Here is a 144,179-nt window from a genome sequence, read left to right on the forward strand (position 1 = left end):
CCTGATCTACGTTGGGTTGCAAAAGCAGCACTACCACCCCAGAAATAGATGGTAACAAATTAAGAAATTGTTGCCCAAAATGTATGCCTGGGTGCTGGGTTGGAAAAGCTGGAGACAATTGCTTCAATGCACTGGCCCTGTGTACCACCATCTAGTATTAATATTGACATACACAAATATCCAGGAATAGCTAATACCATGCAAATACTTCCTATTTACAACTTGGATTCATGTCTAACACAGACCAGGTATGGAACTATTTATCTTAATGGAGATGGTATACTGGTAGTACTGCTATAGGATTGGGTGGTTTGTTTGGCTAATACCTGTGGATCCCAACCAAGTCTGGGTTTTTTTTTGTTTTTTTTTTTGTAGTCTGTGGTAGAAGGAACTGCTGAACTGGCCAAACCAGTTTATTTTTTAAGTTAATAGCCCTAGCTGGGCTTTTTTGTTACAAGAATAAAGAGCTGGCCAAATCTTGCTTCCAAGAGGAGAGATGACATATTGTAGGTAGGAGAATAGCCAAGAGCTAGTCACAATTTTTAGTCTGCGTTGAAGCTGCAAAAAGACAGGAGGCCTGGCTTTCTCTGTGTGCTTAATCCAGAGCTATGGGTTTGGAGCTCTCCCTATAAACTTAATGGGGAAGCAAGATCTATTCAAGTGTTAATACAATTTAGTGAAGTTTTTAATGTTTAATGTTTTATTGTGCTTTTCATTCTGTTAGGAGCCGCCCAGAGTGGCTGGGGAAACCCAGCTAGGTGGGCAGGGTATAAACAAGTTGTTGTTGTTATAGTAGCATAAATAATAAGTTGTTGTTATTTTGTTATACTAAATCATATACTGTATCCTAAAATCATCAGTCTCCAAGGAACCAAGTACCAAGTTCTTCAATTGTATGGAATTATTGCTACTTCATGCTGCCTTCAGTGGCTTTAAATGCGGAGACATGCTACACTATCAATTCTGCTTTAATTCATGTGTATATATACTTTTTTAACATAGTCAGTGCCTAAGCACCTTACAAATATGCTAACATGCTCCAGTACACCATGTGACTAATGGATGTAGATATAAATAAAACAAACCACCAAATCCGGAGAGAGACTGGACAACTGTTGACCTAGTAGTAGTGCATTGATATAGCCTACAGTAAAAAGCTACTTGGTGGTCGTGGTGAAACTGGGTGGGTGAAAGGGGGGCAGGATTGGCAGAGAAGCATGCGCTCTTTGTCAGTATGATGAAGGGTGAATTAATCTTCCTTTTTTACAGGTGTCCAAACACAGTGTTCCGGAGTTCTTCAGATGTTCTTTCAGGGTGGAATTGCACAGTACAGTACAGTACAGTACAGTACCACAGTTTACATTTGCCACAATTGTAAATAGAAACATGACATTTCTTTAATTCTCTTATTAGTTTCTGTGTTGATTTTTCTAGAAGGGTGACATGCCATGCTTGTTGCTACCAACTGTTCAGCATAACCCGCCTTCAGGTCTTTCTACACATTATTGTCCTTGTTCAGCTGGCAATGCCTATTGTGGTGTGTAAACAGATTCAACAGAGCTAACTGCAGTGTTTAATTGTTTACTTTCTAAATCATGCTTGTCCATAAGTTACATGAACATATGTTCTATTGTTGGAAATGAAAAAAAAAACATTGGAAATATATTAGTAAAACACTTGACAACCCAAGTAGTCTTTAAAAATGAATTACAAAGGCATGCCAACAAATAAATGGTAACAGACAAAACTGCATAGTAGTCTAGAAATAATTACACTGGAGGACATACATGACGACATGAGGTTTATTGGATTTTGCAAAATGAGTTTTTTTTGCAAAAGGAACCACATACAAAACACCTTTTTACTATTCACCTGCTATCCCACCCTATACATCACTATTCATAGCGGAAGTGGGCAATATGGGAAAATTCTATGTTCTACCCATTAAATCTTAGACTTGATACTGATTTATCACTGTTGAAAAGTCCAGCTTGGCAAATTTGAATGAAAGAAATTCAGAAACACCAGCTGAAAGGTGTTTTAATGGTTAATTCTATCAGCTTTCTGAAACTATTAGTTGGGAATGATGAAAACTTCAAAGCATTTTGAAGGTTTCTGTGACCAGATACAGTATTTCTGCAAGAGCCATTCCTTACAGATAGAATTATTAAATGCCAGCTCAATTTCAGCCCTCACTTGCAAAGCAATTGTTCTGAATCTTTTCCATATAGATTCAAATAGAACCTTTCAACATGTCAACAGAGACACAGTCAGACCTTAATGGGGCTCTTTTACTTGGGATACCATAACATATACAATTAGATGCTGAGATTTTATCGTAGTGCAAAGTCTACTGAACACAATAGAATATATCACGGCCCGATTCTAGAGAGGAAAGAAATACATGCCCAGGAAAGAACACTGATACAAACAGGGCTTTGCTTGCTGTTTTTGCCACAACAGTTCCTACTGCTAAAGAGTAATGTTGGTTTTTTTAAACTAAGCAGAATCATGTCTTCAGCGGGGGGGAACTGCCATGGCAAACACCCCAATCCAAGTGCACAGATGTCTCCAGTGCATCCATATTTACTCTAAAAACACTTTTCTTCATGTAACAGATATAATTAGAAGAATGAAACGTGGGTCAATGAATGCAGTATTAAAACTGTGAAGCAGGAAAGAAGCAAAATAAGGAAAACAGCTTATTTTGATTATCCAAAACAAAAACAAAAAAGTGACCGCCTCTAAAAAGAGAAGCTACATTAGCCTCTATAATCACAGAATGATTTCAGTAACTTAGGGGATCACAGCTACATGGGCAACACCTATCGTTTATGATGGCCACTGTACCTCCAGAACATTTATTCCCTTTAATTCTTAAGGTCCCAGGCAAATATCCACTCATCCTTCAGCAAAAAGGTAACTATTACATAATAGCCTGATTTCTCCCAGCCTAATTTATCACTGAATATCTAAGGCTGGTGCCAATTACTTGTCAGGGTGGCAGGTTCAGAAGTGAGCCAGGGACCGCAAACATTGCACACAGCACTGAAGCAGAGCAGAGAAAGATGGGAAGGGAGAAAGGAAGGTTGGGTATGCATGCTCTCTAAACCTGGGCTCCATCTGAACCAGACGTTAATATTATAGGGTTCTTAATTTATTTGTATTTATTTTTTAGTAATAAAATCTGTTTTTAATGGTAAACAGCAACTGTGATTTACTGAAGGAACTTAACTCTAAATAAATAAATAAATAAATACGAAGGGCCACCAGCTAAAACCAAGTAAAGACTTGTTTTTATGGTACTGACCAATAGAAAGGAATCTTTCAGAAATGAACCAATCAAGAGCATTTACCTAGAATTGCCCTAATGTTTTTGATGGAAGACGCTTCACTGTATCTGTTTCAGATGGGCTATAAAAACCTAATTGTGAGTCAGCATTCCCATGTGAAATGAACATGTAAGCAACTGTACAAACTAATAATTTGATTAAAATTATGGTTAAAATCTGGTCTGTACTCTTACAAGTCACATTGTTCCCCTGCTACTGATAAATGTAATGATCCCTTGAATGTCCAGACAAAAGAGAATGACCAGACTCCACATGCAATATTCTTGCAAAGGAAGATATAGGAAATAGGAAGCAGAAACCTGTGTTAATTTATACTACAATGAACAAAAAAAGCACTTGTCAAGTCAGAGGAATGAGCAAAACTTGTGACATTTTTAGGTACGAAAGTATAGTTTACCCAAGAGAGCAGCTTTTTAATCTGCACTAATGCTGTATATTGCATTAGATCATGTAAACACAAGTAATTAAGATTCCTAGTCAGGTTAAAAAAAAAAAAGATAGCAGGCAGTATCCAATGCAAGTCAAACTCAAGAGTAGACTAACTGAAATGAAGGACTAAAATCCACTGATTTTAATGGGTCTACTTTGAGTATGATTAACGTTGGATATCACCCAATGAATGCTTAATGGGAACACATACAGAAGTTGAATTTCACTGCTTCATCTTAGCCAGGCATCCCCAGACTTCGGCCCTCCAGATGTTTTGGACTACAATTCCCATCATCCCTGACCACAGGTCCTGTTAGCTAGGGATCGTGGGAGCTGTAGGCCAAAACATCTGGAGGGCCGCAGTTTGGGGATGCCTGGTCTTAGCTCTTGCATTCACATCCTAAAATAAAACCTTCCTAACTACAAGAAAACAAAGAGAATGCTACCCCGTTTAAGGAAGACATAAAATGATGACGTACATCCAGCCTAATTCTATTGTAGAATCAATCTTGGCACTGACCGTATTTTTGTAAGACTATCCTGACTGCTAAAACGCATAAATTGAGGGATATAAGCTAATAGAATAAACTCCTAGGATATTCCTATGATAAGCTTGTATTCAGAGCATTCCTTCCATGAACAGAAAGATCCAGTTGGAGAAAAAACTAGAGACCCATCAGAGACTCCTGCTGGATAAAGGGAGAGGGGAACAATTTTTTTCTGATCCCCTCTTCCTCCTGTGCTATCCCCGCAAGTTTGGAGAATCCCCAGCCCTCTGGTATAGGAGGAACACAAAAATCACCTCCCCCACTTTCTTCCAGCAGGAGCGTCTGATGAGTTGAGTTTTGCTCATGGAATCCTTGGATTCACCCATAAAGACTAACATAATTCTATTCAAGTAGGAGACCTCAGCTGCACTGTGCTCTCAAATCGTAGAGCCAAAGGGAAAGATTAGTGTTTCAGGGCGATTCCTGTAACTGGGGTGGTGGACAGAAAGGGCACATTTCAGTTTTACAGAAAGGTGTGTCCTTGGACCATTGACCAATATTTGCATTTGACCTTCCATATCTGAGATCACTCTGCACTGCACTCAAAATCTACCAATTTAGCTTCAAAGCTGGGACTTCGAGGCTCTTCCCTATCAAAGTATGTTTAAGCTGCACTGAACCAAGTATTGGATATAGGGTTAACACTGTTTATATATCCAGAGGCATGTATGAAATCAAGAGTGACGCAGTCCAGCTGAAGTATTACACCAAGTTCCACAGCTATCATGGCACTTCAGGAACCAAAAAACACAAGCAGTTCATGGCAGAAGATGAAAGTAAAGAAATAGACACAAAGGTCTGTAAAAACATCCCCCATTTTGCTGTAAGTGTCCATGGAACGACTAATCACTTCTGCAGGGATCCCAGACAGTAAAAGAGCAGCAGTCAATACGGTGGTCTTCGTTTTCTTTTCACTCTGTAGAAGAAATAAAAATTATTTCATTTTTCACAGCTTTCATCTTTAAGCACCTTATCAGAGCTTTAATACATTTATTTTTATTTGGTATTTTGTGGTTTTAAATCTTGATTTTATTCTGTGAACTGCCCTGAGACCTCCGGGTATAGGGAGGTATATAAATTCTAATAATAATAATAATAATAATAATAATAATAATAATAATAATACATTTATAAGATTACCTAATATTCTACCATACATCTCTCAAAGTGCATTTAAAAAAGCAACTCAAAGGTATTTTCCTGTAATCTTGGTTGCTTGTTTCTATTATGATTAGCTCTTTTTGCTCACAAACAGCAGCTGGTGCTATTCTCTTACATTCATCAGGCAAGGGCAGAGGCTACAGTGATGAAGTAATGAAGATGACTTTGGGACAAGGAAACAGTGTTATCACACTGGAAATTGTTCCTTTCTTCAAAGTTCCATTACATTCGCTTGCCAGTTGTCTATACTAAAAGGGATTTTTGTCCACTAATTGTTACTTAATAAGTCCTTTATCATCCACATTTGGTAATTCTCGTGTTTCACTCAATACAATTGTCACAACAACAATGATGACAGCGAAGGAAAGTTAGCTGAAAATGTCACCAGTTTGAAAGAAAAGCAAGATATTTGATCAATACACTAAAAGGTTAGAAGAAGACATGAGGCTGTGCATCAATCCCTGGGCAAAAATGTAAAGCAAAAGGGACAGAAACCTCATGCCCAGGGCCCCCAATGCAGCCTCTTGCAAGGCCTTTTAATTCAGCCTTCAGGGGCCTTGGTCTGTGCCCTCCCTCAAGCGCTTTTGCCTAGCTAGAATGTGTCATTGGACTGCAATGATGCACCTTGCTTGCCTGGATGGAAGATGGAGAGAGGTGTGTGTAATTAGAAACATCTGGCTGTTGAGTGTGGCTGGAATGTCACCTTCCGTACAAAGGTACATGCCACGTCTGTTTCTCTGCCCACTTTTGGTATCTGGAAGACTGCCAACACAGGAATGCGGCGCTCAGGCTGAAAAGCGTTCCCCGCCTCTGATATAAATCAAGAAAGCCAACATCTCCCAGAAAAGTTATTCAAAAGTAATCTGCAGAAAAGTGATTAGTTCACTGGATTCACAGTCGCATAACATGGTGGGGGACAGACAACGGTCAAGTAAACATTGTGCTTTTCTTTTTCAAACCAGCTGCATTCCTACATACCAACAGGAATGAGACCTATTCAATCAATGGGGATTTTCTTCCCAGTTAGAATTCAGATGATTAGTCTGTCACATAAATATTATTGCCAATGCCATAAGAAAATCTCAAGATGAAAATACACGGCCTATGCTACAAAAAGCCTCTGAGATAACTGCCATAATATGTGACCTGGTCAGTGTTAGAAACTGAGATATGAAAGCTAGGAGCTAAATGGCACCTTAAATCTATGTTATGGGCACAACAACGGAATGTCTAGGCATGCTTTTTTATAACAAAAGAATACAAAGCTGAAAATGAATGAACCACAGCTAAAATATTATGTTCATTTTTCACATGGTCTAGTCCAGGCATCCCCAGACTTCGGCCCTCCAGATGTTTTGGACTACAATTCCCATCTTCCCTGACCACTGGTCCAGTTAGCTAGGGATCATGGGAGTTGTAGGCCAAAACATCTGGAGGGCCGCAGATTCGGGGTGCCTGGTCTAGTCCTTCCCCTGCCCACCCCCCTAATATTCTTAAGAGGGTCTCTTCTCCAGTCTTCAGAGAGTAGCTGGAAGTGGGGAGGCAGAAAAAGGTCTTCCTTTCCTTCCACTGCAGTTTTAATCTGAAATCTTAGGCGCAGTATTGTGCTCAGAGCTCAGAAACTGCTTGCGCTAATGAAATTCCCTGTTGCAATATGCGCAAAGAACAATGAGAGTTTGGAACACTGGGCCTGAAGTTTGACAAAGTCTATTTTACAACAATGATGCCACCAAGCTTATGGATAGTGACTTCCAGGTAAGGGCAAGATCAACAGGTTAGCTCATCTTACAGAGCAATTCTGCATTTTACTATTCAGAAGTAAGCTGGTACCTCGGTTTAAGTACACAATTGGTTCTGGATGTCTGTACTTAACCTGAAGCGTACTTAACCTGAAGCAAACTTGCCCATTGAAAGTAATGGAAAGTGGATTAATCCGTTCCAGGCGGGTCCGCAGAGTACTTAAACTGAAAGTACTCAAACCGAAGCGTACTTAAACCGAGGTATGACTGTAGTTCAGAGAGAGTGGCTCCCAGGTAAGCGTGCCTAGAATCACAACCTCAGAGTGCAGTCCAAAACATGTTTACTCAGAAGTAAAGTATTCTAAATTTGAATGTAACTTACACCCATGAAGATCCTCAGTACTGAAGAGTTTATGCATTGTCTCTGTAGCTGACTACTCTCAAGTATTTAAAATGTATATACACAAAATGCAAACAATTGCTGATAAACCCAAATTAACATTATATTGTCATTATCTGCTACACTGCATAAAATCTAAGAAAATTCTAACTCGGAGCTTTCTCCATCAAATCTTTTTTTAAGGTAAGACATTTTGATAAACGATTTGTCCTTAAAAAAGGTCTTACCTTTGGGAAATACTTCGCCAACCCCATGTATGCAAGTTGTAAGGTAAGAAATGGAGCAAATATTGACTGGGGGGGGGGAAACAAAAAAATTAAATTAAACAGAAAGTAGTAACAAGAAATTCATATTGCTACATTATTTCAAGGAAATAGTCTATGAAGTGTTTCAGCCAATTGATTGGAAAATATAGAGAAGAGAACCAAATTTCAAAGCATCACTGTTGAAACAGACTGAATTTATATTTAAGGAAGATCCAGAGAAGTCAGAAACATATATCTAATGTACTGGTACAGACCTATAGGGCTAGAGTGCTATAGTAATGTCTAGGAACGTGTCCATTCAAAAAGTCCGCAAGGAAAACTTTCATATGAATCATTCAGTCAACAATCAACCTTGCACATAATTAAGCAATAACATTATTACTTTTGAATAATTTAAAGCAACTTGATAGTAGCAATGATTAGGCATTGTACTTTATATAGTTAGGAAATGCTTTTCTGCTGATTATCCAGTTCCCATAAAAACGAGCCTGGGAATCTCAAAATGGTTTGGATAGTTTTGTATGATTTTTGACAGATGATTATGTAACTTAAGATAGCAGTCTTCTTCATTTTTGATGTCTAGAAATTTGTGTCCATATCTGGCCAACTTGACCTCAGTCCTAAAATTAGATGGTTACATCTTCCTTAAGGGTTCTGATGGCAAGAAAACTTTAGCCCAATTGCTTTGGAGAGGCCACTTCATGTGATTAGCTCACAACAGGATTAAGACAAGGCAAAACCTAGGCGTATTTTGTAGTTAAGTTTCATGCATAAGGCCACGTTTGTTACACTATCAAATGTTATCACTGGCTAGTAAATTGTCAGCTGTGCTTTAGCACCATTTATATAGACTGGAACAGTACTTGGCACAGCCTGATAAGCAAACAACGCTGCTGGCAGTCCTGGGCTTCCAGGGCTACTCATAGCTTAATTATTGTCAATACAGAAGAGCACAAAGTACAGTAATTTCTTGATGTTTTTGCTAGGCCAGAGCTTACAAGTTCTTGTGGTTCTGATCCTCTTGCCAACACCATGTCTTAAAATAATCATTGCTCAATCATCACAATGCTTTACACTACAGATCTACAGAGAATTTCCGTTCAGAAATACTACATAGGGCAAGCCACCTTTGAAGAGCGGACAGAATTATGCATTTGGGCCTAAATCCAAATCTCTACTTAGCTATGAACTTAATGAGTGACCTAGAGAAAGTTATTACTTTTCTCAGCATAAACTCCTTATCTGTCTAATGCAAATTCCACTGTCAAACTTTCTGGGCTTATCAGTAAGGCAACCTGGTTAAATAAACAAGAAGCACTAAGTTACTAAGACTTTTCTTTACTCACCAAGTATTTGCACACAAAAGCTCTAACTCCAATGGCAAGTAGTGCACACCCCACTAATCTAAAAATGCGGAAGGAATCAAATTCCTCCACCACATTTCCATTTTCCTGGCTTGGCTTCTCACTGATAAGTTGGTTTCTTAGCTTCATTGCTTCATCGAACCTTGAGAGATACTGGTCTAACCCGTGGCGAGGTGCTCTCTGCGGAACCTCCATCAGATCCCCTCTGCTGCGCTGCCGGAGTTCGCCAGTGCCATCATTTCCAACCTCGGGAGTTATGCTAAACAAGTCCTTTTTCTCTCCCTTGTGCTCTATTGCACTGCTTGCATGGTCGGCTGTTCCTGCTAAACTGCAAACAGTGTCACCTAGCACAACCCGTTTGGAAACAGGAGTGGGAAGGGTGCTCGGCTTATCTTGTTCCAGCTGAAGTTTTGACTCTGAATGGCTGTCATCATCTAAAGAGGAGGCAAAAAAGAAAGGAGTCACTATGCTAAATATTGTATGTTATTGTAGGGGTCAGACAAGAATGGCATATACTTTTCACAGTGAGCCTAACAACACTTCCCCTTCCTGCCCCAGAAATACCTGCTGTTTCTTTCAGGTCTTTGTGCATTAAGGAAATGGCCTGTGCAGTGATATACTGAAAGATAGCCAAGGCTTTAGTTATTTATATTGATTGTTTTATGAATTTGAACTACACTGGTACCTCGACTTACGAATGACTCGACGTATGAATGTTTCAAGTTACGGACGGAGCTCCGTCCGCCATTTTGGATGTGGCACGAATAGGATTTTTTCGACTTACGAATTTTTAATAGGGGTTGCTTCAACTTACAATTTATTATTATTTTTCCCCATAGGCTTCTACTAACGAATTTTTCGACTTACGAAGGTCCGTTCAGAACAGATTAAATTTGTAAGTCGAGGTACCACTGTACTGGTTATTATTGCAGGGCATAATTTTATTAAATAAAAATAAAGCATAATGCCATTTCAAAAAGATACTAAGAGTTGGTGCCTTTTCCCTTACAGACCTCAGCCTACAAAACAGCTCCCTTCAAAAGGACACAGGACAAGTTACTTGCTGGCTTTTGAAAGAAACACAAGGACTAGTTGTTCAGTGGTAATTTCAGAAAAGATTGCACTGCTTGTGTTTTATTGCTGGTTTAATTTTCATACTATGTGGACAGCAGGAGAATTTTTTAAAAGTCAGATAGAAACAACTTTCACAATCAGAGCTTGTGCCTCCACCTAATTTGGGGGGATTCCCTCTCTCACCTTCATCCCCCTGCGCTACAGCCCACTCTAATCAAAAGTATTCCCTAATCCTCAAGAGCAGATTTTCATGGAGCTAGAGTGGTTACTTCTACCAACTCCATTCCATGTGCTTTCCTCTGGTTCCATTCCAATTACAGTAGTTTATCGAGGCCAAATAACCAAATAATACATTTCCCACACATATTTTTTCTCTGAGTCAAATAGATTGATTGCAGAGAGACTTATTGCCAAAGCTCTTTAAATAACTCGTTTTGCATATACTGTAATAGCAGTTTGGAGAGAAGCAAGTCATACCAAGAATGATCTGTGGCTACAAACTGTAGAAGGAAGAACAAAAGTACAAACCATCTTTAATCTTTTCAAAGTGTAAAGATTTCATGCCCATTTCTCCAAGAATTGTGACAGAATAATGAAATACACCATTCTATACGCTGTCCAAAACTGCTTTATAAAACACATATGAGAAGCCACAAAGCCTGCCAAGGAGAAATCTGACCACAATGGGTTAGTTTGGACAGAACACTAACCCACAGTTTAGCATTGCGAAAGAAAGCCTATCTTTCTCCCAGGCTCACATGCTTTCACCCAACATCTCCCTGAGCTTTCCATTTTTGATTAGTCACAGCTTCTCATGTCATCCAAGCTTAGTCAAACTGTTAAGATAGTTAACCATAGTTAAGATTAGCCATAGTTCAGGGTTTGGACAGCAAACTAAACTGTGGTTAATCTTGAATAAAGCAGCTGTTCCCCTTAGTGTTGGCCAAGAAGAAGAGAAGGAAAGAGGGCATGTTTGTGGGGAGGAAGCAATGCTAAACCTTAATTTAGCACAGGAGTGGCTGCCCCCCAGGCCAGCTTTGGCTTCCCCTAAAAAAATGCTCAACTCAAAAAAGTGGGTGTTCCTGCAACTCTTTTTCTAGAAAAAAAAAGCACTGGTAATGGTGTTACAATGATAGAAAGGTCTAAACCTGACAGGGATGAAAATCACCCTCTCCTTGGCCTCCAGACAAATACTTTGATGACCAATACTTTGATGACCCTCAGCTAATCTGCACAAATCAGCTGAGGGCAAAGTATACACATGCAAGTGTGCATGAGTGAGGGTATGGGGTGACCACATCCAGTGCTGACCTGTGGCCTCTAGAGGTTTGGCCAATACTGAATGTGACCCATGGAACAAAAAAGCTTTAGCAACACCTGGTTCAGGGACTCTTAAGTGCTTCAAGTTGTCATCTTTCTTCAGAGGATTACTAGCATTCTTAAACTAGAAAGAAACTACCGTATTTCAATATCCAGTATTTCAAACACACTAGAAGGAACAGCATGGCACCAATACATACTGTGGAATCTCAGCTTTGAAAATATTAAAGAGTATTGAAGGACACAGAAAGAATCAAAGCACATATATACAGTACTGTATATTCCTGCGTATAAGACTACATTAACCCAGGAAAATCTTCTCAAAAGTTGGTGGTCGTCTTATACGCCAGGTCGTATTTCTTATACGGCGAGTATATCCCAAACTCTATATTCTAACTGGAAAAGTTGGGGGTCGCCTTATACGCCCAGTCGTCTTATACGCCGGAATATACGGTACCTGCAAGTTCTAATGATTTCCACAACTCTCTTCCTCCTCCTTCTTGACCAAAAAGTACTAAAAGCAGGAGCTTCCCCACCTAAGTGTTAAGTTACATTCTCTGCTTTTAAATGCAACCAGAAGCACAGCACATTAATAAAACTATCTACATATTCAAAGAAAATCAAGGAACATGACAAAGATTCATTATGCAAGCAGTAGGCAAATCATCTTGGTCTCAGTTCCACATTTAAAAATGGCAACACAAGGCAAACAAGTGTTACAAGTTATATTGTGAACTGGAAACACTATCTAAATTGTAAAGAACAGGAGAGAGACCAGTCAGTGTGTTATACTGGTTAGGGTTAAAGGAGTAGAAAGATTCAAATCCCTGTTCTCTCGTAAAATTCTCTCATAAAGCTCTTGCGCAGTCGCACCTTGCAAACTTATTGCAAGGATACACCCACCCAGGGCTTCTTGGTGGTAATAGTTGTTTTAAACCCATATGCCATCCCAAAAAAAACCTAATAAATTAAGTGAATAAATAAGCAACAGGTGGGATAAAAATGATTCAGAGAATAGAATTATGGAAAAAAATATTGATTTCATTCAGTAATAAGTATTGAAAGGATTCAGCATGGTTTGTTGGCACTTTCGCGTCAAATATAAGAGCGTTCAGCTTTCTCCATTGCAAATGGGAACACAAATCCTGAACGAAACGCTTTTTAATTTATAAATTGTGCATGATCTGTTCTTCCCAAAGGACGTAGAGACAGATGTGACCATTTTCAAAGCTGAAACAGACATCCTTGGATCGCATGAAAGAACTTGATTCATCTTCAAACAAAGCACCTTTACTGAAAAGGAGAGTGGGGGGAAGCACCCCAAATAAGACGAATGCGATATATCGCTCGGGGAGGGGCAGCGTCGTTTTGAGCCATCAGATTAGCTTGTTAATATTCGGTCTGAGGGACGCGTGTAGAGCTCCCACCCCCGGCAAGGAAGGAAGGAGGTCGTTCATAAGCGCCCAGGCAAGGCAGGGAATGCCCAGCGCAGTCAAAAACCGCCCCCCCAAAGCCACGCCCCGTCCTCACCCGCCTTTGGCCGGTGGAAGCCCATGATCCGGTTGATCCGATCCTCGGAGTTCATCAGCAGTTTCCTCCGGCGAATCTCGGCCCGGCGCTGAGAAGCAGTGAGTCCGGGGCCCGTGGTCGAAGTCGTCCTAGGCCCCTCATGGCCGCCGCCGTCTCCTTCCAGAGGCTCCGTCTCCATCCCTAGCAGCAGCGAAAAGCCCTCGAGCTTCCTCTCCGCAGCAGGCACACAATGGGGAACGGCCAGGCCCCGCTCTGACAACCCTTCGCTAACGCGCAGTCGCCGCCGCCATTTTAGGTACCGCCTCCAGCCGGTGGCACGAGCGGCGCCATCTTGGATGCGGGTTGTGGAGACAGGCTTTTACTGTAACCGCGAGAGCTTACGGCAAACCACCTCGACGAACTCGTAACCTGAGCCTGTTTTCGTTGGAGGATGGCGCCCTTCGCAAAGATGGCGAAAGCAGCCTCGCGAAGAAGTGCTTGCGCATGCGCTATGGAGGCAGAGGCATTACCGTAATAGCGCGCGGAGGGGGGGGATGAGGTTATGCAATGACCTCATACAGCAAGGGGTGGGTGGGTGTCACAATCGCTCCACGCTGTAGCATTTGCCCTAATGCAGGAGATGGTGGCATCTTCAAACCTGACTCTACAAATGTATTTGGGCGAGTGAAACAGAAAAATAGGACAATTACTCGAGGAAATGTAATCTGCAAAATTTAATGTAATTTGCTCCATTAAAACTAATATTCCCTTTTAAGAAATTTTGAGAAACGTGCACCTTTATATGAGGAAATACAGATAACTTGCCCATATTTTAAGGGTTTGTCTCATTCAGATCCCGTTTTCATAGCTCTTAGCGTTTTTATTTGGTCTTCGAGAAAATGCCTGCTAATCATAGCACATCTCTCATGGAAGCTTGAGGTCTTTTATGGAAACATATATTAAACAGAGCAGTAAGTACACACATACAAAGTTTTGTCTCCCTCTCCTATCATGGGTGCCTAAAAACACCTGAATGTCTGGGGGACTTCTCCAAGATAAAAGCAGGAAGAGCTGTATTTGGTTAAGGAATCAAAGATTGTTCCAAGGCTCAAAGTGTAAACTGTCTCAGCTATGCAATGCACACAAATATGTTTCTCATGCACAAAATTACAAAATATACATTAATCTCTTTACTCTTTCAAAACCCTAACAAAATCTAAAGCAGACCCGCCAGAATGTGACATGTGAAATCATAAACATTAGCACTTAAAGTATAATAAAGTGTTCCTCACTATGGAGTGTTAAAAATGACAGAATTAAACCATGCTTTCATCTTGCTTGGAGTTCCAAACCTAAGAGCTGTTTTGCAAATAGACAAAGTCCTCTGATGGTAAGAGCTGTTTGACAGTGGAACAGACTACCTGGGAAGGTGGTAGACCAAAACCTCAAATTTAGTAAAGAGGTTGGATGGCCATCTGTCAGGAATTCTTTAGCAGTGATTCCTGCATTGCAGGGAGCTGGACTCAATGACCCTTTGTGTCCCTTCCGACTCTACAATTCTATACAGTGGTACCTCAGTTTAATTACAGCTCTGTTTACGAACTATTCAGTTTACGAACTCCGCAAAACCGGAAGCAGTGTCCCGGTTTGCGAACTTTACCTCGGTCTAAGAACGGAATCCAAATGGTGGAAGGGCACCAGCGGCAGGAGGCCTCATTAGGGAAAGCACGCCTCGGTTTAATAATGGACTTCTGGAACAGATTAAGTTCGTAAACCGAGGTACCACTGTGCTAATAAACTTACTACAGCATCAGTCTTCCTAGTACTGTTAGGAGAAATATTTTTCTATGGTTCATATTCTCCCTCCTCAGGCAGAACCATGAATTCCCTCTGCTTACAAAAAGACTAGCACATACACATTTACAGGAACACTTAACTACAACAGTGAAGTCATTTACAGACAATGTTGTCATATGGATAAAAAAAAGTCTAGCAGGTGAGATCATTTGGTCCAGCTAATAACTTAGAAGTTAAAATATTAGTGCCCGTTTCAAAACCCTACTGTTGCAATAAAACATGTCACAATTAGCCACCTCTTCTGTGGCTTAAATTGGTTTTGTCACACCTTTGTAATTGCAATATTTTGATTTAGAGATCACCATATTTCCGTCTGCATATAAAAAGAGACTGCACCATTCTTACTGGAATTCTTGAAGGGTGATTTTAGAATTTCTAAAGCCTTGTCAAGTAATTTGAGAAAGCGGCTGTGTCATTGTGTTAATGTCTTCCAAAGATAACACAAAAACACATACTCAAGCACCTTCCACTTAATTCCATGTGTTCCCATTTTACTTTCTTTCCACTGCTCTCTAGATCCTCAAAACCAATTAGGGGTTGTTGTTTTTGTTTGCTGCACTCACCAGCCCAATCAGCAATCTCTCCATAAACACGCAAGTCTTATACTCACACTTCTATGGTTACAGAAGGAAGGAATGCTGTCCCATTCTGCTATGCTATTATAGACTGATTGTTTCCTAAATGTAGAAATCCTTACAGCTAGAGGATAACATTCATAAATTGCATTAAACCTATGCTTCTCAATTAAACAAAAGACAGCAATAGAGTTGTTATACATTAATTATAGGCATCAAATGAGTGCCAAGGATGTCATGACATGTCTTTTTGTGGGGGTTGTGTATACCTGATAGTTTCTGGTAGTTTTAAAAGTTTTGGTGAAATATACCTTGCCATTGTAAATGTTCTTTCCTGAGATTTTGTAAAATCCATGCACCCCCAGATCTTATGCATGTTTACATTACTGTATATTCAGTGGCTGTAATCCAAATAAGCAAGCATAGGATTGTGCATTAACATTTGTACAACATATGAAGCAATTATGCTTTTACTTGCTAATTCTTTTGTCCTTCTTTCCTCCCCTCCTTCTAAATATGTGTTGTGCCAATGGCCATACCACCCCTTAAACAAACTTTTAAAAGTTTTTCCTGGTGTGTGTGTGTGTGTTATATAATGAGGACATTTGCTCTTTAAGCTCCTTTGTGTGCACTAATGACTCTCTACTTGTAACTTTTTGTGAACAGGGTGGTAGGCAGTATCCCCGTGGATATACTAAGTCCAACTAAGGCATCTGGAGCACTAGATCAGTTTAGATTATTGCAACCTAAGGGTGTTGGGCAGGGACGCGGGTGGCGCTGTGGGTTAAACCACAGAGCCTAGGGCTTGCTGATCAGGTCGGCGGTTCGAATCCCCGCGATGGGGGTGAGCTCCCATTGTTGTTGTTGTTGTTGTTTAGTCGTGTCCGACTCTTCGTGACCCCATGGACCATAGCACGCCAGGCACTCCAGTCTTGCACTGCCTCCCGCAGTGTGGTCAAATTCATGTTTGTAGCTTCGAGAACACTGTCCAACCATCTCGTCCTCTGTCGTCCCCTTCTCCTAGTGCTGAGCTCCCATTACTCGGTCCCAGCTCCTGTCAACCTAGCAGTTCGAAAGCACATCAAAGTGCAAGTAGATAAATAGGTACCGCTCCAAGTGGGAAGGTAAACAGCATTTCCGTGCGCTGCTCTGGTTTGCCAGAAGCAGCTTTGTCATACTAGCCACATGACCTGGAAGCTGTACGCCGGCTCCCTCGGCCAATAATGCAAGATGAGCGCCGCAACCCCAGAGTCGGTCATGACTGGACCTAATGGTCAGGGGTCCTGTTACCTTTACCTTTAAGGGTGTTGGGCAAGCTGCTTAGAGAAGTGTAGCTGACCACAGGCCTCATTCTCCCTTGCTGATTCTGGCTTCTTAGAGCAGGGAGTTGATTAGGCGGGCTCAGGAAGTGATTAATGCTTCAATAGAGTGAGGAGTACCATCTGTCTTAAAGGAAACAAAATTAAAAAAATCCTTCCAGTAGCACCTTAGAGACCAACTATGTTTGTCATTGGTGTGAGCATCTCCTCAAGAAAGCCTACTTGGACCCAGAAGTGTTAATATATTGCCCAATGGTGAATCTTTCCTTTGGGGGCAAGGTGGTCAGGAAGGTGGTTGGCAGTCCAGCTTCAGGCATACTTGGTAGAAAACTGATTACTTGGATCCATTCCAGTCTGGCTTCAAGCCTGGCTATGGCACTGATACTGCCAGGTTCTCTGTGGCGTCCAACCTCTGTTTGTAAAAAGGACTGATGAAGTTCTGTGTGAGCTCTTTCAATTAATTTTATTGAGTAGCCAAATTTGATAAATTAGCACAGCTAAAATAAGCATTTGCATGTGTTACAAATGACTTTATACAGGAATAAAACAGTGAAAATTACAAACTGTAAAAAGGGGAACAAGTAAAACCTTGCCTCCAATTTCAGAAGAGCATGGTTTACAATTTCACACCGAATATCAATGTCTGAGTTCAGAAAACAAGGATTAATATTACAATATTTTACACTACTTTACAAAATCAAATTTACTACGTAAGGATTTAATCTGTAACTGGTGGACAGAAGCTTTATGTCACATTTGATGGTCCCTTCACATTCTGTATGATTATATATTCTGTTAAATTAATTTTGAATAAAAATAAACCTCATCATTATTGCAAATTATGAAATTACAGAAATGTAAAGGCTAATTAAAACGGATGGTTTTGATGCTGACAATTTAACATATCCGTCAATCATACTAAATTGTTTAAAAATCTTAAAAATAGAAAAATAGAGAACATCTGTTGTGAACTGCCACGCTAAGATGGAAGCATCAGGGACATTCTTACCTAGTTAAGTTGTTACAGATCTTAAAAGAGACAGTTGTAAGTAAAAGTATAGCATAGGCAATTTTACACATACCGGTAGGTCTGCCCTGCAATCCCTATTATTAAAAAGGAGTACAACTTGAAGCAGATGTAGTTTTGTCCATCATGAGGAAAATTAGAAAATTCAATATTGCAAAAAAGAGCATGAACATTCTAAAAAGCATTCCTATCCAGACAGTATAATGTGCTCACCATCTTTTTTATTTTTGTTAAAGAGGTGGGGATTAGGGATTTATTCTTGACATCATTTTCTCCCTCAGTTAGGCTAGTTCAGTCAAGGCCTATCATCCTGTCTTACATGAAGTGAAACCACGTTTGAAATACACACACACCGCGACACACACTTCAAACTAAGTATCTTTGTGCACAGGAGATAGCTGGGCATGGTGCTACAATTAAGGGCTCCCCCCCCCCAAAGGAGTGCAATCAAACCTGGCGACACCAGTTATCTTTTCAAAATATTATGCACGCAGCATAGGGAGCAGTTATTCACCCCAAGGGGTGCTGGATGCATTTGTTATCCATGCACAGTATCTGTGCCTATACCAGAAAAATAATCTAAGCACACAAGCCTGTTTCTATGTACGAATTCTTCTTGATATATTTTGTACACTTTTGTTTAGAAGAGTCAATGGAACTATGGTCAAAATAATAATGTTCAGGTTTTGATTTCCAGTACTCACAAGCACACACTGCATTATGATCACATGCTGAAAATGTGCATTTCATTCTTATAGCAACTTCCATAACTGAATTACTACTTTAAAAAATGAATGACACCAGCAATAAGGAGCTTCTCTTTTGCAGATTTCAACAGGTATTTTAATCCGTTTTGAAGAGGAAGATTCCCCCCCACCTGTAACATGACAGTAAACAATTCTATAAGCAACTTTTTATAGACCACTCTGACACACTGGATAGATTAGCAGACAATGTTGTTAGAAGTAGATAAGAGTTGGTATTCCGATTCGAAATGCTGGTTTATAAACACCACAGTTCTTTAGAGAACTTTAGTGGCTTTTTGTGCATGTAATGCTTACCCATGCCCGTCACTGAGGACATTTCAATTAATCTTCTATAATTGAACAAAAGCAATGGTCCGAAAAAATGGCTGCAAAGTATCATTCCACAAAGGGAACACCAAGGAAGAAGTGCAATGGAAATCTATTTCCGATCCACTTTTCTTGGGAGAGGAGAAGAGGTGTGAGAGAAAATAGAAATCCAAGACAGCTACAAGTTGAAGTTCTACCATGGATGAAGGATGATACTAATGCTGGCTGCTTGTGTGGTGATTTACACAGACATATCATAAAAAAACACTAATGCTGTTTGCCATGATTTATTTCACAGTAGTTTCCTGTGTATGAGTAAAACTAACATTAATTATTCTTGCTTATACTATGCAGAACTTGGGATTTTGCCTATTAAGCAGGATTTCTGAAATCTTTTCCCATTAAAGCCACAAAAATTCTTCCCTGCATTTTTTCAATTTTAAATGGCAGCATGTTAGATGCTCATCTGGATTTTAGACAAGTTACTCAACACTGTTTTTATCGTGATGATTATGGCTTAGTGTCACCATTAAGCACTCGTATTAAAAATATTAACTGAATATAAAAATGTGACTTTATATTTAATCAAATGCAATCCATGACTTTTGGTTGGGCAGTCTGTTCCCCTATTTACTTTCAATTAATGAATTAAGACTTACACACATCATGTTACTATCGAAGACGAGTATCCATGGTCACCATTTCTGTAGCCGATTCAGGCCATGTGATTATAATTCTCAATGGACATAGTGCAAGTTCATGGTTCTTTCAGGTACTAGAATACTGGTGCATCTTAAAGCTTTTTAAATGAATTGTTTCATATTCATTTAAATCCAGCCAGATCATTTCACGTTTACTCTGCCTTGCTTATCATAATCCATTTTGAAAAGCACTAGAAACTAAGTTCATTAAATATTTTGTTCACAACGAATTGTTTCATTGCTTCTTTAAAAATGTATTTTTTTAAAAAAATTAGTGATACATATTGTATAAATCAAGACAATATAGTTTCCCTGCAACTCAGTCTTGGGAGGTTTGAAATATAGCAGCAAAACAAAGCAGAAAAACAAAAAAGTTAGAAACATAATATTTTGAACAAAAAAATCTTTTATAAAGGTTCATCTCTTCAATATTGCCTTTATAATGCTACTTACAGTGAAACATTCTGCAGCAAATTAAAAAGGCATCCAACATGTTCAAATGGATTTTAATTGTTTGAAGTACAAGATTTGGTGGTCCTTTATTTGCTTTGTTTTTCCTTTCTTTCTGAAAATCACAGTGAGATTCTCATCAACTGCATCAGGCCAAAAACGTTATAGGAACATTACAAGCACAAGTGTTCTGTATGCAGGAATGGTCCTTTGAAAGGGGCTCATTTATTCACTTGCTGCTGAATATGCAAAAGGAACTCATAGTACGATAATGCAGATTCTGTTCTGTCTTCTATCATATTTTGCAGGAAACTTGGTTTCCATGGACTTTCATCCCTTAAAAATAAAAGCAAACAGAATTTCATGAGCATCAACATTTTTTAATGCTTCATTTCTAGAAAATATTTACAATGTGAATTGTCTGATAAAAGCAAAATCTATTTGGTTAACATGTCGGGAATCTACAGCCTTAAAGATGCTCATGCTGTTTGCATGGGCATAAACTCTGATACATACATGGATCGGAGGAAGCAAATACTTCTTCATTCATGGCAGCACCTAGGGCAGCCCTGTAGCTGTTCTTGCTATTGAAATGGAAGAGAACTACTGGCTTGTGTGGGAATTCCATGTATGCCACAAGACTGGCCATTTCAGGTAAGTACTTAAGGGTCTGGGCATCGCTCCATTTGTACATCCCTTAACACTCCCCATATGCCACCAAATATCAGTGTTGCTATCCCTTTTTACTTTCATTGAATGGGGTCTCACTCTATCTCTGCCAGAAGCAAGCAGGCAGAGAATGAATGTTCCTCATTTTAATAGGTGGGGGCATGCAATAGAGGAAGTCTGTAACTAAGCTGTTCGCTACCTGTCCCAGGTGAACAGCAAGCTGCACGGCTACCAGGTCTGTCTGCTGATGTAGTCTTCTCATATAAAAATGCCACTTACCTTAAAATATACAATATAGGAAAGAAGGGCCTTTGATCCCTCAGCCAAGAGATAAAAGCAAGCATTCTAGAAGACTCAGCCGTATCAAGTTCTGGAAGTTGTGTCTGTCACAAAAAGAGCTACTGTGAATGCCAATCAAAAATAATATCTAAAGTATTCAGGTTATATATATTCAGGTTGACATCGGCCCCCATATACCTGCAAGAATATGCATAACCCCCATTTGTTTGAAGGAGGCAAAAACTGTACCCACTGCATTTTTTTACCGGTAGGCACTGCTGCTCAAGTAAACCTGCGTTGTGCAAAATGCCATTAGCAGTCTGTCAGCAACCCACTATCAATCAACCATGATGCAAGAGCAGCCCTTCTGAAACTTAAAAGATTTAAGTCAGCAGTAGGATTCACTCTCTGCACCGTTCTTTATCTTCAACTCCTGGCTAACTGGTCGTCAACAATGTGTATACTTAAACAAAGAGACCTTCCATGGTGTTCACTTGCATGTGCAACAGAAATTCGCTTGTGCAAGAGGATTCCCACCCCCACGCTCTGGAAGCTCCTCCAACTCTCCAGCGCACATTTTGGGGTGCATGGAACAGGAGGAGAGGGGAAAGCTGCAGTTCGCAAGTGGACACCTCCTTGCACTCCATTGGATCCTATCCCAAATGTCTCCTTCAGGACTGGAAGTGGATCCCTCAATCACCTGACGCCATTGTGACATCATGTGACAACGTCAAAGGGACTTGCCTCTAAAGTCCCTATGCAAGCAATTTCTGTACCATCCACTTGCAAACAGCCTCACAAATGATGGTAGCTCACACCAGATGTCACAAATGACGTTGGAATGGAACTGGTGAGCAGGCCCACAGTCTGGAGATTCCCTACCCTCAGGCCTACATAGTGGGAAATCTTTGAGGAAACATTTTTATTCCCCTAAATAAGGAGATGCAGGGTGTATTCAACATTGTGTTAAGCGGATCATTCTATCAGTTTAAGGGTTTCTCCTCATGCAATGGAACCATCTCCTCTTCTCCTCTGCCTGCACAAACCCTTAAATCTGCTCTGGGGGCTTTCTAAACTCTCTGGAGCCGATCTAGAGGAAAGACACCCCTCTGCACTAGTGCAACTATTTCACTGAATGCTGCCCACAAATTCAGACACTTGTGAGGGATATCTATAGATTAGAACAGGTGAAGTGAGCTGCCTCTAAGCCAGTCCTTAAAAACACTGCAGTTTCCACAACAGGAATTTTAATTGTGTAGCTTAACTTTGTCATGTAGTTCTAAGGAGCCAGAAGTTCTTTTGAATTACAAGGCAATCCCCGTTTAGGTGGGGGTTCCATTCCGGGATGTGCAGAGGTCCATTTTGGCCCTGTTCTGCCCCTGCCCCGCCCCCTTTTGGCACTGTGCACCCGTGTGGGAGTTGCCTGTACATTCTTACCATATTGTGTGGTATTGATGCATAGTGTGGAACTCCAAGGACACGGCTGATAAAGTTCTGCCCACAATTCTTTCCAACCCACAAAAACATCACCTGTAAAGACAGACATGGATAACCAGAAAAAATTACTCTGTGCATTTTATTTCTTTCATACACTTTCTGACAAATGACAACAATGAAGCTTCAAAGAGAATGAGCCACATGTTGCACACAATACGAATATTACCAGAATGTAACTTACAGAGCCAGCATCCATAAGGTAGGCACCATCTCTATTTATCTTCTCCACAGACAGCTGGAGAATGGGAGGTTGAGGTATTGTTTTGTCATTGACGTTGAGGGCTCCCTAAAGAAATAGGCATATAATGGATAAGATATGGAGAGGCTACAGGTCAGATCTTGATTAACAATAGGAATAAAGACCTTTATCATGTGTAAAAAGCCACAATGTACTGACCTGTATGTTCCAACTGCATTGTACCCTTCATGATAATTAACCTTAATCATGGCAAAACCTTACTGAGGCCTAAGAGGTGGTGTTTACAGGCACAATTTAGAGAAATATGATCATACCTCGTCTGTGAGATTGTCGATTCGGTATAAATTAGGATGCATCATAAGCATGAGGTACACTAAAGGTTGGTTCTTCACTTGACACATGGTAAAGATGCGATCATCTAAACGTATGTTTGTCCCAGTTTGGAATGCTTTCTGTGAATAAAAGTAGCATTGTTACCACATCCATTACTCAGGAAGTAAACATACACAGCATAGCATACAATTTATATCCCATTTGGTAATATATGTAAGAGAGGAAGATGAAAGGACATCTCAGAGGGCAGCACATCAAGAGCTACGGGTTGCAGGCAAGCCTACACTCAGAATCTAGAATTTCGGCATATCCAACAAAATTGTTCTGTTAGCACCTGTGCAATGAGACTTTATCTCCTCACACACATAAACCCATCTGCCCCAGAGGATTGGGGAAAACCCCTGGAATAGATTTAGGGAGGCAGGGGGACACAGGGAGAAGCAGTCTGTTGTGCAGGCAGAAATCTTTGCAGGGGATAGGACAACTTTGCTGGCAAATCTGTGTTCTGCTTATTTGTATAAAATTCATGTTGTGTTTGATACAGTCTGATTTAAATACAATTAATAAATTTGAAAGTGCAACAGCAACAAACACTAATCAATCTAGAAGGCAGGATTCATTAGTCTAAATCCAGAGGGCCAGTTTCTCCTCACACACCAGGACTTGAGGAACAACTTCCTATCATAACCTGCTGTCAAAAAGCTTTAACCACAACTTGTAAAGTTTCAGGGAAGCCAAAATGGAACACTGAAAAACTGCTGGAGCTGCAGTGGACAGAAGAAATGGCAAAAGCCAGTGTTTCCATGTATTTTGGTGCACCTTCATATCCTGGATATTATGTTTTAAATTTCACTTTTGTCCTTACCTGCTTTAAGAGAGCCAGCACGTAAAGTGGGAAGAGACGTAATGAAATCGGAACCATGAGTCCAGGCTGCTGAATGGTTAGGACAGAGGACCGGTATGCAGACAGGGAATCTATTACAGCATTCACCAGTGCATCTCGAGCATCACTCAGGCTAGCAGTAACTGACCGGTCAACAGCTAAAGAAAAAAAGTACATACTGATTTTGGCTACTAAGTTAGGCGTTCTTGATGATCTATGGTGCTACAGTTGCTTAAGACTCTCTCTCTCTCTCTCTCTCTCTCTCTCTCTCACACACACACACACACACACACAGAGACAAACAGAGCTAGAAAGAATGCAAACCAGAGATGGCAGAATGCCAGCCCTTCACACAGTGAGTCATTGTTCCAGCCACTTGAACCCACACAGCTATAGCAGAATGTTATGCATTCTATGTCAATACAAACCGAAAACATTCACCACCACCTTCAGTATCTCAAGAGCAATATGGCGGTAATAAAATAACAATTGTTCAGACATTATTATTTAAAACTAGAAATACCTTACATTCAGAAAACCACCAAAGCACGTACCCATATTGGCTAGCAGTCCGGTAATTGCTTGCACATCAGCTCCCAAATAAACATCACTCAGCTGGCTAACAACTGGTAAGCACAACGTGTGAACACGAATCCTCCTTTCACCTGTACAGGAAATCCATAACATCAGAGCTGCATTTAACAAATGTGTCCAGGTGATGCTTCAGAAACTTTCACAGATGTAGCCCAACATTATAATTAATAGGGTTTTTTTTCACCTTAACGTAGTTATTCACATAAGTCAAATACAGATTGCAGTTTTTCAACCAAACTTCCACAGGGGACACTTTAGAAGAAAAATAATAGAACTTTAGGTTTGGAAGGGACTCGGAGCGTCATCTAGTCCAACCCCCTGCAATGCAGGAATCTCAACATAGAATCATAGAATTGTAAATACTACAATTGTCCATATTCAGTTTAAACAGTCGTTCTATTTAAAAATGTGTATTCTGGCCTGGAGTTCATTAATGCAGTAATGAAAAAACTACAAACAAGCCAGTGCGTGCTAATTAGTCAGACTCAAGACCAATTAATTTTATCTTCACAAAAAATGCAGATCCACAAGCATGTATGTATATTGTAGCAGATACTACTAGTGGCAATTGATGCCATGACACCCTTACCTTTACTAGATGTATAGAGGAGAGCTGACTGGAAGCAGACAACCTGCATGTCTGTGAGATTCTCCTCTACTGACATCTGTACCGCATATCCTGCATCAGGGTTCACATTGGGTAAAGACAACAGATCGGTTGACCGTACAAAGAAGTTGCCATGGAAGGTATGAATCGAAAGGCCTATGGAAGAGAAAAGTGTTTCAGGAATACTATTTCAACTCAAATCTTGCACAATCACTTTGACTGCATTGTCTCCTTAATGCTGAATACTAATATTACTTTTTAAACTAATGTTGCTTTGACTTCTTGCAAAGAAAGTCATAAGCATGTCTGAAAGCTGCTGAACTTCAGTAATTTATCCAGTTCTCCAGCATCAGACCAGCCTTAGGCAGTGCCACTAAACACCTGTTTACTGGGTGTCCTCTATTCAGAGAACTTGTATAATGTAATGGCTGAGATCCAAAGGGCCATATGTGATATTCCATGGACATACTGATACTGTCTAACACCCATTTCCACTACAAGCTCTCACATTGCTGAAAAACTTTATTAGAGAAATTTTTAACTTAAGTGCAAAGGGCAACAATCCTTCTGTGCTGATGTGGAAGCTATTTTGGCACATGCAGAGGGCTCTTTGGACCAAGCCAATGTCTCAAAGTCTCAGTCTCAGTGACTAAACAGATAAGTAGCACAATATCTTAAAGAATAATTACACACATGTATTAACACTTGCATTATCACAGGGAGTCAGTCAAGTCCTGTAAGGGGGACTAAGGTAAATACAATAATGCTCTCAAAATAAAATGATGCTCTCAAAATAAAAGACAGAGAAGCAACTCCATTACTATTTCACCTGATCTTGATTTAAAGATTAACACTCAGGGGATGATCTCACTTTATTAACAATTTTTTCACTGGCAGAACTGTCTGAAGGTTATTTTTAACTAGACTTGGTAGACTCTATATGTAAATCCAGGGCAAGCTCACACAAACAAACATTTACCTTTTCCAAGGCTAGTTGGTTCAAGAATATTCTCTCTCTCTTTAATTTTGTTTTATTTGTTTTAATTTTGTTTTATTTGTTTTCAAGTAACAAATAGACAAAGGTGCTATTTTTTGTATAAGGAAGGATTTAAAGACCTGTATCCATTAAAACTGAAGAGGCAGAAATCCAGCTCTAGGGAAGTGGGAACTGCTTCCTGACTCAAAATTCAACTCATCCAAGTCTTTTCTTTTTGGGAAACAGCCTACTCGTAGGGTTCCCAGACTCAATAGAGGACAGGACTTCTGTGCCTTTAATTGCCCTGATCTCTTTTGAGTCTGGAAACCTTAAAGAGAAACCAGCAGACCCTTTGTTTAATTTCCAAGCAAAGGGTCTGCTGGTTTCTCTTTAAGGTTTCCAGACTCAAAAGAGAGCAGGGCAATTAAAGGCACAGAAGTCCTGTCCTCTACTGAGTCTGGCAACCCTACCTACTCGTCGACAGAGAGAACCACCACCCAGTATTCTGGACCACTGGATCACAACACACTGGGAGAATCTAATACATTCATAGATGCATGTTCACTGTTCTAAATATTCTAAATATTCTAAATTCACGATGCTAAGCTTTTAAATATTTGCATGTGCGCTTCTGCCAATTACTTATTTGGGCACTTATGGAAGCACTGCTTTGCTTAACATTAGCCAATTAAATTGTCTGACCTTTTGTACACCTTATTCGCATGACAGCCTCAAAACCAATCTTCCGAGTCAAGTATCGTTTCAGCTCTTTCTGTAGTTTCTCCACCAGAAGAGGATTGTGTTGTTGATGGTAAGATGGGTAGTAATAGACACTACCAGCTGAATACCTTGATATACAACCTAAAAATAAAAATCCAAGGAAAAATTGAAGGAACAAACTACTGTACACTTGCAGGGGTGCCCAAACTTTTTTTCAAAGAGGGCCGGATTTGATGAAGTGAAGATGTGTGAGGGCCGACCAAAGTTGTTTTTTTGGACATGCCTGATACAGTCAACACAATAAATACAATCTAACGTTGATAAGTATCAAGATTTGTACTAACAGTATTGGGAGAAGGTATTTTAGAATATTGTAGAAATGTTACAGTAAGCCCACAACTTATGCACATTTAACTTGTGCGCATTCAGCTTTATGCACAGGGCAAATACATATATATATTTTAAAGAAAAAAGATGGAATGGGCCAGAGGTTCTGGGAAAAATGACTGGCAATCACACTCACAAATGAATCCAGTGTGTTTTAACTATACGTAATTTTGGCTTTAGGCATGATCCCCAGAATGGAAACCCGCCCCCCCCCCCGTGTAAGTTGCGGGCTTATTGCATTAAAATTTAACTTCCTATACTCTAACGGGAACCCACCATTAAGATTCAGTTTTTACTATTTAAAACACATTGTTAAAACGATCATGCTGATTTCCTTTTTACAATGAGACATCATGAAACGCAAATGTGAAAATACTTTACTTACCTAATGAAGCCAAGTCAGAGTACTGCCCGCTAAGGAGGAACAGGTCAACTGCAACCTGCTGTCCAGAACAGTCCAAGGCCAACTTTTTATAGAAGTCAGTAGATGGTGTAAGATGGATGTCCTAGTTTAAAAAAACCAAAGTGATAAAACTTCAACATACATATTTCTGCTGTTCTCCATAAACTCGCATGGATTGAAGCAGTAGCTCTACTTATCCAAAAAAGAGACTGGGCATGGGTTCAAAACGGTGCTTTGAGGGATGCAATTGCAGCCAGTAAGGCACGTTAAATGAAGGGTTGCTTAAAGAATACATAGAAAGCAGCTTTTGCTAACCTTTGCAGCTGCTTTTTGGTTAGGCTCTTCCCGAGGTTTGAGCACACCCACTCCTACAGTTGGAAGTTGTGTCTGGAAGACAGAAATCCGACCACCAGTGGGGGACATCAATTTAAAGGCAGCCTGTAGTGCAGGTCCCAGAGCACTCTGAGTTTCCAGGGAGTTAGTAAACATTTGAGGCAAAGTTTTCAATAAATCTTGAATTAGCTGGGGAAGGGGGAAATAAGAGCATTAGAATATTCAAAAGACATGTCTCCCATAGAATTCAAAATTTCATCAGAAGCATTCATAAAAAAGACATTTTGTTAGCAAATTGTAAGCCTTGCCATTTTATAGCAACTGGTCTCTGAAGATTCCCAACCCACCCAACCCCTTCCATGATACACATTCTTTCAAAATCAAACATAACCCCACAAATTCAAATAACTTTCCTTTCTGTCTTTCACATACTTGTCCAAAAATGTGGTCCCAATCTCCAGCCCATTACTATCCTCGCCTCCCTGAATATAATTTCAAGATACGCTTCATTAGTTGCAACATAGGTGGGGCGTTGGATAAACAGAATTTGGGATTTTTTTGGGGGGGGGGGTAGTTATTGTGCCTATAGTGTATTCACCAAGGGTATGAGCTTAAAAGCAATGCTAAATTCCTGAAGTGGAATCTTATATAGAAACACTTTAATATGGATTTAAAGTCCTCTTGATTAGTATTACAAACTATCTGTGCTTTAAAGCAGTCTTGCAACTCCAGTAATATGCATTATATCCTACCTATTCTCAAGCAAGCACACATGGAACTTTGGTTTGTATCAGACTATATGGCAGCATAATCTAATAAAACTGAAGACTTGAATATTTTGGGAAACACTAATACCACATGATTTGATAATTTGGGAATCACCTGTTTATACCATATTTGGTTTCTTCTAGAAAGAGGGAATCTATACCAAACACACATGAAGCATAAAGGAAATATTTTTTTATTAAAAAAGCATTACTTTGAAGATAAAAAATGGACACCACTGATTTAAAAGGATTTCAAACTGAACATGTTCAACTATAACTGTTAAAGTTTCAGAAGTCAGCTCCCCCCACTCCCTCAAATTCAGATTAGTGGTTTTATCATTTATTCTTTTTTTAAGAAAAGATGTTGCCTAGTCAGTTGCCAAAGAACTTTGCACTGTACATATTTGCGCAGTGGGCAAAAAACTTTAGCTCATAGCCTTATAAGGGCTAGGGGAAAATGATAAAAAGGACAGAGTTAAATGACATCTGTTTTAAATATATACTTGCATAATGACTGCATAGTATTAATCATACCTCTTTACTTTCATTTAAGTTTACTAGTAGGTTTTCCGGCATTGGGATGAACACTTCTGCAAGAAAAATAAAAATGTGATGAAAGTTCTCTGAATCAGTTTGACTAATTAAGAAGTATTCTTAAATATTCCCCACATCTATGAAATGCATTAAGTGCTTGTAAAGCATTCTCTCCAAAATAGTCCAGGCAGGCAGGCAGGAAATATCAGACTCTTTCACAGCAACAGACACTTCAGTCAAGGATATGGCATGCAACTGGACATCTTTAGACTGTCCACTAAGAAAAATCCTTTAGCAGAACGGGTTGGTTTAGCTGCTTTAGCAATTTTCCTACACACAAAAAATGGCACCTCTGCAGGAAAATGAAAAGTTGGTTTTACTGCAAAGTTCCATTCTTGTATGTCAGCAGGAAGCAGTTAACCCTTTCTCCAGTCAAAGGCAAGACCAACAACTTTGATGTCCCTTCCAAGAGGAATGAATGACCCCAGCAATTAGAAAGCCCAGGTAAAAAGTTGCTTAATGAACACAGAAATGGATAAAAATGAAGATGCAAAAGCCTTGAGAGTGGCAAGTGAGGTGCTCCATCCCATTCTTGTAAAAAAGGTGGTTTGACCCATACTGAAAAAGGCAGCTTCTGGGGTGGCAATGGCACAAGGATGTCCCATGTGCTGATTCAGGCAGCCTTTTTCAGGAAGCAGCAGTGCCTCAATTTCCCCTTTTTTGGAGTAGACAAGTGACAGGAGAGAGTCATTGCCCTTTCCCTTGAAATGGGCTGTAACATCTGAGGAAGCAAGTGAAAGAGCAGCCTCCCTGCACCTCTGCAGCAGCAAGTCTATTATACCAGTTCTGATCTAGGACCCTGCTCTAGGAATCACAAAGCAAACTTCATAAAAGCATACTTCATAAATCTAATGCTACAGATTATTTCTACATACCTTCAATATCGGAAACTATCAACATCTGGGGCTGAGAGAGACCTTCCTGAAGGCTATAGAAATGGATTGTGCTGTCAAATGTTATAAAGCCTATTTTTGTTCTCGTGTTTCCTGGAAGTCTGAAAATTAAACATAGAAACTTAGTATCGTGTTTAATAAGGCCCTATGTGCACATTCATGTCAGATAGATGTATTTTCTTTGGGAATAAATGTTTGTAATGCATTACCCTCTGGTTAATGCTTTGTTTTTGTTGCAAACAGCTATCAAAATGTCATTCAGGGTGGCAGCGTTCAATGTAGTAGATTAAAACCTTATGCTGATTTTATTAAGGTAACAAAAACATATCACCATGCAATGCTCCAAAAATAATCTTGCAAGGAGAAAAAAATTGGAATGGGTTGGATCTAGGTTAGGGTTATCCCAAGCATATCTGAAATGCATTGTAGGTTCTATAAAGATTTCATTTGTTACAACATATTTACATTTGTTTATTGAAAAAACAATACAAAAGCACAATGTTCCTAATCAGAATGCCTCTATGAAGTACCTGCATTTGTTATTTGCATGAATATGCTTCTTCAATATATTCTTTTGAAATCCAGTACAGTAGCACAATAAACTAAAGTCCTTTAGTTGTTTTAATGTAAAGAAATACAGTGCAGCAAATTGGGTTTTTTAATACAATGAGCTTGAGAGTGTCAATTGTTTCGGTGATGAACAGAAATTTGGTACCTGTAATTCACAGCAAGTGTGTAGTATTACATGTATTACGAGAATGGCAGCTTGACATAACATCAATTGAATTATTTTAGGTTTGGCACATGAAACGACTGGACCAAACATGACAAAGACATGAACATTTAAAAACTATATGGACAGAGTGAAAAGATGTGCAGGACTTACAAATCTAGATTGTCCAACACGGTCTTGCATACAGTGTTCAAGTATCCTGTTTCTATTGCATTATGTGACACATCAAAAACAAAGAGGTACACAGGAGGCTGAGGTGGACGTAGCTGGAAAAGAAAGAGTTACCTTAATTTAAATTTCTAAACCTTGTCACAACACTACTCCTAGCTGATTTTAAATTAAAATTAGAAGCACAATTGGAAAAGGTGGGTTTTTGCTGGAGGAGGGGGGGGAAACCAAACTGAGAACAACCAGGCATTGTGTGTTTTCATCCACCACTTGAAATATACATGCCAGAAATGGAATGTGGGAGAGGAAACCAAATTTCTCACACATTTGGAATACTCAGCTATAGGTATTTGTGCTGACATCCAATATTATCCCATGTCCTGTCCCAATCATGTCCAAGGTTTCAAATAGGTTTTGAAATTCTGAGGCTAGTATCAAGGAACAACAAGCAGTTGTTCTTTGAAAAAAAATATTATGGATCATCTTTTCCTTGGAATTCACGATACACATGGCTTGTCTTCCTGACTCATCACTGGGTTAAGTTCAAAAGTACTGTTTGTGGGGGACAGGAGGCGGGCAGGTGTGGAGATCTCCCTGGTCCTGAATGGGGTAACTGTGCCCCTGAAGGACCAGGTGCGCAGCCTGGGAGTCATTTTGGACTCACAGCTGTCCATGGAGGCGCAGGTCAATTCCGTGTCCAGGGCAGCTGTTTATCAGCTCCATCTGGTACTCAGGCTGAGACCCTACCTGCCCGCGGACTGTCCCGCCAGAGTGGTGCATATTCTAGTTATCTCTTGCTTGGACTACTGCAATGCAGTCTATGTGGGACTACCTTTGAAGGTGACCCGGAAACTACAACTAATCCAGAATGCGGCAGCTAGACTGGTGACTGGGAGCAGCCGCCGAGACCACATAACTCCGGTCTTGAAAGACCTACATTGGCTCCCAGTACGTTTCCGAGCACAATTCAAAGTGTTGGTGCTGACCTTTAAAGCCTTAAACCCTTTTAAAGCCCTAAAGCCCTAAAGCCCTTTAAAGCCCTAAACGGCCTCGGTCCAGTATACCTGAAGGAGCGTCGGCACCTCCATCCAGTGCCGGGGGCCTTCTGGCGGTTCCCTCACTGCGAGAAGCCAAGTTACAGGGAACCAGGCACAGGGCCTTCTTGGTAGTGGCACCCGCCCTTTAGAACGTCCTCCCACCAAATGTCAAAGCGAAAAACAACTACCAGACTTTTAGAGGACATCTGAAGGCAGCCCTGTTTAGGGAAGCTTTAATGCAGTGGTTCCCAACAGGTGGTCCGCGGACCCCCAGGGGTCCACGAGCTATGCCAGAGGGGTCCGCAAGATGCTATTAGAATAAAAAATATATTAAATATATTTCGTATGATAACAGATTTTTTGTTTTGGCCGCTTCCTGCATGAGCAGAGTCTAGCGCAAAACTAGAATTAGATGAGGCAGTAGTTCTGCTGTATGCCGTTAGGTGGCGCTTTACAAACACTACTGTTTTGCAAAGAGGCAGCGTGCGCATTCTACTAACGCTCACCTCCCCAAGATGCTTTGCGCGTGTCGGCTTCATTTGTGCGCTACTGCGCAGGTACTCTGTCTTACCCATTCCCCTCCCTCCTCCCTGGACTCTTATAAAAAGACTCTTAATTTGGCTCTCACTTTTTAATTTTAGGATTAGGAATTAATGGGGGTCCTTGTCACAATAGCGGCTCGATGAGGGGTCCTCGAGAAAATTTTGTTGGGAACCCCTGCTTTAATGTTTAATAAATTATTGTATTTTAATATTTCTGCTGGAAGTCGCCCAGAGTGGCTGGGGAAACCCAGCCAGATGGGCGGGGTATAAATTATAAATTATTAATTATTACGTGACAATGAGGGACAGAGCCTTCCCTGTTGTGGCACCAGATCTCTGGAATGTCAGAGTCAGTACACATTTACCGAGGCTTTGTGAAGTTGATTAGCATCCAACCTGTTTTGCTTGCTATTGTTTTTATGTATGAATTTGTTGTTTTATCCTTCATTGCATTATTATGAATTTGCTTTATTTGTCTTTGTATGACCCCCTGGTATCTCAACTGCTGAAGGGTAGTCTGGAAGCTTTTTAAAATATGTACCGTGTTTCTCATATTATAAGACATGTCTTATATTTATTTTTTCCTCAAAAAAACACACTATGGCTTATTTTCAAGGGATGTCTTATTTTTTTCCTCCTCTTCTTGCCGCGTCCGGCATTGCTGCTGCGCCTATCACTATGTTTTATTTTCGGGGTATGGCTTATATTCCTTGAATGCTTAAAAATCCTGCTATGGCTTATTTTATGGGTATGTCTTAAAATATGAGAAACAGGGTAATGTTGGGGTGTCTTAGGTATTTTCTCTTCTAAAAATGATCATCTTTATTTGAGAGGATTTTCATTCCTTTTCTTGGTGTCATATTAATACAGAGGAAGACTGTACCTGATAATCAAGCCTGATACACTTATGGGTCACAATTCTATCATGGAAGTGTAACAGAGTAAATAGAAACAGTCTATTGCGTTTATAAGGAATAGGCTTGCAATTTTACAAAAAGCTGTATTCAGTGGGCAGTATCCATGGGATAGATTTGGTGTGCTGCATGTCCTCCGGGGCTTATCTGTGCTCCCTTCTGCACACACACACACAAGGATGGGGGGAGCCATTCCTGATGGCAAGGACACCACCAGGGAACAGCATTCAAAATGGTGTGAATGCTATAGTCAAATAAAAATGGATAATCCCTCATTATTTATGCTTATGCTTGGCACTACGTGGATCACAGCCATTTATCCTAACTAATACAGTGCAATATAATCAAAATGAGAACTATACTAAGATAGCAACTTTTTCCTAAATCAGTACATTTACCTTGATTTACTTTTATATTTTTATTTATAAATTGCATTTTATATGCTTTGCCAGATGATTTACAAGCATACCATAAAAACAACTAATTTTATACAACCCCCCCACCCACCCCCTGAAGACAGGTGTTCGCTTGATTTGTTTTTAAACCCAAGGCAGTGGCCTTTTCATCCATCTGGAAAAGGCTGTCATATCAAAAATGTCTTCAGTTGACTCCCAAAGTACAGATAGTAGACACCTGTTGCATCTCAACAGGGATGCTATTCCACAGAACAGGGGTAGTCACTTTGAAAGCCCTGCTCTGCAGGGAAAAGACAGTAAAGGTAATATGGTCTTCTACAGAACAGAAGCTGCTTTTTATTGGGTTATAGCAGGCAGGTAGCTTGGGTAAAGGACCTCACCATATATTCAGAAGGAGCCATAAACTCAATTGTGGCATTTTGAACTTCAGGTCTTTTATGAGGTTCTCCATAAACTCTTGTCACAGGATTGTACATAAATTCTTCAGGAACTGCAAGAGGGGAAAATTATAGTGCTTTACTACAAGATACAAGCATTCTAGGGATTGAATACTCTAGATATAGTCGTACACCTAGCATTCCCTAGGGTTATCACATAAATTTTATCCCCCTGACATGTTACATCTGCAAGCACTAAACCCTTGAAAGAGCTAGCAATTGATACAATTATGTCCCACTGGAATCAGGTAGCATATTAACATACAGCAGGTATCTGATATCAATACAGTTGATGCTTTTAGTGGATTTATGCTCATTTGACAAAGAAAACTCACCATCATTCACTCTGTAACATAAATTGCACTTCCATCTCCTTTGGTCAAGAAAGCTGACAAAAGGATTGATGTACGTCCTACAGCTACGACATCTCACAATTGTACTGGAGGTTACAACAGGCAATTGCTGGAAAAGAGGAATGTTTTTATAAGTCATGTGTTGGGAAAGCACTAGCCACCTTGTGTAATTTGGGTGCCTACCTCTGGCCCAGATGCAAATGATCTAAACACTAGGGTCTCTGTCAGCTGAAGGTGGGTTTCCACATGTGTGATAACAACAATTAGTTTAACTGCAGCCCAGTGTTTTATTTGACACTGAGACATACATGAATCATGCTCTGGGAGGGGGAATGGTTTTGCAAGACTGGGTACCACCACATTATTATGTTAAATCACCAGTTTTACAAGCAAAAAATTAAGTGACAATGCACCAAGTTAAGTTTATTGCTGCAGTGAAATGGAAGCAGAAGGACTACTAGGGTTGTATCTAATGGTACAACTTTGCTTGTCCCACATAACTTCCCTTCCCTCTCCTTCCTTACCCCCCATAAACTGCTGCAGAGGGTTTGAAAAACCCCAGAGCAAACTGGGGCAGTTGCAGGAGGAAGAGAGGGAAGGGAAATTCCATTGCAAGAGGACGTTGTTCCACTGGTGCAATGACTTTGCAGGATACAATCACAATCGCTCCTAAATAAGTTTTATCAGGAAGTGCTGTTTAGTTTTGGCCACTAGTACCTTTACCAGCATATTTTTAAACTGGAGTATTAAACTTAATCCTGTAAGGTCACATTCAAATGTACCTTTACATAAAAAGGAAACCCATTATAAGAAAACAGGGTAGAGTGGCTGTCTACAATTATAACAACCGATGCCACAATCATTTCCCACTAGGATCAAGTAGTTATTCCCCAGCCTAGAAACCCTCTACCTATTTGCAAACAGCAACCTATTCACAGCAGGTTAAAAATCAGGGAAAGGCGGATTTTGAATGCACTCTTTGATTTAAAGATTAGCAACAGAAATATATGTTAAGAATAAACCATACAGCTTTTGAAGGCTTCAAGTGCTGAATGATGCACAAAGTTACTACCACAAGGGTATAGATAAGATGTTGAAGAACGGGAAGGTCTCCATTAAGAAAGCTCCTTTCAAGTGGGTCTCTGAAATGTCATCTTGCAGGAAATGTTATTTTTCTAGGGCAAGGCTAACAAAACTATTTATACTGGCTGCAGTCATATGACCTTCTAAAACAATGGTTTGGGGGAATTTTGACCACACTTCTTCCTTCCCTTGCACATAGGGCCTAATTCCTTACTTTCTGTATTGAACCAAACCACAAGCTGCAGTGCCACCCAAACCACTGAACTGTCGCTTTGGGTGATATTGCGTAAAAGGATCCTTTCCTGGTTTGCAATTCCGATTTGTAGGCACTGGCCACACCCATTTGATTCAAGCCCTACAGGAGAAATGGGATGGGGGGGGGGGGAATGCATGTGCACAGCACTCACACTCCATCCTCCAAATATTGTTTGGAGGGTTATTTGAATGCCTTATTCTGAAAGCCAACTCCCCATCACTCAGACTTTTACATAATGTATCATACCGATAGGTCTTTGAAAGGATGAAGCAGGAGCCCCAAAGGAAGTTTGGCTTTGTTCAGTAAGGCCTGAGTTTGAGGAATGTTAGTCAAGGTACATCGGAATAACCTACATGAGGGACAAATGGTGAAAGTCACTATTAATAGCATGCATCACCCCTTCCTGATCAGGACAGATACAGTTTTCCTTATGACCCTCTCTTACGTAATGTTTCAGTCAAGCAACAAGCTCAGATTCAGTTTTATGCAGTGTGACAACCACCAACAACTGGAAAATCTAAATATAGTTTATAATACCCCAGGTGAAAACCACAGGGACATACTCTGAAGAGGGTATCTACAGAAGTGTTCTTCTGTTTACTATTAATCCTACTTGAAAAGCAATCACAGGCTACATGCCAGCTATCGACTAAGCTCTCAAAAGCAGACAGACACACCTTCAGGACATGTGAAAGTGAAGAGTCTTCCTTCCCCCAACCCTCAAAATAAATAATTTTTAAATTGGCCTTACTCTGGATTACAGTTGACCTTCTGGATATCTTCATGCAAATTCGGAATAGGTGCCTGCAATGGGGTTGCAGGGAGAATATTTCTGTCTTGAAGAAGATTAATAGGTCTTAATCCTTCTGGTTGAAGGCTCAGTCCACCCATAGATGCAGCTAAGGAATTTGCTCCCAAGCCAGGCTAATGAAAACAGAATTGCAAGGTTAGCCATTTGAATCACCTTTAAAATTCAATCATATCATCTGGATGGAGAAATGCTATGTTTGCAGACCACTTGCACTGGAGTGTTTAAGTAGAAGTTGATATTGCCTAAAATGCTAAGAGCCAAACTGGACATGAAAGGCCTCATCTGATCTCTGTGTACTTTAAATAATTTTTTGGAACACATATTCCAGACAATATTTTTTTACAGTATCAAGCAACAATGCTTGATTGTTGATTATTAGGAAGGAATGCAGAAAAGACTGGCAGAAAAATAATGTACCCAGAATTCTCAATTGGTATAGATACAGGATTAGACTCACTCAAGCTCTCTGGAATAAAGAAGGCTGACTTTCAAAGTCAGCAATGTCTTTATGTAAATGTATTTATTAGTTAAATTTTTATTCTGTGTCCCCCCCCTCCCCCCCAAAAATAGTGCTCAAGGCAGCTCAATGAACTCCCAAGACAGCTTTCATAGTTAACATTTAAGTAAGATTTTAAAGATTTACTTGAGGAAACTGTGGTGATCCAGCTGGATACTGCATTCTTGGTCCTGCAGATGGAGCTGCATTCTGGTAGCCTGGTGGCAAGGTGGGATAAGCACTTCCAACATGTCTGTTTGTTTTAAGATTCTGAGGAGCAGAAGGGGGATGTGCAGTTGCTAAAAGAAGAATGGACTCATTAAAATGCAAGCAATAACACTAAGATTCCAGTCATAACAATGTGGAACTCTCTTCATATTTTTTTCTATATAGCAACACCAATATGCATACCACTTTACACATTCTTGAAAACTCTAGCTCAGTAATGAGGAACCTGCGACTGTGAATCCAGAGGTTGCTGGACTACAGCTCCCATCAGCTCCAGTCAGTATGGCCAATGGTCAAGGATGAGATACCCCCCCCCAGTCAAGCAACATCTGGAGTGCCACAAGCTCCCAAGAATCAATACAACCCACACACTGCTGTAATTGAAGTAAAAACACTTTCTGAGTGAACAACTGTGCAGGATAGGTGGTTTAAATAAGACCTAAGGCTTGCATTGCAGCATGCACTTGGATAGGTCATACAGCAGCAACAATATCATTACAATCTAACATTAAACGGAACTGAAGTATTTCCATTTCTAACTTGCTAGTCTTAATTTAGGAATACTGTATATGGCCAGAGGGTTTTCATTAATTAGCCAATCAGGAAAAGGAAACATGTTTCAGCTCCTGATTTGCCAACAGCAGCTTAGTGACTGAACTTGCTGCCAAGGAGTGTGGTGGAGTCTCCTTCTTTGGAGGTTTTTAAGCGGAGGCTTGACAGCCATCTGTCAGGAATGCTTTGATGGTGTTTCCTGCTTGGCAGGGGGTTGGACTAGATGGCCCTTGTGGTCTCTTCCAACTCTATGATTCTATGACTGTAGTTCTGCAAGTGTCAACTGATTCCATTTGCCTGTTTGTCCTCATGCTTTGTGTTTGACCAATTATGTCCTCAAGCAGCACTAGGACGTTTTAACTACAATTTGCAATTTCCCCCTGTAGTCAAGACTTTATCATCTTGCCCAATTAGTTCAGTGAGTGACTTAATACTTTCAGGAATATTAATCCTACCTGTTAAATTATTAAAGTTTATTAAAATTAAAAAGAACTCATTCAACTTAAAGTGGGTTTAGCTTTAAACAATGTATAATCTACATGTTATGTTCACTTTCTAGCTCTGGAAAATAAAAATGTATTTGTGAAGGACAGGGGATATCGCGAAGTCCCTCCCCTCCTGAGTTCAAGCCCATCCCCGAGCACAGGGGAAAGCAGAGAGAGTTCCGATTCCAATGGGGAAGCAGGAAGTCGTGTCCGAGGCTCAGGCAAGGTAGAGGAGCCAGGGTCCCAGGTGGGACAGGAAGGGGCGAATAAGGGGGGGAGACCCATCCCCCCAACTCCGGAATTACGCAGAAAGAGGAGGGGAAAGAGGATGGGTCTGCCAAAGCTTTTGTGTTGGAGATAGACGCGCCAAAAGCCATTCGGAGGTTCTGGAACCGACTGACCACATCACTCCGTGTAAATAGCAATGACTTCAGCACTGTAAACATGCAGCACCAATAAAAGAATAAAATGCAGAGCTGCGTAGCGTCGTTACTCTGAAGTAGCCCACTCCGGCCACTGTGACAGCAACCTCCGAATCCTTTTTTGGGCTACTTTGGAGTTGCCGGGATGAGCGTATCAGAGGCGGAGAGATGGCGGCAGATCGCGGAGCAAGCCCAGCAAGAACTGCAGCAGCTGTCGCTGCAGGCGCAGGGGGAATTGAAGGCAGCTAAAGAAGAGACTAAGAAGGTCCAAGACGACCGGCTACAACTTGCGGAACAGGTGAGAGCGCTACAGGAAAGAGAGCAGGAATTAAGGGCGGTGGCGGTAGACCTCCAAAACAAGCTGGATGCAGAGAAAAACAAGGCGGGAGGGGCACCCCAAGTCCAAGTGCTGCCAGGAAGGAGAGCCGGGACCCTAGTAAGCAAGTTCAATGGAGACCCGAGGGAATATCAGGGCTTTGAGACTGAGATTGTGTATGCTCTTGAGCTGCACCACGATGAGTTCCCTGATGATGAGCACAGGGTAGCGTTTATTGTGGAGCACCTTACCGGGGCAGCCAGGGAGTGGCTAAGACCGTTAATCGCAACAAAGAATCCTTGCATGAAGAATGTCAAACTATTTCTAGAAGGTTTGAAAACGATGTATTCGTCCGATAGTCATATGGACCAGACTAAGGAGGAACTTCATAATTTAAGCCAAGGAAGCGTACAAGAAGGGGGCAGATCGCCACAGGCGACCGGGGGAGGTCATTAGGGTGGGGGACAAAGTTTGGTTGTCCTCGGAGGGCCTTCCCATCAGAGGGAGGTGCAAAAAGCTGGCGCCCAGAAGGTTGGGCCCCTTCACGGTCACGCAACAGGTCAACCCGGTGGCATACAGGCTGGCACTGCCAGAGGACATGAGGGTGCACCCAGTGTTTCATAGATCGCTGCTGTCGCCATACAGGGAAAGCAGCAGGCTCCGAGGCAGCGAACAAACCCCCGAGGGAGGGGGGGAGAGGGAAGGCAGGGAGCAACTCAATGAGGCCACGGCCATCCTTGATTCACGGAGAGGGGTGGGGGGCCTGGAGTACCTCATGGCATGGGAGGATGCTCCACCGTCACAGAATGAATGGGTCCCAGCCACTCAGATACAGGAGGAATTCCTGGTAGAAGAATTTCACGCCCTCTTTCCCCATAGACCCAAGCCCTGGCACATGGAAAGGGAGGGGGAGGGGGAGGAAGCACGGGAGAGCAGTTCACCATGGCGCTGGGAAGCGGAGTTTGAGGAACCGGAGGATGAGGTATGGGTGTCACCGAGATCCACCCAGTCAGAGGAAGGAACAGATTGGCAGAACATTTTCACCCCTACCAGCTCTGACGCCACGGACTTTTTGGGATTCCCGTCCTCCCAGGCGGAAGGGGGGGGCTCGCAGGACTGGGGGGAGGTGTTCACACCAACGGGCTCGGAAAGCACTGAGTTCTTAGGCTTCCAGTCGTCACCGACACCTGGGGGGGACCTGGGGAGGGGTGAAGGAGAGCTTGGGAGGGGGGTGGATGTGAGGGACAGGGGATATCGCGAAGTCCCTCCCCTCCTGAGTTCAAGCCCATCCCCGAGCACAGGGGAAAGCAGAGAGAGTTCCGATTCCAATGGGGAAGCAGGAAGTCGTGTCCGAGGCTCAGGCAAGGTAGAGGAGCCAGGGTCCCAGGTGGGACAGGAAGGGGCGAATAAGGGGGGGAGACCCATCCCCCCAACTCCGGAATTACGCAGAAAGAGGAGGGGAAAGAGGATGGGTCTGCCAAAGCTTTTGTGTTGGAGAAAGACGCGCCAAAAGCCATTCGGAGGTTCTGGAACCGACTGACCACATCACTCCGTGTAAATAGCAATGACTTCAGCACTGTAAATACGCAGCACCAATAAAAGAATAAAATGCAGAGCTGCGTAGCGTCGTTACTCTGAAGTAGCCCACTCCGGCCACTGTGACAGTATTCATAATATTTCACCATAAGATCCCAAGGCAGATTACAATATAATCAAACAAGCCCAGTAGTTTCTACCATTATAAAAACAAGTAAAACAGTTCCAAACAAAATCAGCACAGTGTTCGTTAAAAATAGGTAAGGCTAAAGAGCAGAGGCCAAACTATTACAGACTTCAGTCTCTTGCCCCAGAAGGCTTATAAATCTTTTCACCCAAAGGCTTACCTGTCACACCATTGCATGGATATTAAACAGGCCCATGTGTTTAGGTTCAGAATGTTTGAAACAGCTAACTCTCCATATATTTACATTTAAGCAATGGAAGAGGCAGGAAGCTGCTGTCATGAAGTAGCAATGAGATGGCTGATAAATTGAAGAAAGTATGTCTTACCCAAGAAGCCTCCTCCTTCTATTGCATCATAATTGTTCTGGACCAACAATCCATCACTTGCAGTGGATGCAGGATCACCTGCCAAGAAAGGCATCTGTTAAAAGCAAATGCATAAATCTAGTACTTGTGTAGTTCTTGCTTATTGGTCATTTACCACTAAAAACAATTCTGGATGACATGCAAAGGTTAAATGTTGTTAAGGTTAAATAATCCCCATTATGTACAGCTTTTCTTAGTCTGGAACCTACACGACAATTCCACCCATTCAAACAGTACAATATCCACAATTAATCAGGCTACCTTTCTGCAGCATGCTTACATGAATGATGAGAGAAGGGATGTGTAGAAGTCACCTTTAACAGACTCTTTCCAAATGCACTTTCTGGTACAGAAACATGCAAATATAGAAATACACAGCCTGATAAAATTGGTGTCTACCCCTTGGCCTCTGTCCCACAGCACCACAGGTTAACAGTAGTCCTATAAATCCAGTAAGGCATAAGCTTTTTGGCACATAAAACAACACACTGAGTTTAAATCAGATCCTAAGAAGGGATAACTACTTGAAAAGCAAAAGCTGCTTAAGACACTTGCAGCCAATATTTCATTATTCTGGCCTATTTTGAAGACAAAAGATGGCCTGTTCTTCCCTCCAGATTCCTTTGATCATACTTGAACCAGATGAATATTTCTTATTTTAGAAAAATAAGAGTGAATTGGAAGTTATGAATGGATAAAGACTGTCACCTCAAGTTTATGATAAATCAATGCTGATTCCTTCCTCCCTTGCCATGTGGGAGGGTCCCCTGACTGCTGTTGTGAATGGTTAACTCCAGAGGTTGTTGAACTATAACTCCCATCAATCCCAGCCAGTATGACCAATAGTAAGGGATTAGAGGAGCTGTAGTTCAACAACATCCGGAGGGCATGAAGTTGAGGACAGCTAATTAAGTTCTAATTGAATTGCTAAGACTATACTTTTAGATTTTTAATGCCATCTTTAACCCCCACCCATCCCCTACTCACCTCTGTATCTATACACTTGCCTTTAAGAGCTTATACCTGTATAAACATATTATGGTGCAACAAGACTCTTGTTTTTGCTGTTTAATAGAGTAACACTGATACTCTACTAATCCTTAGTAGTAACAATAAATAACATTTCCTTACTACAGGATCGATTCCTTACCTCCTTGTGTATTTGATGAATTCTGTAAAGCTTGGGGTGTCATGCTTGCTGGGGGAGCCATGGGCCGAGTAGAGGCTGGACTGCTAACTGGAGGAGGTCCTAAAGGAGGTCTAACTGGCGAATATGTTAGCTGATTACCTGGAAGAGGAACAGAACCTGCAAGAATCATCAGAACATAAGTCAACATTGCTTCTGATTACTTTTATTTTGGTACAGAACCAACCAAGAGGGTTTTATAAGTGCATTAAATTTCTTCTACATGAGGGATATTTCAGGTGACCTTAATAAAATTCAAAGCCAAACTCATTCTACTCCCCGCTTTTCAATACAATCTGCATAATAATCCAAAGAGCAGGTGTAGGAATATGCACAGAAATCTTAGTTAGGCAGAATGGCTAGGGATGATGATGATAACGATAATATAGTCACTCACAATGCAATCATGTCATACAAAACTGCTGGGACTGGTTGAGGGAGTTCACTTAGAATGTCAGTGCTAATTAGTGTAGCGTGAATATTGTGAAATGTATTTTGGCTACCCACACCACCAGGTTTAGCCCTGTTCATTTTGTTTCATACAATTGTAACAAATCATTCTGTAGGTAAGAGCTATGCATGGTGTAACCCCCACCCATTTGACACATTCTGTCTATAATGCCACAAGATACAACATATACCATGATGTAGCAGGGATAAAGTGTTCTCCCCACCCACCTTTTTCTCATACCAGCAACAATGAAGCTTCTACTTGTCTGTTGCAAAATGCTTGCACTGTTGGAACCATAATAATAGCACAATGTTGAATTTCACCCAGTGCTTTTTATCTTAAAAAATGTTTAGGGGTACACTCATTTTCCTACCCCTATTGAAATACTGCCCCTCAATGAGGCTAAACTTAGATTCACAAAATGTTTAGGGGTATGCGTACCTCTGCATCCCCCCAGAAAAAAGCACTGATTTCCACCCACAATACACATGAGAACATTTATTCGTTTTTCCAAAATTGATTGCTTTTAAGTACATCATTATTTCAAAAGTCTAGACTCAAGAATGCTCACAATGAATGACAGTCAATATTCTTTACTACTCCAGTTGCAGAAATATATTGGGAGAATTTCTTTTCTTACCTGGCTTTGTATAGCTGTTTTGAACTGGAGGACCTCCAGCAGAAGAAACATGATAGCTTGCTGATGGATTTGTATTCCCTGATGAAGGTAACAATGGCTGAGTTGCCCCTGCATGAGCAAAATGGTTTGGCTGAGAGCCCATTGCTGGCTGAATTGAAGGAGCCTGTCCGTACTGCCAGTTTGAGTGTGCTGGGAGATTAACTCCAGAATGAAAGGTACCTGCAGAGCTTGATGCAGCAGTTGAGTTCTGCGATAGAGGAGGCATCTGGGCAACAGGTCCCTGTTGTGCTGTTGCTACAGAAATAGATCCAATAGGTGCCCGATTAAGAGTCTGCCCAGGTCCCTGATAATTACTAAAAGGTGAAGCGTTCTGAGGTGCACCATAGTTATAGGGTCCAGAAGATGTATGCACCAGATTCTTTGCAGGCGCTTGCTGAGAATACATGCCTGGGACAAAAGAATTGTATCCCTGTCCACCTGGTAAGTGTGATGAATTCACCATTGGGTTTTGTACAGGACCTGGGGAAGGAGGGAAATAATTGGATAAATGCTATATATTCTTGCCATTGAGGAATACAAACATTTCAGGAACAGAAACTAAATTTTCCTGAAGATACAAGTTAAAGGCAGAGAGAAAGCCACCGGGAAAGCAGTCATATCTTTAACTACAGTCAAACCTCGGTTTACGCCTACCTCAGTGAGCGACCGCTTCGGCGAGCGACTGCTGCAGACCTGGAAGTGTTTACATCCGGGTTCCACAGCATCGGATGCGCAGACGCGATCTACATGGCATGCGCAGAAGCATGCCTTCAGCGAGCGACCGCCTCTGCGAAACGGATTGCAGTTGCAAAGCAAGGTACCACTGTATATGCAATTTTTGCCAATTTGCTTCACATTATAAAGCCCCCATATCATTGTTCACCATGGGTATAATAAGAGCTAACATGTTTAAGATTTTGCACAGTCAAACAAAAAGGTATGCAATCACTACATACAAGGGCCATCATATGGTTGCACAAAAAGAAGGGAAGCTTGCACCAAGGCAATTCAAAACCCACTGCTCCTCACTATATTTCCCTGTGACCTTAAAAATCTTCTCCAAAGGTTCTAAGAACCCTTAGTAAAGGCCTTTGGTGTGAGGTGGGGAGCTACCAGAGGAGACAGGAAATAGCCCCAAATCAAGCAGAGACCCTTTCCATTAGCACTGTAGCATTATAGCAAGCTGGTTGGCACATGGTTACACAAGGGAATGGAATTAAGTCATGTTAACTCCCTGAATCACCAACCCGGGTGTTATGCAGGAGGCACGTGAAGCAGGTCTGTAGTTGGGACAGGGGAGATTGCCCCCCAAATTCTCTGCACCCCCAAACTTTTAATAAACTGATAATTAAATTTATTTTAGAAAATGAACATGATAACCTTTGTTTTTCTTCTTAAATATGCTCTTATTTGGGCTGGTACTGGAGCAGAATCTGTCTATCATGAAACATCATGTGACAAGGGCAAAATGCTTTCCATTAAAATGGAAAGAAGGAAGATTGACAGAGCTGGTCAATTTGTTCTTAAGTATCTAAATTCACCAATTAGGTGAGTTATTGACCATTGCACTCATAAATCAAAAAACACATTCAAGGAGACATACAATACTGTTTTATCTGTAGCTTGCAAACATTTGCTCTAGCGCTGAATGAGGACAATTTGAATCCACTCAGTGAAATACTGAAACACAATCCAGACCGCTGTAAAAAGCTAGACTACTTGAAATCAGAGCTTGAGTTGGTAAAGTCCCTTACTGAAGAATGTCCATCATTGGTGCAATCTGCATATGAGCTCACAAAATATGGAACAGCTTTTCCAGGACATGGTCTTTTAATTAAGACTGCACTGACTATTCTAAGCAGTACTGCAACAGCTGATATCTGCTTTCCTAATTTAACATTAGTCTTAGGTTCAAAGCTATTGCCAGTACTGTAATAACGTAAAGCAGATCTTGCTCTTTTAAGCTGTAACACCATGATGATAGAGCATTGGTCTTAGATTCACTACATTTTGTAGCATCAAAAACAATAAAACGTTTGTTATGAACTAAGAATACTGTTGAAGCTCATTCTTGACTTTCTACTACCGGTAGTAGTTTGTCTTGTTTGGTTACCATTTTGTTAATTGATTGCAAGAAAAGTAGCAATTGTTGAAGTTGCTTAGTGAAATATTTTGAATGTACACAAGCTGCAGCACAGTTAAAGGTTAAATAAAAACAAGTTTACAATTTTGTCCTTAGAAGTCCTACATACCAGATAAATACCCTATTGCTTTTTTGGTGCCCCTTCCCAAAACTTTTAGGCTCCCTATGGGCCTGATATGGAATGTATCACAACAGTTTTGATTGTTACTTTAATGCAGCCACAGAGAGCTCCATGCTTGATCAGAGCAACAGCTGTGGGAAGGGGATGCTTAGCCCTAAAAAAAAATCCAACACTTCCATCCATCTCCCCAAAGAGGAAATATTAAGTTGACCTGATGTCTCCCCTACAAATGTGAAAGAAGAGGGGGGCATGACCATCCCAAACTACTGCTTTGATCAAATTTAGAATCTGCTGCAACTGCATTAAACTGAAAACAGAACAGGAGCTGTCAGCAGATGTTCCCCATGTATCCTGTGTCACATCTGGTTTGGCTCCAAGCCGCCATGAGGCAGTAAGAGATGGGACCATGGTATAGTTAATTTGCTTCAGCCACAGGCCATACACAAACAAATGCAGGCATAAAACAAAAACACAAAACAGGCAGCTACAAATAAGATGAAACAACAAATAACTGCAGGAGTCTTTCCTGTTATTGAAGAGTCACATCAAATACCACCACACTGATCCAAGTAACAGATCAAGAGCATCAGGCTCAAAAAGAATTTTGCCAAGGAAGATGTGGTGACTGTGCAGCCTGCTTATTTTCATTATAAAAGGCCTTGTTTTGTAGATTTTACCAAATTTATCAGCTGGAGTACAAATATATTTCCAGTGCTTGCAGTTGTAGAATAACTAAGCAAGTAACAAATAATGACAGACACCAAGGTGCAAACTGAAGGGGATTTCCAATATTTCTAATGCAGAACTGCATGTGGTATTTTGTAGAATGTGAGAATGGTAAGCACTTGGGTTCCTCAATACAACTGTTAATGTCAGTTAAATAATTTTCAGCAACATTTTAGTACATAAACACAACATTTCTGTAAAATAGATTTTGGGGAGTCTGCTTTGGATCTATTAGCAATATTGTTCAATACCTGAAAAGGTTCAAATGCACATACAATTTTATCCAAAGTATTACCGGGTACTTCACTTCAGAGAAAATACTCATGGAGAGCTGGGGTGCCTAGAATAGTTCTTAAAAACTTTTCTGAGAAAATTCAGTATCAGGAAGCCCATCATTCTCTCAAATTGTACCTTAAGAACAGAGGCATAATTTGGAAAATAATCTTTAATAAAGGGCAACCTGCCAAAACAGTTTCCTCAAAAAATTTGGGTATGGAATGCTGACTATCTTTTAATTTTGCATTTTTAGATAGCTTATCTTGAAACAGATGTTTATTTGTTCAGTTTTGTGGCTGGTGAACAAATATAAGTTTAGTTTCATCATTGGTGATGTTCCGCAAAATACAATCTGTTTCTGAATAATCAATTCTGCTGTTTTAAAACAAAATGCTAAGATCCATGAGAAATAATACCTACCATACAGCATAATTTTTACTGGGATAATCATTCCCCATGCATGCAAAATGTCCCAGCCATTAAAATAATAATTTGGTAGCCAATATGATAATTATTTTAAAGCTGTGTGTTCTATGCATACTGTAACTGCCAAACATGAGTAGTCTAAGATACTCTTTCATATTTGATTTTCAGTTTCAAGATGACAGCTCATCAATTCAGTCAATTCTCCAACTGATCTGTACTTTGTTTTTCAGAAAGCAGCAAGATCCCACACTTTCTAACAGTCAAGTGTGCTCTCATTGATTTCTAATTCCTCAAGCCAGATTTCATGAAGATGAGTAAATTTAGGAATGCGCTTTCCCTTCCCATCCCCAGATAATATCCTGCTGTTGTTCCAGGACAGGAATGTCACATAATTTTGAAAAGTAATCAAATGACACAGAGTATGTGAAGTTGCCATAAGACAAAATTACCCGTGGAAGGACCAAACTTATGGGTGATATGAACAGGGGTATACCAGACTATAATTGCACCTGTATACATTTCATTGCTGGCGTTCAAAGCTGAATTCTGCTCTTCCATTCTTTAGAGCTTGCCACTCTTCTATTATATGAAAGTGTTGTAAGCATTCTTTGTTAAGAAGATCTGCATCGAGGCAGATGTGTTCTGGAGAATATCCAGATATCCTTGTAATACTTAGGGTAAGTGATCTGGCAGATTTTTAAAATGATTTTATTTAATATTTGTATGTCATTTCCCCAGCAACTAACTTGGGCTCAAAGTGGCTCACAGGAGAAATAAAAATAATTCCCAATACAAAACAAATATACAGTCAACCCTTGATTCCTGAATGCCTCCTCTTTGGAACGTATCGGCTCCCATATGCCGAAAACTCGGGAGTATTGAAATGTTTTTTGGAAATTGAACATCCGACGCAGCTTCTGCTTGATTGCAAAAAGCTCTTGCAACCAATTGGAAGCTGTGCCTCGGTTGTCAAACATTTCGGAAGTCGAGTGGTCTTCCAGAACGGATTATGTTCATCAACCAAGGTTTGACTGTACAGCAAAAGTATAATAAATACAATAAATGAATCAAAACAATACTAGACAGCAAAATTACAAAATTCAAATCAAGATAAACAGGATTGGTATCAGTATAAGGCAGGTGTGGGGAACTGGGCAGCCATCATGATGGATCCCCAATTCCCCACCCCCCAGGCAAGGTAACTTTGACAGGTGAGAGACCACCTACCTGTCACAACATCAGGTTACAGATGGGAAGCATACCTTCAAAGGGGTTTGCTATAACCATTCCTCCAAACTGTATTTCCCTCTCTGCATGCATCTGCAGAAGGATCAATGCACCATTTGGAAGAAGTGCTCTGAATTCAAAGCTTGCTCCAAACAGATAAAGTTAGTCCCCCTCAACTGCACTATTTTGGTCAAATAACTCCCTAGTACAGCCAGTCGGAATGGGACTCCCTGCCAGTAACTATCAATTGGCCCTGGCAGGGAGCACCACTTCAAAAAGAATGATCAGGACCTCAGCCCTCATTTGTTCCTTTGTAGCCAAATCCATACCTGTCTCACACCTGATACCACTAATTACATGAGATGTGGGGCAAGTGGGTGTGTTTTGTGGATAAAGGCATCAAAAACCAAATTGAGACTCATGCCAGGCTTAATTAGGCCCACAGGCTGGAAGTTTCCCACTGCTAGTATATGTTGTCCCAGGAGTCATGAAAATAAATGACAACAGCCGAAGTGAGAACATCAAGAGATGCAAAGCATCAAGGGTAAGTCCAATGAGAATTCTCTGGGAATGAAATGAATCACTAGAGTATAAAGGATGTGGAGGAAGAAATACGTGTGTCATGTAAGGCTGCAACAGGCAAGTTTTGCTGGAATCTCAGGTCTCCTCAGAAGCTCACAAACTGAAAGACCTGGAAAGTTCTACATTTACATTCATCCTTACACACAGTCTTTAGATTTTTGGGTCCTATTCATACAATTAAACATTACCTTCCAGATAGCAAACCACAATATCAGCTCACACAATGACTAGGGCTTTGCTGCTGGCCTTGCACAGTGGTGGTATGGGTGTTAAAGGAATGTGGGCCAGCGGTATGCCTGACATGTGTAAAGGGTGGGTATTTATTTACTCTGTCAAAAAGTTCCTTTAAGACGTTGTTGTTGTTGTTGTTGTTGTCCGACTCTTCGTGACCCCATGGACCATAGCATGCCAGGCACTCCTGTCTTCCACTGCCTTCTGCAGTTTGGTCAGACTCATGTTAGTAGCTTTGAGAACACTGTCCAACCATCTCGTCCTCTGTCATCCCTTTCTCCTTGTGCCCTCAATCTTTCCCAACATCAGGGTCTTTTCCGGAGAGTCTTCTCATCTCATGAGGTGGCCAAACCAATTCCTAATTCCACAAGCAAAGAACTCTCCCATTATTGTGAAGCATCAGACTAGCCTGATATTTTGCTCCTTTCCCTCACATATTCCAGTGGCCTCAGGGCCTCTCTAGGCATAACTAGAAACCTTGGTTTTCTGCTAAACAAATCTCCTCCAATCATGCATATAAATAAATAAAGGCCAGGAGGAGCTCATTCATGTTTCCCATTATGTCTGATCCAGGCCACTGGTTTCCCTGTTTCAGCTTGTTCTAAACTTACTTCTTCTTTACTCCATCTATATTGTTGTTGTTGTTGTTTAGTCGTTTAGTCGTGTCCGACTCTTCGTGACCCCATGGACCATAGCACGCCAGGCACTCCTGTCTTGCACTGCCTCCCGCAATTTGGTCAAACTCATGTTCGTAGCTTCGAGAACACTGTCCAACCATCTTGTCCTCTGTCGTTCCCTTCTCCTAGTGCCCTCAATCTTTCCCAACATCAGGGTCTTTTCCAAGGATTCTTCTCTTCTCATGAGGTGGCCAAAGTATTGGAGCCTGAGCTTCACGATCTGTCCTTCCAGGGAGCACTCAGGGCTGATTTCCTTAAGAATGGATAGGTTTGATCTTCTTGCAGTCCATGGGACTCTCAAGATCAGCCTTCTTTATGGTCCAGCTCTCACTTCCATACATCACTACTGGGAAAACCATAGCTTTAACTATACGGACCTTTGTCGGCAAGGTGATGTCTCTGCTTTTTAAGATGCTGTCTAGGTTTGTCATTGCTTTTCTCCCAAGAAGCAGGCGTCTTTTAATTTCGTGACTGCTGTCACCATCTGCAGTGATCAAGGAGCCCAAGAAAGTAAAATCTCTCACTGCCTCCATTTCTTCCCCTTCTATTTGCCAGGAGGTGATGGGACCAGTGGCCATGATCTTGGTTTTTTTGATGTTGAGCTTCAGACCATATTTTGCGCTCTCCTCTTTCACCCTCATTAAAAGGTTCATATGATTAAATTCATTTGTTCAGAACTGTGCATTTTTAACGGCAGCACTTTTTTGGCAACCTACTCTCTGCTTGTAGATTGTTCTATTTAGAGCACAAGTTGTTCAGAAGAAGGGCTGTCTTTATGCTATATGAGCCATTCATGATGTTGACAAAACACAAGCCACATTCATGTATCTAAACTTTACTAAGAATCTCTTATGAGACAAATAATTAAATTATGATTTTTATAAAACAATCTTTTAAAGCTAGCCATTTCAACTGCAGATATTCAAGTATAAATGTGCAGCTATTTAAGTGTAAGAGCCATACTTTTTTTGGGGGGGGAGAATCAAGATCCTCCCACCACCACATAAATATAGTGCCACATAGGCAAACCAAGTTCAAAATGGTGACTGAGGCCTCAAGGATATTTCAGCTAAGTGAAGATACAGTATTCTAAAATGCCACAGTGAATCTGTAACCTAGTTTCCTCCTTGGATTCCAAAACAAGAAATGTTCCTTTTTAAGGTGCTACACAGATTTCAGATACTGCTTAGAAATGTGATCAAGAGCAAGCAACTTGATTTTATGTGAACCTAATGTGCAGCACTCTGCTGCTACATAGAGGCATCATTGGGAAATATAGGCAGCATTGTCCAGAGCTTTATATGCTATGGTTTACAAAACTCTACACACGATACGTCTCAGCAATAATTCATTGGTTTGATGCTTGCTAGCAAATCAGGATGACTGACATTAAGTTAGTTTCCCAGTTGGTATGTAATGGGAACTCTGGCTTAACAGAAGACAGAATGTTTTTGCTATAGCTAGCATGCAACACGAAGAGGAGGGATAGGGAAGAACATACTTCCATGGTGCTTGTCTATTGTTTCATAAGCCGTGGCTTATGAATGTTGCCACCAGCCATAGCATTTTATTATTCCAGATAATGAAGTTCTGTGGTCATTCCCATAAATCCTGTACTTACTAAGGACTGGTGAAATCAGTAAGAAAAGTGTCTTTCAGACAATAGAAATCCGGAAACTGGGCTGCAAAAGAAGAGCCTGCTGGATCAGGCCAATGACCCATCTACTCTAGCATCCTGTTCTCACAGTGATTGCCTGTGAGAAACCAGCAAACAGGATTCAAGCAGAAGAGCACTCTCCCCTCCTATGTTTTCCAACAAGGACAATTTAAGGATATACTGTATAGCAAATGCTTTCTATCAGCCCCATCCAACCACATAAATGCACAGTGGACCAGATCTAAAGGTTACAAATTGTGTTGCTTAACCCAGAAACATTTGTAGGTGTACTTGTGGGTGAAGGGGCATAGTTCAGACATGTATCCACAGAGTCTCAGATTATAGTTTTGTTCCACAGTAAAAGACTTGAGCAATCAGTGAGATAAAAGAGATTCGATGTTATACTTTGTATCCAAATACTCACACCAGCAGTTCTTGGTCATGATGCACTAGATTCTTTGTAGCAGCTGAAGAACACAAAATAAAGCTACTACCACACTGCGCAGCCCTCCTCACCTCAAGCCGTTCATTCTTACAAAAAGCTCTGGGGCTGTTATTCCGAAGAAGCAACTTATCATTGATCAAGTGATTGTGAAATCGAGAAACTACCTTTAAAGGGTTACAAGAGCAGTTGGTTGTACGGAGCAGTCACTCGACACTTTCTCCTTTTGTTCTGCATTAAGGTACGTGAATATTCCGGCAAGGAACGTTTCGCTTTTAAGGGTGCCACCAGGGCACCCACATTCGCGAGTCTCATAGCAGGGAAACACGAAGGTCTGCCATGAAGCCAAACCCGGATATCAAACCAAGCCTGAACAACAACAACAGCAATCAGAGTGCTACTGCTCAAAGCATTTCCCCATTAGTCACTCGCTACTAGAGAAGCCGTGACCGCGACTTAAGGAGCCGGTCAGGAAACGAAGCCTTAAGGTCTGGGTCAGGGTTAAGAAGTAGAAACCCTCCCATTCTCCCAAAGCCGTGTGAGTCGTCTAGCCCTTGTTTCTAACAGCAAGGCGGGCTAACAAACGAGAAGGAAAACCCAGCGCTCCTCATTAGACACATATAGACAAACACACACCCCGCTCCCTGCCTTTGCTGGTGGCGCTCACTCGCCTCGCGCCCCCTCCCAAGGGTCCTTCCAGGCGTAAGACCTGCGGCAGCGCCGAAGCCACCAGCGCAGGCATGTTCGGGTCCTCCGCGCAGCCCGTGTGCTGCCCCCACCCGACCCCACCCGGACGCGGCCTGGCCTCACTCACCGTTGCTGTACGGCTGCTGCTGCGGCTGCCCAGCCCCGTTCTGGCTGCTGTAGGCGGCGGCTCTCCCCGGCTGGGCCATGGTGGTGGAGGTGGCAGCGGTGGCGACAGGAAGGTTGTCGGTGCGCGGGCTCCCGTGACTGCGCGCCCGGCCCCAGCGCCAAGCCCAGAGTGGGAGGGCGGGGAGGCGCTCACCCTCCTCACACCGGAAGAGCCCGGACGCAGCCGCGCAAGCGCACTCCGTACACGTGGCACTTCCGGGACAGAGTGAGCGAGAGGGGCCGTGGGCGGGGCTTATGGCTGAAGAGCAGCGGCCCGGGAGAGATGGAGGCGGGGGTGCTTAAAGGGACAGGGCGGCGAGCGCGCTGCCCCGGACTTTTGCTTGTGGTTCTATTCCAGGCTTCCTCAACTTCGGCCCTCCGGATGTTTTTGGCCTACAACTCCCATCATCCCTAGCTTGCAGGACCAGTGGTCAGGGATGCTGGGAATTGTAGTCTCAAAACATCTGTAGGGCCGAGGTTGAGGAAGTCTGTTCTATTCTGTATCAGTTCGTTGCAACCGAGCTCGCGGAAAATCTATTTTCAATGCAAGACATGACCCACAGTAATTCTGCGCGACGAACAAATAATAGGGTATCTCTGAGGATGTGCAGAGTGAGCTTTCTTCGCTGTCGAATAACTACCACCAGCCAGACCCAGCGTGTTTGGGCTTGGGCCGTGGGGGGGGGCGGTTCCTGTTGCTGCTTGTTTTATAGACTGTTGTTTAATGTATTTAGTTTAGATAGTTATCTAAATAAATGTTGAGGGTATGGTTGCTGTTCTTACGAGTTACTTTGCATTCTGCAGGCAAAATGGTCACTTCCAAATCATTCTACATACAGGAACCTACTAACCTACTTACTCCGTTACATACACTATATGATTTTGGGAGTACAGGCTTTGGGACTTGCCTGTTGGTATACAGTATGTGAAATGTTCATTATATAGAATCGCCAATGAGTTAAAAGTTATTTTCTCCCCTCCAATGAGCTGAAACAAAGTTGAAAACTTTTTTCTGCCCACTCCTCATATAGTGGCACCAACATGACAGTGATAGGTTCCCCCATTAGCCAGAGGGTTCAGGTTTTCAGATATAAGGGCACTCTGCCACATTCTAATCTTTTTTTGCTGAAAAATAAATAAATATAAACAAGCATGTCAAAAGTGCTATCGAGTGGCTTTTATTTTCATTATATTTAAAACAGAAACCAAGATACTACATATCTGTGGTCTTTTTTTAACCAATTGATTAATCATATCATTTGTTGAAAGAATTCAACCACTATGATGTAGTTAAACATGTTCCTCAATCTAGTATTTATATTATAAATTAATATAAATCATTATAATAGTTTCAGGTAGGTAGCCATGTTGGTCTGACACAGTCGAAATATTTAAAAAAATAAAAAAATTGTCCAGTAGCACCTTAGAGACCAACTGTTCTTGGTACGTATAAGCTTTTGTGTGCATGCACACTTTTTCAGATACCTAATAGTGTTAATGCATTAGTTCCTTCCTCAGACTCATGGCATTACACAGAATGCCATGTATAAAGTATAAAAGCTTTTTATGTCTTCATCAAGTAATGACTGCCACCCATTATCTTCTTGTAATGTCAGCCTTCACTTCTACAATGATGTGAATTCTCCACTCTCTTCTAATATACGTATCAATAGAAGTATAATAAGCATGGTGCTAAGTTTGAATATTTTCCTGTCTGGGAAATACTTTTTCAGGGAGGATGGTTTCTAGTAATATTTTGCCCATGTTTTCTGGGGAAAGTACAGTGGTGGGGAAGCTCTGCATCAGCAGGATTTGACTTGGAAGACCATTTTCACACCAACCTGCTCTACACCTCAGTTGTGGGATCAAAACAATTTTGCAGGCTCTGATAATCGAATGTACCTCAGTGCTTGCCAAATCCCTGTGCCTATGCTAACTGTGGTTTGATTTATAATTTAAATGCAATAGATACATTTTTGCTGCATTTCCCTCCCAGAAACAACTGTTAGCACTTGTGAGGATGACAGTCCATGGACTCTACAGTGTTCTAGCTCAGCCTCCTTTTTGTAGATATATGGAACGGAATATAAATGCACCCTATGTTCTGCATCTGCCATTCAAAATGTGATCTAAAGCCAGTTGGTAAAGCCAGAAGGTAAGCATATACATATGTATTTTTGCACGCTACACCAATCTCTGAGTGGTGCAAGATTCCAGGGGTTTCTAGGTGCTTACACAGGGTTCATGTTTCATTCAGGAAATGAGGAGTAGCAGAGACTGTACGGTAGTGTCTTTATGATATATGGTTTATTCACACATATATACAACCTGGGACTACAATGGAAAGGTTTTCATCATCACACTCCAAGAGGGTCTAGCTTCCTCCATACCGGTAGCTGCAGCCTTGGATTAAAACAGAAATCCAACATGCTGTCAAACATGTCTCTGACCCTCTCTCCAACTTGCTGCATTTTACAGACTGCAACATTGCTGCAAAAACCCAATCCTAAAGTCACCTCTAAAACTCTACCTCAAAACTCTCCTTTGTCTTCCAAACTACCGGTAAATCTGGGTTGAGGAACAGACCCCTCCCATTTTCTGCCTGGCAAAAAGTGCCCTCTGTCTGGCTTTCCTAATGGCCCATTACCTTCCCTTTGTCTTTGGTTAATGGCTAATCTCCCAGGAGATTTCCTGAAAATAGGAAGCTAGTTTGGCCAGTATTTTAACACTTTGCTAAATTTTGTGTCTGGCAATCAATTTTAATACCCCAAACACTGATTAAATTCTAACACCTATCAGACCCAAGAATTTAGGGGAATCTGGTACCCACAACTCATAACACTATTATTACAAAGACAGTAGCAAATAATGATTGTTAGCACACACTAGAGGCAAAAACATTCCTCTTCTCCCAGGCCTTTTGCTAATAAAACAATCTATGGCCTTTTAAACACTGGGGGTTGGGTTTTTTCTTGCTACTGTTATGTATTTTTGTGGTATTAATATTTTAAAACTGCCCAGTGATCCTCAGATGAAGGGTGGTATAGACATTTAATAAATAAAAGTAAAAGTAGCTCGCTGGTAGGCTTGAATTTATGCAGTTCCTGTGTCAATTTTTAATTTTTTTTAGATTAAACTGTCACAAGAAGTAAATTCTCAGCTTCAGAGAGTCCCAATACATCCCTTACCTGAAAGGGTGGGGTTGGGAAAAAGGTTGTACAATGTAATACCAAAAGGCAAAGAACACATCCTGCAAGCAGAGAACTGTGATACTATCAAAATGAAATCAACAAGATTCATTCTGGCTTTTACTGCACATCAAAAAACATCCTTAGTAAGTGACTTGTGAAAGAAGACGTTTCCATGATGCAATCTTTCTATCGTGGAGGAAGGCCACAATCATTTTTTGTGTTTAATGGAGGGAGTATTTAATGACGAGAGAAGAACATGGTTGCTAGATTCCTATGACCAATATCCTGACAATGTTTCTGATGAACCTGGCACATTGGCATGTTGAATTTTCTACAGATGGGCCATTCCCCTGACACAAGGTCACACTGACTAAGCTTTATCCCTATCCCATTAATTAGTCAAGTCTTATTTCCATTGTATTTTCAGTTTTTTTCTGAAAGGGGAAAAACCAAGTACAAAACTCCAAACCACATTAATTTTACTTATAATTGCCCTGAACAATACGAATGTTACCTAACCCTTTTAAATATTTGCCTAGTAAAGCATTTCCTAATCACAGAACTATTTTACTTTCTAAAATTATTTGAAATGATATTAGTAGAATATAGTTTAGTGCATTCCATTCTTGGCCCCAGTTACAAAGTTACATGTAAGGACGCCAGCCGCTTGAGTTATTTAATACTTGAGTACAGAATACATTTGTTGATCAAATACTGAAAACTTAAACTATGCAGCAGCCAAAAGTTAAGGAAGCATTATACAATGGGAAGAATCAAGGTAATCAGGCATTCTTTTTCTCATGCTGCAAACAATACTTTGCAAAATAAGACAAGCAGATTATTTACCAAGACTTCCTGAATGCAGGATTTCAGTGCCCAGATCATTATTATCTTTACATCCAGCTAATATGTCATGCTTACAAAGAAGAACCTAGCAATTGGACCTTACTTATATTCACATCCTAACCACAATTCAGCATACAGTTAAGATGATCTAATGAAATTAGTGGGCTTAAGGCTATGATCCTTTGCAGAGTTGCTAACAATCCCTTTGCACCCTGGAAACCTACCTACGGTAATTTGATGTTTGAATGAAGTGTCTCAGGGTGCGATTAGCGTTCTAAAAAGCAAAACATGACCAAAAACAGATATATAATTATATAATGTTAGCAAAATGCCTAACATTTCAACAAGTGAGTCACATGGAGGAAAGGCTTGTACAGTATATTAAAGAGTAGCAGGGGCACCCCACTTCACCAACTACCTCGCCCCAATGTTGCCTGATAAGCTATCTTTACCAGGCAGCATCCCAACAGAGCTAAATGCCCAATGGCCTCTGCCCTCTGCTTCCCCCCCTTCTTCCCATCTCCCCCCCCCCCAAATCTCCAAATGATTGCTTCATGTACCCTGGCAACAACATGCACCCTTCTTGTGCACCCTGAGCCTGTTCCTTCACAGTCCAGAGGATCTGAGTGAGGAAGGGCTATTGTGTCTGAGCTTTTCATGTTCCCTGCTCCCTACTGAAAGTCCCATTCTGAGGGCAGCTGAAGCTAACAGTGTGAGGCAATGGTATTCCTACTTCCCACACCCTGGCAACAAATATACAAACACATGTGGCAATATCAAAGTCCTTATTGCATAGCATCTGGGGTGGAGGAGAACCTGAAAGGGAAAGGCACAGACTGTGTGGGACTGCAAACCAGCCATCATCATTGGTTATTTTCTGTACTGCTTTTTGGTCACAGCCCCCAAAGTGATGAACTGATTACTAAAAAGAAAGTATAGCAAAACTACAGTAAATACAAATACAAAAGTACAATGCAATAAATAAAAAATAAAATAAAATAACCTAAACATACTAGCAGGGCTCTTGTGCCTTACAGTGGTTTGACAGACCCCAGGGTAGCAGGAACACTTTCACCTGCTGCATAACTATTACTTGAGAGTAAACGTCATTTAATTCAACAGGACTTACTTCTGAGTAGTCACGGTTAGGCTTGCGCTGCAAAGAACTCAACGCAACATAGCTGCCAAGTTTTCCCTTTTCTCGCGAGGAAGCCTATTCAGCATAAGGGAAAATCCCTTAAAATAAGGGATAACTTGGCAGCTATGCAACGCAAGGCCTAATGATATCTAGGACCACCAGATCTAGTAATATCTCTCATTTTTCAAATGTTCCTCTTGACCCCGTGGTAAATATGGAGGGGGCCTTGGAACCCTAAAACACCCAATTATAATAAAGGGGTGAGGAAATAAGAGGTGGATGCATCCTGCCTAACACAATATCTGATGGAATAACTGCGGGTTTGGGTTGAAGCCGCAGCCGTCTTTTCTCCAGCGAGACCCCCCTCCCATAAGTACTTCTGAAGGGAAAGGACCATCTTTCCGAACAGACCCTTTGATGGCAGCTATAGGGCGATGGTGGCGGTTGTTTTCTGAATGAGAAGCGTCTGGAACAGGAAGCAGCCTTCGTTGGGCGGCGGGATGCTCGAGGGGGACCCGGGCAGAGGCAAAACGCCCCACCAGCCGACCACGACCATCCACATCAGAGAGAGGAGGCGGATCAGCGCCCAGCGGCGGCGGCTGCCGTAATCCGGTGGGACCCGGAAGGAAGGAGCCGGCGAGGGGCGGAGCGGAGGAGAGGAGAAGAGCCGAGCCGAGCGGCCTCGGGCTCCTGTGTTGGTGCCGGGCGGAGCTGAAGACGGACTGGCCCGGATCCCAAGCTCTCGGTAGCGGGTGAGTGGCGCTTGGCGGCGGAGCCACCTCAGGGAGGGAAGGTGGTTGGCCAGGGACTGTCACCTATTTCTCTCGCCGCCTCTGGCCTGTCCTCCCCACAGAGCCCCCCGGAGACTCTCCGGCCCCATAGCCCCTCTCTGCCCGGTCCGTCCTGCTACCCATATGCTCCCACCTTACCTCTGCTGCCCCCCACCCCGTGCCCAGTCGTCTCTTGCCCGACCCCTTGGCTCTGCTTGTGCCCTTAGTGCTGTCTCTGACATTTGTTTGCCTCTTCCCGCAAAAGATCCCTTCTTTCGCCCCACTGATTCTTTCCCCTTCCCACTAAAATAATAATCATCATCATCTCGTGCTGTGTCTTCCCTTCTCCTTTTGTCACTTGCCCCCATTACCCCCGCACCCTGCCCTCCTCTTTATTTCTTTATATTCTTCCCTGTTTTGTTTACGATGGTGGTTATTTATTTATTTATTTTAAAATAGATGTTGGTGGCTCTGTACTTCATCAGTGCTGTCATGCATTTTGCCTAAGTAAATGACACTCGCAATTTAGAAAGGAAACGAATATTATTATTAGGTGCCTTGCCCAGTTGTCACATGATGAGTCAGTGCAGGGAGCACAAAGGGTGAAACTGGATCGGTGATTCGACTGGTAGTAACCTTTGCCGCTGTCACATATCAACCTGCCACTAATGAATCACTGCTATAGCACACACAACGAGCTAAAAGATGTGTGGCGGTTTCTGTTTCTTTCCCCCTTGACAACAGTTCTATGAGGTAGGCCCTTGTCATTTCCATATACAGATGCGGAACTCATAGTGATTTGCCCAGGTAACCTCCCACATAAACATAAGTCGGGTCAAGCCAAGCGCACTACCTCTGGACCAAGTTGGCAAGCTGTGCCCATGCCCACACACATTCTCACTGAGGACATGATGTTCTCAGATAAGATATCAGTTGGTGAATTCTTCCGATTGATAATTATGAAACAAAAGGCTTAATACTGATACTTTCTCAGAGCTGGGAAGCTCAGAAGACACACCACTGGCTATATGGGAAGAACTGGGCTTAATTGAAAATTAGAAACTGCTGCCTTGGTGCTGGTGGGCTATTATAGTGTAGTATATACAGCAGGTTGGGAGAAGGAGAAAGCACACGCCATAATTTTTATAATAACCTTTTTTGTCCCATCAGCTATTTTGTACAGAATTAAATGCATACATGAAGTGATAACCCATAAACTTTTAGTTTGTTTAATATTTTATCTGCTCTTCACTGCTGTTTCTGGGGCATCTGAAGTCACTTAGAGTAGGGGTGATGAACCTTTGGCTTTCCAGATACTACTGTATTAGACTTCAGCTCCCATCAGCCCCAGCCAGTATTCTCAATGGTTAGGAATGATGTGAGTAGTAATCCAGCACCTTCTGGAGTATCACTGGTTCCTGCAGCTCTACCCTAGAAGCAAGTCAAAAGTATTGGTGGATAGCAGTCCTAACCCTACTTGCACCAGGAAGGAAATCCCGTTGAACTTTGTTTGCTTCTAGCAAATATAATTATAATTTAGCTATTAAGAAGTGCTTCCATTTGCTTGTTTTACTACAACGGGTATTAAAGCAAATTTCATTACTCAACCAGCTCATTAAAATATTTCCATGCTTATGTGGAAGACAGGCTAGGAGGCTTTTCCTGGGGACTGTGTTCCTTTGTTAAAAATAATAGGTATGGACATTAAGGTTGTTTAATACTAATTAGTTCCTCTTGAACATGCTTTAACTACCGGTATGTAGTGTTCGTAATCAGGATTTACTAGACTCACCCTCCTACTTTTAAATTTATCAATGATGTAGGAATGCAGATATCACATTAGTGGACTTGATGTTTGGTGGTAGGAATTTTAGGTGAATTAATTTAGAACAAGTGAGTAAAAATTTATGCATGTGTCAGAAGTTCAAAAAATGAATTGTACCAAAAGGCAGACTGAAAAATATTATTCACTGATATAAAACTTCACATATTTCTAATATTTAATGTGGAAAAGAAGGCAGGCATTGCATTACATTGGTAGAAAGTTACGAAGTCTTCAAAGATTAACAACAACAAAATAGTATATAAGAAAGAGGTCTGTATTTAAAGAAAACATCAATTACTTGTAGAATGTAATGCATACCAAATCAATATGTTAGTATTTAAATGGACTCTGGAGTGCACTAAACATTAACCACGCGTCTATTTAAACTTGTAAATTCTGCTGTGGGAATCTGTAAGAAGTTGTTTCTTACTAGGAAGTAGATTTGCAATCTTAGTCCAATGTAGGTCACTGTAGGTCAGGCATGGAAGTTTCACTTTGATTTCCTAATATTTAAGAATCTGATGATGTATGTCATTGTAGATTATTTTGCATTACTAACTCTACCTTTTTGGGGTGGGGGGAGCGTTAGGTGAAATGGATGAATCAATAAAAAATGAAATTCATTCAAGGTAAATTGAAACAGTATTACAGTAAATTACTTTTAGTTGATCACCATTACCACCATCTCTCTGATAGTGAATCTAATTGCATTAAAATTATTGTATTTAATCTGTTATACATATATACCACTACAAAGTGCTATGAAGTGGACTAGCTTTTTAAAAATGTGTAAAAGATTTTCTGAGGAAAATACTATCTTTGAATAACCTTCCTAACAATACAATACTAGCCACTATGGATGTGGAATCTCGGTATACCAACATCCCACACAACGATGGTTTACAAGCTATAAGGAACACCATATCAGATAAAATCAGAGCAGACTTTGCTACCAAACTCTGCCATTTTGTCCTTACCCACAACAACTTCAAATTTGGTGATGACCTGTTCCTCCAGATCAGCAGCACAGCAATGGGCACCCGCATGGCCCCACAGTATGCCAACATCTTCATGGCTGATTTAGAACAACGTTTCCTAAACTCCTACCCACTCAAACCTCTCTTGTACCTGCGATACATTGATGATATTTTTATTATCTGGACACATGGTCAACAGACCCTGGACACCTTCCACTAGACATTCAATGACTTTCACCCCACCATCAACCTAACAATGAACCAATCTATGCCGGTCCAGTATACCTGAAGGAGCGTCTCCCCCGGTCCAGTATACCTGAAGGAGCATCTCCACCTCCATCATTCTGCCCGGACACTGAGGTCCAGCACCAAGGGCCTTCTGACGGTTCCCTCGTTGCGAGAAGCCAAGTTGCAGGGAACTAGGCAGAGGGCCTTCTCGGTGGTGGCGCCCTGTGGAACGCCCTCCCAACAGATGTCAAAAAGGAAAACAACTACCAGACTTTTAGTAGACATCTGAAGGCAGCCCTGTTCAGGGAGGCTTTTAATGTTTAATAGATTATTGTGTTTTATTCTTCTGTTGTAAGCCGCCCAGAGTGGCTGGGGAGACCCGGCCAGATGGGCGGGGTATAAATAATAAATTATTATTATTATATGCAAGAAATAAGGGACGCGGGTGGCACTGTGGTCTAAACTACTGAGCCTAGGGCTTGCCGATCAGAAGGTCAGCGGTTCAAATCCTCGCGACGGGGTGAGCTCCCGTTGCTCGGTCCCAGCTCCTGCCAACCTAGCAGTTCGAAAGCACGTCAAAGTGCAAGTAGATAAACAGGTACCGCTACAGCGGGAAGGTAAACAGCGTTTCAGTGTGCTGCTCTGGTTCGCCAGAAATGGCTTTGTCATGCTGGCCACATGACCTGGAAGCTGTACGCCAGCTCCTTTGCCAATAGCACGAGATGAGCGCCGCAAACCCCAGAGTCGGTCACGACTGGACCTAATGGTCAGGGGTCCCTTTACCTTTATGCAAGAAATACATTTTTTTGGACACTACTATAAAAATACAGGATGGGTGTATAGACACCACCTTATACTGTAAACCAACTGACCGACAAACATATCTACATGCTTCTAGCTACCATCCTAAACATACCAAACAATGCATTGTATACAGCCAGGCCCTACGTTACAGCCGCATCTGTTCCAACTCTACAGACAGAGACTCTCACCTAAGAGATCTACAGCAAACCTTTTTAGAACTAAAATATCCACCCGATGAAGTTAAACAACAGATCAACAGAGCCAGACTGATACCCAGAGAGAACTTGCTGCAAGACAGACCCAAAAAAGAAAATACAGAACACCACTAGCAATCACATACAGCTCCCAAGTTAAAACAGTTCAACGCATCATCAGAGATCTACAACCTCTCCTTGACAATGACAGTTCTCTTTCTCAAGCTCTGGGAGGAAGACCTTACATTGCCTACAGACAGCCACCCAAACTTATAGAACTCCTCTCCCACAATAATACAACCACCAGACTTCACATGGACACTGGTACCAGAGCCTGCAATAAACCCAGATGCCACCTTTGCTGCCACATACACCCAGACAACACCATTACTGGCCCCAACAACATCAAACATCAGGGCTATTTAATTGCTCATCTTCTAGCATTGTGTGTATGCCATCAAATGCCAACAGTGCCCTTCAGCTCTCTATATTGGACAAACAGGCCAAACCCTATGCCAAAGGATAATGGACATAAATCTGACATCAGGAATCACAAGACAGAGAAACCAGTATACAAGATCTCAAAGTAGCTGTCATATTACAATAGAATTTCAGAAATAGATGAAAGAGAAGTTGCTGAATTGCAACTTATTACCAAACTTAAAACCATGGAGAGACCTGGTCTGAATTATACATGATAAAGATTTTTAGCCATCTCACCCCTTGTTTTTCCCTGTAAGACCAATTGCAGTTGTTAACAGTTGTCAACAGGTTTACCACACCTATCAGCCAATCACCCATTCCCACCACCCTTCTGAGTAATACCCCTCCCCACCCTCTCAGTATATATAAGAGTCTGGTGACTTCTGTTTCAGTGTATTTGAAGAAGTGTGCATGCACACGAAAGCTCATACCAATAACAAACTTAGTTGGTCTCTAAGGTGCTCCTGGAATGAATTTTTAAATTTTGTTTAAAAAAATAAGTGCATGGCATGACCTATATACTTGCTTAGCTTTAGCATTGTACTAGTGCAACTTCAATAAAGGTTGCTGCTTGCATGTTGAAAGGTAGGAAATTGGAATGCAGTTGTGTTAAAAGGTTGAGGCAGAGATAGAGACGCAAGGTAGCCAAGAAATTGCAACACCACTCCCAAGGTGTCCTTATATTTTTGATTGCTCAAAACTAATCAGTGAATGGCAGGGGTTGGATTACTAAATAATTGCCTTGAGCCTTCTGGTATGTTTCTTCCAAATCATCCAGCACTGGCCATGGTCTGAAAGTGACAAAACACGTTGAGTGTCATACATAGAAAACTAACGCACGCACGCACGCACACATGTTGGTCATGTTGGTCACATCTTTTTAAAAAAGCAAAACAAGAAAAAGGAAGTATTTAAATTACCTGTAGCATACTTCTTTATTTTGTTTTGGAGGGAAGATCAATAAAGTTACCACACAAATATTTTAATGTTAATTGGAGTTCAAATAATAGTAGCTAAAACACAAATGTTATGTACATAAGCTTCCAGATGTTATATTGGTCACTACGGAATTACCCTTCAATAGAGTGGCAGTTTTCAAACTGTGTTCACAAAACGTTGGAATTCCACAAAAGCTTGGTAGCTCCACAATGACAGGATTTTTAGTGGTGGATGAGCTGCCTGATAGACAGTTTGTCATCGTTAGTATTGCCTTGCAATGTGCAGCTGTGAAGGGGTTAGGGTGTGTGTTCTAGGAAGGCCTGTCAGCACATATGGGGCAATGACTAGATCGAAACAGTAACACAATGATTCAATGGAAGATGAGCAGAGATTCTGTGAACATGAAATGGGATCACTGAAGGTCTGAGAAATTTGAACCTCATTGGTATAGAACACTATGACTATGTTCATTCATAGGACACACACACACACACACACACACACACACACACACACACACACACACACAAATGGTGCAGATGAAATAGTTAGATCTCACTGTTTGTTTATAGCTCCATCAATGCACAAAAGTTATTTGCAAGGTATGAGTGGCATGGGCCCTGTCCCATGGAGCTTACAATCTAAAAGTTGATACAGAGGACAGGGAGGGAAACTGAAGTGTTGTAAATGAGATGCACATGATATACAGTAATTCCATTACTTGGGCATAGTCAATTTCTTAACTATAGTTACGGTAAGAGACTGGGTGTGAGCCATTGCAGGCTGGGTGTCATATACCTGCACGCCCACGCCCCCTATTCTTCTGTTCTGGTGCGTGAATTGTCACTGCTCATACCCTGTCAGACTGAAGCATACCCAAAATCTCCATTAGCACCAACTGCAGTTAAGGTTTACCAGGATTCCATTTTACTTGGGATTTGAAACTTAACTGGTTATTGAGACATCAAAGATTGGTAAGCAGTATTCAGTTACAGAAGTCACATAAAGTTGCTTGGCATAGCTTGTTGAATTAGAAGCCTGCAGGTTCAGGTCAGCTTCTGTTTTTCAAATAAAAGGTGCTACCTCACCCTTTGGTAGCTCTCAAATAATGCATGTCTATCTAATAGTCTTTCACTACACTGTACTGTAACCAGTTAGCCATAGAAAAAGGCTCACATAAATCAGTTTTGATTTACCGTTATATGGAAATATTTCATCTGGTAACTTGTTCTCCAAGGCAATTGGATACTACTTAGTTTCCAGAGACCATAATATATTTCTGCTTTACTTATGAATGAAGTTTACAATGGAATAGAACTCAATCATCAATAGAAAATTAGTTGAAAATACAGGCAGTTCTTAGAATGCAAAGTTCAGTAAAACTGCTGTGAGTCTTGCAGAGTCACAGTGTAGACTTTAAACTTTCATTTGCCAAGCTGTTTCTAGAAGATTGAATTTCTACAATTCTAGGTGCACAAAGTACAATGGCTAAAGTGCAATCAGATTGCATGTTAACTCTTTCCGTAATTTTTCTTAGAGGAGTTTTTAATTGATATTTCAAAACAAAGCTGTTGCTGTTATCTAGTGAATTCTCTTCTACTTATTTATCATAATTTTGAGGGGGGAAATTCCGAAACAGTAGTAAGTTATCATTTACTACTTTTATAAAATAATTACCTTAGAATTGTCATCCTGTATGCTGGCTTGGAGAAAGCCACTGTTTCAAATATCCCTTTATTCTAGAAGGGGAAAGGGGGGGATCTGATGCCCTCCAGATGTTTCTTGCATCATGTTTGACCATTTGCTGTGTGGACTGGGGCTGCCTGAATCTGTGTGCCCTCTCCACGAAGACTAATATAAAGGCATTTAGAATACACTAGCTGACCCGGCCACGCGTTGCTGTGGTTCTTTTCTGTGGTCCCCCCACCCCACCCTGTCCTGATCCATGACGTAACCTGCCCATCCTCCATCTACTCCGGCTCACCCCTGTGTTTCGGTAGGAAACCCTTTCCTCTGTTGTCCCTGGGGAGTGTTGGCCCCTACCCCCGGTATCTTCCTACATTGGCCCCCACCCTTGGAGAAGGAAATGTCAGTTTCTGGGTTCAATTTCCCAGTATTTACTTTTGTCTGAGCCCTATGTTGTCCCCTCCCCCCGTATCTCCATACATTGGCCCCTGCGCACACATCGTGAGCATTTCTGTATATTTAGATTAAGGATGGGGGGTGATGATGTGCCCTGGGAGGCAGAGAACTACTTTAAAAATTCCGAGGGGGGGTCAAATAGCGAAGCCCCATAGCCCCGTAGCAACAGACAGGCCCAGACAGAAGGAGGGGGGTCATATGGGCCACTTGGCGCGGGCCTCCGAATCTAGAGGGGGCCTCGGTCTGCATATTCACAATCAGTAAAATGAAAAAAGTAACAAAAGGGTTAAAAACAGGGATACATTATCTTATCTACCTGGGCCGGGCCTTTGTCTGGCCCTGCAAGGGCCTGTCAACAGAAGGCACGTTATGAAGCACCCGAGTTGTTCAGTTCCATAAAAAACCCAGGAAGTGGCAAGGGGAAGGTAGGGGATTGTAAATGCGTTGGGGGGTGGCCACTGCAAATATCTGAGGACTTAAACTGGGGAGAGAAAGTTAATGGTTGTGGTCTTTTTAAAAAAAAAAAAAGACACAGAGGCTTACAATCCTAAAATAAGACATACCCATAAAATATAAAATAAGCCATAGCAGGATTTCTAAGCATTTGCGCAATATAAGCCATACCCCGAAAATAAGACATAGTGATAGGCGCAGTTCCGGAGGGCCCCAAGGAAGAGGCAAGGCTGGACGCATAATAAAAAATAAGACATCCCCTGAAAATAAGCCAATGTGGGGGTTTTTAAGGGAAAATATAGAGTCCCCCTGAGTCGAGGAGAGACACTGTGGAGAGGGCAGGTTTCATCCCTGTGCCCCCCCCCATTCTGACCCATTACGTATCCCTGCCCTCTATTGCCCCCCCCCCCAACCTCCACTTGGCCTAGTCTGGAAAGTGGCCTGGTCTGCAAAGCCGAGGGGAGATATTGTGGAGAGGGCAGGTTTCATCCCTGTGTCTCCCCCCCCGTTCTGACCCATTACCTATCCCTGCCCTCTATTGCCCCCACCTCCACTTGGCCTAGTCTGGAAAGCGGCCTAGTCTGCAATGCCGAGGTGAGATATGTTGGTTTTTTGGTGGGTTTTTTTTGGGGGGGGGTAGTGGTGCTAAATGGTAAAGTAAAAACCCCTTGCAGTGTAGGGGCCTACATAAATCAAAGGCCGTGCTGCGGTCTGTGGCAACCCCCCCCCAGGCAGGCCCCGACCTCCACTTGGCAATGTTGGTTCCCCTCCCCGGGCCTAGTCGAGGCCTGGCAGCCTGTCAGGGGCCTAAAACAAAGGCCTAGATAAAATGGCTGCCTTGGTGTATTTCAGTTGCTTGGTTGATGATGATGTCATTCGGTTTGTGGGTGTGGCTTAGATTTCTCAGGAAGGGAGGGGGTACTACGCCACTTGAGGGCGCTGTTTGACTTGGTGGAAAAGCAGGTCTGTACCTGGGCAGGTGTGCGATTTGAGGGATTTTTGGCCCCAACAACGCTCTAGGAGTGGCCTGGATCGTTGTGTCAAAATTTCAGGACGATCGGTCAAGCGGTTACAGAGAAAAGTGTCAAACGGAATTTCACGATTTTTACATTTTTATATATATAGATTTTAAAATGTATGCAATTTCCTGTAGGGTTAAAGCTGTTTAGATCTAAAAAAATGACTCTGCATTCTGAATGTGGTAGCTAGGGAGCGAGGCAAAACCTTGGGTGCATATATGGTAGAGTGGAAGGAAAGTGTGCGCATGTTTCCATGTGCTTGTGTAGAACAACTGTGAACTTCTAGGACCGCAGTGTAGGAAGAAGGCATTGGAGAGAGTTATATGGGCTATGCTTATGCAATGTTACTTTCTTGCATCTGCCCTCTCCCTGCCACCCCATGCTGCGTGTGGGCAGCAGCAACAACAAACATTATGCTCTTTGTGAAAGGACACCTACTCCTAATCATTTCCTATAACTTTTACTTTGCTCTTGCTGTGTTCTTAGTAGTCATCCAACAGTAGTCATAGCCATAGGTATTCAGGCAGGGGTGTGCAAATCACATCAGCATCCTTGACCTGCAGTGAGAGGTTTGAAATCAATCTTTCAAAAAAGCACTGCTGTATCTTGATTTATATCTGACAAAGCCATAGCATTCTGAAATAAAGAACACCAGCTGTGTTTTGTGGGGTTTTGATACTCTGACCTGTGCAGGCTTCATTGAAAAGAAGAGTTTTAACCACAAGAATCTGGGTCAGGCTGAGCCATTTCTTTGAATATCTCAAACATCACAGCGGAGGCCACATTGCACCAAACACATAGTAATAGACATTAGAATAGGACATTAGCAAATACAGTATTTAGTAGTGAAATGTGCAATGGGTAATCATCAGCAAAATGGGGGAAGGAATGATGCCCTCCCTTACCAACTTTGTTTACTTCATGTGATGAGGTGTGGGAGATTCCTGACCCATTTCACAACTTGTGCTAGAGGCCAGTGTTACAGTGCATGGAAGATCCAGGGTGGGCCCAGTATCCAGACCTAGTTCAAATTTTTGCTTAACCTAGAGTGACTACTATGAACAAATGGTAAAGCTGTGGTGAGACTTTACAATCTCTGTCACTCCTCATGCAGGAGATGCCACATGGGAAGTTAGCTTTTCTCCTCAAACAACTGCGTATGTCTTTGATTTTGGTTAGGCTTGAATATGCCTCAGCATGAAAGACCCAAACAGGATTTTTATATAAAGATAGCTGGTGACAAAATCCTTAATCGTGCATGCCAATAGAACTTCACTATTGCACTTTTTTGGTTCTTTCTCTTCCTCTTTCCCATGGTAGATATATTCAATTTCACTCTTGTAGATTGTTGTTGTTGTTGTTACTACTGCATCATTTCTATCCTGTCTGTCCTTCTGCAAGGAGCATAGGGCAGCAATTATAAAAGAACAAACTACCTTTAAGTATCAAGCTTCTCAGTAAGATATGTAATTTCCCATTTAGCAATAGAAATGTTGACTTTGGATGTTGGGTATCTTCTCTACTGTCCTCCCCCTCCATAGTTTGTTTCAATCCAATATATTAATTTCCTCTCTTATATAGTGTGTTGCATTTAAGTGTAACTTTAAATAAAATCTCCAGAGGCCTCTGTTTTGGTTTACAAGATTGCTTAACCCAAAAGGATCCTTCCAGCTCAACTTCCTAAAGCCTAGTCATGTTATTTTCTCCTCTGAAATATGAGCAGTTATTTTGCATCACACCCTGTGGACTGATTTGTATGCTACTTGAGTAGATAGTTTTTTCTAAACCTCTTGGAAGCTTTTCCTGTTCGGTATTTTGTTCAAGCAATAAATAAATCAGATGACGTGTATGTACTGCTGTGTTTGCTTGTTCTTGACCTTTGCTTTTCAGTCATGTAAGTGTCAGTTTTAGACGTGCTGTTGTGTAATGTGGAGTTCATTTGATGAGCACATTCTGTCCTTAATGTTTTCTTTGTAATGCATCTTGTATCTAATAAGTTGTTGTATAGTTTAGCCTAGCCTTTTACAGCGCAATCCCATGCATTCTTACTTGGGAGTAAGTCATATCAAAGTCAGTGGTACTTAATTCTGAATAAACATAGGATCAGGTTGTCAGTTTTTTCTAATAAGGGGAAGCACAGCATAGGTCCTAATATTTGTTTTTTCTTGTTAAATGTCATGTGGTAGATCTTTGCTTTTTATGTTAACAACAGAAGGTTCTGTTTTTTTAAAAATAATAATTAATAATAGTCTTCAGGAACCTAGGAAAACATACCGTAACTCCTCACTCCTAATAAAAGTGGCTATAGAGCTGTTTTAGGTCTTGATGAACTGTTGAATTTTGCCCTGGCTACTTTGTATCATAATCGGTAAGATGCTATCCCAGACTTGTAAAGAGAAACTACCAGATCACCTATGGCGATTATTATTTTATTCCTGGTGAGCAGGGAGGGGAAGTGTTGTAAAACAGACTTTTTTCTTCTTATTCGCCCTTTCTATGTTTCCAGATAGCTAATGTTAATGAGGTAAGTGGGATAATAATAATAAATTTGTGGCAAATGGCTATTGTAGATGTATTGCAAATCTGTGAGTGTATATATTTGCATGGGAGAGGCCAATACATATATAGACATTGCTGGGAGTGAAAGGACGTGATTGCCACCTTTGCAGTTCTTTGGTGGTGATTTAAAGTATTTCAGAAGTTCAGAGTGTATTTGAGAGACGTAATGAGTTCTAGGGACTTTAATAAAATAAAGCAGCAAGTTGGGAGCAGTTGTTTTTTCTCCTCTTTCAAATGTTTCCTATGCACAATACTGAGCACGGCAGTTCTCAAAAGAGAAAATAAGGATCTAGTCTGAATACAGTTTCTGACTGCTTCAGAAAAACGATTGACCATCTGTCTCCATGTTGCAACACCATCTAGGTAACAGGTAATAGAAAGGTTTTAAGTTTCTCTTATGTGGCTTTCTAACAGTTTCTATTGTCTTGTCACAAAAATGGACATTGGAGCCTTCTCTGAATCACTGAAGTTTTGATTACACTTGACTACAGCCAAGGGACTCTGAACTCATATCACCTGACCCAATCCACACAGATGTTAGGGGTGAACATTTATAAAGTTGTAACCACAGATTCCTGTGCCATCAGGGAAACTGAACCCGATCAGTAATCATCCTGGTGGTGTTGCAATCTGTTTCTGATCAGGCTATAAATGCAAATGAAACACTCAAGGAGCTGAAGGCATGTTTAATTTTGATTGGAAGTAGGACAGTGCAGTGATAAGGAAATAAGAGTGTCAGGGCCACTTGAATCCATGTGTTTCCTTAGACACGGCAGTGGTGATAGTGAACTGCTCCCCCAGTATCTGTTGTAATTGTGGTGCTTCTAGTCAGCATTCAGGATGAAAGGATCTTTCAGGCCCGGCTGCATTCATACCAATTCATCTCTTAGTGGCTGATGCAAATGCTTTGTGCAGTGTGTCTGGACCACAGTTTGCTGTTGGTTCTGGAGTTCCAGGAAGAAAGGGTCACTTGCTGTACTTTAATGTTTCCTCACAGTTTTATATTGAAACCCTATAGATATAAGCCCAGCCTAGTACTCTCCAGATGTGTTGGACAACTATTTCCAGAATGGCCAGTGGTCTGGCATGATGGGAGTAGGAGCCCAAAACATGAATGGCAGCAGGGAAGGGATGGATGGCATAACCCTAATACAAGTACACCAATCTCATGCACTCTAAGCAATTAAGAGTTAAGACTGGAGGGAAGTGTTCACTGGCCAGTAGATAAGAATCGGTAGGTCCTGTAGGCTTCCCAGTTTGTAACTAATAAAACCTGCTCCTCCAAATGAGAGATATTATCTTGGTTTGCTCGAAGGATGTGCCCTTTGCTGAAGGCTGTTTAAGACTTGATTCCATACCATGATATGCTCAGAATGTTAATTAGTTACAGTACTGTAACACACTTTTTGGGTGAATGTTTTGGTGTGGAAAATGGGCTTTCAGGGGTCTGTTAGGTGGTGTACCTATTTGCTGCCCTACTGATTCAAAACCATTTTTGTGTGTGCTCTTTTTGAGTTCCCAGCCAGTCATGATTCATGTAGCCACTATGATGTCACTGCAGCGTGTACATTTAATTAGTTGGTGATGTCACAGAAGGCAAAGTCCTCACATGGAATGGAGAGGAAGAAGGAATACACCAGTTGTTTAACCCTCCTGTAAATACTTTAGTGTCCTTTGGAACCCCAGCAAAAAATGGCCAAAAAGAGTGCTCTTTTTCATAGTGTGTGAAAATCTTAATGATTTCCACAATGCCCCCTAGTTATACTCAGCACTATTGCTTACTTTTCTGAGAACGTTCGGACAACACACCAAGCTGCAATAGTAGAGTTTAATTTGAATAATATTGTGATGCCGTCTCTTGTGTTACCTGTCTGGCTGGAGAAGGTCACATTGCTTGTATTTTGAAATGGAGATGCCCCAACCAAAATTATATGAAATCGATTATGCTATGCTGGGAGAACTACTTAATTGTTTTTGCTAGCATTGCCAATTACTCTAAACAAATGACCTGGTTTTCCTCTGGGTCTTTTACCTAGTTAAATAAACATGAATGGCCATGAATTTAAATTATGGTTCACAACAAGTACTTCTAAATTTTCATATGGAAGGGAGGAGTGTTAAACTCTAAGGCATTGTATTTCACCACTTTTATCAAAGTAAATTCTTACTTTGTAAAACATCAAAGAAGGGGTCAACAATCCCTTGGCAGAGATGATACCTTTTTATCTCCTCTGGATGTGATATTCCCTACCATTCATTGAAGTCTGAACCAAACTAGATTTATGCTGTGTCACAACAACAGTTTGGAATGTGGAACCAATCTAGTTTTAGAGTGAGATTAAAAAGTGTAATTGGTTGTGTACATTTTAAGCAACGTTACCAACTGTGTAAGAAGATACATGCTTTTATTTGGAAAAAGATGAAACTGGCATTTCTGGGCTTTGGGTTCTACTCAATTCCCTGTTTGTGCCTTCTGGATTCTGTGATTTCTGAATCTAATCCTGTTCTCTCTCTCCATTGTTAATAATACAAGGGGGAAAGTGACTTTTGTGCATTAATGGAGCACTTCCATATTAGCAGACATTGGAAACCCCACTAAATATGTGTGTGTGTGGACTGTAGCCACACAGTTACTTCACTTTTATTTTACATGATCCCATTATATTACAATAGCTGCTGTAGACTTGGATCCAAGTTATTTCAGATGAAGTCAAGGGGTTTCCACATACCCATTGAGTCTTTTGTGTAGCACAGATGCTTGGCATACCACAAAGCTCACTTCAAAATGCCGTTTGGAGATACCTTCTGATGATGTGTTGAACAGATTTATGCTAGAAGAACTGTTCCCACAAGCAGTCCAAGTTGCATTAGTCACAGAAAGTCACACAAGATTGCAGCTTTTATTTCCACATTGTGCTGTTCCTGCAGAGAAAGGCTGTGGGTGAGCAGATTGTAAGGGTCTCACGTTCATGCATGCACACATTCAAGGGATGGAGGACCTGAAAAATGACACTTCAAACCCTGTTGGACATGAAAAACTAGTTGTGCATTTCAGTGGAATGTGGCCTTAATCTTTCTTTCTTTCTTTCTTTTTTAAAGCATCAAAACAGCAAGTTTGCCTCTCCAGAATAGTTTTAAAGATTCCAATCCATCAGTATTGGTGGTTTCACAACTGAATAATAAAAGTGATTTATCTCTGGATATGTTATTTCTGTCAAGTCCTCCACATTTCTCTCTTCATTTTCAACGTTATTTCAGTAGAGTGTTAATGCCATTTGATATATGGGGCTTCTCTTTTGATTTCTTTCAGAACCTGCAAGATTTGGACATGTCCTTTATATTTGACTGGATTTACAGTGGTTTCAGTAGTGTACTACAGTTTTTAGGTAAGACATCTACATATGGAATGGACACTTCTGATTACTTCCATTGACATCACACTGATTATATCCATCTATCCATGGATGGCTCTTTGAACCAGCAAAGGCTTTCATGAATGGAAGTAGGAGAGGCATTTTTTGTGGGGGGGGGGGTAGATTCTCCCTTTCTATTAAATTACCCATTTGTTTCAGAGACTTGTGGGACCCTCCAATTTGGGGAGCAGAGAGAACTATGGAGGGAAGAGAAACCAGCAAAAAATACCTCCCTCCATCTTGCATTCAAAGAAACCCCTGCTGTCTGTCAATGGAAGGATGGCCTTGGAGACAATCAACTGTCATGATATATATCTGCTACCAGTCCACCTCACTAATGTTCCATTTCTGGTTTAATTTTTCTTCAGCCTATGCTGTACTGTGCAACCTATCTTTACTAATGCTCTTCCTTTTCCCTTTGTTTCTATCTGTTGCATTTTCTTCTCCCTTGCTCTGCAAAACATGGGAAGCTGGAATGGAAAGCAAAGTACTTTCAGTCGGCAATGTGAGAAAGGAAGCTGCTTGACAGCTGCCAAATTGGGCAGCATCCTTCTGAGAACTGATTTTCTTTTCTGAAAGATGCCATCTGTAAAGCGTATTGTGCTGTTAATAAAAACATAGGGACCTGCTTTATACAGAGTCGGACCATTGGTCCATGCAGTACGATTAAGTAACTAAGTACTATCATAGAATTGTAGAGTTGGAAGGGACCCCAAGGGTCATCTTGTCCAATCCTCTACAATGGACTAGTGCAGGCTTCCTCAACCTTGGCCCTCCAGATGTTTTTGGCTTACAACTCCCATGATCCCTAGCTAGCAGGACCAGTGGTCAGGGATGATGGGAATTGTAGTCTCAAACACCTGGAGGGCCAAGGTTGAGGAAGCCTGCACTAGTTAATAATAAACTAGTGATTATAATCACTATGGTCTACTCATTACAGACTGACTGCTGCCTCTATAAATTAGCTTCTGTACCGCAAATATATACCTTGAATTGAGGATAGTAATAAAGCCTCAATTAAAAACTAAAATGTAGTAGCATTTTCAATTTGGTCTATAAAATGTTAAAGCGGCCTGTCGAAGCCTTAACAATGTACTTGTTCACAAGTCTCCCTGAAGAGAGAACACACCTTTTCTAATTGATTGAAACTGCCACTGGTTCTTGTAAAATGCTCTTATCCCTGCTGAATTGCCTGCACCCCTGATAGGCCTTCTGACTTTGTCCAGTTTGGAAGCAATAAAGGCACCTTTGTATCATAGTAAGCTTAGCAGCAGCGAACTTTGTCCTTCAAATCATTATGAGCCGCAGTTTTGCTTGGGGCAGATCTTTTGTAACAGATGAACTTATTAAGACTGCCTCTTAAAGCTATCTAGCTTACTCACTAGCACGACAAACATAATAAATTGTACAAACCAGCACTGAACTGCAGATTACACATGTTTACTCAGAAGTAAATTTAAACTATGTAATGGGGCTTGCCTTGCTCAGAAATAAAGATGCATGAGATTGCAGCTCTGGTCATTGAAATGGTTTAAGATGGTGCATTTGTAAACTCCTAAAGCAGGAAAATACATCTTATTGATAAGAATAAATCACTTTAACATTACATACATACATATACCGGTATATATAATTTCAAAAACTATCTGCAAACACAGCACAACCCCACTGTTTACATTACTGTAGTGCATTGTACTTGGGGTTGCCTTTGAAGACTGTTTAGAAACAACAGTTGGTTCAAAATACAGTAGTTACATTACTGCCTGGAACAGAATGAATTATAATCCAGTTCTTTAAAAAAAATCCCAATGTATTTTCAAATACAGTTTAAGGGAGGGGTAGAGAACCTGTTGCCTTCCAGTTGGTTTTACACACACCCCCTCAAATTCCCATCAGTCTCGACTAGCATGGCCAACCGTTAGGGATGCCCCAGAGCACCCCTGACATAGTGTTGGTCCAAGGAATTGTGGGAAACTAAAATGGCAGCTTTCATTGGGAAACCTAAATGGTGTGTTTCTATGCACACTGGAGGGCACTATGCTAGGGACCGTCTCAAATCTGGTGAAGGCCCTGGATAGGTCTTTTCTGAGGTAGCAGCCTCACTTTTAAATTATTTCCCTAGTTGCAAGTCTGGGGAGGAAAGGATTTTTATCCCTCCCCCCCCAAGCTTTTTAAAGCTATTAGGTCTTTTTAAAAGCTCTGCTTTTGGTGGTTGCTGTCTTTTTTGAAAAGTGTTGCTTTCCTGTTTTTCATTATGGATTTTAAATTTCATCATAAGCCGATTTGAGAATCTGTTGAACTGAAGAGCAGGGCAGCAAAAGCTAAAAATATAAACCGTTTAGGACCAGCAGTGTGAAGAGCTTCACTGCAATTTTGAAGCAAATGTGTCACATCATTATGTTTATGACAGAGAGGAGTTCATCTTCATCTAAAGGTCTACTGGTGCTTTTCATCACATCCTGAATATGTCTAAAATAGTATTGCTTTCATAATTCTTACACAGAGATAGGCTATGTATGAGAAGCATCCTTTGTGAAGTTAGCTAGACTTTCGGAGCTGAGGCCCCAGCACCCTGGGAAGTCCCACCACTGCCCCCCTGGTGCTCAGGAGGTGCATTAGTGGCAGTCATCACCTGCCACCTTGTACATGCTTCTGAGGATTGGGTCCCTCTGGTGGGATCCCTCCTTCTCCTCCTCCTTAGCGGCAGCAGTAACCACGAGAAGGGCTGTGGCTCATTGCTTCGAGCACATGTTTTGCATGCAAAAGTTCAAAAAGCAATCCTGCTGCCAGTTGGTGTAGACAGCACTGGCTATAGATGGACCAAGGGTCTGATACAGTATAAGGTAGATTCTTTTATTCCTAGGGTCTGATACAGTATAAAGTAGATTCCTAGACTGGATGTTCAGAAATTTTGCCAGGTAAGCAGAGCTCTTTGAAATCCCCTGCAACTGCTCAGAGAGAACACAGGAAGCTGCCTTATACCATTCATCTAGTTCAGGATTGTCTATGCTGACTGGCAATGGCCCTCGAGGGTTTCAGGTACGGAGACACCTGGGATTTATGGCCCTTCCCAGTCAAGTGTCAAAATTCACCATTTATGGGTAAGTTGTTAAAAGTGAATAACCCCTGTTAGCTCAGTCGGTAGAGCATGAGACTCCTAATCTCAGGGTTGTGGGCTGGAGCCCCACATTGGGCAAAAGATTCCTGCATTGCAGGGGGTTGGATTAGATGATCCTCATGGTCCCTTCCAACTCTATAATTCTATTATTCACCTTAAAAAAATCAATACATGGATAAAGCATGAATTTTAAGCTAGGATGTATTATTTTAAGCTCTGAAATGCATTCCTTTTCCATTCCTTTTGTGATGATGCATGCTAATGGAAGGTTGTTTTTTAGCCTTTCAGGCTACATTTTGTTATGATTGAGGGAAAAGCACACTCAGAACTGACTCCGTTCTGCAGGCCTTCAGAGCAATACATGATTAGTAATTTTTAATGTTTCTGAAAAGGAGATAGGCACTGTGGGGAAGGGGTAATTGACTGAGAACTCACTGAGAAAGGAATAACTTTTAGAACTCAACATATGTTTTATCAGTTTTCATCTTTGCAATTTCTGCTTAAAGATTTGTGTGCAGCTCTGAAACTTTCCCTTTCTCATTTCTTTTTTCACAGTCAACCTAGCTGGCTCAGTAAAACTTGGTTCAGTTGACTCCTATTTTCTACTATTCATTACTCAAACGGGCTTAAATTAAAAATGGCATTTTAGAAACATAACTATAATTGCATTATAATCATAATAATGCGTTAGGAAACATCTGAGGGCTGACTTTTTGTTCAGCTAAGGAGAATGTCTGCCTGGATGAAAACACAAACATTCAAAATGTAGATATACATACCCATGTGACTTCAACTCCCATTATTCCTGACCATTGGCCATGCTGAATTGGAATTGATGGGAACTGAAGTCAAGCAACATCTAGAAAGCTGCAGGTTTGCTAGTCCTGATCTAGTTCAATAGTCTACTCTGGCAGTGGCTCTCCAAGGTATCAAACAGAGGTTTTTCACATCTCTTGCTACTGGATGCTTTTATCTGGAATTGTCAGGGAATAATCCTAGAAGCTTAGCATGCCAAGCATGTGCTCTGTCACTGACCTACGATCCCTCCCCAAGTGTTGTGGAGATCTTAGATGGAGCCTCCTACTCTTGTTGTACTGCATGCTTCTCTTAGTTTTAGCAGATAAACTTGAGCCAAAATGATATTCTGTCTTAAAGCTCTTCCCATCTTTTCTAGAGTAACCTGATCCTGAATACTTGCATGGCTGTATGTACATATGTAGAATGTTTTGAGATTACAGTATGTGATGATAGGGAAATTGTTGTGTTCCATCCTAAATAAGCATTTAACAAAACTTAATCATCAGACATTCTATTATGATGAGACACCAAATACTTTTTTTATCTTTTCCAGGACTGTACAAAAAAACTGGTAAGCTAGTATTCCTTGGTTTGGATAATGCTGGAAAAACGACTCTCCTGCATATGCTTAAAGATGGCAGACTGGGTCAGCATGTCCCCACACTACATGCAAGTAAGTCAATACCTGTATATCCTTTCTCTCATACAGTGGTACCTCTGGTTACGAACTTAATTCGTTCTGGAGGTCTGTTCTTAACCTGAAACCATTCTTAACCTGAGGTACCACTTCAGCTAATGGGGCTTCCGCTGCTGCCACACAATTTCTGTTCTCATCCTGAGGTACAGTTCTTGACCCGAGGTACTACTTCCGGGTTAGCGGAGTCTGTAACCCGAGGTGTTTGTAACCCGAGGTACCACTGTAATATGCCCAGTGCTGCTTCAAATCTCAGGACTTTAGTAGACTATTGAACTAGATCAGGAATGGGGAACCAGAATAATCTAATTTTAAACTGTTCAGTTCAGTGTAAGTTAGACTGCAACCTTATGCATGCTTGCGGGTGATTAGTAGTATTTACTTCCAAGGAAGCATGCATAGGGTCAGTTTCATCACCTTGTTCTATACAGTGGTACCTTTAGTTACAAACTTAATTCATTCCGGAGGTCTGTTCCGGAGGTCCGCCGGCACACAATTTCCATTCTCATCCTGGGGCAAAGTTCTCAACTCGAGGTAACTCTTCCAGGTTAGTGGAATTTGTAACCTGAAGCATTTGTAACCTGAGGCGTTTGTAACTCAAGGTACCACTGTAATGCAATATGGTTTATCAGTACAGTGGTACCTTGGTTTATGAACACAATTGGTTCCGGAAGTCTGTTCATAAACTGAAGCGTTCATAAACTGAAAGTTTCATAAACATTGAAAGTAATGGAAAGTGGATTAATCCGTTCCAGACGGGTCCATGGAATATTCTACCTGAAATGTACTTAACCTGAAGCATGGGTGTAATTGGTTCCGGAAGTCTGTTCATAAACTGAAGCGTTCATAAACTGAAGCGAACTTTCCCATTGAAAGTAATGGAAAGTGAATTAATCCGTTCCAGATGGGTCCGCGGCGTTCGAAAACCGAAAATTCGTAAACCGAGGTGTTCGTAAACCGAGGTTCCACTGTATGATTATTACCTTTACTAGAGAATAGTTTGCTGTGAGAGATAGGGTTTTGAAAAATATTATTTTCTGTTTCCGCAGCTGCAGAAGAGCTGACAATTGCTGGTATGACTTTCACTACTTTTGATCTAGGCGGACATACCCAAGGTAAGCAATGCCAACATGCAGAAGGCTTCTTTTAACATGTTAAGCTTCCTTGGTTGCACATCAAAAGTTATTGTATTGCAAGAGGGTTGTGTAATTTCAATTCTGAAAACATTCCTGATTTTATTAAATTTTTACTGTAGTCTACTTGTTCTGTTCTGTTATATACACATGTAAGGTGTGTGGGATGTTGGACTTTTTCACCAACAGTGTGTGCACAGCGACTGGAGCATAGAAATAAAAGGCTGTCTGCAATATCTTTGCGTAGTTTTAATTTTGAAAACGTAACAGCCAAACGCTGCAAGCCACCACCACTCCTCACCAGCAGCATACAAAACATTTGATCAACTTAAATACAGTTTTCAAATAATCAGTTATCCTATCACATCCCTTCCTGCAATTGGTGCAGAAAGTAACTCCCCTTCTAATTAGGCAAAAAGTCGAGAAACCACAGGTGTGCAGCTAAGTAGGTCAAACTGCAGACATACACCTGTGAGCTTCAATTAACCAACCCCGTTCAATGACCACTTTAAGATAAAGAAAAACCAACATGGTACACAAACTGACTTGATTGTGAGCTACAGGATGCTTCAACTGCAATATTTGTACTTAAGAGAATGGACACAGTGCATTACGCTTACGGTGATAGAATCTTCTAACAGGTCCAGGATTATTGCAGCATTTAATTTTCAATGCAATACTAAAATAAAAGTCCATGTGTGCTTTTAATTAGTCTCTGAATCTTTGGAGAGCTTAAAGTTGTGAAACACCTTTATACACAATAAAAATAGGTTAAGGCAGCAATTTGATCTAGTGGATTTAAGTTAATAGTTGTACCCAATGCAGTTCACTGTGTTCCTGGAACAACTTCTGCTCATGCAATGGAATTCCCCCTTCCTCTCCTACCCCTGTGACCCCAAAATCTGTTCCAATGGGATTGGGGAACCCCCAGAGCAGATTTGGAAGGCTCTTAAGATTTGGAAGAAAGGAGAGAAAAAGGAAGTTCCACGATAATAATGACTACATTGGATACACCCCCCTCCCTTACAGTGAACTGATCCTCAAATATTACTTGGTTTTGTGTGGTATCTGGTGGATCAAAGAGGGCATTTTCTAGAATTTATTAGAGGCTGAAACAGAAAATATGTTATTGTCTTGGCGGTTGTTTAATTTTTTAAGAGATATATATTTTTAATGGCGATACTGCCATTTTGTTGTGTTTTTTAAGTTCCACCACTAAGTTTAGCATTCTTTTTTAAAACCTGCAAGCCATGTATTGTAGCACATGGTTAGAAGTGGATTTATGGCTATTAAGGCTGTTTCTTGCAGTAAAACTAATATGGTTTTCCTGTTTTAAACCCAGTACTTCACACTGTAGAACAAAAGAGAGTGGGCTTTTTAAAAAGCTTTTTAAATATATCTCCTAATGCCCTTTTTAAAGTTTCTGCTCCTTAATGAGGTGTTACTATGAATAGAGTTATAAGAATAACAGATAATTTCCTCTTGCAGCTCCTTTATAACTCTCTTTTGTTAGCTCGCAGAGTGTGGAAAAACTATCTGCCTGCCATCAATGGGATTGTCTTTCTGGTGGATTGTGCAGATCGTGACAGACTGGCTGAATCAAAGCAAGAAATTGATGTGAGTTAGTAATGTACTTGGTTTTTGTAAAATGCTAGTGAAGTGTGTGACATTTCGATGGATGGGGAAAAGAGGGAGAGTGTGTTTTGCAGGGATGGGAGGCATTGCATCTGTATGGCTACAGCATCATATATGAGCCTACAATAAAATAAAAATAAAAAGAGAACTTTTTGGGGAAAGATTATCTTGCTGGAGACCGGTGCATAAGAGCAAATGGGGCATTGCCCCACCAGTGTTGGTCTTCCTATTTAAAACCACCCCAGGGGTGGTACTACCTGTCAGCTTCATTCTCCTTAGTCTATAGGTTGTCCTTGTAGAGCTCTGAAAATAGGATGAAGGGAACAAAACGAGAATTAGTTGGCTCTGCCTCCACCTACTGTTTCTCCCTGCCTTCTGCCCCACCAGTCTCATTAAGCACAAGCTGTCACTGGATTATATGATTGCATTTGATTTTCACAACTATCTATCATATTTGGTATTTCTACTGGTTTTATACATTTGCTCTGTAAAACTTTTCCCCCCTTTCCTGGTTAATTAATGAATCTTTGTTTAGTTTAATGGAGGAAAGCCATGTTATGGTTGATTAATGTGTGGCAATTCTCTCTATTTTTGAATATATTTTGGCCTTGATGTAAGAGTGAGAGAGAGTCTTCAATGAAATATTTTTAAAGGTGTCAAAAATTTCTCCATTGACTCTCTGAAGCTTGACTTCGTGTATGTTGTATGTGAATGTAACACATGTGTCTTTCCTCTCTACATAGGCACTTATGACAGATGAAACTATTGCTAATGTGCCTATCCTAATTCTTGGTAACAAGATTGACAGACCAGAAGCCATCAGTGAAGAAGGGCTAAGAGAGATGTTCGGTTTGTATGGCCAGACAACAGGAAAGGTATTAATTGTCCAGTTCCCATTGCTTCAAAATACGTAATTTCAATGTGCCTATCATTTTCTCCCCCTAGTGTTTCTGTGGTCTGCTTTACTGAAAGCTTACATATACTGTATTTTTCCGTCTATAAGACTGGGGACTCAGATTTGAGAAAATGGGGGGAGATGGCCCAGAGTATAAGACGCTCCCTAATTTTTAACATTTTAAAGGGGAAAAACCTGGTCTTATACACGGAAAAATACGATAATCCTTTGTTGGTTCTATATTGTTCTCAAGATGCATTTTTAAAAGGATGCTTACAGGACTTCATAGAGTCCTTTTTAAAATAAGTCACTAACAAGTAAGACTTTACAGATTACTTGTTCACCATAAAGCCAAGATGGCTTTGTTAAATTGTACTTTTAATATAATACAGAATTTTTAGAGCTAATTGTCTAATGGAAATCTGAATTGTTGCCTTGTGAAATGTTCTTGCTAATGCCTCTAGCAATAAACCGAAGGGTTCCAATTTTAAACAAATTTTATTTTAAATATTTTAATTAAATATCATTATAACCCGGGTTGTGTCATTTACAATAGGCAACTTTTATGTTTGAATACCAGAAGCAGATTTCTCTATTGTGCTTCTGAAAATGTTACCACTCACTCATCTGAAACTTTCTTTTCCGTGCTCAGGAAATAAGCCCTCCCTGAACATGAATGACAATGGAGAGAAAGACACTTGCCTTCTAGTGCTAGGGGAACCTATTCCCTCAGTGGTTGTGTCTTTATGGAATCATAGAATTGTAAAGTTGAAAGGGGTCCTGTTGGTCCTCTAGTTCAAACCCCTGCACTTTATTCTGCTAGAAGTGAGAAATCCTGTTAGTATAGTGGAGAGGTCCCAAAACTGGCACAGAAACAAAACATGCAGCAGTACTGCATAGGTAGCAGATCACCCTTGTAAGGTACTTGCAGGGTGGGTGCAACAGAGATGAAACCTGAGTTTTCCCAGAAAATGAGTTTTTATTGAGAAAGTAAAACAAAAGGCAGTTTGTGTGTATAGGTGCCAACTCCCAGGTTGAAAAATCCAGGATCGGCACCGGAAGTCGCGCTGCGGCCATTTTGGAACTGGGCAGAGCAGCACCGGAAGTCGCTTCTACGCATGCTCTGCCCATGTCCAAAATGCCCGCAGCGCCAGAAATCGCTTCTGTGCATGTCCAGAGACTCTAGACATGCGCAGAAGGAGCCTCCCCAGGCCGGTAAGTATCCGTGGGATTTATGGGGCTTTTAAAAATCCGGGCTGCCAGCGGGAAACTGCTGGAAAACCCGGGGTTTCCCGGGGAATACGGGAGACTTGGCAGCTATGTTTGTGTGTACTGTTAACTGCTGAAGACAGTCCCAAAGAAGAGAGGGGTGGAGGTGAAAAGAACTATAAGGCTGAATTGTTTTCAATTATAGCTCCCCTACCCAACCTCTAGGTTGGATTACTGTAGTGATCTTTAACAGGGCTTGGAGAACTGGCCAGAAGAGGGTTGCTGTCACCATATTGGTCTCAGTTGATAGGAAGTCATTCAGTTTGGCTACTTGAGGCTCAAAGGGTACAGAGAAATGGGAAAGATTGAGTTTCAATTTATTGACCCACCTTCTTATTTTCATGTCATTTTCAGGGGAATGTTTCAGTGAAAGAATTGAACACCCGACCCTTAGAAGTCTTCATGTGCAGTGTGTTAAAGAGACAAGGCTATGGTGAAGGATTTCGTTGGATGGCACAATACATTGATTAATGCCAAAATCACATTAGTACATACTATCCCAAGCCTGTTCATTATTTGATCTCTCAGTGTACATAACTTGAACTCAATAGACTTTGGTTACAATAGCGTATTTTTTTTATTATTGTATCAATTGTGTTAAATTTTAAGTGTAAAGACTGAAAACGGATTTTAAGCAAGTTTGTCAATTTGGATCTTGTAACATTAGTCTCTAGTCCTATAAAACCACTTTCTTTGGGGATTCATAGCTTGTCTCTTGTCTGCAGTCCTTTTTTGTGTGACAGTGACTTTCTAGCTCAGTATGTGTTTTTTTTGAATGCACTTTTTAACAGCTCAACTCTGCAGACTTGTTGGTCATATATAATGCTCATCATGTTAAATTTTTATGTACTTTTTTCAAAACTGGTTTTATAAATGTAGAGTGTATAACCACCTCTCAAAGAATAGTAATGAATCAGCTTACGGATAATTGCATGATGCCTTACAGTTTTCAACAATATACTTTCTTATGCAACGTCATGCAATAAAACTAAATCCCATTTCTTGACACCTTTAATGGGAAATACTTCATTTTAACGTGTCTTAACCTAGTAAGGATGTCTTAAAATGTGAATATGTGGGGTAGCTTTTAGAAATGCAGTATAATTTCAGTGCACTGTAGATTTTTAAAATTTATTTATCTGATTATTTTTTTGCTGGGAATTAATCCAATTAATTTTAACCATGTTTTCTGAGTATCAACATTCATTCACAATTCTCCACGTTGTACAGCAAGAGGTACTATGATCTCACTGTATCATAGTACTAGTGAATGCCTGGATTTCATGCAGGAATTTAAAGAACACAGGAAGAACAAAAGGCTTTGTACCCTGCTGCATCCATAGGTTAAACAGTGTTTTGCACAAGCTTTTGGGATGTGGCAAAGGTGGATAATTTAGGATGGCAGTCTATTGGCCTAAGGAATAGGGCAGTGTACTCTGCACTTAAGATCTACAAGATTTTCTAGATTTTGTTCACTAGGTTGAGGCCTCTGAGTGTAGCTGTTATACCCCCTACCTTGAGCAGTTTTTATTCCTCTTGGAAGTGTTTGTGCATTCTGTTAGTTGCTATGCCGTGTTTGTTATCTCTTATCAGCCAGTACTCCCTAGGAAGGAGATTCCAAGTTACCCATTTTGGCTATGATACAATGCTTTCTTTAATGAACTGTTCATGGGTTGATGAAATTGATAGCCGTCGTGCAGAGAAGAAGCTTTGCAGTTACCTCATTCATGAGTAGGTACTACATTGTGATTTTTGTAATATTTTAGCAAATGGAATAGTTTAAGATTCTTGGCCGAGGTGATTGATCTGGGGTACTACCTACAAAGGTAACCTGGCAGAGTAGACATCTCCTTAATTTGAGAGTCACGTGAGGAGCGGGGACTTGGCTCCTTCCTGTCACAATAAACAATTATTGTGGCACCCGAACATAACCTATGTCATGTAATACATCGAATACTTATTTTTGAAGTATGGTCAGAGATTGTTATAACGTTGAGACTTGGAGGATAGCTTTTCTATGTATCTATATCCGAGTGTGGCTGCTGCTACTTGGTACCTGATTTAAACTCTGCTTACCACTGTACTATGCAAGTAAAACCATTTTAAACTGGTTTAACTGTGTGGCATTCCCTAGAGCAAACTATGGACTGTAATTTTGAGAGGCTGATAAGAATTTTAGGATTTCTCCAACTTCAGTACAAGGTTACGGTCTCTACAATCCCTTGGAAGGGAGGCACTGACAGTTTGGTTATACTTCCCATATTGCTCATTCTGCATATTTCTTCTGAAGCCTTGTTCAGAGTGAGTGCTCCATTTTTTCCATGGTAAGAAGAGTCTTTGTCTATTTAGAAGGCTTTCAGATATTGAAGACATCTATTCAATAAGTACAAAAAATTCTATCGCTAAAATCAAGTGAGGGCAGATGTAGTGCTTTTGAAAACAGGTGCCTAAATATCAGATGTTGCAAAAGAACTTGAAATATGGCTTATTGCTGTTAACATGTGTTTAATATTTTTCTTGATTTATCATTTTAAAATATAACACTTCCAGGTTTGTTGGTGAGAGGCAGAGTAATTCTTTAATTTACTTGTGCTTGAATCACCATCTGAGTCCCAGTATTGTACCAATAAAGTTAATTTAGGGCATTGAATACATTTATACAGATTATTGTTGATACTTTTTCTGGGTGTCTTGACTTTCACTGGAACCCTTTCAGTAGTCAAATATGAGATCTGTCTTATATAAGCTTTTTTGAATAAATGAGGAGAGGGTCATTTACCATCACCTGTGCTTTAATCTCTTGTAAGTCCATCTGGGAAATTTTTTCAAGTTACTATCTTTTCTAGATGGATTCTATTTTTCCTCGGATACTTCCAAAGGTTACATTTGCTTATTAAATGAATCAGTAGATTAAGCACCTTACATTATTGTGCATACTGCGGTATCAGATACCCTACTGATTATCTTCTGTCCTTTCAGATATGAAGTCATGAAGGAATAGAGATGATCTGCTTTTTACCTTCAACTATTCTGGGATAGGGAATCTGTGGCTCTCTAGATGTTTTTGGGCTCCAGCTTCCATCAACTCCAACCAGTGTGGTGAATGGTCAGGGACGGTAGGAGTTACAACCCATCAATACCTGGTGGGTCACAGGTTTCCCCATCACTGAATTATGGACTGAACACACAATCCTATTAGCTGATAGACTGGGCAGACCTTCATATATGAGTGTAATTATCACATAATATTTCACGCATGCATAAGGAAATACAACAGCTAGAGGTTTCCACCTTGTGACCTAAACATTTTTCTAGGGTTTTAAAATAGAGGTGTGACGACAAGAGCATTTTGGAGACTTGGCCTGTCATGTCACTAGTGAAGAAAGAAGCCATCCTGTCGGATATATTGTTTAATGGTGCAGGAATGCCTTATCAGTCTCATTCTGAGCTGTAACAGTAGGGGAGAGGTATTAAGAATTAAAATGAATAGGCTAATGCTTTAAGGAGCATTATGCAGGTTTTGTTTTTTAACACATGCCCCTATTCTTCTTCACACCCTAGGGCCCCAATTTCAGGACTGCTCCACACAAGGCATTAATGTCTCTCCATGTAGGAAATTAATTTCACATGTGGGAAACTTTCATGGATCCCCAACTGGCAGCAAAGCAGAGGCTTGATACATGGGGCATAACAAACATGTGATAAGCATCAGTAGACTTCTGTAATGGCAATTCATGTTCCAGCCCAGTGTTGTTGTCTTTTTTGCTGTGATATGATAATCCTTTTCCCCTTTGGGTTTTTACAGTCTTCTCTTGGAGTACCTTGCCAGTATTTATAGACTGAGAAATCAGACATTGGTTATGTTTGGACATAACACTAAACCATGGTTTAGTTCAGGACGCTGAACCTGTGGCCCTCCAGCTATAGGCCTACAACTCGAATCATCACTGATCATTTGCCATGCTGGCTGGGGAGTCCAAAAATGTATGGAGGGCCACACATTCTCTATCCCTGGTTTATGTGCTCTCTTCTTCTCCAGTGTGATGGTGAGGAAGAAATTGAAGCTTCTGTTTTAGATTAACCAGTTTAGGGTTCAAGCTTGTTTGTATTCATTAATGATAACCACTAGTTATGATAACCAACTCTCCCTCACAGCCATACCAGAGAACAAGAGGAAGGACTAATTTAGTGTTTTCTCAAAACCAACCACTCTCCTGTTAACAAAATTACTTTTATATGGTTTCGGTAGGAATACCAAAGAAAGAGACGAAGGAATTCTTCTCCCACTGCTTTGGTTTCTTCAGCATGGGGCAGTTTTAGCTTATTTAGCAAGTTAAGTGTTTATTTCCAGAAAGCAGGCAGTTCCTGAGGTTATTCATTCATTATTTCTGTGTTTTGTGGGGGGAGTTGGCAGTGTTTCATACTTTATTTTGCCACTCAGAGTTGGCTTGCTAACTCATTTAAAAGGATAGTAACTCTTAAGACTGTGCTGGAAGAAACTCACTAATAAAATGTTAATATGAATGAAATGTGTCTAATTTAATTTTTCCTACAATAGTTTCAGGTGTCCCATGTCCCATGTTTCCTGCTTGGCAGGGGGTTGGACTGGATGGCCCTGGTGGTCTCTTCCAACTCTATGATTCTATGATTCTGTATGCCACTGTCATTAGTGAGACTAAAGCATACATATTTGTTGAGATGACTGCTTTGTAGGGGGTTGGACTACACAATCCTTGGAATCCCTCCCAATTCTACAATGATTCCATATATTATAGTCACTAAATTGGTATTAACATTTGCTTGTATAATACTGATATATTTTAACTATAAGTCTTTCTTGGCATTATCAGTATTGACTTAATAAATGGTGGCAGAAAAGTGGGTGGATTGTGTTTAGATTTGTGGGTTTTCAAAAAAGATTTAAGATTGCTTCTCATTAAATGTTTGGGGCTTGTGTTTAGAAACCAAACCTGTGTCACAAATTATGCTGGAAATGTGTGTTTCAAATGCAGATTCCCCTTGAAAATACAAGGAAATTGGGGTGAAGTGTTTTCCTGCTTAGCTCTTCTCTTTGTTTTGAAGTGAAATGCTGGTTTTTAAAACCAAGAAATTCACAATAAGTAATCCTTGGCCACTTTTAATCTAGATTACTCTCTCTCTCTCTCTCTGTGTGTGTGTGTGTGTGTGTGTGTTTGTGTGTGATTACAAGAGAGGCAATGAAGTAGAGAAATTCTGGGATTAGTACCTTGGTTTCCTACAACCGATTCCAAGTTTCTATCCACAGTGCCTTTCCATTGGGCTATGAAGTAGAATTGCCACTATGATTTTCCAGTATTTAGAGACTTATGGTTTGATTAAACTGTATCTACTCTTGGGACCCTCGTACCTACGGGACCGCCTCTCCTGGTATGCCCCGCGGAGGACCTTAAGGTCCACAAACAACAATATTCTGGAGATCCCGAGCCATAAGGTGGCTAGATTGGCCTCTACTAGGGCCAGGGCCTTTTCAGTATTGGCCCCAACTTGGTGGAACGCTCTTTCACAGGAGACCACGGCCCTGCGGGGTTTGTCATCTTTCCGCAGGGCCTGCAAGACAGAGCTGTTCCGCCTGTCCTTTGGGTTGGACTTAGTCTGACCCCTGTGTTTTCCTCCCTCATAGCTTGGATTTATAGACTACTTAAAATCAGGCTGCATTTTAATTTTAAATTTTAATACTGTATTTTTATCTGTATTTCAATCAATTGCTTTTTATGTTTTATTGTAATTTTATTGGTGTGAGCCGCCCTGAGCCCGGTTTTGACTGGGGAGGGCAGGGTATAAATAAAAATTTATTATTATTATTATTATTATTAAACCAAAAGAAACCCTCTATATTTTGCTTCAATGAAATTTGGATTATGTGCTCAGAATATCAGGCAAATTATGTAAATATGCACATTTCATCCTAATTCTCTATTCTTAAAATTTCATCAGTGCTTTTTTGCCCTCAAGGGTACACAGTACTGGCACTTTTTTTTACTAGAAAAGCATTGGTTAAAATTGTGGCAGTTACTGTAAAAACTTCATGGTGAGTACCAGCACCTATTTTCTAAAAGAAAAGCACTGAGTTTCAAGTTTAAAGATGTGGAATTAATTGCTAAGGACTAAAATGATTGTGGGAATATAGGCTAAGAGGACAGCCAGGTGGTCTAAGAGAAACCAGTTAGTAGAATTTAGGAACTCTAGCTATAGCTTTTTCTATATATTAATGTTCTATCCACCAAATAAATGGATCTTTTGTGTACCCTCCCTTATTGGTTCTGAATGATCTCCAGGCTCCATTCACAGGCTTGAAATGCAGAAAAGGCAATGGAGAAAGCAGCCTGTTGAGTTTCTGCATGTAAGGCAGAATGTCAGCAAAAGAAAGAAGCAATTTTATCCTTGGAGTGTTCTTTTTTAACGGTTTGCGGAACAGTTTTTATTGTGTGTGTTTGAACACTTCCTTTGGATGCAATGACTGTGGACAGACAATACTGTAGTGGAGAGTTCCTGTGCTGTGCCTCTTTAAAAATTCAAGAGAGCTGTGCTTAGTGTTGTATTAATAACTCTTTGCACTCAATAGGTAGTCTTTCTGCTTAAGCTGGAGTTTGGAACTGTGACATAGCAAACTTCCCGAGAGAAGTCTACCCCAGGCATCAAAACTCCAGTTCAAAACCAGGACTCTGTGGAATACGCTTGTGGCACTGAGTATTTGACTGTCATGGACACCAGCCTTCTTGTCTTGCATATCCTTCTCTAACCTTATGCTCCTATTTCAGCACCTCCTCAGATGTGTCCTTAATAACTGACTGACGATACTCGAGTCTCTTTTCTGGAGCTTAGCGATTCAAATATTTTCCCATACTGGGAAATGCTAGTTAATAGCCTAATATCTGCAACATTGTACAGTAAGAGGAAGTGGTAGACTATCAAACAGCTGATTCTGTATCTGGAAATGTAGTTGCAGCCTTTGATTTAGATTTAATCTACGCTGGATAAAACCAAGGCCTTATGGCTGCACTGCCATTACATAAATTTCAAAAGCAGGAGAGGGTGTGTTATAACCACAGCAGAGATGAGCTTTGCCTGCTCCTCTTTATTCCAAGAAAATGAAACTGATCTTTCCCCATGTGACGGCATTATCAGATCTATTTATATGACTGTAAACATGAAATCCTCCGTGGGTTGTTTTTTTAACTGAAGTCCTAACCTGACCTATTAGGAAGTCCTAATGTGAACTGTTAGGAAGGCTGCCCTGCAAAATCAGCAGATAAAAAGAATTCACCAGGACAGAATATAAATTTACTGCAACTATTATTTCCAGTGTATTCCTGGAGAAGAGATTAAAAGATTTGTATATCAGAGGTGGTTCCAGATACAGACTTGAGGTGTACTGCACAACTTCCAAGTACAAAGCTTAGCATTATGGTTCTGAGCTTTAATAAAAAGCAGTGCTTTATAGTGCTGCCCGTTACCTCATTTCCGATCCCTAACTGGGACAGTCATGTGATTTAAGCCTGTCTTTCAAATTTATACAACCGAACAGAGAATTATCTAACTTCCGTTGTTCTCTCTTGTATCGTTCAACTTGCAAACCAAGTTGATAATTTGAAAATGGGGCGCCTGCAGGCCTTTCCCCTGAGTTGTTGATTTTAACTATTACAATGTGGTGTGGGATTTGGAAATAATAGTCTAAGAAATTATACAGTAAAAGACCACAAGAAAGTTATGAAATGGCTAATTTCATAACTTTTGCATGGTCTTTTACTGTATAATTCTTCACATTCTTAAATATTAAATATTTAATCCTCCTTTCCCCCCTCCCGACAGAAACATTTTCCTGCTGTTAAGAACTCCATATTGTGCACTGACCTTTTAAAATCAGTTTTTAATTATTACTTTTTAAACACATAGCCTCTGCTATAGAATGCATTATGATGCACTTTGCACTCTTAAGGGCCAGGCCCCAAGCAGGTTTTAACCAGAAGTGTGCTCCAGTCCTGGTTATCACAAAAGATACTGCCCAAGTCAACCATAGGGAACATGGTTAGTAGCCAGGTTGGGCTGACAACAAAAGACAAACTGAACTCAACAAGCAACTGATGCCTGCTTAGAGGAAAACATGAAAGGAGTGAAGGGTGTGAGGAGTCGAGAGTGAATTTCATGCTCTTTATTCAGCTCATAGTCATCAAGGAGAAGAAGAAATCGCTCTTTTCCCGAAACCATCTGCTTATATACATTATTTACACAATGGGCCTTGCGTGATTGGCTACTTCAGGGCTACACCTGTGGGCCAATCAGGTTGTGGATTGACTTCTGCCTGCAGCCTGATTGGCTGCTCCTACAGGCCAATCAGGTTGCAGATACACTTCTACCAGCCGCCTGATTGGCTGCTCTTGCAGGCCAATCAGGTTGCGGATTCACTTCCACCTGGAGTTGGATTGGGTAGCTCCTGCGGACCAATCAGACTGCTGATTTTGATTCCTATTGTTCTAGGATTCAGCTCAGTACATAACAGTAAGTATGACAAAGGAAAAGCATGCAGGATACAGGCAGGTTAGTATCTGAGGCAAAGAGCAGCATGGATAGAAAGAAGGTATAGGAATTAAACTGAAAGGCAGCATTGGAAGAAGGCCATGGAATGTTTTACTCAGGGAAAAAGGCGAACTATCAGCCAGAGGCTTCTAAGGCCCTATTTCTATCTTAGGGCTTAAACCATGCCCAATCTACAACCCTGCAAACAAAAATAGGGGAATTAGCAGCTGCAGGATTCCCAGTTCAAGCTCCTGGTGCCACTTATGTTAATTGGAAGATAGAACAGCCTTAAGGAAGGAGATTTATTATGAAAAACCAAATTTTTGGTCCTCTGCCAAAGATCATAGCACACTATGCTATGTAAGGGTTAGAATAGTTGCCTGAAATACTACAAATCTCTTATGTTCTTTTAGTAATAGTGGTTATGGTGGGAGCAGAATGGGGACACAATCTGCACCAAAGATTACTGGGTACGGTGAAACGTGGTGGCTGGGAGGGAAACAGCGGACAAATTCAAAGTTCAAAAACCTAACAGTTGTGGGCAGTGATATTGTGAAGAAGCTTCACATGTGAGAAAATAGTTCAGGCCCAACCACTTCTGCAGTTGCCTTCTGTTTCACCAGACAGTTGAAGCCTTGACAATTCTCTGGTGCAAAACAGCTCTTGTCTAGTTGCATACCTAGAAGGAATATTCACAGTTCTAGAGAAATTTCTCTTCATGTCTCTCTAGTTCCTTCCTACTTGCATCTTAAAAACTCCCCCAGTGTCAAATTAACCCCATTTCCCTTCCTCTTCCTGGCTTCTTATTTGAGGCTGCCCACATAAGCTATGCCACATGTCCACACTTATGCTATATTGGCTCCAGCTTTTTTTGGGGGGGGGGAGCGGAGGCATAAGTAAGCTATGGCAATTCCTCACCGCAATGGCAAGACATCTCCCTTCTCCCTTGCTGACCATTTGTTGTTGAAGACATGATATAATGCAGAGAAAGCTATTTAAAGGTTTTTTTTCCCTGGGTGTCCTTATTACTTCCCATCTTTAGGTGGCAGCAACCCATAAACACTGGACCTTCTATCATTTTACTGTGGCTGACTTCAGCTGATAATCAAACCTCAGAAAATAAGTGAGCAATTTCCGAAAGTATTTTCTGATTATGGGGAGGGGGGGGAAGAAGAAATTCCACAAAAAACATTAATTTAAACAATATTCATATGCACGTATTGCAAATATATAGGAGTCTACCTCTTGGAAGTCTTTCGAAAGGCAAAGGGATTTTAGTTCTTTTAATAGCCAGAAATGCGTTTACTTTTAATAACCTTATTCCGAGCTGATGCAAAGGGTATAAATAGGATGGGATTCTCACATAAAACACAGAGCCACCCCTTTTAGCATTCGTGTATTTTTTTAAAGCCAAGTAAGGGGTGGGGTGAAGAGAAGTTGTACATGCTGCAGAGAAATTTGAAATGAATTTTTTTCTCCTGCTCTCATAATCTAAAGATGCCAAATGATAAACGATTCAAGACATAGTTGATGTTAAACGACATAATTTGCTTCTGCAGACAGATGGAATAATGGCCACCAACTTGGATGGCTGCTTATCATGATGGCTGTATATTATTTGCTGCATCTGAGGTAGTAGGTCTCTCAGTGCCAGTTACTGAAGAACAACTGTGGGAGAGGGCTGTGGCCCTCATGTCCTGCTTGTGACCTTCCCATAGCCAACTAGATGATCACTGTGAGAAACAGGCTGTTGGATTAGATCGGTCCAAGTCACACAGGGCTCTTCTTAGGCTCTTAGCCCTTCCTTGCACGTCTATGCATTTAGTACAAAAGTCTGTAGGCAGCCTTCACAGGCCACATTCACACCATACATTTAATATATGCTATTGCCTTAAACAGGCATATCCTCCCCCAAATAAATCTGAGAGCTGTAGCTTGTAGGGGTGCTGAGAGTTGTTAGGAGACCCTACTGCTGCCCCAGAGCTACAAGTCACAGGGTGGTTTAACAATCAATCCCTAGAGACATGGGGAACTCCAGGAATGGAAGCACTGGGAGGGGAATAAGGGTCTTCTAACGACTCTCGGCACCCTTACCAAATGACAGCTCCCAGGATTCTTTGGGGGAAAGCCATGACTAAAGCAGTATCCAAGTGTTTTAAATACATGGTGTGAATATGGCCACATATACTTGCAGATGGAAGGGGTGAGGCAAGCAGGAGGGTGTGCACTGGGGGCAGAGCTGGTCAACATGGCCACATTCCCTGTGCCACCTTTGATAGAACACATTAGCAGTTCACCAGAGTCTTAAAAGCCCTCTTTCCTTTCTTCTCCGCCAGTTCACTTCTTGGGCACACCTTCGGAAACTGCTCTAGAGGGTTGGAGCAGATTTGAGGGCATGTAGTGTGTGTACACACACACACACACACACCTGTGCTCCTGGGAATCAGTATGTGTCATAATACCAGAGTGTGATCCCACCAGAGAGCCAAGGGAGGGATCTTTGTTCCTCATAGGCAATTCATGGGCCTTGTCAGACTTGCTGAGCCTCCATCTCTTCCCTTTGCTTTCCCACCACCATCTCCACCACAGTATGTTTGCTGTTTCCAGTTACTGCCAACACCATGAGCGGATGTTACTGGACATGTCATGGGTGGTTCTGCTCCCCCATGAAATAACTGTATGTTGGAATACAACCTCAAATTTTGCCCTGTGAGCAGTGGTGGCGTGATCCATGAAAATTGCAGGAGGAATACAATCCAAAACACCCATAATTTTCTGGATTAATGGAGTTGCAAATGGATTTTTCTAGTACTTATGGAAAGAAAATGCTAAACGTCTGCTAGATTCCACTAGATATTGAGAAGTGGCTTTTCTCTCATGTGAAATATCACATAAAATAAAATAATCCGGTAATGAAATATGAGGGAAAATAAAATGCTGTCTGAATGCAGCCATAGTTAGGGGTTATTAGGTTGTTGTTTGTTTGTTCTAGTTTTTATTATGTATGCTGTGTCTTTTATCTTGTATTTTTATGTTGTGAACTGCCCTGAAATCTACAGATGAAGGATGGTATACAAATTTAATAAATAAATTTTTTGAAGGAGATTACTATTAAGCTTTTTTAAAAAGGTGTATTTTGACCACGTTGCAGATAGCAGCTGGGGTAGGAAATGTAGTGTCCTCCAGATGTTTATCAGCTCTAGCCAGCACAGCTAATGGTCAGGGGTGCAGTGCTGAGAGTTATAGTCTAGCAACATCTGGAGAGTACCATGTTCTATGTGCCTGATACAGATCTTTAGCTAGCAACAACTGTAGAATTCTACTTCCTGGTATTATCATAATTTTACTTGTTGAAATTTGTGGAAATGTCAGATAACTCTGAGCTACAACAAGGAACCTATGTCTTATGACAGGTATTGACACAAAAAGTTAATTTCTCATTTTGGTGCGCTCCTGGGTCAGGTGCCTCTGTAATTGGCCATGCCAGCATCTATGAACCCAAGTCATTATCTTTCACAGTATATTCCTCACTAATTGCTTAGTAATTTATTCACATATATAAGGTGACTCATCTGAACAGGCTTTCTACCAACTTCCTCTGCCTGCTGCATTAAGCTTTAAATATGCTTAAGAATTACATTAACCTTTCCCTATTATTGGCTGAGTTTAGACAACACTAAGCCAAGTATTTAGTGTTATGAGAGCAAATCTTGGTGAGCCTGGGCTCATGAGTTTGCTTCCTCCCCTCCAGCAAGAACACTTCTGCTTAAGCACAGTTTAGTGTATTTTCTTAACCCTAAAATATGATGGATCATAACTATGACTACCGGTAGTTGAAACAGCTCAATTCCATAGATAATGGTTTGAAGTCAGCTTGTTTCAACAGACTATGGTACCAATTAACCACCATTTGTCTGGATTTAGACATCATGGCAAACTGAGGTTAATCTAAAGTGGAGTAGAAGCTTCTGGTTATCTCCTTGTGACCACACTGTATACCGGTAAGTTGGAGGAGAGCATGTGAGTCCAAGGATCACTGTCACTTGTTCTCATAACACAAAACAATGGATTTGTTGTGTCTGAAAAAACTGGCATCAGACATTTCAGTTTTCTAGTGCCTTGTCAACATAGCTGTGAATCCGCTTGGTGATTCTGCCCATAGGATTGACCAAAATCATTATATCATTGTTAAAGGGAAGAGCATTTTGCTACATCTTTTAATTCAGTACCAGCCATGGTGGAATGTGATCACAGCAGAATTCATGGGCAATGGATGTTCCATTGCTTTTGGAACTCCAAATCCCTTCGGTCAAGATTGGCTGGGGAAAAAATAAAAGTATTAAGATGCTGCACAGTCTGGTAGTGTCTCTTATGTACTTATCTGCACTGAAAGAACGTAGCTAGTTCAAAAGGGAGTAGATGGATAAGATTTATTCATTTACTGTCAGCTGCAGTAGGGAACTTGGAAGCACTGAGATGAACGTTTTTCCCAAAGGAAGTTAAACAATGCTTTTTGAAAATTGAATGCACATTAGCCATTCCTTTGTATTTTAAGATGTGTCAATATTAAGGACAGTTGAATATGCCAGGTTTGTTCTCTCATTTTCCCATTCTTAACTTCAGTTGTTTACATTTCCATATCAGTTTGTGTTTTTTAAAAAGTGAAAATTCAACAGCAATTTGGTGCAAATTTCTCCTAATATGCAGTTTTTAATAGAATTTTTGCTAAAATACACATTTTTGCAAATTACTATAGTAACAATTTTATATATACACTGTATCCTAGTATATGCATTTTTATGCACATTACTTTGCTGGAGAATTGCACTGCATAATTCAGAAAGTGTAAATTTGAAAGGATGGCTGTGTTTCAGTTCACTTTTTTTTTTTGAAAGTGAGAATTAGGTGTACTGTGAGAATTGGTATATATAAATTTTAAATTGGAATTGAATAGTACTCCTCCCCCGTGCCTAATCTCAATGTGCACATTGTAGCAGTGAGCCCACAGTGGAAGCATCCACCATGCTTTGTTCAGACCCCTCCTGGCCCCTTCCAACTTGATGATTCTATGAGTCTAAGAAGTACTCCCTGAAATCAAGTTCAGGGGAAGAAACATAATTTCTGGTTTTTGCAGAAACAAGGGGTGGGTAGCACTGATTGGTTGGGAACTGCTGATGTTACTAACTTCCTCTTTCTTCTTCAGAGAATTTTTTGTCAATATTTCAAAATTTTATTCTGCCCTTAAAGGAAAATAGAAGAAGAGGGTAGAGGTACATTACATTTAATAACAGTGAACAAATTATAAATTGGACAGATTGCCTGAAACATGAGTAAAAAGAATAAGGAGCCAGAATGTGATTCATTGGCCAGTGCATTCGTCAAATGGATCGCAAATTCAGAGAGAAGCTGGGCTCAAACCACGAGAGGAAAAATAATTTTGAGTCCTGATTTGTGTTTACATGTCCATGCATTCTTAGTGTTTATGCTGATTCATCACACACAAGCTAAAGTGGTCTAAGATGAAGCTCAGCTTATTCGCTACAAAAGGAAAAGAGCACCAACAGCTCCAGGAGACAACCCTTTACTTCTTCCTGATGCCTAGCCAGTCTGCAGAGTTTCTTCTCCTGTCACTGTTAATTCACTCGCAACTGTCAGCTTCCAGAAGATGGCATCTTAGTACACAGCTTGCATGCTGCAGTCTGTCAGCACAGCATGAAATACTGCCTGCAAGGAAGAATAAATACCTCTGCCTTTCTAGGCTGAACTCAAAGGTTCCTGGATTAACAGTAGCAGCAGGTGACAGGAAGTGGAGCAAAAGAAAAGGATGACTCGGCAATCGGTCATCTTCCACCTTTTTATCTCTCTCTTGCTGACAGTGCAAAGCAGAAACAGACTGAGATATAAATGCCATCGGTAGGATGAGCTTAATCTATAAGAAGACCATTAAGCAGAGTTGCCATATGTCCAGAATTTCCTGGACATATCCAGAATACTGCAGTCGGCAGCAGTGTCCAGGCGGAAATCAGAAAGAAAAAGTCCAGGAAAATCCAGACATATGGCAGCCCACGTTGGCAGTGTTGCTTTGGCCGCTTTCCCCAAAAACTCAACAACTTTGCCAAAAACAGCTCAACAACTTTTCTGTCCGTATTCTTACTGTTTGAAATATGGCCACTCTACATTAAGACACGCCCCCAAACTGCACTTCTCTAGATTCTAGCCCACACAAAATGTGTTGGCCTTTAAAGTTTTCATGACACTCCGAAAAGAGAGACATTACAATTAAATATAGTTGTTGTGTGTTTCAAGATTTGGCCTTTCGCTCTTGAGAACAGGATCAGGCCACAACTGCAATGTCACGTGGCACAGCATTTCCCAGACATTTTTCTAATTAAATCATGAGAATTTTCTACCTAATTGCTTTATACATTTCCCAGGAATAAACCTCGCATTAAGATTTAATAAGACTCAGCTCCATTCACCCCAGAGCAGCTATCCAACATGATTGCCTCTCCTAATGTTCTCAGCGATTCCTCAAGAGCCAATTGTAATGATCATTAAGAAATAAAGGCCCTTCCGCCGGGTATTAAGTGTACCTCTGTGCACCTGGTTCCCTGCAAATGATCCACAACTATACACTCACTACCTAAGGAATAATAATAACAAAGATGCTAATTACCCCATGGCTGCATCCTGAGAAATTGTGTCATTGATTCTTCTGGGAGGAGGCTCAAACAGTACCATTTTCAAAAAAAAAGGAACCATTCTCAAATGTTTCTGCTTTGGAAGCCAAGTAGCTCAGATACATGCATTGTGCACATCCACCATCCCAGTCAAGCCACACAGGGGAAGAACCCTCTCTCAGTAGCAGAGGAAATGCTTTGCATGCAAAAGGTTCCATATTCAATCCCTGGTGTCCCTAGATAGGTCTGGGAGCCTTTGCCAGTTCTGGTTGACAATATTAAGCTAGATGGACTAATGGTATGACTTGATACAGAGCAGCTTCGTATATTATCCAGTTGGCACCTGTTCCTCTTCTCTGTCACACACAGGGCCGTCTTAAGCGGGTCTGGCGCCCTGGCACCGTGGTGCGCAGATCGCTCCAGCGTCCCCGCCCCACCCTGTTTCTTCCCGCGGCTGGTGGGCGGGCGCAGCGCGGTTTCCGCGCAGCTTCTCCGTGCAGCACCCCCCTGCCGACCCGGCGTCCTGGTGCCCTGCGCCACCCAGCCTACCCCTAGAGCCGGCCCTGGTCACACATGTACATTGCAGCCTGACACTTCCTGCCTTTGCTTGACAAGATCAAATGTAAGTTAGGAGCACAGCCAATGAGCGACAGAGGTATAGTAGAGGTCCAAAGGGAAAAGCAGCATGGCCTTAGAAAAGGAGCTCTTAGAATATACAATGTACTCTGCCTGTTTGCTATGTGGGAATGTTTTCTGCTGTCACATACATATTAGCATTATTTTGGCATGGGGAATGAGTCACAGTAAGCTTTAAAGATCGGCACTAAAAAGAAAACACCGTCAAGGGACTCTGCATTGCCTCAAGCAGTCAGCATTATCCTGTTGGAAGCCATTTTAGCTATTGAAAACAACATTCACCTCTAGGGGCAGGATCAAATGATGGGAAGAAAGATGGTCAGGGCATGTCAGTGAAGAAGCAAAGCAATAACTTTATTGTCTCTTTTAAACAGGAATAGAATAGTATCTGACTCCACCCCAAGTCCAATGGCACCACTGATTAAGGTATATAATTACATGATCCACTAACATTTCTGGGCTGCTTAATAACATAAACATAAAGACAGCCTGTTGGATCAGACCAATGGCCCATCTGGTCCAGCATTCTGTTCTCCCAGTCGCCAACCACATGCCTGTGGGAAACCAGGGAGCAGAACATAAACACAAGAGCCCCCCTCCCGTAGTTTCCAGCAACTGACATTCAGAAGTGTTGCGTGTTTTGCCATGCTAAATCTCTGCTGGGGTTCTCTCACCAAAGAGTACTTGCCCCAAACTTGGAACTTGGCTTCCAATGATTTTTCCCATCAGAGACTACGATCAGATTCAGACCTTACGCCATCAACATCAGTCAAGTTGTGTTCCCCCGCCCATACCATCTGGCCTGATGAAGAGTTTTGGATAACTCGAAAGCTCACACCCAGTATTTTGTGACATTTTGATTGGCCTATTAAAAATATTGCTTCAGGTCTCACAAAGCAACAGCACAACCTCTTCCCCAGGTGCTTCCTCCAGCTACAAACATTAAATTCTCTCTGCTTATCTCTTTGTCCTAATTCAAATGTCCAACTACTTTATTTTCTCACACACATACCCCTGAGCACACACCCTCAGACCCCATTTTGCAGATAAATTACTCGTTCATTAAAAAAACCGCAAATCTATTTTCTTCCATTGAAGAAAGATCAACCAATCATCTCTGTTAACAAGCAATCAGCTTAACAAATGTTGAACATCCATAACACTATTCAAGAGTGGACTTTTAAGCAAGAACGACACCATGTAATAAGGAGGGATACCAGGCATTTCCCCCAACATTGTCTAGCACAGGCTTCCTCAACCTCGGCCCTCCAGATGTTTTGAGACTACAATTCCCAGCATCCCTGACCACCGGTCCTGCTAGCTAGGGATCATGGGAGTTGTAGGCCAAAAACATCTGGAGGGCCAAGGTTGAGGAAGCCTGGTCTAGCACCTCATTTTCTTCTCTCACTCACAGTATATTTGTATCTCAGGGGTGCCAACTTGAATAAGATATTATGGGGGCCCAGATAATCCCCGCCCCCATAATCGATTACATGACGCAGTGCACACACACCATTTGAATGGCAATGCCCATCAACTTTAGGAGGCCTGGCCCCCTCAAGTATTTTATTGTAGGGGCCAAAGCCCCCAAGGCCCCTAGGAGTTGGCTCCTATGTTGTATCCAATATGTCTAGCAAAGTCCTTGCTCTCCTAATAATGGCCGCTGAAACCCTTTCACTACCCGCCTCCCACCAACTAGTTTTCATGGACTTTCAAATCTTGCTGAGGACCTCCCACCCATCTCTGCCCACTCCAGCCCTAAAATGTGAAATGGCATCATTAAACACCATCTCATCTCCTGGTATTCACATGACACTTAGTGCTGATTGGCACAGTCCCCTTCTCTTCCACTGTTCTGTGACCTCAGCCAAGCAGGGCTTGCTTGAACTTTTCACGCCAAGGGCATATGTTCTTCCTTGGACTCTCACGCTTGGAAATGCAGGAGCTAACAAATGTCCATTGCCCCCGGCTCTGCAGGCCTTACCAGCTGCTCAGAAAAAGGAGAACATTGGAGATGAGACAGCTCAATATATTTTGCTTTGGCATGCTGAGTCATACTTCCACATTTGCCTATGTGGGTGGGGGAGGCTGGATAGAAATTGGTGGCAGGGTGAGGCAGAGGGTTATTCTTCTTCTCCCACTTGCAAGCTGGGAGAAAAACGTCCTTCATTCTTGTCTTTCCAAAGCAGCTTGAGCCAAGAGCTGCAAAGAGCTTTGCAGCCACTGCAGTAAAGAACTTCAGCTAGATTTCGCATGCACCCTTTTTTAGTGTAGTTCAATAAGCAAGGTGTTTTGTTTTACTGGCCCTGTATGGTGCCAGTCTTTAAAGTGACTAGTTCAGACCAAAAGAGCAAATATAATTGAAAGTGTGTGTGTGTGTGTGTGTGTGTAAAAAGGTGCCGACCGTTAAATAACAAATGAAAAAAATGGCTCAGAAGGAGTGGGGTTGTGCTGTCAAGCTGATGCACATTTGGGCTGCTTCCGCAGGCAGGGAAATGGGACCCCGTGTCTCTGGCTGACAGAGGCAAAGTGTGTTGCAGAGATGACTCATTCATTTCACAGGGAAGATGATGCTATCTGCTGCGAGAGATCAGTTCTCCCGCTCTGCTTCTATCCTCCTCCCCCACCCCCTCAGGTGAACTTGCTACAGCATTCTCCTCCAGCAGTTATGAGCAGACAGATGACAGGGAGGAGGTGGGTAAGGGACTGAGATTTAAGCAGGAAGCTCTGTCTCTTGTTAGCCTTTGTTAACAAGGAAACTGATCTCCCTCCTTCTCTCCCCCCCCCACACTCTCCCCCTTGTCTACTCAGGGAGCAGGGTTTGGAAAATTACTTGGGATTCTGGGCCCAAGGCCAAAATGCCAGATGTGTGTCAAAGGCAGAGCTAGCTAAGAACAGGGACAGGAGCCGCCATGCCAGGACAAACAGCCCCACTCCATGCTTCTCTAACTGGCTTCACCCAACTAGAGCTTTCTTTTCAGATTTGGGCAAGATTCTACCCTGGTGCCTGCAGCACTGACCTTGCTTGTACATTCCTCCCAGCAAGGAGGATTTGATGTAGTGGCAGCAAGCAGTTATTATGGGGTGTATTTCCCCTGAGCATGCTGTCCTGTCTGTCAGCAATGTGTGAAAGGATAGCTTAGACTAAAGCTGAAATAAATGTTCTTCCCTCAAGTTCTCAAAATTGCCCCTTGAATATTGTTGTTGAATATTCTCCAGTCTCTCAGTTGTCTAAATATTTCGTCTGCCCACTCTAAGAAAAATAGAGATGTTGTGTGGAAACAATGTGCAAATAAAGAGTTGCATTCTCTTCCCCGCCCCTCTCACACACACCCCTCTCACACACAAATGCACAAACCTTTTCCAATCCCGCTTGTCCCTACAGAAGTGGCTTTTCTTATTTATTGTAGGTTGTTAGGCTTATGTTATACACACCTGCATGCACTGCTTGGTTGAGCCTTCTGAACAGGAATATGAGGTAAAAATATAGACCATACTGTGGCACCAGAATCCACTGTTACAATCCTCACTTGCTGTATAGTTAATCTAGAAACATAGTGCATTGTTAAGCTATTGAATTTGCTACAAACTTGGGCAACTTTAAATGGGGCTCAGATGAATTCATGGACAGTAAACTATAAATGGATACTAGTCATGATGTCTGTATACAACCTCCAGTATCAGAAGCGATATGCTTCCGAATATCAGTTGCTGGAGGGGAGGACATGGGTGGGAAAACTGCTATTGGGTTCATGTCCTGTTTGTGGGCTTCCCACCTGTATCTGGTTCACCAATGAGAGAACAGGATGCCAAACCAGATGGGCCTTGGAGCTGCTAAAGCAGGGCTTTACTTACAGTATGTTCTTTTTATGCAGTCGGGGCTGTTACTCCTGTTTGTTCTGTTCGCCAACCCCACTTACCTGCCAATCTGCTTCCCACACACCTAGTCAACCCTAGCCATCCCTTTACACTTTACCAACCCCCTCCCTTTACCCCTTGCCTACCTCCTCCCAGCACACCCCCACCCTATTTTAAAGGAGAGGGGCAGGCACATCTGAGAATGCCAAACCATTTTGGAAGCACCCCCACCCTCCTTTAAACAGTTTGCCTTGGCCCCTGACCCCTTGCCCTGCTTGCTTGATCACCTGCTTGCTGTTTGTCTTCATGCTATTGGTGGCCACATAAACTGCAGCATGACAACAGCATTGCAATTTTATTATACAGTACAGCCCAGTAAGATAAGCAGAGAAACCATTGTTTATTGTTTGCATGCTGCTAATGTTTTCTGTCACTGTTCTGAGGGAGATAATGCTGGCATTTTTTTGTTTGTTTTCCCTGTATGAAATAATGTCCTATATGATCTCCCTTCTCCTTTTCTATAGTATAATGTATTTATGCATATATTTTTGACCAATATAGGCTGCTTGGAGACCCTTTGGGTCTCATAACTCAACACAAGTTATCTACTGTCATGGACTGACTGGATGCAGAGGAGCGAAGGGAGGCACCAGCTGGGGGAACCCCCAAGGGAACTCTGAAGGGAGGAAGGCTCAGAGCCAGGGGATTGTTGGTAGGTCGATGGTGAGTGGTCAGAGGGAGCAGCCTGGGAGGAGGAGGTGTCAAAGCTGAAGAGGCAACAGTGAGCAGGAAGAGGCCGTGGCAGAGAGCAGTCCAGACTCAGAGGTAGGAGAGGAGTGGGGGCCGGGAGATAGAGATGAGGGAGGCTGCTGAAGAATCTAGGACATAGGTCGGCAATGTCTGGCCCATGGGCCGGATGCAGCCCACGAAGGCCCACGTTTATCCAGCCCATGGACTGCCGGTGAACCGAGCTGCCCGCTCAGCGAGTCCCCCGCGCGCTGCACTAAACTGGTGCAGCGCTGCTCAGGGACTCGTCGAGCGGCATCGAAAATGGCACCTGCGCCTGCGCAGACACTGGAAATCGCGTTTGCACAGCCGCGGACATGCGCAGAAGCCATTTCCGGCGTCCCGGACATGGGCAGCGCAGCGCTGGAAATGGCTTCTGCTTTTACATGAGTAGAATGTGTCCTTTTATTTAAAATGTATCTCTGGGTTATTTGTGGGGCATAGGAATTTATTCATTATTATTTTCCCCAAAATATAGTCTGCCCCCCATAAGGTCTGAGGGACAGTGGACCAGCCCCCTGCTGAAAAGGTTTGCTGACCCCTGGACTACACCCCCTGATGACGTGTTTTATTTTAATTTATTTCAGATTTTACAGTTTTAACTCATTTCTAAACTCATTTCAATCTCCTGTATACTGCTCAGACAAGTGGTACATAAATTGTTGAAATTAATTAATTAATTGAAAATATGAATCAGATTAAGATCTCAAGCATAAAGGTGAAGCATCCATGTAAGTATCTGCCAAGAGTAACTACGTAATTTATGGCTTAATTCTGCCTTCCTTTTCAGAGGCTCTAGCACCAGGAAGAACATGCACTGTGTGTTCTCAAGTGTGGGAACCACACACACCCAAGCTTATAAAGGGCTGCTTTATACCCAGATTAACAACCCACCCAGCACAGTCCCTGAGTATTTTAACTGGCAACAGCTCATTAAAGTCTTTCCAATAACTCCTACCTGAGAGATCCTTTCGCCAGTATTAAACATGAAACTGCATATATGCACAATTTAGCAAAATATAACTGAGATACGTACAGGTCCTGGCTTCTTATAAGCTACACAAAGTTTCTCTGTCTGACTGTCTCTTTTTCTCTGTCTCACACACAGCCTTGCTGTAGCCTTTACTGTGCCAGCAGAATTGTGGCTGTTCTTAGGATGCTGCATGAGGACACGGGATTCTGGCAATGCACAACTATAGGGCCTGTTCACATATTTTGTGCACAAAAGAACATTCTCCATCTTTCTCCCATAATAGAGTCTTGTCAGGGAAGTTGCATGAAAAGATTTTTTTTATTATTATTTCCAGAGAGAAAATAAGAATTTTATTGATTGTAAGCAGGGGCTTTCTGTGAAGTAACTGAGAGGGCCCAACTGAAGTGTTTATTGAATCATTCATTCATTCATTCACTTTTATATTTTTATTTTTTGTATATGTACTACAGTATACCTTTCAGCCCACCAGGAGTCTAGTAATGTTATCATTAACAAAGATGTCAGGGGTAGGAATACGTAGTCTTACAAGAGATGTTCAACAGAAATAAAAATGGTGCAAGTTAGCTAACAAAGTAACAGTTATTCATTTCATTTCATTTATTTATGAAATGTATATCCCACTCTTCATAACACCCAAATTTCCCCATGTACAACAGTTTTCCTACAATGCTCACACAACTTTTTCTCCTGGGTCATCGATGGTTTGAATGCCCCAGCACCTCATTGGGTCCCACATAGAATAATTTAAAGGTTTTTAAAAACAAAAACAAAAAAAACTTGCAAGTGATGTCAGATAGTCATGCAAAAAGGTCACACCCTTTGCTTTAGTGTTGACTAAAATGTGACCCAGGTGGCACTGTGGGTTAAACCACTGAGCCTAGGTCGGCGGTTCGAATCCCTGTGACGGGATGAGCTGGTCCCAGCTCCTGCCAACCTAGCAGTTTGAAAGCACGTCAAAATGCAAGTAGATAAATAGGAACCGCTACAGCGGGAAGGTAAACGGCGTTTCCATGTGCTGCTCTGGTTCACCAGAAGCGGCTTAGTCATGCTGGCCACATGACCTGGAAGCTATACGCCGGCTCCCTCGGCCAATAACGCGAGATGAGCGCGCAACCCCAGAGTCGGTCACGACTGGACCTAATGGTCAGGGGTCCCTTTACCTTTACCTTTAAAATGTGATTAAACTTTGGTGCCACAGTCCTGCTCTGTATGAACTGCATATTTGATGTTATAGCAATACTGTATTTCAGTGTGCTTTGTATATTTCCTATGAACTGTGGTTGAAACAGATGGGCTAAAATTTATTATAGTGCTGATGACACAAGAGGACGGGAGGGTTCGTATACTGTTCAGGCAGTGTCATTAGTGTCCTTGAGAGTGACTTCACAGCCGGATGAAAGATATTGCTTCTTCACATACGACTGTTTCCTTTCCTCTATAGGTATTGCCAAACACAAATAATGTCTGAAGACATTAGAAATAATTGTCAAGGAGGTGACTACTGAAAATAATTTGCAATTCTGCTGCTGTTTTTTTGATGCCAACCAACCAAGCGTAAGAGACTTCAGTTCAATTTTATGAAAGTGCAAATTTAAAAATAGACCCTGGAGTCAAGGGATATTGACTGTGCCAAGGATAAAACATTTTGCAGCCCTGGCCCACATTATGTGACTAGAGCTGGTAAGCAAATGTCACTTTCTCAGACCAACAGCTTGCCACTTTTTCTTTTGCTTTTTTACATGGATCTCACACTGATCAAGAATATCAGATATAATTAAAGAAGCCACACACAGGGCTACAGCAAAGCATCCCTTCAGATTTCATTCTTAACAAAGTATTTAATCTGATTAAACAAAGGAAGTCTTTCCAAGGTGATCAAAGAGCCTGAGATTTAGGATTCAAGCTTAAATGAAAACAAAACTCAAGACTAAAAAGAGGTACCAGCAGGAATCAGAGCAGATAGTACAAAATATGAGAGCCAGTGAGGTCCATTAACATAATTTGTTTGGGTCATGGTCAGCTCTTGCCTCTGCCAGAGACTCATTGTGTGGTACTACTAGGTGTCACAAATTTTCAGTTATCCCAGAGTCAGGGCAATTTAAAGATAGCATCAGCATTAACTTTTCCTTCTCTAGTTTGTATGGAACTTCCTCATTGTTACCCTAATAAGTAACTTGTTTGCATTTTAGAATCACTACTAGTTGGCTTTTTGGTAAGTTGCAAGAATAACCCAGTTGAGTGTTTCTGCGGAGAGGCAAATTTCTGTAGGTTGAGGCCCTAGTTAAAATGTTCATGCAATGAAGTTTAAACTTTGGACAGATTCACTCTGAATTAGAGCCAAGGTCATCGTATGATGGCTGTGAGACGAGCTCAGGATCCTAGGCCGGCTCATCCCTGCTCCCTTTCTGTCCTCAGAACATCCTGTTTTGGAGCTTCCTGCTGGTGGGGAAACTGCCAATAGGCCTCTCATCTGCAAAGTTCAGCCAGCAGAGCTGAGTAGAGGAACACCTCGCCCAGCCCAGCATAAGGAGGTTTGGACTGCTCTGCCTGACAGGAGAATTAGTCACAGGACCCTGTTTTATGCACTCAAATGCAGTATTGGTTTGGAACTGTGACCTGCCATATCTTAACAGAACTTTGGAAACGGAGATGAGTCAGGCTGCAGTCTGGACTCCTGACAGAAATTTCGTAAACCTGCCTTTGCTTGCCAAAAAAACTGAAGAAACCAACTTGCGTTGACTTCAGCCCCTAAAAAATGGTCCTTTGTCAAAGGAGTTGTGACTGGTTACACTTGCCAGAATCTGCTGAAAAACTCAGCTTGTTCAAATGAATATAAAAAATTGCAAAATGAAGTGATCCCAAAGTTCCCTTTCCCCTTCACTTGCTAACTATGCCAACTGTGCTGCTACATCCAGAATGGCTCAAGCAAATTAATAAAAAGGCCCAATTCATTCATTACCCTTGTTATGAGGCTGTTGCCCCAAATCTGCTCGCTCATGGCTCACTCCCACACCACATAGATAACTTTTCATTCATTCATTCATTCATTTTCATTTGGGAATTGCTTCCCATAAAACATCCTGAAGCAATGTAACAATAAAAACATAAAAATACAATTGTAGTCTAATCTATATAAAGACTTGGATAAAAACCTCCACTTGTTGGAAGAGGAAGATATTCAATAGGTCCTGGAAAGATGCTCCCCCCAAAAGGATATTTAACTGGCATCAAGCTGAGTGCTGTTGTATCTACATGTATCTGAACCCTCTCAGGTTAGGGATTTATACCCATACAAAGATGATAGAAAAAGAAGATAATTATAAATGTAGTTTTTAACAACACTGCACAGCAGCATATATATCTAGGTAACGTGTCAGGCACACATAAGAATATTCAAACATACTCACACTTCTGTCTTAAAGAAATAAGAATTCTAAACTAAAGAGAAGGGAATAGCACTAAAAATAGAGTGTTGCAAAGTTTACCTCTTCTAGTGCTGGCTAAAGTATATATATATATATATATATATATATATATATATATATATATATATAAATTTTTATTAAATTTTCTCTTTTACTATTTTGAATACTTATTTAAAAACATTCAGTATTCCATTATTACATCCATCTAAACTTATTTACACTGTTGTATTTATCTTAATGCTGCCAGCATTTTAAAGTGTACACAATTTCCCCCCTTATATTTAATAAACATTTTCCAATCTTCTCTTTTTCAATATTCTTCTTTTTCTCTTATTCTATATGTCAGGTCTGCAAGCTGTGCATATTCCATCAGCTTAAGTTGCCATTCTTCTTTATTTGGGACCTCGCTCGTTTTCCATTCTGGCTAAAGTACTCCTGACACCATGTGAGTGTAGGCAATAAAAGAGCTGTGAGTGACCCAGGCATTTTGCTCAGGAGTTTATGGCCAAAGAGATTTCAGGTCTTTATTAGTAAAACGGGATCACAGGCACAGACCCTTCACTGAGCTTCAGGTTCGAAGTCCAGTGGCAAGTTTGAAGGTGTTCCTGGGGTGCACAGAGAGGAAACCCAGAGGGGATCTCCAGAAAGATGGCATGTGAAGAAGCCATGGAGATGATGCACACACAGAGCAAGGTTAAAATCTGGGCTTGCAAGGGTTCGTAGGCGATCCAAAAGTGTGTCTCAGTGAGTTGGCATGATAACCAATGAGAAGGGGGCAAAATCCAGGTAGCTGTGCTTGCACGAATATTATTATTATTATTATTATTATTATTATTATTATTATTATTAATATTATTAATATTATTAATATTATTAATACCCCGTCCATCTGGCTGGGTTTCCCCAGCCACTCTGGGCGGCTTCCAACTGAATATACAGCATCAAACATTAAAAACTTCCCTAAACAGGGCCGCCTTCAGTTGTCTTCTAAAAGTAAAATAGTTGCTTATTGCCTTGACATCTGCAGGGAGGGCGTTCCACAGGGCGGGTGCCACTACCGAGAAGGCCCTCTGTCTGGTTCCCTGTAACCTCACTTCTCGCAATGAGGGAACATAGGGCAGGGGTGGCCATTTTTTAGGGGTTCCGGTCAAAGTTGTTGAGCTTTTCTTTTAGGAAGGAAAGCCCTGTTTTGGGGGGTTAAGGTCTAAGTTTTTGAGCTTTTTTTAGGGGAGCCAAAGTTCTTGAGCTTCTTTGGGGAGAGCCAGTGATCTACCACAGACATCTGGTGATCTACCAGTAGATCACTATCTACCTGTTGGACATGCCTGGCATAGGGGAAGGGTTTCAGGAGAGAAGACCCCAGTCTTAACGGTAAGAGGTAGATTGGGACATGTCCACAGCAAGGGTGACTCATCCAGGATGTTTATATAGTGGAGAGTCCTCCTGAATGGATTTATCTATTAAGAACAATGGCTGTGGCAAACAGCTTTCTGGTGAGTCATGCTGTTTTTCCTACAGATGCTATTCCTCTATTGATCTGCATCTACATTTTTGTGGATTTTCTGATTGATGGAGGAAATTTGTCTTCAGATGCAGGGGCTTTTAGATGCCAGAAGTCTGCCCCAGCTAACCTTTTGTTTTCCAGTCATTTTATCTTATTAGAATTATTGCATGTTGGCTTTCTAGTGACTCAGACGAACTTCCTGGATCCTCAGTGCTGGCAGAAAGATCAAGCATAGAAAAACCAATGACAATATTATACATAAGGTCAAGCCAGGGTCTTTCACATTAGGCAAACCCATCCTTGGTTTACTCCTGACACAACATGGAGGCTAACAGCTAAAACCTCATAACAGGAGCTCCAAAGCGCAGGTGAAGGCACAATTCTAACATCACACAGAATGAACCTCCTGATGAGATTGTATCTGTAGGGATGTCCTTGTTGCAGATATGGATGCAATAAATTTGACTCCTTTTGGAAATGAAGCATTGTCCACACCCATGAAAACTTTACTAGCAGAACTCTCCAAAATAAAAGAGAAGCAGAATCTTACAAAATATGAAATAATTCAAACAGACCTATAAGCAAAGGTCTCTCTCTCTCTCTCCTCTCCACCACTGCCTGTATTCCAGCCTGCATTGGCTCCCTTCAGGAGAGCTTCATTTACATCAGGCATAGGCAACCTTGGTTCTCCAGATGTTTTGGAACTAAAACTCCCATGATCCCTGACCCTGTTAGCTAGGGATCATGGGAGTTGTAGTTCCAAAACATTTGGAGAGCCAAGGTTACCTATACAGTATGCCTGATTTACATCTTCACTCCATGGAGTTTGGGAGAAAATGACTCAAAGGCAACTCCCTTTAAAATAGAGATTCGCAACTCAATACCTTCATCACATGATCAAAGCTTCACTCACATGTTAGCTACCAGAGAACAACCATCAGTTAATCATTAACTCAGCAAGAGCTCAGAGTACTCTCCTTGTCCTTAATATAGCCCCATGGTGGGGGGGGAACGACACACCAAGTTAAACCTTTTCACCAGTACACATTTAGCTATTTTTCATTTTAGAACTTCATGAATATACAGGTGTTTTCATTTCAGTGCCAATTAAGTCAATTATACTTAACAGCCTTCACCTGCAGAATGCAGTGATCAGTTGGGTATGGAAGGGATAAGGCAATCTTTTAGGTACCCTGGTACTGAGCTGTGTAAGGCTTTGTATAGCAGTACCAGCACCTTGAAGTTAGCCAAGTGTGGATGTTTGGAGCACATGAGTAGCCAGGATCACATGGATACCTCCTGAGCCAGCAGGAGCAGCCAGCCCTGAGAGACAGTGGCCTGGGTAAGTACACACGAGTCAAACTGCTTATGAGATCCTGATAACTATATGTTCCTAATGGAATGTGTGAGCCAGCCCTGTGGAGCTACTTTGTAGTAGCAACCGTACCACAATCCTAATGGGGCCTGCCCTGAATGGATTGGCTGGGGTAATTAAAATGGGCAACACCATGCTACAACTTACTTCTGCACAAACAGCTTCTGCTTGGAATGGTGCCGATTTATGGCAGCTACCATAACACTAGTGAAAAAGGCCAAACAGGCTCCTCATATGATTAATGTGAACTGTCTGGTTGATGAAAGAACATCCATATGAAATTGCATGTTCCCACCATGACTTTGTATTTCCCCAAATGATCACTGGTCACAGTGAAGTTTTAAAGGGAACATTTTCAGTTAATGAGCTTGGGGGAGAAGTCTTACACAAAACAGCAGGACTGTATTGCCACATATTTTGAAGAAAATGAAGCCTAAAGAAGGGGAGTGTAAGGCAGGAGACCCCAAAGGCAGCAGTGTTAGATTACAACTTTGAGACTAGAGCAGGCATCCCCAAACTGTGGCCCTCTAGATGTTTTGGCCTACAACTCCCATGATCCCTAGCTAACAGGACCAGTGGTCGGGGAAGGTGGGAAATGTAGTCCAAAACATCTGGAGGACCAAAGTTTGGGGATGCCTGGTCTAGAGTCTAAAATTACCCAGCTGCACCCCTGTTTTGGAGCTTCAGGAGAAGAGGGCACTGTGAATAGATGGTGGGAAGCAGGCGGGCAGTTGTTAGTTTCCAGAAGTTGCTGCCTCATGGGACAAGAGCCTCTCAGTGAATGTTGGCAAATAAGGTATGGGGACTTGGCAATTCAGGGTTGAACACAGTTGGTATAGAGGAAGAGAATTCTTAAGGAGAAGAGGGAAATTCTTAGTCCTTGTAATATGATACAAGTGATTTTTAACTTTCAAGGCACACACCAGCAAATAAGGCATGGTTAGAGTGAACTGCCTCCAGTGTCAATATTCTTCCGAGATGGCTTATATTTTGTGGTTTCTTCTATCCTTATATTTGCTGACCTTTTGCAGCCAGGAATTAGTTTGGTCTTTTGTAATGTTCTGTCTCATCTCTGAACATCTTAACTAGATGCTGGAAATTTGAATGCAGAATGTAATTGTATAATATTGTTTGATGTAGAAAAGATCAGTTTGTTTCCCTGGAAACAAATGCCTTCTCATTTGTAATGCACCACCACCTGAGCGCCAGCATTCTAACTAATGGGAGCTCCCACTCTCTGTTGCTAATTGCAACTGTGGGAGATGGCCCTGGATTGCAGAGGGCGTGCTGCAATCCCAGTTCCAAACATAATCCCACATTTACGTTGCTTTTTTATTTTATTTTTAAGACTTGTGTATTTATGGGCACCTAATATTTAAGCCTTAAGCTCAGTTAACTGGGGTTAATGAGAAGGCTAGGGTGGAGCAAACAGTGCTTGGTTCTGATTGTGCATTTAAGTTGCAAGCATTTGGTGGATCAGGACTATCTCTATAGAAATGGGGAACCATTTTCAGCCTGAGGGTCACATCCCCTTCTACAGGCCATATGCCACTGGTGGATTAGACCAGAGGCAAAAGTGAACAGAGCAACAAATGTGAATTTTACCTTTGCACAGTAGGCTTGTTCCTACTTGCATGCTACTCTCTATCCTCCATCCATGCAAGTGAGAAGCACTATTGGAGTTGAGGGGCACATTCCAGCCAGGCAAGAAGCCCCAAGGAGTGTGTAAAACAGGGCCAGCGAGGGTGTGTGGCCTGGATATAGTTCTTAGGGTTAGACAGAGAGGCCTGGAGAGCCACATACTATCGAGTGGCCCAATTAGACCCCTGAAATTGTGTGTATCGTTGCTGAAGAAGTACGGTATCTTGTGGGATGTGCTGAATGAGCTCAGAACAGTGCGTCCTGAAATATACTCATTCATGTCTCTAAGGCAGGGTGAGGAGCCTGTGGCCCTCCAGATGTTTGCCTGTGCCTGGAGTAGAACCTATTTTGTCAGTTGCGCGTGGGCTCTAGTCCACAAAAGCTCTGGCCACAACAGAGCAGTTAGCCCCTAAGTTCCACAGACGTTTGTTACTCTTAAAAAGATGGAGACAAGTCAGCTTTTGCACAACCTCACAACCTCCTTTTCATTTGACAAGGAGACTGCTTGGTACCAAAGCAGCTACTGGAATTTGAAGACTTCCCCTCCTACCTCTTGCACTGCAATCCTGAAGTCTTTGAGGCACACCATGAAATGGAGGCAGCCCTCAGGTTTTAAATGTCAGTGCTGTCTTTACAGCAGCTCTAGATGATGGATTTGTCTCCCTGGCAGTGGGAAGGGCCTTGGCACTGCCAGGGCCTGATGAGTATTGTGGAGCATTGGCGTTTACACAGCCGTTTGCTGACTCATGGACAGAAATTGACAGAGAGCAGCTGCCAGAAACTTGTTTTCCAGACCAATTTTCTTGTTACTTAGAAAACGTTACCTTTTAAGGATGAGTAATAGGGAGAGAGTATGTGTTTGTTTGTTTGTTTGTTTGTGTGTGTGTCTGACAAGCAAGGGAGAAAGAGCAAGAAGGAAAGTGATAAAAATGTAACCCAAAACAACCTAATTGTATTTCAAATTAGATAGCTTTAAGTGACCAGAGGCAAGTGTGTCCCTATGTAATCTTCATACCCATGTTGCATATTAACATAAATGGGTCTCTCCCACTTGAAATAGTGATTTCATTTGCCTAGGAATCTGGGGGTAAGGGTGGCTTATGAGTGAAGTATAAGGGTTTGTATGTGGGCTGTGTACACATGTAGTCTTTGAACACTGAGGATTTTATTCACAGTACGCCTTTGTGCATAATGGTTTGCAGTTGTACACACCTTTATGAAATCCAAAGCAGTACCTCCTATCTGTGTTGTTTATACACACAGGTGGGCATGTTTTCAAAGTAGTATGCAAGGTAAAGGTAAAGGGACCCGACCGTTAAGTCCAGTCGCAGACGACTCTGGGGTTGCGGCACTCATCTCGCTTTACTGGCCGAGGGAGCCGGCGTTTGTCCGCAGACAGCTTCCGGGTCATGTGGCTAGCATGACAAAGCCGCTTCTGGCGAACCAGAGCGGGGATTTGAACCGCCGACCTTCCGATCGGCAAGCCTTAGGCTCTAGTTTAGACCACAGTGCCACCCACGTCCCTGTAGCATGCAAGGGTGTCCTTTATTACGCTTTCCCTCAGTTAGTGTTTGTGCAGACCATTTTTTAAAGTAATAATTTTTCAGTTTTTCCAAATAGAGGGGCTGGATACTGGTGTGTTGATATATTGATATGAAGAGGATGCACATTGGTATACAGGGGCGGGTAAGTTACCAGGGGACCCGGGTGGCGCTGTGGTTAAACCACTGAGCCTAGGACTTGCCGATCAGAAGGTCGGCGGTTCGAATCCCTGTGACGGGGTGAGCTCCCGTTGCTCGGTCCCAGCTCCTGCCCACCTAGCAGTTCGAAAGCACGTCAAAATGCAAGTAGATAAATAGGAACCGCTACAGCGGGAAGGTAAACGGTGTTTCCATGTGCTGCTCTGGTTTGCCAGAAGCGGCTTTGTCATGCTGGCCACATGACCTGGAAGCTATACACCGGCTCCCTCGGCCAATAATGCGAGATGAGCGCGCAACCCCAGAGTCGGTCACGACTGGACCTAATGGTCAGAGGTCCCTTTTAAGTTACCATACTCTCTGTGTACACACATACGCAGCAAGTGCTTGAGAAGTGTTTCAGCAGAGTGTGCTTTAGATTGACAAATAGTGTGGGGCAAGGATGACATGGGGATTATGCTATGTGTATGGCACCCCCAAAAGTTGCCTGCATCCACCCCTGAATGCCCATTATCTCACAGTGTGTGCATGCCATTAAATTACCAGCAGTGTAGTTTAATTAGTGCTCAGGTCAATATGCTGATTTTATCTAGGACTTCAGTATCATTAGATTTACCTACATGAATGCATTCAGTTGTCCAAGTTATGAAACATTTATTTTTTCATCATTGCCCAGTGGAAGGACCTCTCCCAGCTGCATTCTTTCCTTGCTTATTTATTCTGATAGCCTGGCCAACGTCAACAGGCCTTTCCAAGTGAAGGCTCTTTGCTCTGGGGGTTAAACCTTTTTCTTTTCAATACTTTACTGGTGCCAGCACGGGTGTCTACATAAATAGTTCTGGGGGGAGAGTCGGTTGTTGACTTGACTACTGCAGTCTTTATACAACTGAACCCCACGCCCCATTACATGGTGCTGAAGAGAAGCAACAAGAAACAATGTTGGGCTGTGCCTCTTGGAGATCTACTGTATTGCATGGGATTGTACTTTTCAGAACTAACTTCAAACAAATTGCATTATTTGTCCAGTTAGCAATAACTGAGTCAGATACTAGAAAGACATAGAGCTTCAATTTGAACACCACCACTGCAGCACTCTCAACAAAGTTAAAAAAAACCCTAAGGCTGAATGCCACACCTTTGGCTCAGAAACTGCCTTAGCTATGATGGTGAATGTAAGACATAAGGTTTGAAACTGGCAGACTCTTTTTTGTTAATGGTTGTCTGTCCACAACATAAGGAAAAATAGAACACAATGTGAGCTATTTTAAAAATGAAAACCAGAGTCTTCAACACTCTTGGCCAAAACAGTCAATAATTTCTTTTCAAAATTTCTCCTTTCAACTTTTCTCTATGAACACTCAGCGAACACAATCTAGACTATCAGTTTTCACTCATGGTTGAATGTAGCCATGTTTTCACACTGCACAAAGTGCTAAAGGATTGTTCAATTGTGTGTGTTGTAACTGGAGGGAAACTGGGAGGGTGGCCATTTTAATAGCAGTTTGGTGTGCTCCAGTAGTTCAATAAGGTTCATATTGTGGAAGATTTGCAGTCAAGCCTAACAATGCTAGGCTGTATGTGACTACAGAGGATTACAGAGTTCTAAATTTCTAGAGTAGGCTCAGGAATGTCACATCCCCTCTTCTCCTGAGAGGGAGGAAGTAAGGCTTGTATCCTGTTTCTGTTCTCTCTCACACACATTGCATGTGATCGAGGCAGCCATGCTTCAACATATCTCTCTGCCTCAGGGATATATCTGAGGCTGCCTTCAGTGTATTTTTCAACTAAGAACATTTACCTGCCTATTATCACTGCTCCTAAGGACAATGCATGACTGTAAGTAAAGTATATTTAAAACTTACTTCATTATGTGGTCTGTTTCTCTGCAAGAGGGATAAAGGGGGCCAGCTACCTCAAGCAGCTGGAAAGTATTAAATGAAGTTTTAAAAGCCGATTCCTATGCTTCACTAATGATGGGGTTTAAATTCTGCTACTGTGGCTCTTTATGTGCAAGCCCTGTGTTTTTAGAAACAAGCACCAACTGTTTTTCTTTTGTTTCCCTATCCCACACATGTGGATCTCTAGAGTATTAAATATAATTAATATATCCTGTCAGTAAATACTGTAATACCCATTAAAACATGTTGCATATATCATGCAATGATGGGTGATATTTATTTGGTATGTCTTTTTGTATGTGACATGGACTTGAAATTCTTTTTCTTCAGTGTGATATATCTGAGATGGATGTAGTTTCAACAATCTGTTGAAAAACCAAGCGGGTTGGTTTTTATCCCTGAAACAAATGCTCAGTGAGGCAATCAGTTAATCCAGGTAAGGAGTGTAGATGGACTAATGGATTGGTTGGAATGATTGGCATGGTTCATAAGCCTAACCCTTGAGTTGCTCCACTGTACTGTTCTTGTGTACTTTCGATTCCATTACATTTAACTTAACAGATTGCAGAGCTTGGGTGACTGGCTCTAGCATCAAAAAACCATTTGCTAATTAATTTTGAAGGCCCTATGCTGAGTAGAACTTAGTTGGATATTACCCTTTATGTCCACCATGTTTCAAGTGAAGGTGAGGCAGAGATGTAGGTCTTTTCCAAATTAAGACCAGCACTGTGGGAAGATCATCTTTTTTGTCTTCACAAGTAATTATCCAGGAGTGAAACTTAGGTATAATGTGCAAGTCACTACTGCTTCTGCACAAATACCAATAGTCACATTTACAAGGCTGGGAAGACAAGCCTTTGTTCATGTAAGCTAGAGAGTAATGCTCTTTTCAAACAAGATCAAAACTTATAAAAACTGAACTTTAAGCAGCGGGCAGTACTCCAGCAAGCACCAGAACGCAGAGCGAGTCAGACGGCTTTCTTACATAGGCCATTACAGCTTGCCTCTAGCTATTCTGTGGGTAAGTGAAGCGTCTATGAAGAGTCTTCTTTAATCTAGATGGGTTGTCGCATAAAAGAGAATTCAGCATAGCGCACATGGCTCAGTTCACAACAATGCAGTTGTAATTGCAACCAATTTAGTTCCCTTAGACCTAGTGACCTATATCAAAAGCTCTGCTTATCTAGGTTATGAATTGCAGTGTTAAGACTGGAAGAAGCCATTGTAGAGTTTTTAGCTAGAAGAAGTGATAAGTAGACCAAGTGGCTAGAAGCAACGCAGAAACCATCACTATGACTTTCGACAGTAGTAATAACACTTTCCGTATGAGTGAATTCTGCCAAGAGTATTTACCTGAACAAAAATTACAGTCCTTCCTAACAAATGACAATTTCATTTCCACAATTGATGATCTTAGTACATGGATAGCTGTGATCTCTTTCCCTAAACCTGAGCTCAGCTTTGGGGTGGGGAAAAACCTTCTGCCCCTGGCCCATCCCTGGGGCATGACCGCATGAGGCATGTTCAGATGTTTAGTCTGCCAGGCAGGGCCTGCCCTGAAATGAATACTGCCCACACCTCCATGGCCAGCTCTTTAGGGCCACCCAGAGTGTTTATGGGGCCTGGTGGAGGTGGAGGTGTGATGTTGAGAACCGCCTACAAGGACCCATGCAGGTGTATACAAAGCTAGGGATCACATGTTAGAATTATTGCATGCACAGGTTATAAGTGAGAATTCTTGCTCTGAAATTAAGCAGAATGATACATGGGCGTACCCAGGATCAAAACTAGGGGGGGGGCAAGGGGAGGGGCCAAGGCACGGAAGGGGAGGGGCCACAAAGTGGGCGGGAACAGCGAACTCGCGCTCCGCCGGGCTGTGCCCCTCCCTAGAAGCAGGGCTGGTGGGCGGAGGCGGAGCCCAGCCCAGCGGAGCGCGAGTTCGGCGTTCCCGCCCACCGCGCCGCGCTCCCTGGTTCCCCGCCGCGCTTGGCCTTGCCTGAGGGCGCGCCGGGGAGCTGGAGGGAGGGTGCGGCGCGGTGCAGCGGGAATGGCGAACTCGCGCTCCGCCGGGCTGTGCTCCGCCTCTGCCCACCAGCCCTGCTTCTAGAGTAGGGCAGCTGCCCTAACTTGCCGCATGGTGGGTACGCCCTTGGAATGATAGATGTGCTTCATTTTTCTTCTTATGTGAGAGATCAGGGATCAGGTTGTGCTTCTCCTGAGCGCCTCCTTTCAATATGTACTGTAGTTCCAACGCCCTTCAGGCAGAGCACAGTCTCACAGGTCTTCTGGTTGTGGCCTGCTGCTGGCCTTCTCCACTATTCACTCAGTAAGGCCTTGTGGATTTGTAGGCCTATATTCTTTATTATATTCAGTGCGTACGCAAAATGGCTCCTGCTACAAGCTCTGACCTCTGATCTCTAGCACTCTGTCCTCAGCTACATGAAGTAGGCTCTCCATTGAGGTGATATAACAGTCTCCCGGGCTGGAGCTGCTTCTTCAGCCTTCTTCCCTTGCTGCTTTTTAAAGAAAACTGAAAATTGCCGTTGCCCCAAAATATAGAGTGGCAGTAACCGCATGACCAAGCCAAGCAATTCCTTGAACTCCAATCAGTTTTGTAGCATTATTTAGGCTGATATCACCATGCCGTTGGGGCCCAGGTGGCGCTGTGGGTTAAACCACAAAGTCTAGGGCTTGCTGATCAGAAGGTTGGCGGTTCAAATCCCTGCAATGGGGTGAGCTCCCGTTACTCAGTCCCAGCTCCTGCCCACCTAGCAGTTCGAAAGCACATCAAAGTGCAAGTAGATAAATAGGGACCGCTCTGGTGGGAAGGTAAACGGCGTTTCTGTGCGCTGCTCTGGTTCGCCAGAGGCAGCTTTGTCATGCTGGCCACATGACCCGGAAGCTGTCTGCGGACAAACGCTGGCTCCCTCGGCCTATAGAGCGAGAGGAGCGCTGCAACCCCAGAGTCGGACACGACTGGACCTGATGGTCAGGGGCCCCTTTACCCTTTACCTTTTTACCACCATACCGTTAACCGCAGCAAGGCATATATACGTGGGGCATTTGTGTGAATGTCTTCTAAAAAGCTGTATGAGGCTCAGAACAGAAAACGCAAACCATAGCAACAGTGCCAGCTACAGAAAGATGCAGGTAGCATGAAGAAGTTCCTTCAGCCTTCTGAAGCAGTGGGTTCTTCAAGTAGTGACAATATGAATATGGGTGTAGGAATTCTCAATGAGAATTGTCTAAACGATCCAGTTTCCATTAATGTAGAAGATGGTGAGAACTCTGCCTCTCATAATACGCCTGCTGAAATAGTAAAAGAGAAGGAACCCCTGCTATATGTACCTATCAACAATATTTCTCATTCTACATATTTCTCATTCTGTGGTTTCCAATGGGCCAAATGAGGATATGGCTTTTCCTTAAGATGAAAACAAATGTCATTTTTCAAAAGCTTTTGCTGAAAGGGCTTTAGATAAGCTGAAAAGGTGCTGGGTTGTCTATTCTAAGAGTACCAGCAAGGATTTTTGCTGCTTCTGCAAAACATTTCCAGGTGGTACCTCTGCCACTGCCAGTTCTTCGCTTGGGAGTATCGGGACCAATGACTGGAAACACTCTGAAACAGCAGAAAAAGTCATTCAACCATTTCACTTCATTCTGCAATTGGATAGAAACTGAATCTAGGTCGAGGCTGAACCAGTGCATTGATGCAGAACATCAGTGGATGATAAACCAAGAAATTCAGCATTGGAAGGGTGTGCTCAAATGCCTAATGGACATTACACGGCCTCTGATGGTGCACAAATTGGCATTCCAGAGATCTTCGGAGAAGCTGTTCAGAGGCAACAGAATATTTCTGTTGTACAGTTGCTTGGCAAGTACAGTGGTACCTCTACTTACGAATAACTCTACTTACGAATGTTTCTACTTACGAATGGAGCTCCGTCCGCCATCTTGGATGCGGTTTAGATAGGATTTTTTCTACTTACGAATTTTTAGATAGGGTTGCTTCAACTTACGAATTTTTTCTCCCAATGCATTCCTATGGGATTCGACTTACAATTTTTTTTCGACTTACAAATGTGTGTTCGGAACGCATTAAATTTGTAAGTAGAGGTACCACTGTAAAATGAAGAAATGGGGAACATTTGTGGTGTGTATTTTTAAAAGAGCGTAATGGTCACTGCTGTGGGAATGTTATTCAGAATGAACCAGTAGTCCCAAGGAAATGTTGGAGAACATACAGATCAGATCATTCTTCACACTGCATTGCAGTGTCATTTACAGTGAGATTTGCTGAAGATGGGGTAAATGGGTGGGTGAACAGTTTGTAGTACTGTTTATTTTTATGAATTGGGGTGGGGTGGGGTACAGGACATCCTAAATTCTGGATTAAGCTACTGTTAGAAATTAATTAAGGTTTGGAGAATTAAAACCGGGAAATAGAATCATGTGTATTTAAGATAGACCCATGTGTATCTGAGCTGTGCTAGTCTTTGCTAATCCTTTAATTAAGCCAGGTGTCGAAAGCCAATTAAATCAGGACTAGCCTCGTTCATGAGGTGGGTTGCTAGCACAACAACAGATCAACGTGAGTGGGGCCCACAAAAAGCCAGGGGTTTAGAATAGAGAGAAGTACTGTAATGCAGGCAGACGTTTAGTGATAAAGGTTAGAAGGTAAGCAACAAAGTTAGGAAGCAGCAGGCAGGAGAGAGGAGGAGAGAGCAACATTTGAGAGCAAGGCTGCTGTGGTTTACCGGAGAAACCAGAACCTCTTGGTGTATGAATGCTGTGAAACCCCTCCACAGTAGAAGGCTCAAGTTGTCTATATGTGTAAATAAACGATAAAGACACTACAGTCTCTGCTATGCTTTGTTTCCCCAAGGAAACACAGACTCTGATTGGTAAAATGTTCCTGGAATCTTGCACTGCTGTGGAGATTGGGGTGGTGTGTAACAGTATTCCAGACAGTTCTTGCCAATGATCAATCAGAGAAAGACTTACAGAACTATTGCTGAAAAACAGAGGGAAAACCATATTGACATTAAAGACTTCTGTGTTATGATGCCAACATGATGGGACAAAGGGAAAAATGTGTCCAGGCAAGGCTACTTATACTGAACGGACAAGCTACATTTGTACCCTGCGGCATGGGTGTCCAGCATGGGTTCACATCTCAGCCTTTGTTTGATCGCTTGTATCAAGTGGTCTGGGATGCATGGCATGGTTTGAAGCCAGCTCCTTTCAGCTTTTCAGAAGTGTAGAGTTGAAAGGGACCCAAAAGGTGGCTCAGTGGCTCCCTGCCTGATGTCCTGTTGGTTCACTAGGGAGAGAATAAACTTGGAGTTGAGGAAAAGCATATCCATTTGCTTTCAGGCTGAGGTGGCATTTGTTTCAATCCGTTCTGCCTTTTCTGGGTTTAGAATCATTTGGATGAAGAATGGTTTCTTGAGGCAGGTTTTGCTGCCTGCTCCAGTGCCTCAAGGCTGGAGCAGAGGGTAAGCTGAGCAGAAATCCTTAGGCACAGCTAATGTGACAGCAGTGAAGGGCCAGGGGTGTAGCAAGCTAACTATTTGGGGGACCTCAAACCAAGGCAGCTTGCTAAAAAAATCTGAGGAGTTGATTTAATTTGAATAGCACTCAGATTTTAGGAATCTGCACTGGTAAGTAGTAATTAAGCTACTCTTCCCCCATAAATCCTTAATTATATTTGATTTAAAACGTTGCCCATTTTAAATGTAAACTCCTGTGTCCATCTCATCATTTTTGTGGGTTTGGGCGCAAGCTTCTCCGACTATTTTGCAGTGTGGGAAGCCATAGGCAATGGTAGCTGCTCAATGAAATGTAAGCACAGTGAAATAGATATGTGTGCATTCCTCACATATTACTCGCAGCATGTATCTTTTCCCCCTACATGGAAGTGATATCCCTGTGGGAATTTCTTTTTTGTGCATATGAAACAGCCTTTAGAGAAAATCTTCATCACTGTAGGCTTGTATATACCAGCTGTATACTAGGTTGGTTCATGAAACCACTGTAATGTATCAGGCTGCAATCCTAAACACAATGATTTTGAAGTCCCATTAGACCCTGTGGGATTTACAACTGAGTGTGCATGTTTAGGATTCCTCTGTTAATTTGTTTAATTTGAAAAAAAACACACAACCAGGCTGCATTAATACCACACATGGTGATCAAGACTTGCTGATTGAGTGAATCCTTAGCAATTAAGGCTATTCATTTAGTATGGAAGGTTTGCTGTTGAATAAAGACAGAACTTCAGATTGTTTGATTGATTTATAAATGGAGGTTTGCATCTTTCCCTAGCAGGAAAAAGGGTGGGTGGGTAATTCAGAAACAATATCATTGCACACCACCCCAATCTCTGAGCGGTGTGAGATTCCAGGCACCTTCTCAGGGTTTGTGTTTCCTTTGGAAATGAGGGACAACAGAGACCGTGGTGTGTTTAAGATATTTGGTTTATTTACACATATATACAACCTGAGCCTATGGTGGAGGAGTTCACAGCATTAATACCCCATAAGGTCTTGCTTCTCCCAAAGCTACAACCTTGGATTCCAGCAGAAATCAGGCATGGCTCTCAATCTCTGGTTCCTCCCTACTTCTAGCCCAGCTCACACACGCAGCTCTGACTTTTGTCCTTCTAATGAACAGGTAGTTGCTGGAGCCCCACACGAAATTTGCCCTCCTTTGCTAAATTAAAGGCCCATACTTAGGGGGTCATTACCAAGAAGCTGGCCTGGCTATTCCAGTACAGAGATATCTCGGCTTAAGAACTTAGTTTGTTCTGGAGGTCCGTTCTTAGCCTGAAACTGTTCTTAACCTGAGGTTCCACTTTAGCTAATGGGGCCTCCTGCTGCCACCGCGCCACCGCTGCGGGATTTCTGTTCTCATCCTGAAGCAAAGTTATTAACCCGAGGTACTATTTCTGGGTTAGCAGAGTCTGTAACCTGAAATGTCTGTAACCCGAGGTACCACTGTAATTGAATCCTTGCTGGATCCAGAAATTAGAAAGGGACTCATTCATACAGTCTAACACCCTTCCCTCAAACTCGCAACAATATGTACGGGGTGAAACTAAACAGCCCATATGGATGATCAGGAGACTGTTTAGAGGGAAGCAGCCTTTCTTACAAGTGACTCAGAAACTGAGATCTGTTATTGTCATTACTAAATAGAAATTCTAGAAATCAGAGGTGGAAATATTACTTAGATCTCCATCTTTTCCTGCCATAACTGTTCCTGCTTGTTGCTTCCTCATGTGTTTTGTTCATTTTAGGGTTTTATGGGGAATCAAGGGGGTTTCCTTCAGAAAGTCACCACTTTCTGCTTTGGGAGCAGGCAGAAAGGCATAGCTGGAAACAAGTCACTGTATGGGTTCTTTTCAGCAATGTCCATATCCCATGTTGCAACAGCCACCATAAGTGAGTGGCAGAAACCTGGGAGAAAACCACAAGTTACAGGCAATGTGTGCCATGAATCCCAGAGACTATTTTTTAAATGAAAAGTAGCTTTCAGAAGACGTGATTTTGAACAGAGAAGCAGTAGGGGGGGGGAGGAGATTTTTAACCACTTCCAAGTTCCTTTTCCCGTTCCAAATCACACACCCCCGCTGCCCCCCTCCACTTTCCACATGGGGTTCAGGGTGTGTTTTTACCTTTGTGTAAGCAGCAGTCACCTAATGGCAGAAATGGAAGCACCTTGCTGAGTAATTTATGCTAACAGTATTTAAATGAGCACTGTGATACTGAGAGCATTTCACAAAGGTGCCATATAAATGGGGGGAAGCTGCTGCATTTGCAGGGCAGTACATATGGATACACTGTGAAAGCTTTCTGGCATGAACTCATGCAAATTGGGCTGCTCCATAAAAGAACCATAGAGATGAATGGCACCATTCTTCACGTTGCATTAGTTGAAACTGCAGGTCTTTGTCCGTCTCTCTATTGCATGCAATGAGCCTAGAATAGAGCCCATCAACTGAATTACTACTTCCCATCTCATACTAGTTCATTTCTGAACTGGCAGTGGAATCTTAGAACAGATGAGTGCTCTGTCCCTTCACATGGGAATGATATTCTTCACATGCTCAGGTACACTTTGCCCATAATTCCTTTTTTTAAAAAAATATTTATTTCTCCTCGGGAAAGAAAGAAACTCTGCAGGTGCTTAGAGGCATCCAGTGCTAGGTGCTGGAATCCTTGTAAATAATAACAGCTCACAGAAGACAGAACAAAACTTGAGTTCATTGTGTTTATGAATCATAGAATTGTAGAGTTGGAAGGGATCCCAAGGGTCATCTAGTCCAACCCCCTTGACATTCAATTTGAAACCATACCAGACCCTGCTTATGATTTGCAAATGTGCTAGCAGTTTTATTGCGGCACCGTGTTTGCTGAAGGGTAGAGGGTGGCTATACATGAGGAGATACTAGATTCTGGAATCTTCAGGAAGAAAGTCATTTTTGAAATTGGCACAATTCTCTCTGTTTTTGTTTTTGTTTTGCTATTGTTCTAATTAATTTCTGCTTTAAGTAGTTGAAAATTAGTGTTTTTACCAGTCCAGTGTCAAAGCTAGATGTTTTACCAATTGAGTAACCCATAATTCTTCAGGTCTGAAATCTCTGAATAAAAGAAAATACCAGCATGAACATTGTCCCTTGAGGCGCATTTATTTTCTAAGAACCGTTTCACAGATTCTTTGGGCAGGTCGAAGCTATGGAATGACCAACTCATTTTTCATTAGGACCATACTACATGTCAGTGAAACAACATGTCTGTGATTCTCTCTGGATTCCATGATCCATGTCTTGCTGTATTAGAAATAATGTGTAAATGGAGTCAACCAAATCGAAACAAATTATGATTGACTCCCCAAGGTACAGGGAATCAAATTATTGTAGCCATTCATCCATGTGCAAGCAGTACACCGCTCAAAGTATTTGCCATTTCATAACTTTCAGCATAGGTGCAATGATACAGGCTACTTCCAAGGTCATGCTGTTTGATTTTCGAGGGATGGATGTTGTTATGAAGGCTAGCACTGTCTGTTCAAGCATTTTCCTGCTCAGCGTATATATCTGAATAAACATATATCACAAAATGCCAAAAGGCTCCAGTGATTCCTCTTTATAAGGAAGCTGACTCTAGGAACATAGGAAACTGCCTTACACTGATTCAGAACCCATTAGTCAGTCTAGCTCAGTACTGTTGACACTGACTGGCGGCCACTTTCCAGGGTTTCTAAGCCTGATCTGAACACTGGAAAAATGAGTAACCAATAGAAATGGAAATTAATAGATTTGCTCATCCATAGACACAGGAAGAAACTGCAGGGAGACCCACCACACCAGTTCTGATCTTGTTCCGATAGGCCTGAGCAGTCCCTGACTCCTATAATAGCTTTGAGGTCATACTTACTTGTTGACCTGATCCAACTAGGAAGGCTGTTCTTGCTGCTTACAACCTATTTTGCGTGTTCCTTCCTTACTATACAAGAGGTGCATCTTATAAATGATGTCTGTGGCTAATACTTCATCTACATCTAAGCATGTGGTAAACGTAGAGGCCACAATAAAAAAATTATAGACTGACACCTCTACTTGAGTTATATGAGGGGGGGGGGAGAATAAGCTAGATTGAATATGTACCCTATTTATTTGAATTTCTTTGCATTTAACTGTATATGCTGCTTTTCTTCTGTGAGAACCACTAGAGGCTTGTTGTTGTTGTTTAGTCGTTTAGTCGTGTCCAACTCTTCGTGACCCCATGGACCATACAATTGATCAATTCAGCATCATAAAAATATCATAAAATGGCATTAAAATTAAAATCTCAATATAATGTTTTAAAAACTAGGTCACTGAAGACTGAAGAGCAGCTAAAATAAAATAGATCCGATGACAAGGGTATTCAATTAGGATTTCAAGTGAAATCAGGTGACAGATTGTTGCATGCTACCCCAATCTCCAAGCGGTGCGAGATTTCCGGGGTTTCAGGCACTTACCCAGGGTCCGTGTTTCCATTTGAAATGAGGCACAGCAGAGACTGTGGTGTCTTTATTATATATGGCTTATTTACACATATCTACAACCTGAGCCTGGGATTGTTGGGTTCATAGCATCAACAACCCAAAGTGTCTTGTTTCTTCCAAAGTCACAGCCTTGGATACAAACAGAAATCAAACATTTCTTTCAAATGTTGCTCCAACTCTTTCCAGCTTGCTGCTTTACCTCTAGGTCACAGCAATTCACTCTCCACTCCAAACTCTGGCTTTTTCCAACTAACCGTGAGCTGGGTGAGGGGCCCCCACCCATTTGCCATCTCACACAAGAGCCCCTTTCCTTGGTTTCCCTAAATGGCCCAGGCTATCACCTCAATGCAGGAAACTAGCCTGGTTTATATTTTAACGCTTACTGGATCCAGGGGTTAGAAGGATATTGCATAAAGCTTACTTCCTCCACCCAAACTCATAACAGTATATACGCCAACCAACTGTAGTGTGAGCACTGATGATTTAGGGGAAAGGCTTCAGAGCACCAGCTAATTTCTCGTAGGCTAATAAAATAATTTCTGGACAATTAATCTCCACTAACCTAGGATGGACCTGAAGCATACATCAAAAATTGAATTGCTGTACAAAAATTAAAGCTTAAAAAGAACAGATGGATGTTCCTATGCTTGCTGAACATTTGGATTTTGAATGTTGGCCATGTATTTCTGAAATTCATATACAGTATATATATATATATATTTGCCTTATCTTGCTATCCTGGGCAGCTATTATCTTTTCACTTTTGTTGATTCTGTTTTGTCAATATGGACAGGATTGTGCTATTATATTGGGCTGTATCCAGTGATGCTGCTCTGCTGATGGAAAGCTTCCATCAGTAGAAAGAGGAAAGAGGCAGGCACCCAGCAGCACCCTGCAGCCATCCTAAATCTGCTCTGGAGGTCCTCCAGCTACTGAAGGCAGCCATGGGCAGTGTCCAACTAGCTCATTACCTCAGCTCAAGGATTGTCACTTATGCAACAGAGCTGCTTCCCCTAAATCTGTTCTGGGTTTCCCCACAGCCACCCAGAGCAGATTTGGGGGGGGGGGTATGGGGCATGCACAGAGAGAAGATGGGGGTGTTCCATTTTGTGTTTTTTGAAAACTGATTTGACATTAGTTGTCAGATGGCTATGTCTGCGAAGGATTGTTTCAAGAAAGAGAATTCAGGAAATTCTGGCTCTGCAGCAGAAGGTTTTGTGCAGAGCATAACATACCTTCTTGCTGCAGCTCCACAGCAGCTTCTCCACTAATGCCTTGTCTGTCATCCTCATTTATGTAGGAGGCTGCCTCTACCATAAGATCAAAGTGAGAGCTTGTGAGGCTTGTGTGTGGGAAGTGGGTGAATACTTCCACAATCATCCTCCCACAATCCACTCACTAATCTCTCTTTGCTGAGTAGTGGCACAGAAAATGGATGCTGTGTGTGTGTGTGTGTGTGTGTGTGTGTGTGTAGGTGTGTAGACAGCTAACCAACTTGGCAGGTGTTGGGTGGACAAATCTCTCAATTTTCATTTCCCCTATTTCAGTCTTTAGTTTGCCAGTCTTTAGTCTGCTTGAGTTGGTGATTTTTAAAAAGTATGTATGCAATTAACTCGTTTATTTAAATTCCTCAGGAAAATACTCAAGCATTTCTTCTCCTGATATGTATACCTTTTTGCATGCAATTTTGCCAAATTTACAGGGTTTTTTTGGCAAGCCATTTAATACAATGCATTTGTGTATGTTCAATGCATTTGTGTATTTTGATACAGATTTTTGTGCCCATTTTTGGGTTAGAGAACTGACTCACAAAATCTGGAGAACAGCAAATTTCTAAGGATAGCTGAATTTTGGATCTCATATCGTTCTAAGAAGTGCAAATCAGGGAGCTTTGCACTGAGATGTGAACTGGATCGCATTTCTCCCACACCCCTTGCTAGCACATCAGAAGAATTATAAACTCAGTGGCAACTTACTAGGCAAAGATATATCACAAGGAACATGTAAAGAAGTGTAATATAGGACCAGAAATTTGGGTAACAACGCGGGTTGTCACATGTGTTGTTTGGACTTTGGGACCCAGTCAGGCAGTCATTGGGGGGAGGAGAGAAAAGCCCATGTGCTAATTGGACCTTAATTAAGATGCTTGTAAAGCAAAAGAAAACAGCAGAGAGTAAGGGGGAAGGGAAGAGAAGGAAACACAGTATACAAGGTGGAGCAATGCTTGGTATGGATACTCTGGAAACATGGCCACAGTTCTAGCTCTGCAGTGCCTCCCCCTTGGATCATGTTCTATTTTCAGACTCTGGACTTGTCTCCATTTCTTCCTTTGGTCCCTCCCCTTGGTTTCTTAAGCTTCCCACAGTTTGCAGTTATGGAGCCACCTTCACCTCCAAGCAGACGAAAGTGGATGGTGTGCTGATAAAGAGGGGCAGGGACTAGGGCTGCCTGCCTCACGACACCTGTCAGATCACTGCCTGGAAAACATGGCTCACCCATCCCACAAATAAGAGAATCAAACATGACCTTGGATGCTGGCTCTTTATCCCCCTTGGCTAAATTTGAAGCTCTAGCAATTGGGAGCACTGTGTGTTGGATAACCCTTAACGAGGGATAATGAATTGCTCGGGTACATTTGGATCAACGTCTCATTTATGTCCAGATGGATTTGCTGAGGGAGGCTCTGAAAGCAGTTATCTTGTGTATCTTTTTGGCAGGAGTTGCAACATTGTATGCATGTGTTATTTTGCTACTTAACTTGATTGACTTTCAGGGAAAATTCAGCTTTATTGATCTGACAATTTCAGCCTCAAGAGCAAAGCCGCTAATGGCCAATCTGCATGAGTGCCCTTTTAGCCTCCATCTTTTTGGAACGTCTGTTTCCCTAGTACCTGTTATAATGGCAGTGGGGTAATTCATTGTTTCAAAGGAGAAGCACAGCTGGCTAGCTATTATGTCATCATTAAAGCTCAATGTACAACAATAATTCTCCACTTTTTAAAAGCTTCCTTTATTTTTTACTTGAATATTTTTAGTGGTTCTTAGCTGAAATTGACTTCTTGGAGCCTGCCCTAAATCTGACTCACAATACTTTATTGATGTGAAGGGTCACATCAATAGGGTATTTCTTTTTTCTTTTTTCCATGAAAAACACTGGATCGTCTGTCCTCCAGCAAGTCCTCCCAAAACCTGTCACAAATAGTCCTGGGAAACTTCGGTAACCAGGAAGCCAACAAGAGTCCAGCAAACAGAGTTAGGCACTCACATATCACCGCTGAAGTTTTCCCGCCCCATCTATGCTAATGTCTAATTGTAGCAGAAATACATTCATAATGGGAATGAGCATTGTGGTCATGGTTGGTTTAGGATTCACATCACCGCCTGAAGTTGAATTGAGAGTCCCTGGGGTGTGGGTTGGGGTAGAGGAACTGGATACAGAATATTCACTTCTACTGGAGTCCAATGTGTAGCCTTGGACAACTTTTGTCAGATTTAGCTACCTGGATCCATTTGTGGAAGCCAGTGCAAAGACTCCTGCTAGCTCAATGGGGCTTTCCCCACTCTCCTCACCCAACAAATCCACATTGGAGGATCAGAAGAACTCCCAGAGCAGTGCATGGTGGGAGGAAAGGGGAGTCCATTCCATCAGGCAAGCAGGAATGTTTATGTTGACAGAATGACCCCCTTAGCGCCACACTGATTTCCACCCTCTCTATCAGCCCAGGGTGGTGGTAGTGTGTGTGGTCTGTGAACATAATAAATATTTCAAGGCAAAAGTGGCATTTAAAAGGATGTGGGATCTGCAAAATTATGTTGCAGTGTATCCCCCGCCCCTCAAAGGAGTGCTTCTGTTCACAGATCCAGCCAGCCTGGAACAGGAGCCTTGTAGGCCTCTACAGACCTTGATGGAAAGAGGGAAGTTTCAGAATGAGGTAAGGGAGAAGAACACCTTTTCCTTCCCATTTTATGCTTCATAGCAGTAGACTTGCAACCTGAGCGTTTTATGGTGTGTGTGTGTGTGTGTGTGTGTATAGAGGAGAGTGAAAACGGAGGAGATGTCATTCCTCTGGAAACATTCCTATGCAGCAGGAAGTGGGGTTTACATTCAGGTCATGCAATTCCACTACCCTAAGTCACCCTTTCCAGCATACATGCTACAAAGCAGCTTTTACGGGCCATTTTCTCCCTGCTCTCCATTTAACTTTCCCACCTCCTCCACAGAGACTCTAACATGCTGCTTCCAACCGTAGAATTGGCAGAGTTGCACAATCTGATTGACTTCTTGTTCCTTCAGGCACCTTCTGCTCCTGTATCTTTCTAGACTCGACTACCCCCCACATTCTGCAGGTCCTGGAACCGTGTCAGGTCATTTGTTAGGGTATTTACCTTTTAACCTTTTTTGCCCTTTAATTTACACCTTATATACATCTGTGTACCTGATTAATTATCAGATGGGGGCTGACTTGCAATTCATGCTTACAGGCCTAATCCTCTGGGAAGTTCTCTTACACGAATCTCCTTGACAAGAATGGGAACTTGCGCAGGACAATTCTCCTGTGGGTTGCAGCTTATATGCCATGACATTATTATTACATTTGTATCCCACCTTTCCTCTGAGGAGCTCAAGGTGGTGTACATAGCTCTCCTTCCTCCATTTTATCCTCTCTACAACCCTGTGAGGTAGTTACAGGTAGGTAGCCGTGTTGGTCTGGCGTAGTCGAAACAAAATAAAAATAAATAAATCTGAAGAAGTATCTGAAGAAGTGTGCATGCACACGAAAGCTCATACCTATGACAAACGTAGTCGGTCTCTAAGGTGCTGCTGGAAGGAATTTTTTTTATCCTGTGAGGTAGGTTAGCCTGAGAGACTGTAACTGCCCAAGGCATAGCTGCCAAGTTATCCCTTTTTTAAAGGGATTTTCCCTTATGCTGAATAGGCTTCCTCGCGAGAAAAGGGAAAACTTGGCAGCTATGGCCCAAGGTCCTCTAGTGAGCTGCCTGGTTGTGTGAAGCATAGAGAGCAGTGGCAGGCTGAGGCAGGCAAGGCCCCACAGCCCAGGAGGGGCTCGCTGGCTCTGGGAGGAGGGGGTTAAGTCCAAAGCTGGAATAGGCTTGAAACAGGCCTCATCAAGCCCAGATGCTGCAATCCACATGCAAAGTATAGAAGGGAAGCAGAGCTGAGGTGCTGTGTTTGCTCAACGGCCCGTGTTGAGGGACCTTGTTTTGGATGCTCCAGGGCTTCTACAGGACTGCACTTGGGGTTTGATTCTGGGCTGTGTTTCCTGACTGCTGGACTACAGACTTTGCTTACTTGGATTGATCATGTTTTCTGACTGTTGAACTTTGGATTTGACATACTGTTTACACCAGTGGGAATTGCCACCAGGTAAGCTGGGGATTCAGGTCATCACCCACCCTGGCCTGTCTAGTAGTCTGAATTCTCTTAGTAAGACCATCAAGAGACAAGGCCACCAAATGCCCAACTTTCCCGCCTCCTCAGTGCAGGATTATCATGCACTGCAGCTGCCCAAGGAGTGAATGTATTCTTCCAGCAAGGATCCATCTGGATCCTTGGCACCCACACATCTCGGCCGTGCTGTTTTCCTTGCTGCTGCTTCCAGCTCTGTCAAGTTAATTAAACTCCGGATAGTATGTCTTGAGCTCCTGGATGTGAGTTCCCTTTCATTCTTTCCTGCAAGCCCCCTTCCTCCCTTATTTGCTTCTCTGTGCTAGTCCTAATCCCTCTCCAGAGCCCTTTCTGTCTGCAGGTGATCTGCCTGAGTGACACAAGCATTGCTTGCTGAGTCATTCTCTGCAAACAGCCACAAACAGCAAAAGCTGTTGGTTCTCATCTCAGGGTTATTCCTGTTCCCGACGTAGCCATTGGCTGACTTCCCTCACATTCTTTTGCTGCAGATAACCCCCTCCATCGCTGGAGGAGAAAACATCGCCACCTGCAATGAATGAGCAAATCCACTCCTGTGTGCTGATTATTATTTGTCCTTGTTACTCTCCCATCTGATGATATCTATATGCATTTATTAAAGTATTCCGAAGTACGCACCTGGGTTCTGTATTGAGATGCTGCTTCCCATTGACAAACAGCAAGGGCATTAAGCCTTGTGCCTTCGGAGACGATAGACTTGCAAATTGTCACATTCAGAAAGGTACCCCTGAACATTTGCATGCAATCAAAACCTGATTCCTTTCTGTCGCTCCTGGCAGAATTGGCAGACTCCAACAAAAGCTTAAGTTGTAGCACATGTCTGTGAGCCAGGGTCTTTGCTTCCCCCAGACGGGATATTTCCCTTGGTTCGCTGCCACTTAATAGTAGATTTGTTTTCAAATCATCGCTTGCAAATTGCAGCAGGTGCACCTTGTTTTACATCCCTACATGGACATCCATGGGAAATGCGCTATTTTAGTACCCAGCATGGCTGCCCTAAATGGATTAATTTGGGAAGGCTAGATCGTATAATGCATATGTGTAAAATTAAATGCATTTATGCACCAGCACAGTACATTTAGGGAACATATTGCTTTAAGAGTAGCATTGAATCTGCTGTGGTATAAAATATCTTGTGCCACTCCTTTTAAGTTTGTAAGTTCGGCATTTTTCATTTTCATTGGTGAAATGGACCCAAACTCACTCCTTTTATTCAAATACTTCCTTTCCAGAAGCATTAACCAAAGCTGAATTTTATTCCATTTAATGTTTGCTGGGTACTCCTGAATTAGTCAGTGTAATGCTGTGCACAGCCCCATAGGCTACTGGATGCAACTTCATTGCCAGGCTCATATAAAGCTGTAAACAAAGCTGTTGTCTGGCTTGTGTTTGTTTTCTTTTCAGCAGGGGAACTTTCCTGTGAAACACAAACATTTCTGCTTGCATTTCACCAGCCTTCTAAAACCTAGAAATGTTGTTGATGTAGTGAAAGATGCAACGAGAGAGAAAATAATCTCCCATCACGTCTCAAGGGCTAGATAATGCTGCCTTATGATATCTTTTTGTGACAAGACCACCATCCAGTCTTACGTTTGCTATCAAAAAGCCTGTCATTACAACAGGTGGTTTGGTTTTATGTGTGCGTAAGCAGGGGCTGCATATTGCGAGAACATTTGTATGGATGAACCGCAGCAGGCAGTGTGAGGTGGAAACATGATGGCAGAGCCAACCCTGGCACTTCTGCTGCTGCGTTTCCACACAGCACTGACCTTGCTGCCACCACACTCCTTCTCTCTCCATCCTGCTTTGCTGCAGTGTCCCAGTGGAATGGAGGTCAGGATAGTCACACAGCCCCACCACATCACTTGCATGCTGCTACATGTGACAATACCTTAGTACTGAGCTAGGTCATTGGTTCATCTAATCAGTATTCATCTAGCTATTGAGCGCCACAGGTTTGAGGCCTTTCTCAGACCCTTCCGGTGCTGGGGACTGATCCTGAACTCTCCTGCATGCAAAGCTCTACCAGTGAGCTGTAGGCACATGTACAGTGCCTCTCTGTATACTTTGCTCCCACCTACCCCTTGCTGGTGGGGTTCATATCCGTGGACAGGAGTAGTTGGGCTTCTTGCAATAACTATTTCCGTCCTTAGAGTGCAGGAGGAGCTATTCATCTGTAAACAGGGACGTAAAGGGGTACACTTGGGGATAACATTGCTTAATCACTGTTTCTATCCCTCTTGCCCTCTGAGGTCTGGGGAAAGACTCCACCACCTTCTGAATTATGTTCCAGATTATACCGTAGCTTCCTTAATGCGAGCCACAATTCACTATCTTCAGAGCCCGACTTCTATGCACTCAACAGCTCTAGGTTTGGTACTGTTACACACACACACACACACACACACACACACACACACACACACACGTCTGAGGGATGAGATTTGGTTTCTGCACATACCCTGGGTTGATTTTCTTTTTTAAAAGGGACGTGGGTGGCACTGTGGTTTAAACCACTGAGCCTCTTGGGCTTGCCAGTCAGAAGGTTGGCGGTTCAAATCTGCATGACAGGGTGAACTCCTGTTGCTCTGTCCTAGCTCCTGCCAACCTAGCGGTTTGAAGCACCCCAGTGCAAGTAGATACGTACGGCATTTCTGTGCGCTCTGGTTTCCATCACAGTGTTCCGTTCCGTCAGAAGCGGTTTAGTCATGCTGGCCACATGACCCGGAAAGCTGTCTGTGGACAAACACCGGCTCCCTCGGCCTGAAGCGAGATGAGTGCCACACCCCATAATTGCCTTTGACTGGACTTACCCTTCCAGGGGTACTTTGCCTTTACCTTTACCTTTTTTACATGTCTTTGAATGAACGGTGTTTCTGCGATATGAGGTTTTATTTATGCAACTATGCAACCTGAGTATAAGATGGAAGATCCACAGAACCCACAGAACTGCTCCCTTTGTAGGTATTTTGGGGCAGCCCCAAAGTCAATAGAGATACACAGACACCAGCCAGGGGACATAAGAGAGACATGTTGCCTGCAGAAGGCTCTCCAGCTACTTTGTTCTATAGCAACACGTCATGTGTACTTGGCCATCTGTTTAGTTAAGCAAAGGCTCAACCTCCCAGCATAACATAATCTGCCAGGCTAAGATTGTTCTGAAGAGGGTTGACCTCTTCAGCAGCCTCTTTTTCTTCAGACTCCAGTGTTACAGCAAGAGCACAGGGTCGGATGGGACCCTGAGAGTCATTTAGTCCAACCACCCTACACTATTATGGTGGAGTGTGAGGCTACAGAACAATGTAACTGAGATAACTGCATTATATTGCCATTGGTGATGCTTGGAAAGGAGCTCATCAATGAGCATCCTGTTCCATTCTGCTTCTAATCACACTGTGCAGATTCCAGGGCTAATGACACATTCCATGCAAATATATGTCACTGAACCTTGTTGGCTTTCTCCCTCATGAAGCCATATAGGATTGATTTGCTTAGAGCAGGAGGTTCAGCGCTGCTTGAAAAAAAATGTGGAGACCTAAGTTTTTGCTTGCAAAGAGGCTGGGGATTGGTGATAGTAAAATCAACGTGGGAAAGGAAACAGAGGATGTGGAGACAGCAGGATGTGAAATAGCCAGGGTGGTTGTAGGAAGGGAGAGTCAGCTGAAAAGCAAAGCCCGGAAAGAGGGAAAAGGTGGAGGTAGGGATGGGCAAATCTGTCAATTTCAGTTTCTCATTTTACCAGTCTTACGTTTGGCTCCCCACATTTCCACAGCAGTTTGCAATTTTTTTTAAAAAAAAATCCCTGTGAAAATTCATCAACATTTTAGTGCTCCTGACATACATTTTTTGCAAAGCAATTCCCCCTACTAGAATACATTTTATAAGTTATTTTCACTATTATATGCATTTTAGTGCACATTTGACTCTAGTACAGTGGTACTTCGGTTTAAGTACACAATTGGTTCCAGAAGTCTGTACTTAACCTGAAGCGTACTTAACCTGAAGCGATCTTTCGCATTGAAAGTAATGGAAAGTGGATTAATTCGTTCCAGAGGGGCCGCGGAGTACTTAAACAGACCAGGCTGCACATTTTTAGCAAGAAGAAAAATTGGGGAAACCCTTGGGACCCGTTATTGACCTGGGATAGATCTGGGATACGGGAGACAAGATGAACATCATTTAGTAATTTAAAGTAACCACACAAACCTTTGGGAAGAATTCAGCGTCATGCTATTATAATTGTTCCATCAGTGCAAGCATTTATGCTGAAATGGTCTCTCCTATCCCTGTGGCCTGTTCTGGGGATTCTCCTGCCCCAGCCCCACCCTGAGCCAATTTGAGAGGCATGGGGGGAGGAAAGGATGGAAACTCCAGTTGTGCTAGCTCCCACTAGCACAACGGTGTGGTTTAATCCAGCCATTTGGCTCAGTCAAGTTTAATGTGCTTGCCATTTTGCCTCCAACCTGCCAATCGGAATGTCTCCGGCTGCTTTCCTGCTAATATAGAGGGTGCTTTGACTAAAACCTGACTTCCTTTTGCCTTTGACTTGTTGGTTGGCATCCATCTGTCTCAGGAGACAGTGGAGGTGTGTGCCTTTGGGAGTGAGGTCAAACTGTTGGAGAGTTAAGAGTGCCTGTTGTGGCTGTAGAGCCCAATACAGGAAAGACACGGCTTGTAGCATCCTTAAAAATGGGTGGTCATGGCCTGTTTGCTACCATAAGAAGAGTGTTTTTCAATCAGGCCCTGGGATGCATTCATAGCTCTTCCAGCACTACTGATTTCAGCATAATAAAGTTACTGTTCTCTTTTGGTTAACAAAACAGTGGTGCAGTCATCATACTGCAGCATCTATTCAGAAGCAAGTTACCTTACTGCCTTCCTTATAGACATGGCAGTTGGCCCAGAACGAAAAAAACATTACCAATGTGTCCCAGACCACTTATTGTCTTACAAAAGCAGGGAGTTGACCAAGTGGGAGCCAAGGTTTACAACTGGGGGAAACATTTCCTATATTCTGACACAATCAGATCCACCTGGGTAATCATCTACTGATCTCAGAGAACAATCACATGGCTGGAAGATTATCATATGTTTGGGTGAAGCTGCATTTCTGTAATGAATGGAAACCATAACTGCCACTAGATGGCCATTTATCACTTTTAAAAAACTCTACCGAATGAGTCCGGCTTTGTCTTATGGCCATTATTCAAGTTTACAGCAAAAGTAGCCAATATTTCATCTCCAATGAGAGAGTGCAATTTTATTGTTATTTTCTTTGGCTTCTGACCAATGCTGATAGCAGTTTATATGTTTCAGCTGTTTCTTTTGCATTTGGGTATTACATTAGCAAAACATTACTTTTTAATAGATTTGGTTCCATTTGTCCTAGTGCGCAGTTTCAGAAAAAAGGAGATTTTTTTTTTTTTTTGCTTTTTAAAAGTTTATATTTGGTCCGGTCATTAAGACATTTGGAAGATGAACAAACAATGCCTCTGTTGAACTCATAAGTGCTTTGGTCTAGCTATGAGCCAACGGGTACAATTGGCTTTTACCTTCTTCAAACATACAGAATGCGGTAGAAACATTCTAGCACAATTCCAATCTCTTGCTACATAGATCTTAGACCAGGGGTCAGCAAACTTTTTCAGCAGGGGGCCAGTCCACTGTCCCTCAGACCTTGTGGGGGGGGGCGGACTATATTTTGAAGGGGGGGGGAAATGAATGAATTCCTATGCCCCACAAATAACCCAGAGATGCATTTTAAATAAAAGCACACATTATACTCATGTTAAAACACGCTGATTCCTGGACTGGCCGGATTTAGAAGGCGATTGGGCCAGATCCAGCCCCCGGGCCTTAGTTTGCCTACGCATGTCTTACATCTTTGGGTGACAGGCAGAGAGCAAAATCTATCAGTGGCCATTGGATTAATGTTAGCTTTTAAAAATCTCATTGCCTCCCCACATTGAAAAATATATCTTATTTCTCAGCCTATTTCAAAGTTTGGCCCCTCTCAATCACATAGCCAATAGCGCAGTGGCACTCAAGGGCTTCTCCCAATCCTCCCTATGAACGCACTGGGTTGCCAGGGACTGGCAGGGCCCTGAAGAGAGTGAGGTGGAAGCAGAAGACCAGGGGAGTGACCCAGGAGAGGGGACCAGTGATTTATGGGGTGTCACACCACCTGCAAGGCAGGAACCAGGGGAGGCAAAGGGAGGTATTCAGGATATTCCCCACCTTCCTCCCACCCCACCATCTCTTAGAACCAGGAGGGCTTTGAAAAGGGAAGAGCAGTGATGACTTCCATGTAGGTCTCAGGTTGTGGCCACGCATCTGTCCAGAGGAGGGGAGGGATTCCAATAGGGGACAGGTTGTTCCCCACAGGAATTTGTTCCTGCTCCAAGGCTTCTTATGGACCTGACCTGCATGCCAAATTCTAGGGTACATGTCCCAGTAATTAACTGCAAAAACCAATGTGGCAATGAAAACTTATATATATCCTCCCACTTCCCTCAAACTTAGAAAGTTAAAATACTGTAAGAAGTATAACTGTGTAAAATTTCATGTTGAGAGTTCACATGATTTAAGAGCCACCTTCACATAAACAAAGATCAGAATACTCAGTTTAGCTGCCTTTACAGACATTATACACCTACTACTATTTTGAATGACCCAGCATGTGAATATTGTATTTGTGGATGCAAACTCGTGCTTTTCATTAAGGGATGTACAAGTAAAATTACATAGGAAAGAACATGTAAACCCAGCTGTTATAAATGACTGTGATTTTAAGACTCAGGTTTTGGTATAAAATTAAGCAATATGTGAAGAGCTTTGCCCTTTCAGTTGTTTTCTGATATTTTGCAGTTCTTGTCTTACAAGCCCTTGTAGTGTGTGGAGATCTCCAGAACTGTACTCTTGAGCTTTCTTCATGCAATATTGCACACGTTTCCTGCAAGAATGTGGCAAGTTGCATCTTCAAAATGTCTATATCCATTTACCTTGGTGACAGTCTAGGTCTCTCCAGTTTAACAGAAGATGACAAGGGTATGTCCCTGCCACAGCTAATGTGAACTTGCTTCTACTAGATTGGAGTGTTCCCATATGTTTCGTGACTCCCAAGACAATTAAACAAAACGGGATTCAAAGCCTAGTGGCACAATCTAGATATTCTGGATGGGGAGGATGTCATCTTAAACTTGTTGATCAGGCAATGATACATCAGAAATATACACAGAGGGAGTAGTGGAATCATTCTCTGTTGGGATAAAGCTGCAAAGGAATACTTAATAATTTGGTTTGTCTTTCCTTCTCTTTGGGGGCTATTGGTACTTTTCTCTACTGTTGATATGTTCCTGCTATTATTATAGCCAACCATTCCTGCAGGATTACAGCATAAGCTCGCAAGTCCTTACCTTAAATTGTATTTTGTGGTTGTCTCAGTTACTAGATTGGAACACATAACCAGTGGGGGCTAAAGCATTATCTATGGACGCGGGTGGCGCTGTGGTCTAAACCAGAGCCTAGGGCAGGGGTCCCCAGACTTACCGAGCGGCGGGCCGGTGCCCGCCGCGCCGACCGCGCGGAGGGCCGGACGGCAGGGGAGTGCGCGCGCAGCGGGCCGGAGGGCGGGGGAGTGCGCGCCCGTGCGCATGCGCACACGCACACGGGCGGGAAAAAAATCGCCGAAAATCGCTTGTGCGCATGCGTATGGGCCTCCCCCGACCCGGAAGTGCACCAGAAATGACCTCTTCCGGGTCGGGAGAGGCCCGTACGCATGCGCACAAAGGATTTTCGGCGATTTTTTGCCGATTTTTTAGATCGCCGCTGCGCCGCGCGCCGCGAGAGCGGGCGGCGGCAGCGGGCGGCGGGGGTCGTCGCGGGCCGGATTGGAAGGCCGATTGGGCCGCATCCGGCCCGGGGGCCGTAGTTTGGGGACCCCTGGCCTAGGGCTTGCCAATCAGAAGGTTTGAATCCCCGCGATGGGGTAAGCTCCTGTTGCTTGGTCCAACCTAGCAGTTCGAAAGCACGTCAAAGTGCAAGTAGATAAATAGGTACCGCTCCGACGGGAAGGTAAACAGTTTCCATGCGCTGCTCTGGTTCTCCAGAAGCAGCTTAGTCATACTGGCCACATGACCCGGAAGGTCATGCTGGCCACATGACCCGCAAGTACACCGGCTCCCTCAGCCAGTAAAGCAAGATGACCGCCGCAACCCCAGAGTTGTCCACGACTGGACCTAACGGTCTGGGGGTACCTTTACCTATGTAAGCCACAGGAAATAACAAGCATGTATTGAAACGATTGCCTCCCCACCCCCATTTATATACTGCATGCTGGCTGGGAAGGTGAATACATACAACATTGTGAGATAAACCTGTGTATACTTTGCACATGTCAAGATGACCAGCGGCTGGGGAGTAGAAGAGACGACTGCTTTCATGTCCAACCAGAGGACTTTGATTGGTCACTGTAGGAAGCAGGATGTAGTTCAATTAAAATTATTATTTACTCTGATCAGTTTCCCCCTGCATTGCAGTGCTTTCTAAACAAGAAAGTAGTCCTTAGAACAAGCATAGGCAAACTTGGCCCTCCAGGTGTTTTGGGACTACAACTCCCATCATCCCTGACCACTGGTCCTGTTAGCTAGGGATGATGGGAGTTGTAGTCCTAAAACATCTGGAGGGCCAAGTTTGCCTATGCCTGCCTTAGAATTTAAATCCACAGGAGGAAATGGCACCTCAAAGACACAGCTGATTCACAGCTCATTGTGTTGTGTTTACTCCTATAAAATGTTACTTTTCAGGTGTATAGCACCTGGTGCTTGCCATGCACACCCTTGGGTTCAATGGGATTTACCTCCAGGTAAGGGTGTGTAAGATTGCCTAAGTGTAAGATTTACACTTCTGATGCTGCAGTCCTATGCAAACATGTTTGGGAGTAAACTCCAATGCATATGATTGCACCGGCTGCATGCTTTGAAGGACCCTGCAATAATAATAATAATAAATAATAATAATAATAATAATAATAATAATAATAATAATAATAATAGAAGGGATACATGCTTTTTCTACAGTGTTTACTATTCTGCAGCTTTCTTGCACTTTCAAAGTCCTGTGGCAAAAACACAGTACCACTATTGAGGAACTAAAGAGGAACTATGCCCTCAATCTTGATAGAAACTGATTAATATTGCATATACACTAACTAGTCTAAGGCTCACTGCTACTGAGATTTTATGGAAAGGTGAAAAAGATGGCTCCTTTGGATATGGAGGTGAGTTAGTCCTAGTTGAGTACTCAATAGCCAAACAAAAGTACACAGAAAACACGGCTTTATTGACTGCATTTGCCAACACATTGAAGAATGCAAAGGTATTTCTTCTCTTTTTTTTATAAGCAAATGGTTCATGGTCCCAATGTGTATTAAAGCATACACTGAATTGAAACATGATGAAAATTATGGCAGACAGACCTATTCCAAAGCAACACAAACAGCATGCATAATACAGCTTTCACACAGAACAACTTTTGATACATTATATTGCTTTAAGGATTAACTAACATGGAAAATGTACAAAAGGAGAAATAGGTTTTTGCATTAATGAAAAATACATTTTTTCTCTACAAAGGAATTTCTAATACAAGAAAATAAATATCGCAACATAAGCCAAAAATAATTTAAAATTGCTCTTTTCAATATATTTTCAATATTTCTCTTTTATATTAACAAATGGCACATCACTTTCTTTGAAACAAAGAAAACAGAAGGGCTTTACCTCCTGTGACATTCATATCGTTTCCTGTAACTGATATGGAGTGGGCCTGTTTTGCGTCTGTGTGGAATGGAGCAAAGTATACTACAGTTTCCTTAAAGAACAACCAAATTAACACACCTACCTGGTAACAGGAAACAGGAGTCTTTTTGTCTTTTTATGAGAGCTTGCAAAAAACTCACTTTGAGGAGTTCATGGGGGGGGGGGAGCCAGGTGGGTTTGAAATCTTCTCCTTTCTTCCTGCAGAAATGGCTAATTCTCCATTGTGTTTTGAGGAAAAGCTCTGTCAAATAATAGTTTGATTTTATTTTTTAATAATAAATGTTAAAATCTTCTAAGAGATGCAAAATATGCTACAAAATTGCCTTTAGGCAATTCAGTTGACTGAACACTGATATTTTAAAAGCAAGATTTGATTCTTGTTGATGAACAAAAGGAGAATTGTTATGATCATGTTAATGCCAAAGCATGATTCTGCTTTTCCAAAGGAAATGAGATTCATCCTTTACATTGCAAATACAAATGCTTGCCGTTCACACATCATCTTAAAGACCGTTGCTTAACAAAATAGACCATATATGCTCTCTGTTCATCTCAAAATACATTTACAGTTCATAAAAAAATATTTTCCATGGACAATTTCTTCTTCCTTTATGCAAATCTTTGTTGTTGCTGTCGTTGAGAAAAAGGCAAGTGCAAAACAGCAAAGGAAGATTGGAGTTCTTCTAAAAATATTTTTGAGCAATATGCAGATATGTCAACCGCACAGAAATGTCAGCAAGACTTTAGATGGTCACTACTGGAGACCATATGAAATAATCAGAACTGGAAATGATTTAAAGTAAGTCAGAGCTGCACTGCGAGAAAACCCTTTTTCATTAGCAACGCTTTTTGCTATGAACGTTTTAGCGTAGCCAGCCAGATATATACCAAAACTCTGATGCCAGAGGTGAACCTGGACTAACCATAGGGAGCACTTCTGTGTACTTAGCACTGCATTTTGCTTGTAAGGTGGCAGCTTATGGGCCCCTCTACAATTCCAGAGACTATGCCTGGTTTTAAGGCACTCACTGGCCGCTACCACCACATCTGAAGTGATGTTAGGAGTATTATTGCCAGGCCAAGCACATTACAGAATCCAGATCAAGGGATTCCACAGCAGTTATACAAAAATACTAACATTTTGCCAAAGCAACAAGGTAAAAGTAGTTATGTATCCTACTGCACGCTTGTCTACACTGAATACAGTGAATATATTTTCTAACACTGAGGTGGATCCAATGGTGTTCTTCCGTTCACATGTGTGACACAATTGTTTAAAATACTACTACTCCCTTCCCCCTGCCCTCCCCAATCTTCTTCATGGGAGGTGCGGGGCTGCATGGGGAATCTGCGCCCCATACTTCTGTTTGCAGAAGCCCCTTCTGGATCCAAGCCAGATCCAAGGCATTGTGAACAGAAGGGCATTGTCATCAACTAGTTAGGAACAATGTTACATTCCTGGCTTCCAGTAAAGTATTCTGCATCTTTTTCTTTCATCTTTCTCCACACAAAAAGGCGAGAATCCACATACACCCAGTGTTATTCCCTGTTAGTTGCAAACGTGGATATATTACATGGAAAAGCTGTGATCCAAGAATCCACAGGGCTTTGGTTTCCCATGTGAGCAACGGCAGCCCTGGCTCTCTTCCATTTGAGGGGGGGGGCTTCTCCTAGTGTGTAACTCTATGGTGTAATTTCAGAGACTTTGTGTACAGGGTCTCATTAATGGGCTGAAGGTGCTAGAATGGGAGAAAGCATTTCTTCTTCTTTTCCATATATTTTTAATTTTTGATTTTGGTTCACTATTATGTCTTATTCACAGTAACAATGGGAGTGTCTCGGAGTGCTACATATAATCCAAATCAAGACGATAGGTGCTGCTTTAGTTTGGTTGTTCTTTAAAGTTTGTTCCTTTTGCTGTCCTGTACTGGTGAGCAGGCAGGTTATGCAGTAGCTGATGAACAAAGCTGTGTACAG

General features: G+C 42.0%; 4 protein-coding genes and 1 non-coding gene across 12 annotated transcripts in view; 2 read left to right on the top strand and 3 right to left on the bottom strand.

The window, feature by feature from the left end:
* Positions 1–2,796: 2,796 nt before the first annotated feature.
* On the bottom strand, positions 2,797–13,492 carry CAMLG (calcium modulating ligand). The gene is made up of 4 exons (XM_035105467.2): positions 13,185–13,492; positions 9,243–9,694; positions 7,858–7,923; positions 2,797–5,246 (listed from the first exon to the last, which is right to left on the bottom strand). The coding sequence occupies exons 1-4, from the start codon at positions 13,360–13,362 to the stop codon at positions 5,064–5,066; spliced, it is 879 nt and encodes a 292-aa protein (XP_034961358.2). The 5' UTR covers positions 13,363–13,492; the 3' UTR covers positions 2,797–5,063.
* Positions 13,493–17,351: 3,859 nt separating this feature from the next.
* On the bottom strand, positions 17,352–53,495 carry SEC24A (SEC24 homolog A, COPII coat complex component). Its single transcript, XM_035105466.2, has 23 exons — positions 53,275–53,495; positions 43,914–44,432; positions 42,787–42,942; positions 41,598–41,675; positions 37,693–37,844; positions 36,990–37,162; positions 36,485–36,587; positions 34,882–35,008; positions 34,490–34,599; positions 31,186–31,298; positions 30,282–30,400; positions 29,347–29,402; positions 28,028–28,234; positions 27,695–27,815; positions 26,905–27,063; positions 25,209–25,382; positions 24,580–24,690; positions 24,008–24,183; positions 23,124–23,261; positions 22,792–22,896; positions 22,551–22,643; positions 21,114–21,217; positions 17,352–20,501 (listed from the first exon to the last, which is right to left on the bottom strand). The coding sequence occupies exons 1-23, from the start codon at positions 53,351–53,353 to the stop codon at positions 20,387–20,389; spliced, it is 3,288 nt and encodes a 1,095-aa protein (XP_034961357.2). The 5' UTR covers positions 53,354–53,495; the 3' UTR covers positions 17,352–20,386.
* Positions 53,496–59,089: 5,594 nt separating this feature from the next.
* Positions 59,090–85,946, top strand: SAR1B (secretion associated Ras related GTPase 1B). The gene is made up of 7 exons (XM_035105465.2): positions 59,090–59,239; positions 74,191–74,266; positions 78,763–78,882; positions 79,953–80,018; positions 81,550–81,653; positions 82,415–82,546; positions 84,190–85,946. The coding sequence occupies exons 2-7, from the start codon at positions 74,209–74,211 to the stop codon at positions 84,304–84,306; spliced, it is 597 nt and encodes a 198-aa protein (XP_034961356.1). The 5' UTR covers positions 59,090–59,239; positions 74,191–74,208; the 3' UTR covers positions 84,307–85,946.
* On the top strand, positions 77,417–77,489 carry TRNAR-CCU (transfer RNA arginine (anticodon CCU)). The gene has a single exon. It is a non-coding gene; the product is annotated as a tRNA-Arg (tRNA).
* Positions 85,947–141,702: 55,756 nt separating the features above from the next.
* Positions 141,703–144,179, bottom strand: part of JADE2 (jade family PHD finger 2) — a 156,408-nt gene continuing 153,931 nt past the window's right edge. For all 8 annotated transcript variants that reach the window (XM_035105461.2, XM_060271668.1, XM_060271672.1 and 5 more), the window contains one exon: positions 141,703–144,179. This exon is cut by the window's right edge. The gene's annotated coding sequence lies outside the window, so the exon portion shown is untranslated.

This window comes from Zootoca vivipara, chromosome 2 (genome assembly GCF_963506605.1).
Source record: "Zootoca vivipara chromosome 2, rZooViv1.1, whole genome shotgun sequence".
Lineage (NCBI taxonomy): Eukaryota > Metazoa > Chordata > Lepidosauria > Squamata > Lacertidae > Zootoca > Zootoca vivipara.

Bases quoted from the DNA above. Each gene is read 5' to 3' on its own strand.
- CAMLG (XM_035105467.2), bottom strand. From the start codon at position 13,362: ATGGAGACGGAGCCTCTGGAAGGAGACGGCGGCGGCCATGAGGGGCCT. The intron at 9,695-13,184 runs GTGAGGACGGGG...CCTCCTCTTTAG, and splicing joins CTTCCACCGGCCAAAGGCGG to ATGATGACAGCCATTCAGAG. The intron at 5,247-7,857 runs GTAAGACCTTTT...TTTCTTCTACAG, and splicing joins TGGCGAAGTATTTCCCAAAG to AGTGAAAAGAAAACGAAGAC.
- SEC24A (XM_035105466.2), bottom strand. From the start codon at position 53,353: ATGGCCCAGCCGGGGAGAGCCGCCGCCTACAGCAGCCAGAACGGGGCT. The intron at 37,163-37,692 runs GTAAATCTTTAA...TGTTTTCATTAG, and splicing joins GATCACCACAGTTTCCTCAA to CCTGGCTTGGGAGCAAATTC. The intron at 27,816-28,027 runs GTTAGCAAAAGC...TTTTTAAACTAG, and splicing joins ACCAAAAAGCAGCTGCAAAG to GACATCCATCTTACACCATC.
- SAR1B (XM_035105465.2), top strand. From the start codon at position 74,209: ATGTCCTTTATATTTGACTGGATTTACAGTGGTTTCAGTAGTGTACTA. The intron at 74,267-78,762 runs GTAAGACATCTA...TATCTTTTCCAG, and splicing joins TAGTGTACTACAGTTTTTAG to GACTGTACAAAAAAACTGGT. The intron at 81,654-82,414 runs GTGAGTTAGTAA...CTCTCTACATAG, and splicing joins AATCAAAGCAAGAAATTGAT to GCACTTATGACAGATGAAAC.